We start from the raw sequence: 144,179 nt of genomic DNA on the forward strand, positions 1-144,179 counted from the left end.
CAATACACTGCCAATCTGGGTTTGGCCAGATCTAGTTAGAGAACTAGTAAGAGCTAGACTACGGGTGGTTTATCCTTAAACGTGAACCAGAATTTGCCTAGTAGGTTACCGTTCTTGGCTTTATTGCAGATTATGTCTAATGTGGATTTTATACTCATGACCTTGATGAATGCCTTCCCCTGCTTTGCTACCACAAACACATTTGTTGCTTAGCTGCCTGCATATGAGAAGCTCTTTCCCACCCACTTGCCACCAACTCGAAGAAACACTGCTCTTCCAGAATCTGAGCTGTCAGCCACGACGGAATCAACCCCCACAGTAACTGCAAACGTACTTATTATGTGCTCTTTTGAATCTGATGTGTGAAAGTCTGCTGTATTTTTTTCTAATGGAAAGCAACACTGTGCATATTTATAGACTTTTCTAAATTGGATTTAAAAAGGCTTTTAGTGATTTTTACAAGACAATGTCACAATTGTTGGATTTTTTGAGTAATTTTCATTGTTGGCAGAATGGGATTTTTTTTTAAGAAAGAAAAAAATGGATACTATAAAACCACGGGAATTTCACATGTGGGTGGCAATTCACTTAGACATATCCATTTAAGCTGAAATGAACAAACTTAGGAGTGTGATTCTGTCTGCAATCAGTTTCTAGAACATACCCCAGACACACCACAGGATAGCATGGTGGAGGAGGAGAAGGGCCTGGGCGTGGGCATGGGAGCTGTGACCCCACGGAGAGATCTTGCTCAGTGTTCCTGCCCGAGTATGAAGCATTCTCCCGCCCACGCCCGCACACGCGCAGACCAGGCCAGCACGACACAGAGCACTGGATTTCAGGGAATGGAAAACTGGAATATTTTATTACAAGTTCAGACACAGTCTAAGGATTTCTAAATTGATACAAAAAAGCAATTTGAAACCATTCTTTTCATAGATCTGTATCCTCTTTTAAGGATCTTACATGTGTAATATTTAATTTATTTTAAGGTTCATTATACACACACTGTTTAAATATTTTATGTACTTATTTGTGTGTGGGAGAGTGTATGTTGGTGTGTGTGTGTGTTGGTGTGGGGGTGTGTTGGTGTGGGTGGGTGTGCGTGTGTGTGTTGGTGTGTGTGTGTTGGTGGGGGGGTGTGGGTGTGGGTGTTGGTGTGTGTGTGTGTGTGTGTGTGTTGGTGGGGTTGTGTGTGTTAGTGGGGGGTACGGGTGTTGGTGTGTGTGTGTTGGTGTGGGGGGTGTGGGTGCGGGTGTTGGTGTGGGTGCGGGTGTTGGTGTGGGTGCGGGTGTTGGTGTGTGTGTGTGTTGGTGGGGGGGTGGGGGTGTGTGTGTTGGTGTGGATGGGTATGGGTGTTGGTGTGGGTGCAGGTGTTGGGGTGTTGTGTGTGTGTGTTGGTGTGTGTTGGTGTGGGTGGGTGTGGGTATGTGTGTTGGTGTGGGAGGGTGTTGGTGTGGGGAGGTGTGGGTGTGTGTTGGTGTGGGTGTAGGGGTGTTGGTGTGGGGAGGTGTAGGTGTGTGTGTTGGTGTGGGTGTGTGGGTGTTGGTGTGGGGTGGTGGTGTGGGGGGTTGTGGGTGTTGGTGTGGGTGTGGGTGTTAGTGTGTGTGTGTTGGTGTGGGTGTGTTAGTGTGGGGTGGTGTGTTGGTGTGGGGGGGTGTGGGTGCGGGTACTGGTGTGTGTGTGTGTTGGTGGGGGGGGTGTTGGTGTGGGTGTTAGTGTGTGTGTGTTGGTGTGTGTGTGTTGGTGTGTATGTGTTGGTGTGGGGGAGTGTGTTGGTGGGGGGAGTGCGGGTATTGGTGGGGGGGGGCCTGTGGGTACCGTGTTGGGGCATAAACTCAGGGCCTCACCCATGCTCTGACTTGGCTTTTCCACATAAGGCTGGTGCCCTACCACTTGTGCAACAGTTCCATTTTCTAGCTTTTTGGTGGTTAACTGGAGATAAGAGTCCCACAGATTTGTCTGCTTGAGCTGCCTTCAAACTGGGATCCTTATATCTTAGTCTCCTGAGTAGCTAGAATTACAGGCATGAGCCACCTGCACAGGACTTAAATGCTATTTTCAGATCAAAGCCTGCACGGGCTAGACTTGCCTCTGCTCCTTCCATGACACAATTTAGGTAAGTACCTACAATGCTAAGAACAGGAAGATAAAGGCAATCCAAAGAAGAGCTCTACCCTTAAGAAGCTGTCTACCATGAAGAAGGACGCTGAACAAATAATAAACATCAGTCATCATACACTGTTTAACTGAAATGTACGTTCCAGAGGAGGCTGAGCAGCAAAGGCTTGAGTGAACACTGATAGCGAGATTGGAGGGATGATGAAACAGAACCGACCTTTACGTGGCCATGTTCTGTCTTGCTATGATAGCTTTAGTTCTCTCTATAATCTTGTATCTTAGAGACAGGGATAATGAATCCTGAAATGGACACAGCCTACCTTTCCTTCAGCTGAAATGAAGATTACAAGACATCTATCGGGCTCTGTTCTTAAGATCACTTCGTACTCCACTGCAAAGGATTTAAGGCTCTCTGTTCTGCCACAAAGCATCCTCACCTGGGAAGGGCTGGGCAGGTAACTGAGGGCGACAGGTGGCAGATACTCACCCGGAGCCATCAGGTAAAGGACGTGCGTCTCTGGAGGGTAACTGCCTCATCATCTGCCTTGAACAGGTAGATTTTTAACTGAGGCTCAAAGATAAGCTGGAGGCAATCAGGCAGATTGTGTCTGCGAAGGTCAATCTAGGAAACAGGGATCCAGGTTCCTGCAAGTCCCTTGGGCAAGGATAAGAGTAGCAAGAAGCAAAGCTGGGTTCTTACTCAGATCAGGCCCAGAGCTTAAAAAACAAGTTTCTGGCCACTAACCTGAAGGCTCAGAAACAAGAGAATTGTATTTTAGGACTATGCCAGATTTAACTGTAAGGCATTATCTGACCTAAGAAAGCGTTACTGAATGAATGCACAGTCCTCTCAGAACGACTAGAGGTTTCACGTGCTTTCTAAGTGAGAGTATGTCTGTAATGAAAAGCATCAGATAAGGGCTAAAGCTACTGTCAAGTATGTAAGTGTGTGAGAAGGGAGAGTATTGGGATAATGATGTCACAAACTCTGAAACATTAGGGTGGGAAAATGCTACCTTTAGATGTATCTGGGCTGAGAAGGTGGCTCAGTGGTAGAGCGCTTGCCTTGCATGCATGAGGCCCTGGGTTCAATTCCTCAGCACCATATAAAAAAAAAGCTGGAAGTGGTGCTGTGGCTCAAGTGGTAGAGCGCTAGCCTTGAGCTGAAGAGCTGAGGGACAGTGCCCAGGCCCAGAGTTCAGTCCCCATGACTGGACCCCCCCAAAAAAAAACAAAAAAAATAGAAGTATCTATTGTGTATTTATATTATTTTATAGATATAAGTATCTATCTGTCTATCTATCTGAGGCCCTTCCCATCCACCATGAATATAGACCAAGCCATATATATATATATACATACACATACATACATGTATACATCTTACACATGTATACAGATATATACATGTGTGTATGTAGGTGTGTATGTATGCATGTATATATATATATATATATATATATATATATATATATATATATATATGTCTTGCCTATTCTAGTCCCAAGACCCTAGTTTGATCAACTGTACTTTCACTGAATTTTAATATCAGAGGGAAGGAAAGTATGGGAAATAATTGATGTAGTCTCACTTTTAAATTTTTTGATTGTTCTGTATTTTGTTTTTGTATTGTGATATACAGAGAAGTTACAGTTATATAAGTTAGGTAATGAGTACATTTTGCTGTCTCACTCTTAAGTCTGGACTTCACTGGACACTTGGATTCCCAAAGCTGTTCTGCTTCCTGTCCTTTTGAAAGTCTGAGTCTTCAATATACCTTGTATTCTGGAAAGAGCCACATTCCTCCAGTGTATTATTTTCTTCATTTAAATTAGCTGAGATCATTTTCTGTTGCTTACAAAAAAAGTATCGTAAGTGACTCAGTATAAAAAATGACAGCAGGTTTCCAGTTCTTTTCAGAATCAGCTTTCCCAAAGGAAGAGTCGGAATCAATGCTGCCCAACTGCGATTTGTGGAGCTCCAAGAGCTTTTCTCTGTCAGAAGAATCATTATTTCTCCAGGAACCTACCAGGCCAGGCTAACGTCCTCCCACATCCTGTTCTGGTAACTAATGAATGCATTTTTCCAAGTCCCCAAAAGCATGAGATGTCATTTCTCTAAAATTTAAAACAAGTCTATGTCAATAGTTCGCTAAATGTTGTCTTTTGTGTTCAATGTTGTAAAAGAAATGTCAGTTCTAAAATAAATATATTACAATATATTTTTGATATATACTGAAATTGTATGAAAGTTTTCAGACAGGTAAATATTTAAATTGAATGCCTATTTTATTAATGATGTGAGCAAGAAAGTAGTACTTTTCATATTAAAGAGACCAAGCAAAATAAACCTTTTTAGGTCAAGGTTGAAAGTTTTTTTCAGGATTATTTATGGATTTACAAAATTTAGTAGATGAACGTTTTTTCTATGTCTTTGATTCAGTCTTACCATTTTAATTATAAAAACTCAGAGATCCATAAATGTGGAACCTGTCACAATGGACCTTAAACTAAAAAGAAGAGCCTGAAGTTATTCGTAGACGTTTTCACTGGCAATCAATATGGTATTGATTTTCTATTCTTGCTGCTCTTGCAGTAATGTCCTTGGCTTGAGACTCAACCTAGGCTAGGAAATATTGGCAAATAAAATAGTTCCAGCTTAAGGACATGAGGGGAGACAACAAGACATTGAAAGCCTGGATGTACATTAGAGATGTACTATCAGAAAAACACGCTGGTCAGAAGATAATATCAGCACCAGGCTGAAACGAAGCCCAGGATTAGTTCCAGGTTTTACTCTTCACAGCTGAAGTTTAGATCTGCACCTTATGTCTGAGTCTGCTTTAATTCACAACACCATCTTTGCAAAACTACTGGAAGTACATACCTCACTGACTAAATCAAGAGCATTACCTCAGTTCACAAGGAAAAACAGAATCTCATACAAATTTAAAAGGAACTGATCAAATTGGAAAAATCTACACTCATCATCTAAACTCATAATACACTCGCCATTAAAGAAGCCTTGGGGGAAGTTCCTTCTAGAATGGAGCACATTAATTTCTTATAAAATGGATCCTATTCAGGTCTATGGTAAGTAATTCTCAGGTAAAGATCAAAGCCCAAATTTTCAAGTGGGATTACTAGATTCTAAAAATGGGCATGTATTTATAAGTATAATTTCAATAGTGCGGAGAAATTCACTCAAAGTGGCTTTCAGAAGATGAATCTATGCTTTCCCAATTGTATAGTATTATTTTGTGCTGTCATTAATGATATCTAAGATTCACACATATAAAAAATGCGAACATGGCTGAAAGTGAACTCTGTCTGCCTCTCAGTCAGCTGTGACGATAGGACCTCGGCTTTCAAACACTTCTTTTCTCCTGGGCACATTTACTGTCTGAGAAGCGTTAGTCTACAGCAAAGGTACACCATCATTCGTCAGTATCAAAGCTACTGAAACAAGTTCATGTAGATAATTTTCAAGGCTATTTCAAAGTAGCAGTATGAAAGCATTACTTAATTTTTCGTATTACAATATTTGGGGCAAGGGTCACATTCGTTTTTCCAAAGTAAAAGCCTTAACAAGCACATAGGAAATGTGGACTTGGTTGCAAGTAGTACAGCACCGCATAAAGACAAAGGCTGGAAATTCAACTGGGCATGTAAAGAAGTGTAGCCTGTCAAAAAGGAGGCTTTACCAGCACTACAGACTGACTGACATCGGTAAGAGTCCACATGGGTGGCAAGACCAACCAGCACCTGCATTAATTCTTCATTTATTGATGGTTCCACTTTGTTCCAAAGCATGAACATGAGTACTTTTTTAAACCACATTTTCCATTCAGTCAGTTCTGTTACTCTCCTTTCATATACACCAGAGTTGCTCTTTATTCTGGGTATTAAAAGAAAGGTAGCCAGGCGTTGGCAGCTCGCACCTGTAATCCCACCTACTCAGGAGACTGAGATCTGAGGATTGAGGTTCTAAGCCAGCCAAGGCAGAAAAATCCACGAGACTCAACTCCAGTTTACCAGGCAAATGCCAGAAATGGAACGTGGCTCACATGATAGAGTGCTACACTGAGTGAAAAAACTAAGAGACAGTGCCCAGGCCCTGAGTTCAAGTCACAGTATTGGTAAAAAGTAGAGCTCAGCTTTAAATTACACAATCAACTCTGCAAATTACACAAATATACTACCTTGATTAAAATTCCCCTTTAAAGGATTGACTAGTATGTGGTTATGAATGTAGAAAGTAAATGCTTCGTATAGTTTTTTTTTTGAAAGATTAGCGCCCATTTGAATAAGGGATAATCAGACACCAAAATAGAAAAGAAAAGAGCTGTTTGGTCAGTTTTCCTGGTAGATCTGAAATTGGTATAAAGATACTACACAGAGCCAGCTGGACCTATACCCATTCTCCCAGTGCTCTATACCACCTCTTGAAGCAGATAGATACAGGAAACCCTGGTAGCCCAAGTCTGTCTATCAAGACTTGTTTGATAATGACTAGCAAGACATTAAGTGTTGAGAACAGATTTTGATTGATTTGCAAGATTTCCAATCTTGCTTAGACAAAATTAAGCTTTTATTAAAGTCTGCAACTCTGCCACAGTCATTCAATTTTGTTTGTGCTAGTCCTGAGGCTTGAACTCAGGGCCTGGGTGCTGTAGCCCTGAACTCTTTTGCTCATGCCTCGCACTCTATACCTTGAGCCACAACTCCACTTCTGGCTCTTTTTTTTTGGGGGGGGGGTCACTTAATCAGAGATAAGTCTTCACTGCTCAGGCTGGCTTCAATCCATGATCCTCAAATCTCAGCCTCCTGAGTAGCTAGGATTACATGAACTGTGTCTGGCTTAGTCATTCAAATTTAATCACATTTAATCTGTGGTCACCTTCAATGAATATTCTTTGATGATAAGCTTTGAGCAGCTTCATAGTTAATGTCCTAAGATCATACAGAAAGTAAATACTATAATCACATGTTGGATTCTCTGACATGTTTCTTCTCACATTTGAATTGCCATAAACATCTCCCTCCAACTTTCTAAGTGTCCTGGCATGGACAATAGGTCCTGAAAGAGGAAAGCAAAGGTACTTGGATAAAATTGTTGTCTCTGTTGGTATCTAATAGCTTAAAGTTAGTGAACAACAACAGACTTGATTTCAAAGCAGGTAAATATTGAAGGGATGTTGGGGTTTGGAGGGATGAAGGAAAATGATGGAAGGGGTGACGTTGATGAAGATGAGCTGCAAATGAACTGTGCAACTTACGGTCAGGGATGGGAGCGGGGAACCTGGGGAAAGCCAAGGAAGGGGTGAGTGACATGGTCCAAGAAACATCATACTCATTACCCGACTTACGGAATTGTAACCCCTTTGTACAACTCCTGAATGATAGAGATAGGAATTGTAACCCATTTGCACAACTCCTTAAGGATAGCAATTGAAATCGTAACCCTTGTGGGCTACTCCTTAATGATAATAAAGGGGAAAAATGCATTGTACTCTCAGACTGACATGTTGTATTAAAACCCCTCTGTACAACTACTAAAGATAATTTTTAAAAGGCCAGCTAACATGACAACAAATTAACACAAGCACTTTAAGAATGCATTTAAACAAATACACATGCAACTAAAAATGAACTTCATTCATTGTTTCTTTAAAATTCAAGCAAATTAAAACACAAAATATGTTCTCGAGGAATGGGGCTGAAATAGTAAAACTCAAAATCTGATATAGTTGGTTGAAAGCACAGCCTTCCCAGGTGTGAAAATTAGAGCAGTTATTGAAAAACACGAAGAATTGGATAGAGATAATTGGAAGTAACTAAATGGTTAAAAGTAGCTTGTTCCTTTCTGGAGGAAGCCCTTCCTGCCTTGCTTGAAAACCTGTAGGGCTTTGTCTAAGAAAGTCATCAAATAAAGGAATGCTGAGTCCTGTGCCTGGTCCCATTGACACTGGCTATCTCCTGTCCTCTCAGAATCCCTAGAGAACAGCCCACAGAGGTCTACTTGGTTACTCTAACAACAGCCTTGTAGGCCTGGAAAGTTTGTCTTGAACCATCACAACTCAGTCCTAGCTCCCCACCGCATCCTCAGACCTGAGTCCTCACACAAACACACCCAGAACATTACGTCTGAATGCACATGTAGAAGTTCACTGTAGTAACAAGTGTACACCATGATTTTCTTTGTGAACCGCCATGAAAGTGGAATGCAGTCATTTACTAGAGTAACTGTGCCTTAGGGAAAGGAAAACCCAGACCTTTCAGGGATTATTAGACATTGGCTCTAACCCCAGGGGTGAAGACAGATCATGGATATGGTTCACTGGTTTCAACAGAAGCTTTAAGAGCTTAGGTGATGAATAGAGTTTTGACCCATAAAGGTTCAGTGAGTTCCTGAATCTATGTTTGGAATTCTTGATTCCTAAATGGATTGTCACTATAGATGAGCTGAACAGATGGCCAACTCTTCATACCGGATTCTTGACCCCCAGAGTAAGTGTGTGTGTGTGCTTTTTAAGCATAATTGTTGCTAATACTGATTGTTTACTATTAAAAATATACTTGTTTTGAGAATTAGTCATATGGTAACTGTACCTCTTGTGATAGGAAGGACTAAGTAAAAATCTTAGAACTCTCTCTTCTTGTTGGAAGAATAAATCAAAATCATGTAATATTCTAGGAAGAGACTAAAACAAGACATAAAACAAGGCACTGATGGCTCACTCTTGCAGTCTTAACTACATCAGGAGATCTGATGATCAAGGTTCAAATCTAGCCCAAATCTGTGAGACTCCTATCTCTAATTAACCAGCAAAAAGCTGGAAGTGAAGATGTGGCTCAAGTAGTAGAGTACCAGCCTTGTGCAAAATGTCCAAGCAAGAGCATGAGGCTCTGAGCTCAAGCCCCAGTACTGGCACAAAAAGAAAAAAAAGAAGACTTAAAAGACATAGAACTTACACATTTATAAAGTGTATAGAATTTATAAATGTAACTTCATGTAAATTTACAAATTTACAGATGGGGTTGTTTGCAAATGTATACAGATATATTAACTGGAGTATGGTATTTGCAGGGGAGAATTCAAATGATGCAATTCCTTAGAAAAACTTACAGTCCAACAAAACGAATATCAGGACACGTCCTTGAAAGGGGAAGGAGAGGTCAAAGGGAGGAAAGAAGAGGAGAGGGAGAATGCAGTCATAATATTCAAGGTATATCCTGTGAAACTAAGAACATTGAGGGGAAGCCTAGGAGGGAGAATGATGAAGGGGTAGCACAGATCGCATTGCCTTGTACTTATCAACTGATTGGTTGAATGGCAACCACTTCGTACAACTACTTAAAGACAAGAGAGACATAATTACAGTAATAATGATAATCACATGCTCAGAAGACTAATACCCTTATGAAAAGTGCATTTCCCAAAATGAGAGGCACTGTGTTCTACAGTCTTCCAACTATATCATTACTGTCTGGTGTAACAGAAAACAGTGGTAGGTTTGTGCTTCTCAGCACTCGTGCTGTTATGATATTGCTTTGGGTGATACATTTTAAGACGTGCCTCACAGAGATGTCATTGAAAAGGGGAAGACTGTCCTCTCAGGTCCTTCCGATGCTTAGGTTGTCCTTGGAAACCTTCAGGGGGCACTCAGGATGAAACTAGCAAGTATCACAATAGTACTGGGTGGGGGCGTTTTGTACCCTTAGTATTACTCATGGGGAGTGGGTAATGCCCAGAGGTCCTTGGGATCCACTGCTCTTGGTTTCTGTATGCACCAGATGTATTTCCAGAAGACATGAGGTTTGCTGTTCTAGCAAACTAACTGTAGGACTTACCTCTAGGTCTTTTCAAGAGTGTGCACCAGTACTGGGACTGGAACTCAGGGCCTGGACACTGTCCCTTAGCTTTTTCACCCAAGGCTGTCTGTCACTCTACCACTTGAGCCATATCTCCACCTCTGGATTTTTTGGATATGCATCTTAAGAACTTTCCTGCCTGGGCTGGCTTCAAGCCATGATTCTCAGACCTCAGCCTCCTGAGTGGCTAGGATTACAGGCGTGAGCAACTAGCTCCCAGTTTATCTCTAGGTCTTGACTTGCTTCTTCTTCTTAGTTCCATAGTCAGTGCCTCCTCCCTGCAGTACACAGAGATCAGCTTGTCTGATTTTGTGGAAAACATGAAGTGTCTGAGGAAAGGGCACACGTCAACATTGTTTTGTTCAATAAAATGCAATACAAATTATTGCATTTATGTCTTATTAAAATATTATTGATCCATAAAAGAAAATACATTTGTGACTTGTCTATTTCATATGTATGTGTGTCTGATTATATGTATTTGTGTATGTATATGTTCATATATGTGTGTATTAATTTATGTTTATGAAGGTACATAATATTTACAAAATCTAAAAAAGGATCTAGAAAGAGCGCCTTTGGTTTAAGCAGAATTCACCTAGGGCTCGGAAAAATCTTCCATAAGCACTCTTGTATATGTGATTGTCATAAACTTTATCTGGTTTGCAAATCACAGATATTTCTTTACTGGATCAAATAAAAAGTTTTGGGTTTTCATCCTTGATCTGACAAATAATATTTCAAAAAACAAACTTACTTGACAGAAACAGTGATATACTTACCTTGTTTCATGATTACAATTCCTGAGCTCTAAGAACTACATAATGATTGTCTTACCATCTCATATGGCATTGTGATTGTCAACTAAATTACTGTATCATACTGATAATAACTGAAAATAGAAAGTAGCAATGACTTTCTACGGGATTGCCATTTGTCTGAAGCACATAGAGATATCCTCTCAATATAAAGGTCCAGTTATTACCCCTTCAGCTTGCTCCCAATACCATTAAAGAAACAGCCCTTACTACACCTCATTGGATTTTGGAAGCAACAACAATGCGACTGTGTTTCTTTGATCTGTTTGCAGAAGGAGCCAAGTTGCCTCAAGTTTTAACAAGAACCTTGAACCGAAAGTGTTTAGGTAGTTGAAGCCTCAGTGCAAGCCGTCTGGTGGCTCACACCTGTAATCCTAGCTGAGATCTGAGGTTCTAAGTTTGAAGCCAGCCTGGGCAGAAAAGTCCAGGAGACTCATCTTCAATTAATCAGCCAAAAGCCAGAAGTGCAGCTGTGAATCAAGTTGTAGAGCACCAACCTTTTACAAAAAAAAAAAAAAAAAAGCTAAGGGGAAGCACCTGGGCCCTGAGTTCAAGTCTCAGTACAGCAAAAATGCTGCACTTCAACAGTTCCTGCCACTCGATGGTCATGGTCTAGTGAGGCCAACACGGCTCAAGATTTCTTTCTGCGGCTGAGTGGAAACCTTCGAAACCCAGTGGAGATTCCAATAAATGACTGGCAGAAGAGGCACCAGGGTATTTGTGAATAAGCACAACCTCTTTGCCAAGTAATAATGTTCCATCTGAGAAACAGCTTTCAGTGGCTACTGGGCCCCAGTAAAGAATGAATGGAAGAGACTTGTAATAAAATTGGACATTCTCTAAGGCACGCTCGTGCCCATTCAGTAAGCTCACGGAAAAAGAAGCGGACACACAGTGACAGATAAACTACGCGAGCGCTAACTGCATGGACTCTTCCACCAGACTGACAGGCATTGCCACTTCCGACTGCCCAGCGTTCTATCAGCAAAAGCTAGACGCGAGCCTCCACGGTGGTTCCCAGATCCAGAAGAAAAGGCCCCTGGTGCCAAGGTAATGACGCTGCTCCCTCAAGGGAACCTGTTTTTTTTTTTAACCATTACTGGAATGAACAATTGTTCGGGATTTCAGTTTGCTTTTCCTAACCATCCTCTATCTAACTGTCGTATCTCAGCACACACAGTCATCTGTGGATTTAATGAACACTATTTATTAGCAATCTCTTGAAAATATTACTTCTGATCCATTTATCTTTTCAGTCCAATAAGGCAATAGACTGATATCCCTGGAAGCACAGTCATCATTCACATCTTTTGAAAGTAACTTGCCTTCACAGGACGGCAGAATGCCTGTCGAATACTCAGTCATGTAGCTTATAGGGGGTGCTCTGCTGTAGCGTTGTGTGTGCTCTTAAATTAGTCCATGTTTTGGTACTATAACAAAACATGGGATACGTTAACCTTATAAAGGAAAGAGGTTTGTTTAGCTCACAGTTCTAGACATCAAAGAACAAAGGGTCGGTATTAGCTTGTCTCTGGTGAGGACCTAGGATTGATGGGATTACAGGACAGAAGTACACATGGGAGTAAAAAAAAAGCCATAACAGCTGGGCACTGATGGCTCATGCTGTAATCCTAGCTATTCAGGAGGCTGAGATATGAGGATCACGGTTCAAAGTCAGCCCAGGCAGGAAAGTCTGTGAGACTCTTTATCTTCAATAAACCACCAGAAAACTAGAAGTGGCACCATGGCTCTAGCCTTGAGCTGAAGAGCTGAGGAACAGCGCCCAGGCCCAGAGTTCAAGCCCCATGACCAACAAAAAAATATAAAGCAAGTTATATACTTCCAAGATACAATAATAGGGTAAGTATAGGACAGGCTTTTTCTTCTAAAAGGGAGGAATTGAAGAGTAGACAGGATCAACCCAAAGCTAAGCCAAAACCCAGCAGATACAACCTTAAATCCTGATTTAATTAGCTTTCTGTCACTATAACAAAATGTCTGAGGTAATCAAAGTACTAAAAGATTTACTTTTTTTTCTCACAGTTTTAGAAGTTCTCATCCATAATCAAGCAACCTTGTTTCTTGTGTCCTGTGGCAGGTAGCATATCATGACAGGAAAAAGTGGCTGAGAAAACTCCCTGGTCTCTGAGAAGGGAGCAAAGAGAAAGCATGAGCAAGGGACCCACAATCCCCTTGGGGAGCATGTCTCCAGTTATCGAAGGCGCCCCAGCAGGTGCTAGCCCCATCCCGAAGCGCCAGCCTCCAACCTCAGACCGTCGAGGGCACTCACACCACAGCCAAGCCACCGCAGCTTTCCGCCAGAGGCAAAAGTCGATGTTCTTTCACCTACAGTGTCTCAGTGTGGGCTACAAAACGCCTGAGAACTGGGGATTTATAACAGAAATTTGTTTCACAGTTCTAGAAACTGGGAAGACGGAAATCGAAGGTGCCTGCAGAGCTAGCGAGAGCCTGTCTTTGCTTTGTATGTGGTGCCTTCTTTCTATGTCTTTCTAGCAGGAAAGAAGACAAGGTTACAGTTAGTAGCTCTCTTCTCTGTCTGTCTGTCTCTCTGTGTCTCTATGTCTGTGTTTCTCTCATTCTCCCTCTCTTTCTTTTTTCTCCCCCACAGCAGTGTTTGAAGTCAGGTCTTGAGCTCTTACGTGGCTTCTTGCTAAAGAAAAAAAAAATTCACTTATCTCATTTGAACCACACCTTCAGCCTAGCTTTTTGCAGGCTAATTGGAGATGGAGTCTCGTGGACTTTGCTGCCCAGGCTGACTTTGAACTGCAATCCTTCACACCTCAGCCTCCTGAATATGTCACATGTCTGAGCGAATGTATCCAGGAACCTGGAGATAGCATATTTGATCCTGTAATAAGAGAAATTACACAATGGAGAATTCTGCTCAACTCTTGCCGATGCCTGACTCTTCAAGACATTCAAGCACAAAGGGCCAATATTAGCTTTATAAGAAAAAACTTAAAAATCAACAATCTAATGTCATTATACTTAGCATATTGTAGCAACTTAGCATTTTATTTGAACATGTCAACTACATATAAAAGACAAAGTAAAAGCCAGGCTTGTGACTGTAATCTTTGCTACTCAAGGAGGCTGAGATCTGAGGATTGCCAGCCTGGGCAGAAAAGTCCATGAGACTCTTATTTCCAATGAATCACAAAAAGCTGGAAGTGGAGCTGTGACTCCAGTGGTAGAGCACTAGATTCAGCACAAACGCTCATGGACAGTGTCCAGGCCCAGAGTCCAAGCCCCAGGATGGACAAAAATAAACAAACAAATCTTTCTTTAAAACTAGGATTCAACATTTGTTTTAACATTAACAGAATCTTAGTGTTGCAAAAGAATCTTGGCATTCTCTTACAATGCATTGAAATGAGATTTAACTCTTTTTCTTCTGGGTCTTGAATCAGGACTCTGAGAACTTCCTTAGCTTTTTCACTCAAGGCTGGCATTCTACTATTTGAGCCACAACTCCACTTTGGGACTTTTGGTAGCTAATTAGAGATAAGAGTCCCAGAGACTTTTCTACCTAGACTGGCTTCAAGCTGTGCTCCTCAGATCTCAGCCTCTGGAGTTGCTAGGCTTACAGGTGTGAGCCTGTGCCACCCAGCTGAGCTTTAACACGGGAGGGAAGAAAGCCTCACATAATACTGATGAGTGTAAAGACAAGTTGACCATCATGGGGTCATAACGGTGCCATGTGACTTCATTATATGATTTTCCTCAAAGAGAAAAGTGTTTTTTCATCTGGATTGCATTCAAGGGGTTCTCTGGAAGGCGTTCCATGTACTTGCCTGGGCTGAGAGACTGAGAGGAGCAGAAGTACTTTTCCTAAGCAATCTCAAGCAGCAAACCAGAGAGTAGACATCAATTATGATGGGAAGGTATTGCCAAAAAAGAAAAGAAAAGCTTAGGAATCCAGCCAGGTGCTGGGAAATAGAGGAAAAAAACACAACCCTAGAGGGATCAGGGAAAAGGCTTTTAGCCCAGAGTTCACAAAATATAGCACAGTTCATGGCATGCAAACAGTCCAGCGAATGGAAAGAGGTCACGGCAGACCAAGCCTATAAGGTGAAAGCCTCTTGATTTCAGCCCAGGAGGCAGCTACCAGAAATCCAAACTATTAGAGTCCTGTGGGCTTGAGCCCATGAGCCAAACCCATACTCTGCCCATACAGCAGAGTAGCTGAGGCCTGGCGCTCAGCTCTGGGGGATGCCTCCCATAGCCCTTTGTAGGTCACTGGGCAACATGTGTACATGCAGAAGAAAAGTGATCTACCCGGCTTCATCAAGTTACCCGAGTACTCTCTGTCCTTTTTATTTGGACACCGAACGGGGCTGCTAGTATATAACGAGATCCCTCCCCCTACTACACATCAAGCAATCTGTTCACCGCTTACATCACTTTCTCTCATCTCTCCCACCCCCACTGATCCCCTCAAGTTACCTAGTCCCATTTTCCCATATGTACATTGAGTATTATGGCTACCCGCCCTTCCTCTGTCTGTTCATTTATCCTCCTCCCCTCCGTCTCACCATCTGCTCCTGGCAACACATGTCCCAGCCTGCTGCTAGTCATTGTTGAATTGTAATTTAGTTGTTCTAAGGAGTTACGCCATTGATACTTCCCAGACATTTAGTTATCAGCAGACTACACATCATTAGATTGTCCTCAATATTTCTGTGGTCTGATTTTACCTTCTTAAAAGCATATTCTCATTAAGTGTATCTAATGGTTAGCTAAAAGGACCACATGTGCCAAAAAAATTTTAAAAACTGTTTTATTGAAATTTCATGCCTTGTACAGGACACTATTTCTGAACATATGCAAATTACAAAAGACAATGTTTTTTCACAATCATAACACTGACATTTGGTTCAATCAGTTAATACCACTAGCAGTGAACCAAAGGAACGAAGACTCTTGCCTTCATGGGTCTGCTTGAGGTCTCAAATTAATCTTTTTTTTTCTGATTGACAACTGAATTTATTTACATCTTCATTAATACTTTTAATATTTATTTGCAAGGAACTCAAGCATAGTGAGAAATGCCTCATCACCAGGCAAATAGCTGAGAAATCATCATTCCGATGACTCTTACTTGTTTAGCTTCCAGACAGATATTCAATGCGTGTGTGTTTCTACACACACAAATGGCCACCTACCACACATTCTACTCCACATCTTGCTATCTGGGGAATTTTTCCATACCAGCACCTATCAGCCTCATTCATTTTAATTCAAGCACGATTGAACGAATGTTTATCCACCCACCGTTTGCTTAAATAACTCACTGCTTTATTAGTCCAAATAGGCTAGGTTGTTTTGCAAAAGCAAAGCACCCACAGATCTCAAAACGCCTTTCAAAATGTCTGTGGACGCTCTGGGCAGCCCTCCAGGGTAGATGCAGGGATGCTTGCCGTGTGGCTCCTCCGTGGTGGTGAGGAGGTCCATCATCCCCTAACTGTGCCGCCTGGGACATGCAGCAGCCTCAGTCTGCACAGAGAAGGAGAGAGCTTTCCCACACCTGTAGACCACAGAGATTCCACCTAAAAGAGGCAAGCACGCCTGCAGCACACACACACACACACACACACACACACACACACACACACACACACACACACTGCTTCTTACAACTCGTTCACCTGAACTAGTATCATGGCTTCTCCTAAATGCAAGGAAAATTGGGACCTAAAATCCTCCCCATGCCTGGAGGAGTGGAGAGCTGGCCATGTAAGTAATGGAAATGCAAAAGCCATGTCTGAAAACTGCATTGTTGTCAGATGCCAGAGGCTCACGCCTGTAATCCCAGCTACTCAGAAGGCTGAGATCTGAGGATCAAGGTTCAAAACCAGCATGGACAGAAAAGTTGGCGAGACTCATTTCCAACTGATCAGCAAGAACTCAAAAGTGGCTCAAGTGGTAGACACTAGCCTTGAGCAAAAAAGCTAAGGTATAGATTCCAGGCCCTGACTCCAATCCCTAGTACTGGCACAAAAGAAAAGAAAAGTGGATTGTTAATGTGAGTTTCCCCTGGTGGTACTTCCCATATTGTGGGTGTTCAAGAAACAGAGATTGGTTAGCCAGCATTAACAGCACATGCATAGCCATTGACAGCATAATCAATCAACATCATTAGTATAAATTAGTCAAAAAGTTATCATCACAAGTTAGAGCTGAATTACTGTGATCATTTCAGACAAAGTAAACACAGATGATAAATGGTAAATATATGGGAAATCATTCTAGTACTGGATTGGCTCATGATTATGAGCCAAACTTACCTGCAAAAGTGAGTTATGGAACCGCTCAGTTTGACAAGAAAGAAGAATGCTATCTATGCTTATAGCACAACAGCCAAAGGCAAGGAAACCTGTAGGTCTATCAACAGATGAATAGACAAGCAAAATCTGGTGTATACATGCAACAGAATATTACTCAGCCTTAACATTGTGCTTCTTTTTTCTTCTAAGAGAGGGCAAAGGAGGGGCCACAGAAAGAGAGGGAGGGAGGTGAGAAAATGTCATCGTGCTATTCAGTGTACACTATGTGGACAATGACCTGTGTAACCTGTGGGCAGGGATGGAAGGGGAAAACTAGGGGAAAGAGAAGGAAGGGGTGACATTGTCCAAAAAAAGGAAATGTATTCATTACCTGACTTATGAAATGGTAACCCCTCCGTAGAGCACCTTAATAACAATAGAATTATATTCTTAAAAATGATGGAAGCTCTGACATTTGTTACAACATTGATGCACTTAAAGGTATTGTGCTAAATAAGTCCGTCAAAAAGGAATCCACTTTAGTTCTTCAAGTAATCAAGTTCACAAAGAAAAAGTAGAAGCTGGTCACCAGGGGCTGCAGCGGGGGAAGAATTGGGAGTTATGGTTTAACTAGCGTAGAGTTTTACTTTTGTAAGATGAGATGGATACTTGCACCAAACTGTGTATAAACTTCATGACACTGAAAAATACTGCTTAAAAATTATGAAAGTGCTGGGTGCCGGTGGTTCACCCCTGCAAGCCTAGCTACTCAAGAGCTTGAGATCTAGGGATCACAGTTTGAAGCCAGCCCTGGCAGGAACGTCTGTGCAACTCTGATCTACCAAAAGATCCAGAAATGGAGCTGTGGCTCAAGTGGTAGAGCACTAACCTTGAGCAAAAGAAGCTCAGGGACAGTGCCCAGACCCTGAATTCAAACTGGTACAAAATTCAAACTGGTAAAAAATTCAAGCTGGTACAAAAAACATTTATGAAAATGAAAATTTATTTTTGAGACCAAGTCTAATTATGTAGCCTGAGCTGGGCTTTGAAATGGCGACTGTTCGACTCAGCTTCATGAGTACTGAACATCTACTTGCCCTGAGCATGGTAAATTTGAGGTTACATTTTATGACAAAGAAGGAAAAGGACATGAGCAAAATTCTCTAGAACATAATGACAAAATTCTACGAGAAAAGTTTAAATTCACTTTGGGGCTGTGGTTTTGCTCTGATTTCTTAGAGAAATTTAAGAAGCAATAGAACTGGAAGTGGAGGTGTGGCTCAAGCAGTACAGCATCAGCCTTCAGAGAAAAAGAATGCAAAAGCACAAGGCCCTGAGTTCAAGCTTCAGTACTGGCAGGGGCAAAAAAAGAGGAAGAAAAAGGAGGAGTAAAAGGGGAAAGAGAAGGGGAAGTGAGAAGGGAAGGAAAGGGGAAGGAGGGAAGTAAAAGGGGAGAGGGAGAGAGAAGGGGAAGAGGAGGAACAGGGGAAGAGGAGGAAGAACGAGGGGAGAAGGAGGAAGGAAGAAAAGAAGATGAAGAAATAGAGCTGAGAGAAATGAAGTATCAAACTAGAAAGTGGGAAGGTTATAGAAAGAATGGGTATAGAAGAAAGAATGAGTATAGCAGAGCGAGACCAGCTCAGATGGTGACAAAGTCTAGGGCGTTTCCATGGAACGAGAGGCGGAGGCGGACTGAAGGAAAAGCTAATGGAATCAAAGAACTAAGAGGCTTCAGTGTTGGATGGGACGGCCGAGGACTGTGTGAATTACCCACGTGGATGGCAGAGGCCGGAATAAAGAGGAAGACTGTGAAAAACAGGACCAAGTTTTAATAAGTGAAATAGACAGTTCACACTATTTGGTCAGCATGCCTAGACTATATTTAGCTTCTAGACATCTAACTTACACCATCTCAGCTTAGAAGAGTTGCCTTGTGTAAATTCGAATAACCACTAACGAGCCAAGAAAAGAAACATAGCAAACCCATGGACTGTTCAAGTCTGCAAAAGCAGCACATTCCTTCCCTTTAGGAAATCTGCGTGGGAAAGCACATTACAATCAGTAGCTATTTTGTGAGCATGGAATGAGAGCAAGGGTAGTGATGGCTATGGAGAAGAGGGAGAGTTGTAAGGTTTAAATGCCTGTGACATCATCCTGAAGTAATTTGATTTATCAGCCTCCAAAGTGAAGTCAAATGCTGCTGGGGCCTCAAGATCAGCCTCAGGGTTCAATCATTGCGCCCCACACCCCATCCCCCTGAACACATGAAACAGCGCCACATCTTTAAACTCTCCTCTCTTTTCCTTTCATTTTTTTTTCTGTTCCTTTCTTTTGTGCCAGAACAGGGGCTTGAACTCAGCATCTGGGTGCTCTCCCTTAGCTTTTTCTTTTTTTCAGGACTCTACTGTTTTCAGCCCAGGCTGGCTTTGAACCATGATGCTCAGTTCTAAGCCTCCTAAGTAGCAAGAGCCCGGATCTTCCTTTTTTCTCGGTATTTACTCTCTCTGTCCAATTTTAATTCACCTATTTTTAAATGGAAATTAAAAGTGTTTAATATGGATTTAGTTATAATACAACTGAGGAATTATTCTGATCTTGTTAGTTGTGTTGGTATTTGCCATGGAGTAAATATTTGAATCCTCCCCCCACCCCCAAATTCTTACATTGAAGCCCTCAATCTCAAAGGGATGACATTTGGGGAAGAGGCTGTGGGATGTGCTTAGATCTAGGCATGTTGTGATGGGGAAGTCTTTGGGGTAGAAATGATGCCTTTGTATAAAAGAAGGAGAGAGGCAAGCTTCTGGCAGGGGGTCAGTCAGGGAGGGCTAAATGAGGACGTGACCGCAAAGAAACTCTCCACCAAGAACCTAACCATCCTGATCTCAGACGTGCCGTCTCAGACACAAGTTTGTTCTTTAAGCCACCCAAGCGGTGGCATTTTTATGACAGTCCCAACGAAGAACATTTTCCCCACATCATTCTTTGGTGTCAGTGATAGTAGCTTGTGAAGAGCTAAGTATTTGACAACCTTTTTTAATAACTATTGTTAAGAGTAGTCCGGTAAGATGAAAGAAGCAAAGACTGGATGCACACCTAAGTGTATAGGGTTTAAGATGACAAGATCAGAAAATGTTTTTTTCTAGCTCCTTTCTTTTCAGTAAAGGTGGAAATGAGGAAGTCTCCTAAGACTGACTAAACCTTTGAAAGAAGAAGGAGGAAGAGGGGGGAGGAGGAGGAGGAGGAGGGGGAGAGGGAGGGGGAGGAGGGGGAGGAGGAGGAGGAGGGGGAGGAGGAAGAGGAGGGGGAGGGGGAGAGAGGATGGATGGTGGTTAATTTTGGTTGTCAACTTGACTGGGTGGTGAGATGCCTACAACACTGGTATGGCACCCTTGTTGGTGTATCTGGGTGGGTGTTTCCAGAGAAGATTGGCTTGCGTGTCAGCAAATTGAGTGAGCAAGACTCACTCAGAATGCAGGTAGCGCCATCCAATAAGAAATAGCACAGGAAGAACAGCCAAATGAAGGCAGCCTCCCTGTATGTATGCTCAGGCCTTTCTGAGCCAGCACATCCTTCGTTGCTGTTGTCACCTGTGGACTTCAGGCTCCAGATTCTTCAGCCTTTGAACGTGGCCTTGCAAGCAGCAACTCTCAGAGGGTTTCAGGAGCCCAGCCTCACACTGGAGTTATGTCACTGGTCTCTGTTGTTTTACAATGCCTAGCCTCATGGACTGAACAGCTACATTTTCCCCAGATTTCTAGTCTCCAGGTAATCATTGTGCGGCTCTTCGGCCTCTGCCCACGTATGCCAACCTAATGATTATGTGTGTTTGTAGTTGCAGAAATATAATTATGTAATATAACAACATGTGTTCTGTTCCTCTACAGAATTGTGTGTGAGTGGTTCTGATTTTGGAAATAATGAGCACTATTTTGGAGTTGCCCCGATGAAGAACTGGAGAATAGGTGAAGTAACATAAATACCTTCGTAGGTCGGATGAGGATTGAGGTTAATGCTTACGAGTGTAAGGTAACATGGACCTGTTTAGTGTAGCGTTTTTCTCCAGTAGAATGTACAAGCCTGAGTAGACTTGGTAAAGGCAGGGAAAGAGAGGTCTTCAAGGTTAGTACTATTCCAGGAGGGAAGACAGAAGAACACTTGAAAAAGGAGGTCAGGGTATTGGGAAGAGGATGTGTAAGTGTTGGATTATAGTTAACTAAGCTAAGGGAAGTGAAGTCAAAGGGTTGTCAGGAAACAGATGAAAGGTCAATGGACAGGTGATCTAGAAGAATCAAGAGTTGACAAAGAGGAGGTAACAATGCTCGATAGGAAATGCACTCATTACCTTACTCATGTAACTGGAACCCCTCTGCACAGCACCTTTACAATAAAAAATATATATTTAATAAAAAGAGTTTGCTGAGTAAAATTAAGAAGAAACTACGAAACTTGGATCTCAGCACAGATTACTTAGTCATGCTTAAGGTGGGTATCTTCTGTGTTTCTAAGTTCCAAGGAATGACCGTGGGAATGGGCAGCTAGAGTATGATTAATGGAGGTGGTAAGAGGCATGTGAGGCAGATATCTATACTACCTGGGCATGCAGTAGTTTGGGATAGAGAAGAAGAGTAAGCTAGGTGACAAAAAGAGAATGGAAGGAGATAAGCTAGAACAAGATTATAAAAGTAAAGGAGGACTTAGAGAGGTGAAAGGCGAAAATAATCCAAGTATGTTATATAAATATGTGGAAAAGTCACGATGACAATTTAGTATAATACATGGCAATAATTTGTATGTGTGTGTGACAGTCCTGGGGATCGAAGTCCTTGTCGACACTGTCCCTGAGCCTTTTTGCTCAAGGCTAGCACTCTACCAATTGAGCCACAGCTCCACTCCTGGCTTTTTTGGTGGTTAATTAGAGTCTCATGGACTTTCTTGCTCAGGTTGGCTGAGAGCCAAGATCTTCAGCTCTCAGTCTCTCGAGTAGCTAGGATTACAGGCTTGAGCCACTGGCGTCTGGTTAGCAATAAAATTTTTATTGGCGTTCTTCCCACGTTAAAACATCTGTCCCTATTATAATGATGCATTAGATTTAAATTTTCTTTGGAGACTCCCTTTCCTCTGAGTAGGCTAAGTCATTTGTTTTGCCTAATTCCCAACTTCCTTCTAAAGAAAATTAGAAGCCAGGCGCTGGTGGCTCATTTCTATAATTCTTCTTACACAGGAGACTAAAATATGGAGGACAAAGCTTTTAAGGACAGCTCAGAAAGCCAAATATGCTAGACTCCAATGACAAGGTAACCACATAAAAGCAGGACTAAATGTGTAACCCAGCCAAGCAACTACTAGGCCCTGAGTTCAAATTCCAGTACAAAGAAAAGAAATGAAAAATAATATTACGAGCATTGTAATGCAATTGCTCTCCTAGTGAGAATTTGTCACAAACTGATTCCAGAAAATTTGGAAAAGCCATAACAACATTTCCAATATTTAGACAGATGTTTTCTGCTCTCTATACGCACTTGTCTCTATTGATTTTTTTTCTGGGTGAATGTGATTTGGCTTGGAATATGCACTGTGTTGCGGGTATCTTTGCTTGATGATTTAATAAGTAAATTCTTCAACGCAGAAATGGAATAAGATGTCAATCATTGTCTCACTGAGATATGCTTTTAGATTAGGCATGAAATGGATTATTGTTTGCAATACATGCTGCGTATGCTCTATAGTACTATTTTGGGAAGCAAAACTCTGTGTAAAATGCGTACTATTTTATATTTATACACACACAAAGCGATAAATGCACAGAAAATAGCCATCTGTCCGGTCAGCATTTACTCACTGTCTCCTGAGAGCCGGCTGCTGCTGGAGGCTCTGTGGATGTGGCTGTGTGTGGAGCAAGGGGATTCCGCTTCCTGAGCATTGCACCTCCGGGAAGAAAGCAGACACCAAAGCAATATTTCAGGCCTAGTTACTACGCAAGGGAAATAGCTAGTGCCGTGGGCATGTTAAACAGACAATGATGAAGACTAGTGTCCAAAACATGAATAGAGGTTATTTCTGGAAACCCAGAAAGATGGCAAGTGATTTTTTAAATGTTTTCCCCCTTTATTCTTTTTATTTCCCACCCTTTGTTTTTGTTTTTTTTTGTGTGTGTGTGTGTGTGTGAAAATACTGTACAGAGGGGTTACAATTACATGGGCAAGATAATGAGTACATTTCTTATCAAGAATTGTAGCCTCCTCCTGTGTTTCCCCTTCCCATCCCTTCCCATCCTCCCCCCGCCCCCCCACTTTCTGTTTAGAGCAAACGTTGTGTGTGTGATTGTGTTTTGGGGGGGGGGTTACTGGGGTTTGAAATTGGGGCTTGGGCTACCACTTGAGTCACACCTCCATTCTGACTTTTTGGTGGTTAGCTGGAGAGGAGGCCCTTGGGTTTATTTCCCCAGCCTGGATTTGAACTGAGATCCTCGATCTAAGCTTCTTGAGTAGCTAAGATTACACACATGAACCCTTGGTACCCTGTTAGAGCATATTTTTCCCTATTACTTAGGAGTCTTTCAATAAACAAAATGAAGAAGGAAGAGAGGTAAGAATAGAGAAAAGAAGGAAGGGAGGAAGGGAGAGAAAGGAAAAAATAGAGGAAAGAAGTTGCATAGACAATTAGATTATAATTTTACCTATAGTAAGGAGGTTTATTATGACAACTTGCTCACACAATGATGGTGGCCAAGAGGCAGGAAGCTGGTAGTGTAACTCAGACCAAACCCAGAGGCCTGAGTCGCACAGGGTCTATGGTGAAACTCTCAATCAAAACTCGAAGTTCTGAGAACTTGGCTGGTGGCTTGGGAGGTGTGAGTAAAAATCTTTACATGCAAAAGCCTGAGCCCCCGGAGATGTGAGATCTAAGAGCGGAGGATGGAGATGCGGAAGGAAATCGAGTATGTCTTTCCTTGTCCTTTTGTACTCTCTGCAAGCAGTCGGTAGATGGGCTTATGTGAAAGCATATCTTCTGTATTCAGTCTACTGATTTAAATGTTGATGTACTCCAGAAAAACCCAGGTAGACATGCGCCCACAGAAGTCCTGCTTAACCAGCTATCTGGGCATCCTTTACCCAATCAAGCTGACACATAAAATTAATAATTTAATTTTAACAACATTTGTGTTAAAACAGGAGACTTAATTTTCTTTGAGTGAAAAAACATCACACAACATTGTGGTTCTGCTTCATCTCCAGCAATTTTAACCAACAACTTTAGAATTGGAAAGTTTATTTGCAAACTAAGAACAAGGTTGTGGGGCTGGAAAAACATCTCAGTTCAGTGCTAAAATATATGCTGAGCATTTGTGAGTCTCTGAGCTCAGTCCCTTGAATAAAAAAAAAAAGGAAGAAAAAAGAGGGAAAATGATGTTACATTCTTTTCCCTTAGATTACAGAGCAAAGTCAGTATTTCAAAGAGATATCTACATCTTAGGTTCACTGCTGCATTATTCATTATGGCCAACATATGGGAATAACCTAAGTACTTATCAATAGGTGAAAGTGTATAGATGCGCACACACATACATATGTACACATATTTATCCACACAAATGGAATATTATTCAGCCACTACTATTATTATATATTATTATATATAATAATTATGATATATTATTATTCAGCCAGTAAATTCTGCTATTGGCAACAACATGGGATGAACTTAGAGGGCACTATACTAAATGAGATAAGCCATACACAGAGAAACAAATACTCTATGATCTCATTTTATCTATAGAATCTAGAAGACGTTAACTCATTGGGTGCCAGTGGCCTAGACCTATAATCTTAGCTATATAGAAAGCTGAGATTGAAGGATTGTGATTCAAAGCTAGCCTGGGCAGGAAAGTCCTTGAAGATCTTATCTCCAATTAACCACCCAAAAGCCCCCAATGGAACTGTGGCTCAAGTGGTAGAACACTAGCCTTGAGTGACAAAGGGACAGCACTCAGTCCTGAGTTCAAGTCTTAGGAGTAGTGTGTGTGTGCACACGTGTGCATGCGTGCCCCCCCCCCCCACACACAGTGAACTCATAGAAGCCAAGAACAGAATGGTGCAGTGTATGTGAGGATGTAGACTCATTACATTCGTTACATTTCTAACATAACAAATGTACTCAACACTCAAACTTGGACTACAGCGTAGGGCCTTGTAGAGTTTTCAAGTTCTTTGAAATAATTTGGCACACAGCTAGACACAAAAAGAGTATGAATACCGAGTAGAATTGTTCCTGTGATATCAATATGCTAAAGGCAATGTACAAACTACAAACCAGAGTGATTCCTTGTTTTTCAAATGAAAGTGAATTATCCATTGCTTCTGCCTAGTACCTGGTACATTATGTAAACAAGTTGAACTTTTTAACTTTAAAGGAAATACTTAGGAAGAAATGCATGGCATTTTGCAACTTATTTGAGCTTCCTTTAAGCCAAATTTCAGACTTCAGTATGTTGAATGAAAGCACGACGATCATAGACAGTAGTAGACAGCATCATATTTATGCGGCCTTTAGAAAGAGATCAGTGATGAATGAAGCCAAGGCAGCACAGCAAGGGTTAATGTGGAAAATGGTGTGACAGAGACCACAGCAGGGCTGTGGTCCTGGCAATTAGCTAATGTCAGTGATCCTCTTAAGAAATGCTCTCCAGGACAGCTAATAAATCATAGCCAGCCATCATTAATAATCCATGACAGACAGAAAAGGGAGCAAAAGAGAAAGGCAGGAGCACTCAGTAACAAGATACACAGCAAAGCATGAAGTATCTTACAATTAGAATTTTCCTACACCAGAAGACCCAGAAGGCTTTGTAGTGAATAGTTCAACAAATCACTATAGGGTTCATAAGTATATAGTTGGGATGTAAGATTTTTCATTTGCTCCATTTCATTTAAACTCTGTGGGGACATGCTGAATTGAAACACCATTTGAACAATTATTTAAAGATATTTTTTAAAAATGAAATAACCATCTGAATAAGCACCCCCCCCCCAATAAAAGAAAACAAAGAAAAGAAACCAAAATAAATGAATAAGTCCGGAGCCAGTATCTCATACTTGTAATTCTAGTTACTCAGGAGGCTGATATCTGAGGATCATGGTTCAAAGCCAGCATGAGCAGCAAATTAACCAACAAAGAGCCAGAAGTAGAGCTGTGGTTCAAGCAATAGAGTGCTAGCCTTGAACAAGAAAAGAGGCCAGGCCTAAGAACTGGCACAAAAAGAAAGAAAGTGAAAAAGGAAGGGAGGGAAGAAGGGATGGAGAAAGGGAGAAAGGAACAAAGGGAAGAAGGAAGACAGGAACAAAGGAAGGAAGAATCAAGGATAGAGAGAGAGAAAGGCAGGCAGGCAGGCAGGCAGGCAGGCAGGAAGGAAGGAAGGAAGGGAGGGAGGGAGGGAGGGAGGGAGGGAGGGAAAGGAAGGAAGGAAGGAAGGAAGGAAGGGAGGGAGGGAGGGAGGGAGGGAGGGAGGGAGGGAGGGAGGGAGGGAAAGGAAGGAAGGAAGGAAAGAAGGAAGGAAGGAAGGAGGGAAAGAAGGTGGGTGCCTGAATTATATAGTTAAGACTTTGTTTCAAAAAAATTAAAGTTACAGTCATCACACTTTGCTAAGCATTTTAGCAGCAATTCTCAACAATAAGAACATTATGTATACAAAATAAGCATAAATAAGAATATTTATATCTCAAACCATAATAATATTGTTCCTAACAAATTTAACTAATTCATCTAACATAATTAGCTCTTTGAGCTTCTCCAATGATCTCCAAAATACTTTTGTAATTTTCTTTCAAACAATAATCCAATTAAGGTTCCAGGATCTGCTTAAGTCTCTAGAAATGCAAGTTTTCTGTGTAAGGAATAAGAGTAATCAAACTATTTAACCTGAAACAAAATACTGAGGATCATTTAATATTTAGCACTAAAGTTTGAGCAAGCAAGTTGGTTTTCTGACTGAAAATGCTTTTTCTCTTGAGCCAATTACTTCATTAATAAACACACAAGTGTATTACATTTCTTTTTTCTTTTTATTATTTTTTTATTGTCAACGTGATGTAAAGAAGGGTCACAGTTACATAAGATAATGAGTACCTTTCTTTCTTTTTCTTTCTGTCTTTCTTTCTTTCTTTCTGTCTTTCTTTCTGTCTTTTGTTGGTCATGGGGCTTGAACTCTGGGCTTAGGCACTGTCCCTCAGCTCTTCAGCTCAAGGCTATCACCCTACCACTTGAGCCACAGCACCACTTCTGGTTTTCTGGTGGTTTATTGGAGATAAGAGTCTCACAGACTTTCCTGCCCAGGCTGGCTTTGAACCAGTCCTCAGATCTCAGCCTCCTGAGTAGCTAGGATTACAGGTGTAAGCCACCTGCTCCGGACTACATTTCTTTTTGAACAGTGTTACCCTTTCCCTAATTTTCTCCCACTCCCCTGCCACTCCCCTTCTCCCTAAGTTGTAAAGTTAATTTCCAACATAGTGTCTAGTATCACTGTTGCATTGGTTCACCCTTTGACCCCACTGTTTCTGAGATTCCCCTTCCCTTTCCAGATCAGATAAAATTATATACAAGACAAAGGGTACAGAAATCACTATTTCTGAGTCCTAGGTCGAAGGTTTATTCTCCACGTGGGCCTCCTCCACAGTATATTCCATGCTCTAGGTTATCACTAGATAAAGGATTGGCCTTTGTCACCACAGGAATTAGACAGGTGCATATAAATGGTTAAGTGAAGTCTATTAGGCCTTGAGATACTCCCTTGGTGGAACATCTTTGTATGCAAATGGCCTTTAGCATGCACATGCTTACAGGAGGGAATGCTCTGAATGGAGCTTCTCTTAGCATCTGTGGCTGGAACGAGGGACACGCTGAGATAAATGCTAAGTGCCAAATGAAGCTGGACATCTGGTTCTTCCATTCTACCTATCAACCATCCAAGTGTAGAAGCTGGTAAATACAAATATCTGAGCTAACCTCCGATGGCTAATAGTTTGTCCTTTCACTTCCCCTTTCCTCTCCTTCTCCTCCATCTTTAATGGACATGCAGAAGGAATGTGACAGTGATGGATAGCCTCATAGCACCACAACGAAGTCTGCAGGTCTGCTTCTAGATGCACAAGACTGAAAACTGATAACCTTTCACCCCTTTGCATATATTCAAATGTCATGTGGTATCCTACAGGGTGACATCAAACTTGTTCAGCTTCAGCCTGTTGATCAGTTCTGTCATTTTCAGGAGGTGGTGAATGTTGGTTTATTTACTGTGGTTCCAACAATAGGAATTAGATGATACAACTTGCATTTCAGCTGCCTTTGTTCTGTGTATTCATAGACTTCTTGCTTCTAATGAGAAAGAATGACCAAACAGGAGCATTCTCTTCTCTAAGTAACTGATGTGTTTGAGGGTTTTGGGGGGTATTTTTTGCTACTAAAATGAAATGCCAGGAATTATGTACTTTAAAAAATATTTTAATTTAATTTTATTGTAAAGGTGCTGTACAGATGGATTACAGTTTTGTAAGTAAGGTAATGAGTGTATTTCTCATTGAACATCGTTATTCCCTCCCTCATTTTCTCCCACTTTCCTTGCCCCCCCACCCCAAATTGTAAAGTTCATTTCCAACAGAGTGTCCTGTGAGTTTGCTGTTGCATTGGTTTACCCTTTGTCTTTTGTCTCACCATTTTGTTATTCCCCTTCCCTTCCCCAAATCAGATAAATGTATAAACAAGACACAAGTTACTACAATAAAAAATAGTGACAACGGGGTAAAACAAAGGAAAAAAATGAAGGGAAAAAAGAAATAATTTCACACAGTACATTTAAAAAATTTTAAAAAAAAACAAAAAACCTCGTTTACATATCTTTGAGTTCATTTTGATTAGCATCATTTTATATGGTCATATGTACATAGCTATTGAGCTATTGTGGTCCTCTGCTAGAACTATCCTAGACATAGGCTGACTATTACAAATTGGGACAACCATCGAGCCTAGATTTCTTTGGGTTTGGCTTACTTCACTTAAGATGATTTTCCCCCCAAGTCTTTCCATTTCCTTACGAATGGGGTGATATCATTCTTTCTGATGGAAGCATAGAATTCCATTGTGTGTGTGTGTGTGTGTGTGTGTGTGTGTGTGTGTGTGTATCACATTTTCCTGGTCCATTCATCTACTGAGGGGCATCTGTGTTGGTTCTATATCTTAGGATGGTAAATAATGCTGAAATGAACATGGTTGTGCTGGTAGCTTTAGTGTGGCCTTGTTTCTGATCATTTGGGTAAATGCCTAGGAGTGGGATTGCTGGATCACAGGGGAGCTCTCTATATATAGTCTTTTGAGGAAGCTCCATACTACTTTCTAGTATGGTTGAACAAGTTTACACTCCCACCAACAGTGTAGTCGTGTTCCCTTTTGGCCACATCTTTGCCAGCATCTGTTATTTGTTTTCTCAATACTTGCCATTCTAACTGGGGTGAGATGGAATCTCAATATAGTTTTGATTTACATTTCTTCTATGGCTAGAGATGTTGAATATTTCTTCATGTGTCTATTGGCTATTCTTATTTCCTCTCCAGAGGAGACTTTAAAAAAATTCTTTAGTCCACTTATTAATGAGGTAGTTGTTTCTTTAAGGTTTTGTTATTGGGGGTGGTTAATTTTTTGAGCTCTAGGTATATTTTTGATATGAAGCCTATGTATGTTGTATAGCTAGTGAAGATCTCCCAATCTGCGGGCTTTCTATTGATCTTGCTAGCTATGTCCTTTGCCCTGCAGAAGCTCTGCAGCTTCATGCAATCCCATTTGTCCAGCCTACCCAGGTTTTTGTTTGTTTGTTTGTTTTGCCAGTCCTGGACTCAAACTCTGGGCCTGGGTGCTGTCCCTCAGCTCTTCAGCTCAAGGCTAGCGTTCTACCGCTTGAGCCACAGCGCCACTTCCAACTTTTTCTGCTTATGTGGTGCTGAAGAATAGAACCCAGGGCCTCATGCATGCAAAGCAAGCACTCTACCACTGAGCCAACTTCCCAGCCCGTTCTTTTTTTTTTTTTCGAGATTTTACAGGTATTTTGCAGGTATAGCTGCTATATGACTGAAAGTCTTTGTTTGCTGGGAGGGGGGACGAAAGGGAGGTAGGGAAGGGAATGCCTCTAGCTGTGCCTACCCTGGTAAAGTTGACCCTTCCTGGGAGAAGCTTCCTGGGCAAAGCAACTTTCCCCTGGGTGGAGCTGACTCTCACTGGTCAGATTCCTTTGCCTTGTTGAAAAATAGCACTTCAGTCATTGCTTCTATGGCCCAAGGTATCTGTTAGCTGCTCGGGCAGGCTCTGTCAGTATCAAAGATGTTCTTCTCTGGTGTGGGGGGGAGGGCTACCTTCCAGAAGCTGTTGTGTGAGAAGGAGTGAGGTTGACTTTTGTAGGGTATTCATGTTTCCCCTTGGGTTTTTGGACTGTCCGTGTTTGGCATCCATCTGCGGCCAGCAGGATGTGGCTCTCTGCGCCTCGTCATCCATCTCGTGCTGACAGTGAGTGAGAAGCCGTGTGCACTCTGTCTCTGGTACCTTTCCATTGTGGGGCCGCCATCCTGTGCTCAAATCAGTCTTCTTATGCATGCTGCCCGAATTTTCCCTTCTGGGCAAAACCTTTGTACTGTTACAGTTCTCTTGGTGTGTCTCTCTAGCCGCGGACTTTTCACTGGGTCGCTAAAACTGGTTTCTTGGAGACAGCTCAGTTAGAGCCCAGCTGCACCTCTGCCATCTTCCTCCGCCTCTGAGTTTATGGATTTATAAAGAAAAAAGGTTTGTTTAGCTCATAGTTTTGGAGGGTGAACGTCCATCTGTAGTATCACCTCTGGTGAGCTGGCCTTTCAGCAATATCACGTGGAAGATTACACTACAATCAAAGTAGCTTCTGAAGGAGAGATCAGAATGAGGCCAAGAAGCTACAGCAAAGGGGAGGTGTCAATGTTGTAATCTCACACAAGGCAGCACCTCTTAAAAGTTCTACCCCTTCTTACATTACCATGCTACCATGCTTCCAATGAATCCTTGAAAAATAAAACACACCTGCTGGGCACTGGTGGCTCAGGCCTGAAATCCTAGCTAGTCCGGAAGATGAGATCTGAAGATCTAGGTTTGAAGCCAGCTGGGGCTGGTTGTGAGACTCTTATACCCAGCAAATCTCCACAAAGTTGGATGATGAGCTGTGGCTCAAGGGGTAGAGCACTAGCCTTGAGCAAACAAACAAAAACTAAATCAAAACCCTCAGCACCAGTGCTCAGGCTGAGTTCAAGCCCCAGGCTCAAAAAAAAAAAAAAAAAAAAGGGAGGAAACAAAATACATCCAAACAATAGCAGCTGAGTTCATGTCTTTATTAGCATTTTGTCCCTTTAAAACTTAATAACATCTCATTTCTATATCCTATGATCTGTTTAGTAAAATGATCATTTTGATTTTTCTATGCAGATTAGTTTTGAAACATCAGTGTTTGCAAGAGAACATTCTGATAATTCATGGGTGCTAGCAGTGTTTTTGAATTTTGCTCATGAACAATAATCCTTTCCCAATTATAAAACTTGCTCTGTGCATAGCACAACCCAGAAGATAAATTGTCTTCACTATTTATTTATGTATTTATTTGTTATGCTGGTATTGGGTCTTGAACTAAGGGCTTGAGTGCTGTCCCTTAGCTTTTTTGGTCATGGCTGGTACTCTACCACTTGAGCTACACCTCTACTTCCTGCTTTTTTGGTGGTTAATTGGAGAGAAAACTCCTATGAACTCTCCTGCCAAGGCTGACTTGAAACCATGATCCCCACCTCTCAGCCCCCTGAGTAGCTAGGATTACAGGGATGTGCCACAGGTGCCTGCTAGGTGTTTTCACTCTTAAGGTTTTTCTCCAGCATTGTTTCTGGCAAGCTGCTAGTTCTCTAATTGCTCCACATCAGGCCAGTCCCTCCCTCTCTTTTCTTACATACTTGAATGGCACTTAGTTATATTAAAAGCTGCGATGGTTAAAAAAAAAAAAAAAAAACTATTGGAAATCCTTATGTGAAAAACATTCTATCAACATTCCCAGCTCAAGGTAGTTAAAAGTGTTTACTGTTGGTATGCAGAGATAGCTCCAGGACCAAGTTATTACTAATGCTTGAGAAAACATTGTCATTTTTTATTAGAGTTGATTCAGAGCTAAAACTCACTAAAGTAGAAATACTACTAGATGAGCTACAAGCAGAATTAGCTATTCTTTAGGATATTTTAGCCAACTGAAATCACAATTAACTTAGCAGTACGTTTATTGTCAAAAGGCCTCTCGGTAGGGAACTCTGAAGCTGAGTTGTGTGACCTGGAAAAGGTTGGAGGGGTTGGAATGCTGCCTCGATGGTACTGGGAACGCTGAGAACCAGCCACGGAAAGGTTGGGACAGCTCTGGAGAGCTTTAAGAGCCTGGAAGGCCGCCTCCTTTCTTAGAGTTGGAAGGGCTGAGGGCTGGACCTTGAAAGCTAGATAGAATAGAATACATGTCTGAATCATGCCTGGATTGCAATCTTTGCTCCCCAAACAAGAAGGGAGCCAGCTATTCACAGAAAGTCTGTTTTGTCTCCATGATTGTAATAATAGCACAGATGTCTTGTTTTCTGCATGTCCCCATGGTAACCTTCCTGGTACTAAATCTAATAAATAAGCTTGCTTATGGGAAATTGGGGTCCAGATGCCGGTGAGCACCAAAACCCCTGGTCTCCGCTGTCTCTATGTCTTTTCTCATTTCTTCAGCTCTGGAATCTCTTCGAGCTGTCCAAGGTAGTAGGCGGCAACACTTCTCAGTAGAACAGGGATTCCCAACTGCCAGCCTATGATAAATTGATGGGAACTTTAGAGAGAGGTTGATAGCAGCTCTTCAGATAGTTGTGTACAACCTGCCACCAACTGTACTTCTTTGGATCCTGTAGTAATAGCAGATGTAAATGCTTGTGCACACAAACATTATCCACCCAGAATACCCTGTAGAAAAAATGGTTGGCATGCTCCACTAATAGCAAAGCATCATTTCCTCGCTGCCTTCCAACGCCACCACCTTCTGCATATTAATTTCCTTTCTGATTTGGACACTGTCAGTTTCATGTCTTTAATTCTAGTTACTTGAGGATTATAGGTTCAAAGCCAGCCCCGGCATAAAAGTCCATCATACTCTTTTTTTTTGGGGGGGGGGTCCGATCGTGGGGCCTGAACTCTGGGCCTGGGCGCTGTCCCTCAGCTCTTCAGCTCAAGGCTAGCGCTCTTCCACTTGAGCCACAGCTCCACTTCTGGCTTTTTTCTTATGTGGTGCTGAGGAATTGAAGCCAGGGCCTCATGCATGCAAGGCAAGCGCTCTACCACTGAGCCACCTTCCCAGCCCTCCATCATACTCTTATCTCCACTGAACCACCAAAAAGCCAGAAGTCAAGCCATGACTCAAATGTCAAAGTGCCAGCCTTGAGCAAAAACTCTAAGGGACAGCATTCAAGCCACAAGTTCAAGCCCTAGTACCAGCACCAGAACAACAAGAACAAAAATGAAAACGAACCCAAATCCTTCTTGTTATTCTGAATCTCAAAGAAAAAGTCTTCTAGGTAATATTAACTTGATTGGTCACCTCAATTGATAGAGCACGGACATTAGAATTTTGCTCATAGTTGCTATCATGGAAAATTCATCATTTTGATGGTAAATTGTTGAGGCAGTTTGTGCCCTTGGGATGGTTTAACAATGCTATGCATACCCGAGGCTTTCCCTCTGCCTAATCACACAAGAATGTAGAGAATACATTTAGAGAATACATATTCTGAAAATAGTACAGGAATGTATCATAGCCTAAAACTGGATATTGAGAGGACACTCAACACTAGTTGCTCTAAGAGGAAGTGAGGGCTTCATTTGTATCTAGCCTTGATGAGTTCTGGACTGAGATAGGGTAAGATTTAAGTACTTGTGAGGAACTTCTGGCTGGACTTTGATGAATCCATTTCTCAGGCCAAGTGTCTGTGGCTAATGCCTGTCTGTGTTCCTAGCTACCCAGGAGGCTGAGACCTGAGGATCAGTGTTCAAAGCCAGCCAAGGCAGAAAACTGTAAGATTCTTATCTCCAACTGACTTCTCCTTGTCCCACAGCGCCACGGTTGACAGGTGTGCACCACTGCACCCAGCTGTGGGGCAAGAGGGCATCTTGTGAACTTGAACTGTGATTCTCTCCATCTCAGCCTCCCAAGCAGCTAGGATCGTAGGCATGACACACCAGCACTTGATTGTTCTTTCCTAGATTTTGAATGATTCTCCAGAAGGAAGGATTGGGTTTGTCTTTGTTCTTATGCTCCTGTTACTCAATAAAAAGTATGTGATATAGAGGAATCAAAAGCAACCAGTCAGTGATTCATTAATAGTCACCAAGGTGACGAGGTGGAAAAACGGATAGAATTTTCACTAAGTTAAAAAAAATGTTAGTTCTTAAAAAATTCTAAAAGAAAGAAAAATTGGATTTCTGGCTTAATTACTGTATCCAATCTTCTGAGCTCTTGTTTAATATGTTTAGACGTACATAAATTTATTTAGGTTACTAGAGTCCCTTTTAGTTAAAATATAATTTTTTTTGTCATCCTCACAACCTTCAAGCATTAATGAAACTGTTTAATTTATGCCTGAGGCTAAGTCACTTACCAAATGAAGTCACATCCAGAATTCAGATATGGGTCTTAAATCACTTCGGGACAATGAAATCTCTGCTCAGTGCCACCGAGGCAAGTTAATGAAGACTAGGTCTGAGTGGTGGGAGGTGGGGGCTCTAATCCTGATCCTGTGGCCAATTAACTTGTGTCATCTCTGCTAATCAAGGCAGACCCCATGCTGGGGGTGGAGGGTCAGACTTATTATCCTAGCTAATCAGCATGCAAGATCTGAGGATTGCTGTTCAAAGTCAGCCTGGGCAGAAAAGTTCATAAGACTCTTATCTCCAATTAATCATCAAAAGGCTAGAAGAAGAGCTGTGGCTCAAGTGGTAGAGCACCAATTTTTTGAGCAGAAAAGGCTAAGGGACAGCTCCCAGGCCCTGGGTGGCCCCCAATCATTACTAGTTCATCACTAGCATAAAGCAGGGTCAGGGTCTTTTGAACAGATTCTAAGATAGTATCACAATGGAAGCAAAAACAAAACTTCACAGAAAATGTTGTGTTAGGATATTTTGCTGCTATTGTTGTTATATTGTTTTTCTTATTATGGTAGGATCTAAGAGCATTGGAACTAGAAAATCCTTAATGTATCTCCATTAGATGATTCCTAAAGTTGGGTGCCAGTGGTGCACATCTGTCATCCTAGCTACTCAGGAGGCTGAAATCTGAAGATCGAGGTTCTAAGCTAGCCCAGGGAAGAAAGGCCATGAGACTCTTATCTCCAATTAACCAGCAAAAATTAGAAGTGGAGCTGTGGCCCAAGTGGTAGAGTGCAAGCCTTGAGCAAAAAAACTCAGGGACAGCACCCAAGCCTTGAGTTCAAGCCCCCAGACTGGAACCCCAAAATACATACATAAATAATCTCCACTCTAAGGTTCTGGGAACCTCCTATTCAAATGCTGAAGCTCACGTGAAAAGAAGCAAAGCTGGCCATGAGCCACAATTTGTTCTAGTGATCACACCAAACACTGGCTTCAAAATAACGAGCTTCTGAAGAAGCTAAAACTGGTTTTATTCTTAGCCTTAGAGTGAGCAGCCTGCTTATAATACAAAGGTAAAAGACTTGATGTTAAGAGTGCTCTATTCCCTGCAAATCTAATATCCACATCCAATGAATCTGCCACGGACAATTACAGTTGCAAAAATTAGAAATGATTATGGTAATTTTCCTTTAGAGGTTAACCAGATGGGATGTGGAATTTTTTCAAGGTTATCTGCTATATTTTATAAAGACAACCCCTTTTTTGTCTCTGTAAAACACCGAATCCTTTAAAAAATTAAAGATAGAGCTATCATTTCTTTATCTCATTGAAAAAGATAGAGCAACACAATGTTCTGATTAGCATAAACAGACAACAGAGATTCTCTCTTCTGTTATAGTCTCAGATCTCTGATAGGCGGCATTATGTCTGGTACAAGTTATCAAGGAAGGACCAGAAGTTTTTTTGCGATATGACATAAACAAAGGCATAGAAAGCAGAAGGGAAAAGAAAACTGTAGCCACCCTAGAATAGTGAAACCATGTAACATTTTACTAACCTTTTAAAATTCCCAAGATTCAGGTGTAAGTCTGGAGTAGTAGGTTGGTTTGCTGAGATAAAATTAGGTATTTCTAACAATCCTAAGGAATGGAAGAACAGAAACCAAATAGTCATTCTGAAATTTTGTCATAATAGAAACAAGTTATCAAGAGAAAGAATTAGTAATTGAAATGGCATGTATTGAAATCCTCCCACCCCCTACACATATCAAATAAACCTATCTTTACCCCCAAAGTAGACTAGGCTGGAGAATAGTTTGTGAGCAATAGTTTGTTATCTAGCTCTTACTTATATGAATAGGTTTGAGGAAAATCAAGATCTCCAGATGACAACCCATTAATCTATTAGTTAATGTTTTTAAGATGCTGAACTCTTTCAATTTACAGCATTTGCTGGGGAAACACTTTTTATGAGCCTTTCCGATTGCTACACATATTGTGACTGCTCTGTGGTCTGCACTGTCTCAAGGATATTTGTAAAGAGATTGAGGAGCTCATGCCTAGAATCCTAGCTACCCAGTAGCCTGAGATCTAAGGGTCATGGTTCAAAACCAGCTTGGGAAGGCAAGTCTGTGAGACTCTCATCTCCAATTAACCAGCAAAAAGCCAGAAAGGAGGTGTGACTCAAGTGGTAGAATCAAGTGGTAGAGTGCCAGCCTTGAGTAAAAAACTCAAGAGACAGTGCCTAGGCCCTGAGTTCAAGCAACAGTACTACCATATTCTCTCTCTCTCTCTCTCTCTCTCTCTCTCTCTCACACACACACACACACACACACGCATGCATGCACACATAGATGTGAAAAAATAGAGAAAGTACTGTTGTTTAGTATGAAGGGCAGTCCTAGAAAATACAGTAAGGGCTTCTGTAACAATAGGTGGGCATGCTTTATACTCAGTGTAACAAACATAGTAACCTTTGCCCACTATCACATAGTCTGGCTCTGTGAGTGAGCTCGGGTTCTTTCCCTCTTATACAATACCAGTGTGTTACAGCTGTCTGTGTTGTTCTATGGACGTTAGTGAAGCTGGGAACCAGCCCCAAAATTCTGGCATGCTGGCTACTGCTATTGCTGCCCTCCATCTCTAGTCCAGGAGTCCAACTCTCTGCCCAGCATCCTTGAAGCTATGGTAGCGTAAGCTGTGAGTGAACAAAAATCTCAGAATTTTCGTAGTTCCTGACATTGGTAATGACTGACTTTGGTAATCACTGTGGAAATATCATAGGCTCTTCTCTGAAAGTTTGGTAAATAATGAAAAAGATCATGCTTTCTAGGGAGAGGAGAGAGAAAGGGTATACACGTCTGACTGCCAATCACAACAAGCCTTTGAAGTACCAGTACTTGCTGATACAAAAACTCGGTCTTGTCTGAGTTCTTAGTATTGATAGAGCTTAGAGGACAAGGGAAATTCACATGCAGCTCACAAAAACTTGATTGCGTGTGTGTGTGTGTGTGTGTGTGTGTGTGTGTGTGTGTGTGTGTAATTGAATTCCTAGCCAGGCACTAGAAGCTCACGCCTGTAATCTTAGCCACTCACAAGGCTGAGATCTGAGGATCCTGGTTTGAAGTCAGCCCAGGCAACAAAATGCTTCACTCAAAGTAAGCAGCTGTTTCTAAGGAGAACTTAATGTTCACAGCTATTTCCTCTGTACCTTCAGCTATTCATCAGGGCCCTTTCAGCAAGTATACATTAAAACTGAGGCAAAGCATGTATTCCCCAAACTATGAAAAATTGTTGGCAGGTTCTAAGTATGTCTGCTGAAAAGAACACCAGAAGGTAATTCTGGATGCAAGGAAAGGTATTAATTTTCTTCTTCTAGCCTTTCAGTCAGCGAGGCTAGATTTTAATCCTTTTTCATCCTCTTTAAAACAATCTCCATGCAGAGAAACAGATGGTTTACCAGCCTGGCACACCTGTTTAACTGGTTACTCTTTGAGCTGAAAACACAAAGACTCCCAAAGATTTACTAAAAATACTGCACAATTATAACACACACTTCCCACTCTACAGAGTGGGAAGAACCGAGGTGTTTTCCAGTTCTTAAAAAATTTTATTTTTCTCATTAATAAAAAGGTATTTTAATTCAAATTAAGGCAGATCAACTATTTCTTGTCTTAATGGTAAAAGCAAAAAACATGCTCATTGTAATAATTTCAAGCAATTAGAAAAATACGATATGTTTTTTAAAAACTACCCTAAATTTCACCCACTATAAAGATTTTGCGTACCATACTTCCAGGCATCTTTCAACATAGAGATTAATAGAATTAAGGTAATGCTATCTACATTTTACTATAGTCTGCTCTTTCAAATGTATGTCATGTTTTATATATGCTTCTCTGTCAGACCTCAATAATAATTTGGCATAATAGTCAATGTTTTACCATACTTGGTAAGTTAACACTGAATAACAACTGGGTTATTCTGATTTCTTACTTTGATATACGAATTCCATAATCTATAAAATTCTCAAGTATTTATTTTTATTATCTCTGAGATCAATTAATAGCACTATTGTATAACTAAATTAAAGCTTATGTTGTTTTTTGGAGGTTGTTTCCAAGTTGTCTTGCAAAAGTTTTGTATCACTTTATATTCCTACCAATGTTACAGGTGTTTATATTTTCTAACCAGCTTACTAATCCACCAACCCTGGGTATTTGATAGCTAAACACATCATCAAAATACTTATAGTTGAAAAATTAGGCATCAGTTTTGTGTCTTTTCATATTTCTGTAAACATTGAGCATATTCTTACTTGCCTGGTGGCCATTTATATTATTTTCATCACTTACTTAAAAAACATTTTTGGTATTGGGATTTGAATTCAAGGACTCAAGTCTTTTGTTCAGCTTCCTTGCTCACTTGGTGCTCTACCACTTAAGCCATAGTTCCACCCCAGCTTCTTGCTATTTTGAGAAATTTAGTCTTGTAGACTTTTCTACCTGGGCTGGCTTTAAACTATGATTCTCCAGACGTTAGTCTTCTGAGTAGCTAGGATAGCGGATGTGAAGCTGATACCTGGCTATGGGCTCATATTTTTATTAAATTCTTTTCTAACTGCCTTGAAGGTACAAGAGAGTCACAATGTATTTCTTACACTTCAAGAATCTTTAAGAGTACCAGCAAATTACTCTGCTGATGGACAAAACATGCATGCAGCTAGGGGGAAAAATGATCAAAACAGTTCATGTTCTATTCTCAGAAGAGATTTCAGCAGAGACCTGTGGCTCATGCAGAAAATTCTATGAGACTCTCCAATTAACCAGCAAAAAGCTGGAAGTTGAGCTATGGCTCAAGTGGTAGTGTCAGCCTTGAGTGAAATCAGTCAATTGAGAGTTTACAGCCTTGAGTTCAAGCCTCAGTATGAGAACACGTGTGCACATGTACACACACACACACACACACACACACACACACACACATAATAGAAATACAATATTTTATGTTTGATTCCTAAGAGAGATCACATTATTAAAAATAAACAGGGATCACATTATTAGCAATCTATATGTTTAATAAAAGGGAAAGAAAAATAGTAAGAGAACCAATGACTTATACAATCTACTTTTGCCCACCTGCTGTCCATTAAACAAACAGATTTCATTTTCCATTTTTCTTAGAACCAGTAACAGTGACCTTAAACTTAATGTGGTAGATGCTATGCTAACTTCCTGACTCCCCATACTTTGAAGTAGTTATTATTAAATACATTTTGTAGAGGAGAAAACTGAGGCTTAGGAAGGTAACTTCCCAAGGTCACAAAGCTAGTGAATAGGTCTGAGGCTGAGATTTTATTGTAGCTTCACTTTAGTTCCTATTCATTGTTTAAGAAAACAAATGCTGCTGGGCTATGGGGTTGGTACTGGAGCTTGAATGTGAATTTCCCTTGTCCTCTAAGCCCTATCAATACTAAGAACTCAGACAAGACTGAGTTTTTGTACCAGCAAGTACTGGTATTTCAAAGGCCTCTTGAATTTAGGCCTCACACTCTTGCTTGTCTTTTTGTTCAAGGCTGACTTGTATCTCCAATTCTGGCTTTTTGCTGGTTAACTGGAGAAAAGAGTCTCACAGACTATTCTGCCCACCTTGCTACTCAGATCTCAGCCTTCTGAGTAGCTAGGATTATCAGTAGGAGCTGTCTTTGACTGGCTGACTCTTCATAACAGGAGAATTCATAAAATAAAGAACCTACCCTGACCAACAGATCAGTTCAGCTGTACAGCAGAGGCAACTCCCCCAAACCTGAACAGGTCTTAAGGCTGGCCTAGGGCCTCTGTTTCTACACAAGGCAGCTCCTTTTAGTCCAGTGTTTGCTGGAGAGAGGTGTGCACCGCTAGACAGGATGTTAGGTGATATAAATAACACTGAATCACATAGTGAAAGTGATTTAATTTCCTTGCAGCTCTTAGAAGGAAGTCCTTGGACAGACAGGCTGTGTTTGTCAGTAATGCTTTTAACACCTGTTAATTCCTCTTTAGCCTCTCAATCTTTTAATTTTTTTCTTGTTGTAAACAGGCCTCGGGCTCAAGAGCCTTGGGCAAGCAGTATTCATTAGCCTTAACTAATTCTTTTCTTGTTGCATATTTTTTTTCATGAATTTGTAAAGTTTTGTTTTACATCTGTTCGGACTGAGTGATGCTGTTTTCCAATTGAAATAACAGTATGTTTTAAAGCTCAATATAAAGAATTTATGTTATAAAAACTGAATTGGTTCTAAAGGACAATATTAATGATAGCACAGGTGATAGGCAGATAGGGTAATTTATGGGGGAATCTGAAATGTTAGAAATGTTGCTTAGCCAGGTGCTAGTGGTTCACACTTGTAATCCTAGCTACTCAGGAAGCTGAGATGTAGGGATTGTAGTTCAAAGCCAGCTTGGCGGGCGGGGGGGGGGGGGTAGGGGGGGGGAGAGGAAGGGGAGGTTTCAGGGAAGGCTGCAAGACATTTATCTCCAACCAAACACTATGGCTCAGGTGGTAGAGTGCTAGCCCTAAGTGAAAAAGCGAAGGAACAGAACCCAGGCCCCAAGTTCAAGACCCAGTACCAGAACAAAAACCAAAACCATTGCTCTATCTAGACATACTGATCTTACTGACAAGCCGTCCACTCTTAAGGGAAAGGCACTTCTAGTTACTCCCCAAGACATCACACTCAATGTCTTACCATCATTTGTTTTTAGGGATCATCTTCCCAGGTGAGCTGACTTCTTCAATGAACAGGGCAGAACTGCCTTTGACTTTAATTCTCCTGAAAGTTATCCCATCAAATATTTAAAATAAAACGTCAACCCATGGGGCAGGGGTTCACACTCTGGATCCTTCCACTTTTAGATCAGTGTCAATCCTAGTACTAACTGAGTTTTCAATAGTAATACAGCAGTTAACAAGAGTTTAGTGAACATACATATAAAGAAAGTTATACTTTCAACTCAGGAAATCCCATTTGGTTCAGATTTTTTTCCCATTTTTATTCCTTCATCACATTTGTTTTACTTGTGTTTCTTTTCTTTCTTCCATATAGGATTTACTTTAATCCAATTTCAGAACTCAAGTAGCACAATTAAAGTTTAGGATTCTGTGTGTGTTGGCTAGTTTATGATTTATCTGAAAGACCAAACTCTCAAGTTTGCTTAAATAAACTGTTTGTATACCTGCACAAAGGCTTTAGTAGATGGGGAAATGTTCATGGTAATTTTAATAAGGAAAGAAATTTATAAAACAGAATTTCTGGAAAAAGCACTAATTTTTTAAAGCATTATACACATATATGTTCATTCATATATAATTGGAAAACTATGCCATAATATTCTTTAGGTGGAGACTAAGGGTTTATTGATTTTTATTCTTTTTTAAGAAATTATCATTATCAGTTTGACATGTCAGTTTGTGAGTACAATGAACCTTAATCAATGTCAGCCCTTGTAGGTGTTATTGTCTTTAGACTTTTTTTTTATACATTCTTAATTTTCTTCATGGAATTTGTACTTTAAACTTGAAAAACGTACTTAAAAAATATATCCTGTTCAGATATTTCCAAAATGTAGCTTCTATCACCAAGAATGGAGCCCATTTTAGTAGGGGATTTTTGAGAAGTTTCTATTCTTTTCTGCTGAGAAAAACAAAGCAGTGCTTCAGCCCTGCATCATTCCTTACTAAGGAAACCATCTGAGGTGTGGCCTGGGTCAGCATAACACATCTGGCTTGTTGTTTCCCTTAGTTAGTGTGGTGGTAAAGGGATTACAAAACAATAGCTTTTATCATGGGATTTGTGAAAGCCTAATCATTAAATAGAAAGAGGCTGATGCTAGGATGAAATTTCAGCCACCAGACACATCATCGTATTCCTTTGTAGCCACTTACTTCTTCTGACACTGCTTTTCAGTGTGTGTATGTGTGTTATGTTCTGATACTGGGGCTGAAGCGCAAGACCTGGACATCGTCACTTATCTTTTCACTCAAGGCTTGTGTTCTCCCACTCAGGATTCTACAGCTCTAGCTTTGGTTTTGGGGCGGTTCATTGGAGATAAAAGTCTAATGGATTTTTCTATCTGGGCTGGCTTTGAACCAGGATCCTCTCCGATCTGAGCCTCCTGAGTAGCTAACTTACAGGTATGAGCCACTGGTGCCTGGCTGTCAACCTTTTCAATCCCTGAAAGATCCAACAAGGCATCTAAGAGTCACCAATTTTCTGTAGGAAGAGACTGAGCCTCATACAGGTACAAATCCAAACAAGGAAAGGGAATTTCAATGGAATAAAAACCACCAGAGACTTCTGAGACCTAACTACTCTCTACTTCTTGGTCTTTTGCTGAATATTTAGGTGACTATTTTCAGCCCACACCCTACGTTAAAAAAAAAAAAAAAGCGTCATTTTTCTGCTTAGACGTTGTTGATGCTGACAAGTCTTCCTTCTCTCTCCTCATCGTATATCACGTGGTCCTGACTCCACCACCCATTCACTTGAGGGAATGGTGACCACCTCCTGTTCTAAGCTATGCCTGGTAGTTAAATGGTTTTCTCAACCCCTGCCTTAATGGCTGGCGTAGGGACTGGGCCTCTGGAAGTCGCCATGGGCACTCTCCTGGCTACAGGTTTAGCTCAGAAATAAACAGAAGGGGAAGGGGGAGGCAGTGGGCTCCTAGAAGAGACATGTTCTCCTCTAGCAGTCACTGCGTGCGGGCATGAAACCAGGCTTGCTCCTTCCCCACCCCACTGAGCAAGGTGACCCAAGAACCAAGCAACTCAGAGCGGAGGGCCCCAGAGAGGCGTCTCCACAATAACCAGGGCCATACACTTCGCTATTCTCTAAATCGGTTGTGGTAACTTTTTCCTTTTTTTTTTTCTTCCAGCTATCAGTCTGCTGCCACAATATGTCTAATAGTGAAGTATTCTTCAAAGTACAGATTTACCATCCTATTACTCCATGCGTTTTGTGTGAACCCAATTTCATACAAGTTGGAAAGACGAAAAGTGAAATTGCATTAGTCTATAAGTATTGATTTAAGTTAATTGCTTTAAAATTCCATGTTAAATATTAATTCTAAAAGTTTCCATTAAATACAACATAATAATATGGGTAGGTTATGAGAGATTTAAAGCTTTTAGCAATCCAAAATGTCAATGATCTTAAAGTAAATCTCAATAATAGGATTTATGCTTAAACTATATTTTACCTGAAGTGTCCTTGAGATCGAATCTTAAAATATCAATGCTGATAAGAAATGATTAAAATACCTTTATCTGTGAATAATTTATGGAGCACCATCATCAATCTGAAGAACTACAGAGTTCAGTAACTGTATAGTACAACTAGAAAATAATCCTTGCGTTTTATTAAAACGGAATCATTCAGTTCTTTAAATGTATTGCAATACTTAAAAATAGCACTAAAAGGGCTGGGAAGGTAGCTCAGTGGTAGAGCGCTTGCCTTGCATGCCTGAGGCCCTGAGTTCGATTCCTCAGCACCACATAAGCAAAAAGAAAAAAGCCGAAAGTGGCGCTGTGGCTCAAGTGGTAGAGCGCTAGCCTTGAGCTGAAGAGCTGAGGGACAGCGCCCAGGCCCAGAGTTCAGGCCCCATGACCGGACCTCCCCCCCCCCCAAAAAAAAAATAGCACTAAAACCATAAAAGTAGAAGCATAGAAATAAGAAAATATAGAGTTGAGTTCTTTTCTTAAGGTGTGAAATTGTTCCTCTTCAATGGAATTGTTTTATAGCTTGTGTGTCTAGTAGGGTACAAGGCAGGTGCTGAGAGACATGTAATCATGTTATTAATTTCTAGAGGACATGTGGCTGTATTGAAAGCCCATGTTTTTATTTATTGTTACTTTGGTACCAAAATAATTGTGGAACATTTTGATCGACAGCCTCCTGCCCTTCAGCCATGCTTATTTGTAGTTTCTACTTTCTCTCCATTAAACTCAGCAATATTTATTTTGCATACTTGGAACCATAGGCACCTCGGTGTCCATCTTCCATTATTTACTTATATTTAATTTGCTGGATTTATACACTTACATACTACAACAGCATGTGGCCACAGGGGAAATAAAGTAGTTAAACTAGCTGACTATTGATCATTTAGCACGAAATTGATTTGTTTTGTTGATACAAGAAAGTAAGAAAATACTTATACCAAAAGAGAAAGCTCTTAAATTTGTTGAAAAATGCATTAAATTAATGCCATGTTTTTTTTTTTTAAAGAAATTTAATTGGAAAGGTGCTATACCAAGGGGTTACACTTACGTACGTAAGGAAATGAGTGCAGTTCTTGAACATTGTTACCCTTTCTCTGGTTTTCTCCTGCTTTCCTTCCTTTCCCACTCTGTTCTCCCCAAGCTGTAAAGTTCATTTCCAATATAGGTTCTTGTGAGGATCACTGTTGCATTGGTTCACCCTTTGTCCTTTGTCTCACCATTTCTATGATTGCTGTTTTCTTCTATTTAATGGCTTGTGGTTGAGATTCAGATTCGAAGTCAGGATCTGATAAGGTCTAAAGAACTAATATGAATGATCACTAGACTTTACTTCCAAAAAATGTAAAATATTTTAATCCAATGAGACTTTGTTCTAGGGAGAACTTGTGAACAGAAACATCAGTGAGTGAAATTTTGACTGAAAAACATACATGGATATATTACCTAGGAAAATAATCATAGTTGATTTCTTTAATGGTAGATTAAAAAGAGGAAAATTGTGTGAAACAATCTGTCATATTAGGTTTTGGAGTATTCTTGATTTAAATGGATTTGAAGTTAATGAATGTAACAACCAGCTATGAAATTCTACCTTTTCATATCAAATTGATAGCATTAGGGACCAATACTCATGAGAACCTGGTTGAGCAAGTAGAAAACTAATTGATCTAAGCAGAACACTTCAAGGGAAAAGGCAAACAAGAAACCTGACTACTCATGTAAAATGAGTGTCCCCTAAGCTCTAGTCTTAGAAGTGCTAAGCTGACTGTTTGGATAGGATGATAACTGGGACTGTTGAGATGCATTTATTAGAACTATTCAATACTTTTTTTTTTTAAGTGAAAGTGATCTCAAGCCTTGGAAAATCTGCTCTGCTTTCGTAAAACATAAATGCTTACTTTAAGAAAGAAAAAGTCACCAGTGACCACTACTTCAAATTGATATTTGATAAATTTGTTCAACTCCCTTGTGGAAGTTCAGAGGTAAATTTTTCAAGATTGACAGCTATCTGGGTTTTGGTCTTTGAAATTTGAAGAAACCCTTGGGAACCCCATGGAGCCTGAGTCTATATTGGTTTAGCTAAGAAATAGGAGACAGCCCTTGAAATTTCTGGTTTCTACATTCAAAGAATTGAAGTGCAAAAAGTTTATCAAAAAGTAGAAACTAGTATTCAAATACAGAAAAATGATACCAAAACATTGTAGCTTGAATATTCTAAGACACATTTACAATTTTGATAAATTTACTATACAATAGAGAATACTACTCAAATATATATCATGTCAAGTTAGGTCTAGAGTCCATTTATAAGCTAAAATATATCATTTTTTCATTTATTCAACAAATGTATTGAATGATTATTGTAGGCCAGATGCTTTCCTAGACCTTGGGGATAAGAAATGAGAGTCCTATCTCGTGGGACTTAATTTTAATAGATTGTGTTTTACTGGCAATTGTGCTAACAACATAAGCTGTTAACTTCAATGAAGAGTTGGGACTCATGGTATCTAAACAGTGCTAAAATTTCCAGCAGGGAAATAACAAGTAATAAAACATTGTTTCAAGTTTGCCTTGTTGAATAGAGGTCATTTTGGTGTGTTCATATTCCTTAACAGAAATAACAGAATCTGATTTGTTAATATTGCCTGCATGGAAGACCGACCTATGATACCCACATCTATTTTTGCTTTTGTGCTCATCCTGGGGCTTGTACTCAAGACCTGAGCACTGTCTCTGAGCTTTTGTACTCCAGGCTAGCTCTCTACTTGAGTCACAGCTCCATTTTTCTTTTTGGTAGTTAATTGGAGATTAGAGCCTCTTAGACCTTCCTTCCCTGGGATGGCTTTGAACCATGTCCCTCAGATCTCAGCTGCCTGAGTAACTAGGATTACAGCTGTGAGCCACTGGTGCCTGGCAATACCAATATGTGAACATAATGTAATACTGCAGAAGAACACCTTACTAGAGGAGGCTGAAAAACAGATACTTTTAGAGAATTTGTTTATCAACTACATCTCATTGTATCCAAGGGCACTAGTGTAAGTTTTGCAGGTCTAGCTCATTAGTTTGCCTCATTTATAGAATTTAACATTTATAGAATAAACTAACACTTATCACATTCAACAATCATGAAGACCTCTCAGGAAGCAGCCAATCAAGTACATGTGGAAAAACTGTAATATCCAAGCAGACCTTCCTAAGAACTTCATTCACTATATTGATATGTGATGGAAATATATATTGAGGGCAATTACTTTAATTTCCTCCAACCCCATGGAGTAGTTAAGTGGAAGTAGGCTACTGCTTCCTCTTAGACAAGATACTTTTCCCCATTAAGTGCTACTCAATTATTTTTTAATGCGAATCTGGCTCAAGAATATTGGTGATAGCTCGGTGCCGTGGCTCACATCTATAATCCTAGCTATTCAGAAGGCTATCTGAGGATTGTGGTTCAAAGGCTACCCAGGCAGGAAAGTACACAAGACTCTTATCTCCAATTAACCACCAAAAAAGCTGGAAGTGGTGCTGTGGTTCGTGGTAGAGTGCTAGCCTTGAGTGAAAAACCTAAAGGACAGTGCCCAGGCCAAGTAGAAGCCTCAGTAATAGCATGTTCACATGCATACATACATGAATATAGGTGGTGAGATGGAGGTCAGTTTTTGTAGATGCTGGAAAATAGGGGAGAGGGATCCATATCCATGGACAGATTTTGTGTCGGGTGAAGGCTGAAGATGTAATCCAAAACTATTTTCCTTAAAGACTTATATTTTATCTTTAGAAACAATGCAAAGGCTATCATACCACATGTCCATATTTGTTTTGTGTAAAAACAATGTTTTAATTTCTTGCCATTGATTGATACTGTTGCTCCTCAATATGATGAACTGTATTTCTACCTCTGTTTTCCTGGTCTAGCACCATGTTGTTGGGGCATTTGTGTCTCCAGATTGAGAATAAAGGGGTAGCCTAAAGTTAACCCTTGGAATGCCTGAGCCCTGATGGTTATCAAATTGCTCAAGTTACCCAACTTCATTTTCTCAACTGCTAACAGGTAGTTAAAAATGCCAGTGTTTCTGGAAAGATCAATATGTATTAACTAGTTTATGCAATAATCTGAACTTGTGTTATGTAAATATGAAATGGTTTATTTTTTATCCACTTACTGCTTTCAAGCTACACAACATTTCAAAACCAACCTGGGCAGGAAACTCTGCAAGACACTTATCTCCAATTAGCAAGCAAAAAGTTGGAAGTAGAGGTGTGGCTCAAATGGTGGAGCACAGGCCATAACCAAAAAAGCTGAGGTATGGTGGCCGGGTCCTGAGTTCAAGACTCACTACAGTCACATACACCCCATACACAAAGACTTTCAAGGGAAAAAAGTAATAAATACAATATTACAGTAGATAAAAGACACTCAAATGTATTGTAATTCGGAACTTGTTTGGATGCTCATTTGAGCTGTAGCTAGGATGGCAGGCGTGAGCCACTGGCGCCCGGCTTAAAAAATCTTTTTCGGGGCACTGATCCAAAGGGATGAATGGGTGTGCTGTCAGGGATTTTATTCCGTACGCCGCATCGCCGACGTCCACCGGTCTCGGGTCTAACTGCGGACGACGGGAGGCTGACCCCGCCATCTTACCTAGTTCACTAGGTCTGACATCTTCCACCGGATGCGGCTTGGCGATGCGCCCCGGCGCTTCCCGAAGGGTGTGGCGTGGGCCAAAGGCCCAGCGAGCATTTCAGACGTGATCAGGGCCCATCCCAAGCCCTCCCTCCCTCCCCCCTTCCCCGCCCTCCTCCTCCCCCCGCCCGGCCCCCGCCTGCCCCCTCCTCGTCTGTAGGGCACCAAGAGGGGAGAAAACCGGAGCGGGAACACGGAAGGAGGCCTGGGAGGCGTTAAGTGCGTTCTCCAGACGGCGTCGGGTTTAACAGGGCCGGAGCCGGCGGGCGCGGTCAGGGGGCCTCCGCAGCCGTCGGGGCTCCCGGGGCCTTGACGTCAGCGCCCCCTCACCGTCTCCCCCAAACCCAGACAGGGCAGCGTGGGGAGTCGCGGGCGCACACCCCGGCCCCGCTCTGCGGCTGGCCGTCTGAAAGCACGCTGACCCGGATAACGAGCTTCCGCCGGGTGCACACCGCGGACACGACGGCACGCCCCAACCCGTGGACCACGTCTACGACAGCCGCGGGGACGCTTTACGGCAGCGGCGCGCCTGCGCACGTCTCCTCCCCCCCCCCCCCGCCGGCCTCCCCCGGCCGGCCGGCAGGGGGCGCTGTGGGGACGGCGAGCTGCTCCCTCCCTCGGGGCTCGGGAACCCAACGTCCGAGGGCGGCGGTGACGCGGGCCGCGGGCGTTCTATCCCCGCCGGCCCTGGACTCTATGGCTCTTCTTCCTCCAGCCTCCTCCGGGCTCTGGGCCCGCCGCCCCGGTTGCTAGGCGGAAGCGTGGCGCGGCGGCGGCGGCTGCCGGGGCGTTTGAAAAGCGGCCCAGCCGGCGGCAGCAGGTCCTGAGGCGGCGGACTCGCTTCCGAGGGCCGCGGGGCCGGGTCGCGGAGCGGCTTCCGCGTCCCGTCACGGGCCGGGCGCGGGCCGGGGGAGGCCGGGGCGCGCCGCGGGCCCGGAGCGGCGCCGCGCGGCGGGGGCTGCGGCGGGCGGGCGCCCCGGGGCCTCCCGCCGCTCACCCGCGGCCTCTCTACCCCGCCTCCGCCCGCCCGCCGCGACCATGGTCTCCAAGTCCGACCAGCTCCTCATCGTCGTGTCCATCCTCGAAGGTGAGCGGCGCGGCGCCGGCCGCCGCATCCGGGGCTCGGAGGCCCGGCGCGCGTGCGCGCGGCCCGCCCGACCCCGACCCCGGCCCCGCGCCCAGCCCGGGCCGCGGAGTGGAGGCGCAGGGCTCGGACGGCCCCGGTGGTGCGGGGCGCACGGTGGCCCAGCCTCCCGTGTGCTGGGGGGCGGACGGTGTACCGCAGGGCCCGAGGGCCGGGGGGCCGCGGGGAGTACGCCTAGCTCTTGAATTGGGAAGCCCTCCGCTGCAGAGAAGGCACGGCTGCCGAAACACCGCAGACCCTCTCACAGCCCGGCCGGAAAGCGCCACGGCTTCCGTCCTGGGGGCCTTTCCCTTGTAGCGTGTGAGACCCCGTCCTCCTGGGACGATCAGTTAACGAGCAGAACCCCGCACAGTAAGGTGTAAGACACTCTTAGTAACATGGACGGTGAATACAGGTCTTGAGGGTAGAGCATGATGGTTGAAGTGTCTTTTATTGTAAACGTCTGATAGCCGAGGGCAGGGAAAAAAAAAATCATCCCTGGGCCAGGCATTGATGGCTCACACCTATCATTCCAGCCTTTCAGGAGGCTAAGATCCGAGGATTGTGGTTCAAAGCCAGCCCACGCAGGAAAGTCCCAAGACTTTTTTTTGGGTTCCGGTAGTGGGCCTGAACTCTGGGCCTGGGCGCTGTCCCTCAGCTCTTCAGCTCAAGGCAAGCCCTCTACCACTTGAGCCACAGCGCCACTTCCGGCTTTTTTCTTTTTGCTTATGTGGTGCTGAGGAATCGAACCCAGGGCCTCATGCATGCAAGGCAAGCGCTCTACCACTGAGCCACCTTCCCAGCTCCCCAAGACTTCTTAACTCTGCCAAAAAGCCAGAAGTAGAGCTATGGCTCACGTGGTAAGAGTGCCAACCTTGAGGGGAAAAGCTAAGGGGCAGTACCTGGGTCCTTATTCAAGCCCCAGTATTGGTGTGTGAGTATGTGCACGCGCGCGCGCGCACATACACACACACACACACACACACACACACACGAAGTTGTTCCCCCAGCAACTGGATGATCAGGACCACAAGTCTGTGGGAATGAAATGCTGGTGGAGCACTGAGGAAGGTAGCAGGACCACCAGCAGAGTGGGCAGTGAATATTTAGGAACATCCTCCAAGACAGCAAAAAAAATCCCGTCTAGTTGGAATGTGGTGAGGATCTTGAAAACCAAGTAGTTCAGAATTCATGTTCTAAGAAATAGGTTGGTGGTAGATAGTCCTAAATAGAAAAGCACTTTACACAAGTTTAGTAGTAACCTTCTCGGGGAGAAGAAGCTAGAGTCAGGAATGTCAGTTAGCTTGTTGCCACAACATACCTAACCTTGATATATAGTTCTTTCTCCAAACTGTTCCTGCTCTTGTGTTTGTTTATTTTCCCTTTCAGTACAACCTTACAGTTGCCCCAAGCCAAGAACCTGGAGTTCCTAAGAACTTGACTCTTTCCCATCTCTATCTTACAAATGGCTACCCGGTGTTGTGGATTTCATTTTCTAAATAATAACAGGGGTCTCCATATAAATTTTTTAATACTTTTTTATTGTAAAAATACTGTACAGAGGGGTTACAGTTACATGAGCAAGGTAATGAGTACATTTCCTATCAAGCATTGTTGTTTTTCCCCTACCATCCCTTCCCTCCCACTTCCACAACTACACTTCCCCTGCCCCCAAATTGTAAAGTTCATTTTTCAACAGTGTCTTGTGCATCCCATTGTTACAGGTCAACCTGTATCCCTATTTAAGCATTTTGTTTTTTCCCTTCCCCTCCCAAATTAGAAAAATGTATATACAAGATGCAGGGCACCAACAGCAAATACAGTGGAGGAGGAGCATACGGAGAAACAAAAAAAAAATCACATGGTACATTGTAAATTATGTTAGAAATAATAGCAAGAAAGCAAAAACCACTTGTGTCCCTATCTTGGGGTTCATTTCACTTCACATCATCTTATCTGGTCATATGTACATAGCTTTTGACCTTTTCTGCTTGTCTCAGCCATATAAACTTTCAAATGGACAAATTTCCACTGAATACCTGGATTAGAGGCATTTGTTATCCACTAACCTATTGTAATCTTCAATAATATATTTCCTACATTTTTTCTTCCTCCTAGAAACATCTAACATTTCCTACAATCTGGCAATAACCATTATGACATTAAATCTTACAGTCTTCAGATTTTTCTGTTCCTTAAAAGGCAATGACTGCTCCTTAGAATAGCAAATGTTATCCTTTGTGGTAGAAGTCTTTCCTGCTCTGTCAGTCTCTTATACAGCCAGCCAGCTTCTCCCATATATTGACTGCTTTTAATTTCTTGTCTTCAGTTCTGGGAATACCTTTTATTCAAAAGAAATTGAATTCCTACTGAAAAGTAACATTTAAACTGTGAATCAAATTTCAAGGAAAGGATAAGGCTTCTTTTTTTTTTTTTTAATTGTGAAAATACCATACAGAGGAGTTACAATTACATGGGCAAGATAATGAGTACATTTCTTATCAAGCATTGTTAACTCCTCCTTTGTTTCCCCTTCCTATCCCTTCCCATTTCCCTCCCCACTCCTCCCCAAAGTTGTAAAGTTTGTTTTTAGACATAACAACTTGTACATTTCATTGTTGCAATGGGTCTACCTGTATCCCTATTTAAACGATTTGTTTTTTCCCTTCCCCTCCACAAATTATACCAACATCAAATACAGTGAAAGCAAGAGTTATACTGTGGGGGAGGGACATACAATGCAACAAAGAAATCATCTTAGGGATAAGACTTCTTTTGGTCTTAATATGTTCCTTGTCTTTGAGTTGAGGCAGGCATCTTGTTCTACTGCCTTTCCTCTGTTCTCTGTTCCTCTCTTTGGTATCATTATCTGACTGAAACTGTAAGTTAACATATATGAAGTTCACTTTCATGTGTGAAATTTATAAGAGAAACTAATGATCTTGTAGAGCAGTCAGAAATGAGGTTCTGAGAGAGGCCTTTGGGTACTAATGAAAACTGGGCTGTGCGTGTCACCACTTATAGTAGAGTGTTTACCCTCAAGTGAGAGCCTCAGGATGAGACTCAAATTTGCAGTCCAGTCTTTTCTGACCAAGTAGCTTCAGCTAGAGTAGCAATAGAACTCCTTAACAGTGGTTAAAATTTCTCATCCTGATCCCTTCACCAGACTTTTTTGTTTGTTTATGAACTGTGACAGCTTTATCAAAGATTTTTTATTACTCCAGCTTTTTTTTTTATTACAGATGATGATAGAGAAACTAATTTTAAAAAAATGTGCCAGGTACCAGTAACAGAATTTTGCATTTTTCAGGGTTTTTCTAAAAAGACTTTTTTTTTTTTTTTTTTTTTTTACTTTTTTTTGTCAGTCATGGGGCTTGAACTCTGGTCCTGGATGCTGTCCCTCACCTCTTCAACTCAAGGCAAGCACTCTACCACTTGAGCCACAGTGCCACTTCCAGTTTTCTGGTAGTTTATTGGAGGAGATAAGAGTGTCATGGGCTGACTTTGAACTGTGATCCTCAAATCTCAGCCTCCTAAGTAGCTAGGATGTTTTTAATTTTGTTCAGATGGTGGCAGAACCTCGCAAAGCTGATAACCACTACTGATTCATAACATACTGCTATTACTGGCCCTTTATATAAATAAAAAAACATACCTATATATATAGATATATGCATATTTATATATAATTTGAATTTTTGGAAACATTAGATGTGCTATCAACTTTGGAAAAAGTATCCCAGTTTACTGAGTTGGCATTGTGTGGAAATTAATAGCCATATAGGTCTAGAAATGTTAAACCTAATTTTCCATTTATATAGGAGTAAACACATAATATTAAATATGTAAGATCTTATCTATGTGAATTTGATTACAGAAACTAATCTGAGTCTGTGAGATTTTTTTGTCATTTATGGGGCTTGAACTCTGGGCCTGAGTGCTGTCCCTCAGCTCTTCAACTCAGGGCTAGCTCTACCATTTGAGCCACAGCACCATTTCTGGTTTTCTGGTGGTTTATTGGAGATAAGAATCTCATGGACTTTCCTGCCCGGGCTGGCTTTGAACCTGGAGCCTCAGATCTCAGCCTCCTGAGTAGCTAGGATTATAGGCACGAGCCACTGGCACCTGGCTCTGTGAGACTCTTATATGCAATTAACCACCAAAAATCTGGAAGGAGAGCTGGGGCTCAAGTGGTAGAGTGCTAATCTTGATCAAAAAAAGCTCAGGAATAGTGCTCAACCCTGAGTTCAAACCCTAGGACTGGCATGCATGCACACACATATACACACATACACATACACGCACACACACACACACACTCACTACTAAATGAGCCTACTTGGTTTTTGTATATTTCCAATTAATCTGCATACTGTTGTTTCTTCAGGTCGTCATTTTCCCAAACGTCCAAAGCATACGCTTATAGTAGAAGCAAAATTTGATGGAGAGCAGTTGGCTACTGATCCTGTGGACCATACTGACCAGCCAGAATTTGCTACTGAGCTAGCCTGGGAAATTGATAGGAAAGTTCTTCATCAGCACAGGTGACTGCTATTTGCAAATTACTGTCTTCTTTGGTCTTTAGAGAGTCTAGTATCTAAAATGGATTTAAAGTTATGGCATCTTATTTTTTCATGAACTCTGTGACCAGAACAGCAAGATATTTGTGTATTAAATGATTGAAAATGTATTTCTGTCTGGGAAACCATTCCAGTACTGGCCTTTTCTTAGTATTAAATCAACTCAGAACAGGAAGTTAAGAGAATGAAATTAAGGAAAAATGTACTTGTTTCTTTGGCTAGTTTCTGTGGATTTATTTAAAGGGATGCTGAATTCTTACAGAGTATCAAAAAGTTGTAAGTTTTTTGTGGCTCTGTAATACCTGCTGAAATAGGGTTCTGCTGTGGGGTGCCACAGCCCACATCTGTAGTTGGGCTTACAGTTGTGAGTATCCAGGGATACCACTTTGGCTGTTGCAGGCTGAGAAAATAATACAGACAAATTTAAAAGTGATGATTTTGTGCTTAAAGCAGTTAAATAGTAATTCCACTAGATAAACCTAATGACAGAATTAATTCAGCTTAGTAATGAACTAGTATGTGAACTAGTAATAAACTAGAGCTATTCTAGTTTATTAAACTAAAAGATCTCATGCTATAATAATCAGTAACGTTGTGAATCAAGTACATTGAATTATTAATTTAAAATTATTTTGTGGGGTAGCATATATTGTAGTTTGTATTTTATATCTGATGTTGTGGTGTAAGAAAGGTTACCAAAAATCAGTCCTGAGGATTCATAATTTTTGACTATCAAAAGGCTTTGAAGATTAAGAAAACCTGTTCTTACTTAATAACTCTTTAGAGGAAAAAACTAAAATTTTTAACTTTTTTGCGGGGCAGTTATGGGTCTTTATCTCGGGGTCTGGGAAACACTGTCTCTGATCTCTTTCACTCAAGGCTAGTGCTCTACGATTTTGAGCCACATCTCCACTCTGGTTTTCTGGTGACTAATTGGAGATAATAATTTCACGGACTTTCCTTCCCAGATTGGCTTTGAATCCTCGATCTCAGCCTCTTGATTAGCTAGGTAGGATTACAGACGTGAGCCACCAGTGCCTGGCCTAAAATTTCAACTTTTTTTTTTTTTTGTAGTAGTATAGAGGCAAATATATTTTACAGTTCTTTCTGGTCAAAGAGGTCATTTTGTGTGTCTCTGTGTATGCTAGTCCTGGGCACTGTCTCTGAGCTTTTTTAAAGCTCAAGGCTGGTGTTCTACCACTTGAGCCATGGCTCCAGTTCCTGTTTTTTTGGTGGTTAATTGGAGTAAGAGTCTCATGGACTTTTATGCCCAGGCTGGCTTCAAATTGTGATCCTTAGATCTCAGCTTCGAGAGTAGCGAGGATTATAGGAATGAGCCATTGGTGCCTGGACTGAAGAGGTCTTCTTCAAAATAAAATAGAAAATAGATATAGCTTACCCAATTATCATTACATTTTAGTTATATGGATAATGCCATTTTTTTCAAGTTTAATATTGAGTGTTCAATATTGAGAAAAAGCTATCTTACTTCTCACATAAATTGTTTTGCAGGTTACAGCGTACTCCAATCAAACTCCAGTGCTTCGCCTTGAATCCTTCATCTTCAGCCAAAGAAGTCATAGGTTACATTGTTCTGGACTTAAGAACTGCTCAAGAAACAAAACAGGCATTGTCCTCTTGATATTTCTATGTTAGACATTGATTACTTTCAGTAGACATTGGATTAGTGAAAATAAAATAAAATACTGGACCTGAAACACATTGCATACTTGAGCCAGTGGCATAGCTCTGATGTTTTGTTTATGGAAAAATCAACCTTTTTCATTATTCCTTTGAACTCTTTCTCAAAGAAATTTGTCTCTGTGCTCCAACCTATGTTTAAGTAGCTATGAGCTCAACCTTAACATCTTCAAGTCCAGAGTTTTTATTTAAAATTCTTGAACGTGTTCCTTGCTGTAGAAAATGGTCATCCCTCTCTTGTTGTATGAGATAGAAACAGAAATCTTTCCTGATATTTGGCTTCCCTTTTTTCATAGTTCTCCATTCTTCTTGATCTGTCTACTATTCTGCATTTCACTAATGCTACCTCAGTTTTTTACTTTCATAATCACCTCCTCATTGGTTTCCCTGCTTCCTGTTCCTTACAGATGCTTTCAGGGAACCAGCTGCACATTATGTGACATTAAGTGTATATCAGTGACATTGTTATCTATTTAAAATTGCATTTATGTTAGTCTTTTGTCTTTCACTCTGGCATGAATCATTGTGTCATATTCTAATAATAGTACATTAGTACATATAATACGCACTCATGGGCAGATTGTCCCGGTTCGTGAGAATTCCAGGTAGTTTGGATAGGAGTTTCTGATGTTGCTGGAGTGAGGGTTACTCTATATAGAACTTTATTCAGTGACAGGCTTTTGTTTAATATCAATCAAGTAATAGTTCATAACTCAGAACTATATTGTCAGGCCTTTAGTTTCTTTAGTATTTTTTTATTAGCAGTAAGATTTTCTTAATTGATGTCAGTATTATAAAGCAGAAATGAGGCAGGAAGAAAAGGTATACAAAGCATGAAATAATAGGCATTAGGGAAATAGAAAACTACATTTTCTATATCTAATGTGAGGAATGCAGGGAGTGAAAATAATCCAGCAAGCCTGACGCCGGTGGCTCACGCCTGTAATCCTAGCTACTCAGGAGGCTGAGATCTGAGGATCCAGGTTCAAAGCCAGCCCAGGCAGGAAAGTCCATGAGACTCTTTTCTCCAATAAACCACTCAGAAAACTGGAAGTGGTGCTGTGGCTCAAGTGGTAGAGTGCTAGCCTTGGCTGAAGAGCTGAGGGGCAGCTCCCAAGCCCAGAGTTCAAGTTCCAGGACAGACAAAAAATAAAATAAAACAAAAATGCAGAAGTGCTACTTACTGGACATTGTGTTGAAAATGAATTATACAACTGTGGGTGGGAGATAGAAGGGAAAAACTGGGAGAGAGCAAGGGAAGGGGTGAAAGTGTCCAAAAAGCAGTGTACTCTTTACCTGACTTACATAACTGTAACCCTTCTGTATATCACCTTTATAATAACAACATAAAAATTTAAGAAAAAAATCATGTAAGAAGAAGTAGAAGGTTGTAAAGATAGAAAGAAATAGCTTTTTTCTTTCCTTTAATATTTTACCTGTTGAAGCATAAGAATGGGAGAAATGAAGGCAGCCTCAATGTTTTAAGTTATTTTTCCAAAGGGAAATCCAGTTAATGGCTTCCAAAGTGGAATTAATTCTTTTCTAATAAAATGTGGGAGGGAGAAGGTAGTTAAGAGAGGAAAATTACTGACAAACTATAGGTCGTTTATTTAGAACCTTAATGAGCATTTCCAACAGATTTTTTTCCTATTATCTATTAAGATGTTCCTGTTGTGTTGTTTTGCTCTAGGCACCAAAATGGTACCAGTTGCTGAGTAATAAATACACCAAGTTCAAGTCTGAGATACAGATAAGCATCACTTTGGAAACAGATACAAAAGCACCGGTGGATAGTTTTAAAGCAAAGGGGGCCCCCCCTCGAGATGGAAAAGGTTTGTGCACCATCTCTAAAGGCATTCTCTGAGAAGTTCATCTGTGGACTAGAAGGTTAGGAGGGGATAGCACAAGGAGAGCCGTGTGGGAGGGTTAGCTGAGCTTACACAGGGAACTGGACAAACTTAACATCTATTTTCTTTCTTTCTTTCTTTTTTGTCGGTCCTGAGGTTTGAACTCTGGGCCTGGGCACTGTCCCTCAGCTCTTCAGCTCAAGACTAGCACTCTACCACTTGAGCCACAGCACCACATCTGGCTTTTTCTGCTTATGTGTTGCTGAAAAATTGAACCCAGGGCCTCATGCATGCAAGGCAAGCGCTCTACCACTGAGCCACCTTCCCAGCCCCTTAACATCTATTTTCAATCCAAGTACATCAGACAAATATTGTGATGTTGTAACACCTCCAGCACTTGTTGTTTTAACTCATTTGAAATCTTGCAAAGAGATATTTTTTCTTTTCCTCATCTGGTATAATCTAGAACAAAGAATTTTGTATTTTTGAAAATTGCTACTTAGTTTTGCCATCACTGTCATTAAGGGTGTGGAGTGAAATTGGAGAGTACAGAGAGTTGCACATAGATCCACCTCATCCATCATCAACATCCCAAACCTAGGATGTGATCACAACTGGGGAAATTTCATTGATACTTCATTGTCGCTAGAAGTCCATGGTTGTGTGCAGAATACTTGCACTTCCCTAAAGCTTTTCTGTGTAACCCCTCCCCTCACCAAGATCCTACATTACTTTGAGTATGTTCTCCACAGTTCGCATGTGGGAAATTGAGTGCTAGGTTAATAGTATTCTTGCTATAAGTATTTATTAGCTACAGCATGTTTTTTTTAATTATGTACTAATTATCTAGTTTACTTTTTTAAAATTGGCTTTAAGTGGGGGGGAGTTGTTACCTTTCCACATGTGTTCAGTGTGTGCCAATCTGTCTCATCCCCCATCTAAAACGTTGCAACCACTTTTATTGATCTATTTGTGTAGTTGCAAATACACTATTTTAATTGTATTTGACCTCCTTCATTTCCTTGTTAACCCAGTCCTTTCCCACCAGTACCTACTTCCTGACAGAATGTATTTCCCTTTACCCCCCTTTCTGTTATCAGTCAACAGCTTTCATATAACATACTACAAAGTTGTTCCCCACCTTTTTTTTTTTTAATGAAGGCTTTTTACATGCAGGTTTCGTATGGATACTTATGTCATCTGTATTATTTTTTTCCTTATCAGGGGACTTAGGCAGATCTAGGTTTTCTACCTCCCAGCTTAGATTCATTGTGAAACCTATTTTAGATGTTTTTTCTATATGGTTTATTGTTTTTATGAAAATGTTATCAGAATATTTTTGGCAGTAAAATTTGAACTCAGGGTCTCAAGTGATAGACTTTTACTTAGTTGGCCCTCGACCATGTGAGTAACACCTTTAACCTGGCTTTTTTAAAAAAAATTGTTTTAGAGATGGAGCCAGGTTTTCTGTTGAGTGTCTTCAAACCCTAGTCCTCCATATATCAGCCTAGTAAATAGCTAGGATTACAGGCCTGAACCACAGATGCCTGGCTAGACTATGTTTTTTGTATATGGAAAAACAAAATTAAATGAAGTTTATTTAGAGCACATAAAAGAATTAAAGAAAACCTTTTTATATATTAGCTGTATGCATGGAAATTGTCGAGGAAATTGAAAAATATAATCAGCTTTTATAATCTTATAATGGTGCCTGCCTAAAATACCAATACTTACAAGGTTCCAGGCCAGGTTGAGCTACAAAGGAAGACATTGTCTCAAAATTGAATGAATGAAATAAAAAGTAAAACCTTACAATAATTTATAGCAAACCGCAGTCTGATGTAATTGTGTTTTTGTCTGTGAAGTGCTTGCTAGCCTCCCTGGACTTGACCCGAAGGACATTGTAGCGGTGCTGAATGAGGAGGGAGGTTACCACCAGATTGGGCCAGCAGAGTATTGTACTGACTCCTTCATTATGTCAGTGACCATAGCCTTTGCCACCCAGTTGGAGCAGGTAAGATGCTAGTGATTAGGAAATTACTGATTCATGAAGAACTTAGAAAACACCTTATTTCTTAAACCTTATCCTTTAGCTAGTAAATAGATTTGTATATATACAGTTTAAAATTTGAGATAAAAATGTGCTCATGCCAGAAACATTTTTACTTTGTGAAAAGGTATCTAGATATCAGTATCTTGAGAACAATAAATTTTATGATTTGGAGAGATTGACTATCAATAAACATTGCCATTGTCCTGTGCAAAACTTTCAGAACTGATGGAGGGAATTTTTCCGTTTACCTCTTGAATCATGTACATTTTGATAAGCAATGTCAGGAACAATTTTTCTCAGAAATACTTAATGCCTGTTGGGTCTAGGATTATATTTTACCTTGCTTGTAAGCTAACAAGTTAGCATGTTCCTTTCATGGAGATGGTAGAAGATTGGAGAGTTTAGTTCCGGATCAAAAGACTATAGTATTCCCAGCACTGAGAGCAACCTGAATATCAGTATATTTTCTTCAGTTCTTTTTCCTTGAATTCCATGTGGGGTACACAGAAAGGCAAATAAGTGGTTTTATCTCTGCTGAGGAAAATAATGTGGGAACATGCATTATTTTTATTGTAAGCAGTAAGCAGTCTTAGTTTTTTTTTCAGGAAGACATATTAACTTCTCAAGGTTACCAACTATAGAAATGGCCCTGGGAATTGGCCTGGGTAAAAGAATAGTCAAGGCCTTGTATTCCTGGTACTCAACAAGGATGCTCATGGTATACTGCCTCTTGCCAGCTGTGGCACAGGACAGCATTTGCTGTTATCCTTTTGTCTTTCTTAAAGAGAAGTCCAGTTTTCTTGACTTTTTATTGGGTGATAGCATCTGGAATAAATTCATATTTTTAAGAATAGAGATGGGTTTATGGTGCGTGCGTGCGTGCATGTATGTGTGTGTGTGTGTGTTTACATTTACTAGGACTTAAACTCAAGGCCTGGGATCTGTCCCTTACTTTTTTTGCTCAAAGCTACCACTTGAGCCACACCTCTACTTCTGGCTTTATTGGAGACTTACACAGACTTTCCTGCGTGGGCTAACTTTGAACCAAAATCCTCTCACATCTCTCTCACATCTCAGCCTCCTGAGTAATCAGGATTACAGGTGTGAGCCACTGACTCCTGGCTTATCATTAAAATTTTTGTTAGACTTGGCTTTCTTACATATATACACCCCCCATTGACATCTCACAAGTGAAATATGCATTTAGTGACGACATTTTTATTTTACTTAAAAGGTATCTAATTTTTCCCTTAAGGATTATCAGGTTAAGACTTTTTTTAAAGGAAAATTTGACTTTGTCATACTAAATTCATGCCTACTACAAGAAGGATTTTTAAAAATATTTTTTCTAATTTATTTTTAAAGTAGTATAGAGATGTCGTGAGTGCAGTGTATCTTAGATAAGAAGGATATGTTACTGTATGTGTTCTTGGGATGTTTTTTCCTTTTCCCCTACTTTTCCATTTTACGTACTTTTGTCTGTCTCCATCAGTGTACATCTTTTTCTTCATAAAGCTCTGCTTGAGGATTGCCTTAGCTTAGAGTTCTACTTTTTAGGAGTATAGGTGGTTCTCTCAATGTATGTAAACCCATGTGAGTAGAAACTGTCCAGTCAAACATGAATACATTTTAAAATATAGGATAAAAGGAATAACTTACATTTATTGAGTATCTGTTTATTCAATACTGCACTTTAAATATCTAGGTGATTATTGCTTTTTTACTATCTGAAATAGACTAACTTTATTACTATTATTTCTTTCTGCTGGTCGTGGAGCTTGAACTCTGGGCCTGGGCACTGTTCTGAGCTCTTCAGCTCAAGGCTAGCACTCTACCACTGTTTTCTGTTGGTTGACACATGGAATGTTCACAACTTCTCACTTAATAACATTCTAGTGAACATTTAGGGTCTGTTAAGAATTTAATATATATATATTTTTTTTTTGTCGGTCGTGGGGCTTGAACTCTGGGCCTGGGCGCTGTCCCTCAGCTCTTCAGCTCAAGGTGAGCGCTCTACCACTTGAGCTACAGCGCCACTTCCGGTTTTCTGGTGGTTTATTGGAGATAGGAATCTCACGATCTTTCCTGCCCCGGCTGGCTTGAACCGCGATCCTCAGATCTCAGCCTCCTGAGTAGCTAGGATTACAGGGGTGAGCCACCAGTGCCCGGCAAGAATTTAATATTTTTTTGGTAGGATAAATACCTCATTTTTTGATTATATACATCTGTATATGAGTCTTAGCAGTTCTGAGAAATTATTTTCCAATTAGATGAGGCCTACTTTTCTGATATTAATTCATAGTTTTCTAGGCCTTTTTTAACTTCTGACATAGACCAGGATATTTTATATTAAATGACCTGGATTCAGATTCTCCTATTTACCATTTATAAAGTGCAGCCTTTGTTGGTAAAGGCTATTAATTTGGTAGAGAGTGGTTAATTTTTAAAGACTTTTAAAAACCAACAATATGGGAAGAAATTTAGAGTACAATAGACATATGTTCAGTGATTAACAGAGTAATATTCATCTTTTTCTTTGCATGCTTAGCTAATTCCATGTACCATGAAACTTCCAGAAAGACAACCTGAATTTTTCTTTTACTATTCTTTACTGGGAAATGATGTCACAAATGAACCCTTCAATGATTTGATCAATCCAAACTTTGAGCCAGAGAGAGCATCTGTTCATATTCGCAGCAGTGTAGAAATGCTTCGTGTTTACTTGGCTCTTCACTCTAAACTACAGGTAAGTAATATGGCAAGTTTTTGTTTTGTTTTTTAATTGAAGATGGGTTTTGGATTTGGTCTTGAACTCTATTCTGTTTCAGAAGTGGAGACCTTTCTGCCATGTTTAAATTTTTTTTTTTTATGTATTAGCTTAGTTACTGGAATTACAGTTACTTCAGAATTTTAGAAGGTAACACTTCTCCACCCAGTTATTGAGAAAAGAGGTATATCACTTATTTTAGTATACTATAGTAGGAAATTTTACCAGAACCTAGAGCTGTGGTCACAGGTCATACTTTACATTTCAGATTTACTTTGTTATTAAAATTAGAGATTATGACAACTTTCTAAAATCTACCTTGGGTATTTTTTAAACCTTTTTTGTTTGTTTTGGCAGGCCAGAATTTGAGTTTAAGACCACCTACTTGCTAGGCAGGTACTCTACCACTTGAGCTAAGCCTCTCATCCATTTTTGCTTAGTTTCCTTCCTTCCTTTCTCTTTCTTTCCCTTTCTTTCTCTTTCTTTTTGTCTGTCATGGGGGCTGAACACGGCCTGGGCTGGGCGCTGTCCCTCAGCTCTTCAGCTCAAGGCTAGTAGTGCCCTACCACAGCGCCACTTCAGGCTTTTTCTGCTTATGTGGTGCTGAGGAATTGAACCCAGGGCCTCAGGCATGTGAAGTAAGCACTCTACCACTGAGTCAACTTCGCAGCCCTAGTTGCTTTTCTGATAACATGTCTTAGTGCTTCTCGCTTCTTCCTCCAAATACAATCCAGTGATGAATGGACCATACTTTAAGCAAATGGTTATCTAATCCTGTGCCACCTCACTTTTACTGCCTCATTGATATTTGATTAAAAGTAACCATCCTAAAAGATAAAAGAGTAATTGTGTATGTATGCTTGTGTGCCCAAGTGTGCATGCACACACCCCCCTCTATTGCAGTTGAACCTCCGGGCCTGGGTGCTGTTCCCTTAGTTTTTCACTCAAGGCTGATACTCTACCACTTGAGCCACATCTCTGCTTTGACTGGTTAATTGGATTCCTGCCAAAGCTAGCTTCAAGCTACAATCCTCAGATCTCAGCCTTCTGAGTAAATGAGATTACAGGTGTGAGTTACTAGAATTTGGATTAGATTTACTTTTACATAGCATCTGATTTAGAAAATGTTCACACAGTGAAAATGGTAGCACATGCTTTCCACTTGGGAGGAAGAAATGTGGAGGATCATATAGTTCTAGGTCAACCTGGGCATAAAGTGAAAACCTACATCAATAACCAGTGCAAAAAGGGGCTAGAAGTATAGCTCAAGGGGAAATGTCTGCCAGCATGTGGCCCTGAATGTAATCTCTGGTACTGCCAAATTAAGACTTAAGTTATACTGAATAATGGATTTACGCTTGTAATCTTAGCCACTTGAGAGGCTAAGATTGGAGGATCACAGTTCAAGGCCAGCATGAGCATATGCACAGAGACTCACAACAGTGGCATATGTCTGTTACCTCAGTTATGTGGGAAGCTGAGATAGTGACGATTATAGTTCCAAGCCAGCTCAGGGAACAAGAATCCAGGAGACTCCATCTTAGTGGAAGAAATTGGGCATGGTATTGTGTACCTGTCATCCCAGCTAAGGTGGTGTGTTGCTGTGTAGTGGCATGGCTGGGACAAAAAGTGAGACTGTCTCAGATGGCTTTCAGGTAGCGCTTCTGATTGGCAGGCACAAGGTTCAACCCCCAGTACTGCGTTAAAAAAAAAAAAGACATTTTTCGTGTAACTGTAACCCTCTGTACAATATTTTTATGATAAAAAAATTAAAAATTTAAAAAAAAAAGAAAAGATAAAGTTGTAAGTTGGGCCTGTTACCACATGCTGAAAATGGAAAAATGTTTAAACTAATTATTCTTCAGTATACTGTTTTCCAAGCCTTCCACCTAGTATGGGAACAGAATAGTCCCATGACAGGTTCCTATTTCTTCTTTCCTTAGTGCAGTTTTTAGCATGTTGAGATTTTGCCTAGCCACCATTGACTTTTCATTCCAGAAGCACTGTTTTACTTTTTGGTGTTGCGCCCTTGATTTTATAATACAAAGCCCTAGAATAAGACTTAAAAACAATCAAGGTATTTTATGCAGGAAGAAGGCAAAATTATTTGAGGTTTTAAAGTTCCAAATTGGGCTGATCCACTGACTTAATTTTTAGAATTACGTTTGAATTAATGTCAAGGTAGAACTAGAAGCTGGTGGTTACTGGTGGTCCACAACCGTAATTCTAGCTACTCAGGAGCTGGAACCTGAAGGTTAATAGTTCTAAGCCAACCCTGGCAGAAAAGTTTATGAGACTACATGTGGAGACTGTATCTCCAATGAGCCAGCAAAAAGACTGGCTGGATGAATGCTCAACTCATAAGGTGTCAGCTGTGAGCAAGAAGCTAAGTGAGCAAAAGGTCTGGTGTTCAAAAAATCGGAAAGCCACTTAAGGTATTTTTCTATTTAAATTCACATTCATTTTTTATTATGAAATTTGCATATGCAAAGTAGCATAATGAAATAAAGTACTCATTCACTGAAGAGACAAAAAAGATAATATCTGTGTATACCTCATAGAGCAAAGAAATGAAAAAGAGCCGAGAACTGTTATTGAGTCCCCATTGATCTATGTCTTACCACCAGTTTTAACAGTCGTGCGTGAGAATTTCATTACTCTGTGCAGGTCTTTTATAACTTATATTAAGTTTATAGTATTTAAAAAGGAAGAGAAAATACAAAGTTGCATTTTGATTTTTCCCTTTTGTTTTAGATCCATCTCTGCTGTGGAGACCAGTCTCTGGGCAGTACAGAAATACCTTTAAGTGGATTGCTAAGAAAGGGCAGCACAGAAATCAACCAGCGCCCTGTCACAATTGAGGGTGCTTTTACCCTTGACCCACCAAATCGAGCTAAACAAAAGCTTGCACCTATTCCTCTGGATCTGGCCCCAACTGTGGGAGTGTCTGTGGCCCTGCAGAGAGAAGGCATCGAGTCCCAGGTGAGGAATGACTCTGTTTCCCTCTTCCCAGCGTCTCCAGTACCTCATTACCAAAGAGCCTCAAGAGTTACCTGGCATAACAGTGTCTTCATTCTTAACCAGTAGCCTACATTATATAAGCTCTTTTCTGAATAAAACTTTCAGAAAAGTGCAGAGGTTTCTGCTGTATAGTGTGTGACTGTGCTCATAGCCCACTTAGCTTTGGGACCATCTTCTTGTGTAGTAGAAAATGTTTCCTTCCTTTCCCAACTTACAATTTTTTTTGCTCTTAGGAGGGGTGAGGATGTCTGTGTAAGGTTCACGGAGTCATTTAGTATGTGGCAGGCCAGGTGTGTAATGTTTCCCCAGCTGCCTGTGGCCGGTCTTGTGATGGGATAATTTGGTGTGGCTGGTAGTGATAACCATTAGCAGAATAAAAGGTTCTCCACCCTGCAAGGAACTGATAACAGGCAGCACTTGGAAACCTAGTTTTTGAGACTCCGCAGAGGTGGTATCTTTTTGATTTTGACACAAACCCAGCTAAAATAAAAGTTTGGGCTCATTAGAGTTTGTAGCCTCCATAATCTTAGGCAGATTTTGTAGCAGAGATGGGCATTTATTTGAATGTGAATTATTTTTCATTGTATCTCTGCAAAATCAAGTTTAATGTCTTCTTGCAAAGAATCACTCTATAGGTAGGTGGTAAATTAAAGATAGAAAAGCTGGGAAACAAATATGGTTTATAGGGTAGTGTAGCAAAGTAAGAAACCCTCCTCCTAGATGTCTGTTTTATTCTGTGTAGGATATAGGCCTCTACTATGCTCTTACCTATTCCCAGGGTCACCTAAGCCTGACTTTTCTCATATATCCCTTCTTACCCATTAGGATGTATTTTGATACTCTGCTCTTGGATGTATGTCCTTCCTGTTCATCTTCCTTTTTCTGGTCCTAGATGCTATAAGAAAATTTGCAAATTATGAAGAAAAGTAGACTAGGAATATCCAAACTGGGAAAGGAAGCTTGTGGTTTAAAAAAAAAAAAAACACAACGTCAAGTTTTTGCTTAATTATGAAGGAAAATATTTTGCAAATTATACATTATTTAAAAATTGTTTTTAGTCTTTAATTGAATTAAAGACCCAGAATGGACATGAGCCTGAGCATTCAAGCAAGAGAGTTTTAACCCCCGTAAAGGAGAGGACACTTGCTGGGCCAAAGTCACCAAGTGTGTCCCCTGCTCCAGCTCGCGACCAGACACCTCCAACCAAAGATGAAGCGACGGAGAGTGAGGTGGAAAGCCTACAGTACGATAAGGAACCAAAACCAAGTCCCAAGGGTAAGGTGTTCTTTTCACACATCTCTGATACGTTAGATTTTGTGATCATCTAATAAATGGCTATGAGAACTTCCTTGGGTTTTAAGTAAAATTGTTACGTAGTTTATGAACTGAAAATATGTGATGATATAAGACATTTCAGTTTGAGAAATGTAATTCTTTCAAATAGATTTATTTTTTTTAATGGTGCTGGAGAATTAACCTGAGCCAGGCCCCCCAGTCCTTTTTGCTTTATTTTTGGAATAGGGTCTGTGTTGCTAGGATGACAGATGTGTGCCACTACATTCAACTGTTGTTTGGTTTGGGGGAGGGGGGGGGTCTCATTAACTTTTTACCTATGCTGGCCTTGATTTTGACTGCCATCTTGTTGGCTATGTCACAAGTAGCTGAGATGATAGGCATGAGCCGCTAGCCCCAGCTCAAGAAGGTTTTAAACTAGTAACGTAAAAAAAATAAGTTATCTGGAATTTTAGAGAAAAGAGCTAGTAACTGCTTTATCTTGTAAAGTCATAATTATTTTTGATTATATAGGATCTGAGAATGTTTATATCTGGTTTTATAAAGTTTTTCTATCCATTGATAAAAGTCTACCATTGTAACTACTAGTATAGAAAGTAATGCTGGGTTAGGAATTAGAAGTTTGGGGTACAAGGTTTATTTGAGTAGCTGTTCTTATTAAGCATCACAATCCAATTAAGTTCTAACTCTTTTGGAACTATTTTATTTGTTCTGGAAATAATTGCAACTTGCTTAAAGAGTGATGTTATTAGATCTCCAGTATGGCCCTATGTAGCTAAACTAGGTTCAAACCTGCACTCTTCCTGGCTAAGCCTCTTGAGTTTTGGGATTATAAGCTTGCACAGGCATACACCTTTCAGATCTTTATATTTATTCTAAAATTAAAATTTAGTTTGGGGTAGGACATTTAAAGATGTTCATGTCTGTAGTTATAAGTTCATAAAAATAGTCAAATTCCTCCTTGCTTGAAGATAAATAGCTTTAAATCATCTGAATTTCTTTTGTTTGCTTATTGGTGGTGGTTTTTAAATTTTTGTGTTCATTTTAGGTATTAGTTCTTCTCTACCTGCTTCAGTGGCCCAGCCAGTGGCTCCATCCAATGTTTCAGAAACAGCTTCACGACAGAAGATTGCTGTTCCAGCAACATCACATCATTTTTGCTTTTCCATAGACTTGAGGAGTATCCATGGCTTGGAAATTGGCTATCCTGTCAACTGTATATTAAGGTGTGATTTGATTTTATGTGAGGAGAAATGTCTTTCTTCTGCCTTGGGAAACTGCAGAGAAATGTCACCAAAGAATTAAAACTTTCGTTTAACCTGTGGCATGAACAGGAAGTAAGGCAATATTCTAGTGACTTTGAACTTGAAGTGGCATTGGTGGTATGAAAGGTACCAGTCTTATCTATTCTAATATTATAGTTGTACATATTTGTAATCATTTATTGATGTTGACATTTAAAATGTAGTGCTCTTGAACTTCAGAGGGTTTCTGTTGTAGTTTTCTGGAAGGAAATGCTACAAGTCAAAGTAATGATACGACAGTATCTAATTTTTCCATAAAATAATTACAGTGGGAGGCTTATTTTCCTTATATGTACATATTATAGTTACAAATCAAAACCATCTTAATGAGCTTACATAGAATGTCCACATTTGATACATAAATACCTTTATCAATAGCCTGTTTTAATAATGTTAAATTTTCATAGTTTTTAACTGAGATGTAAATTAAATGTAACACAGGAATGTGTTTGTAGTCTTTAGCTTCTCTTTCTCATAAATTTCTTTGACTCATGGAATAGCATGTGACATAAAGTGCTTGTTTTCCATGACGAAAGTGAGGAAGGCTCAGTGTCATTAGCTCACACCTATAAGCCTAGTTACTCAGGAGACTGAGATCTGAGGAGGATTGCAGCTCAAAGCCAGTTTGGGCAGGAAAATCCATGAGACTCTTATTTCCAATTAACCACCACAAGGCCAGAAGTAGAGCTGTGGCTTAAGTTGTAGAGTGTTAGACTTGAGCTGAAAAAGCTCAGAGACTGTGCCCAAGCCATGACTTTTAGGCCAATACTAGCAAAACAAAAGGAGAGAAAATGTTATTGTCATCTCAGAATGCTGACATGGAGTCTCAGCAGCTACACACTGTTCCTGCCTTTCCTTGATGCATACCTGCATTCAAGTCTTGCACCTGATTTTCCCACCATCTAATGTTTTCTAGAGTCATTTCCAGTTCCCCCAATACTTCGTTATGAATAATGGAGCTCACACTGAGCATGATTATGTTTGCAGAATTGAAAAACTGTATTTTCCCAGCTTAGACTCAGTTTTGCATTTGATATGTTAAATGCTAAAAATCTTTCCTGTTGTTTTTTTAATCTAGAAATTCAAGATGGAAAATAGATTTTCTCTCATGGACATAGCTTTTCCCAAAAGGTTTTCTTTATTTCAAAAATAGAATTACGGGGGTGGGAAGGTGGCTCAGTGGTAGAGTGCTTGCCTTGCACGCATGAGGCCCTGGGTTCGATTCCTCACCACCATATAAGCAGAAAAAAGCCGGAAGTGGCGCTGTGGCTCAAGTGGTAGAGCGCTAGCCTTGAGCTGAAGAGCTGAGGGACAGCGCCCGGCCCAGAGTTCAGGCCTCACAACCGGACCCAAAAAAAAAAAAAAAAATAGAATTACTACTTAATGTCCACTTTTGGGGGGTTTGTTTTTGCCTTTTCTACCCTTTACTCTTAGCTAAGATCTCTGTGCTGCTGCTGTTGCTGGAGAATTTGACTGTAAGAAATCTGGAGAAGATGTTGGATTAGATACAGGAGAGGAAGTCTTAACCAGGCCTGTAAAGAAAACATTCACACTTACCCGTGTTTGCTGCTTGCTATCAGGACCACTTGTTTAATCACTGAATGTCTGTGTGATGCACTGTTACAGTCCATGAGCCACATGCACAACTCAACTTTTGTGGGTGACAGATTCATAAACAAGTCAAATTATGAGAACTGTAGTTCACTTGGTAAAGAAAAGGAAATTGTATTGTTAGGAAATAATATGTAGTTACTGCCCACTGAACACTACATAGAACTACTTTCCTGTCCTATAGTAAGGCAATAGGAATTGAAATTCTAGTACATGAACTCCCTCTGACATAGGTTGATGTCAGTAGAATTGGGTAAATAATATAGGTGAACACATAGGAATTCTTTTTGTTGGAAACAATTTTTACTAGAATTTAAGTGGTATTTTATATATGGATATATGATGTGGTATGGGATTTAAGCAAGCATTGAAATATTTTAATTTGGTTTTATTATCAGTACTGAGAATTGAACTCAAATACTTTACTAGTTGATTCATACCCCTAAATCCGATTTTTTCTTTTGCTTGCTTGCCCCCTCTCTTCTCCTCTTCCTTCCTTTCTTCCCTCCCCCTTTCCTCTCTTCTCCCCTTTCCCTCCCTCCCTTCTCTCTCCCTCCCTCCCTTCCCCTATCTCCTTTCCCTCCCCTCTCCCCTTTCCCTCTCCCTCACCTCTCCTGCCCTCCCCCATTCCCTCCCTCTCTCTCCTCCCACCCCATCTCCCTCTCCCCTATCTCCCTCTTTCTCTTTCTTGTTTGTTTCTTTGTTTTTCTCAGATATGATCTAGCACTAATGTTGCCCAGGCTAGCCTCAAACCATAATTGTCTTTCTTCCACCTCCCAAGTAATTGGAATTATAGGCATGTACCACCACACCCAGCTATATTTGGCTTTAAATACAGAGTTAGTTTAGCAGTAGTCAGGCATTCTTCATTTAGTTTACTATGGTTTTAAGAAACGAAAAAAGAAATAGTGTGATGTTACTCTGACTCATCTAGTATACATTTGAATTACTTTTATCCTGATTCTCTGTTCAGAGACAAATCATTATGAATTCTTTTATACTGACTAATAAATATCAGGACCTGATTGTCTAAAGGAAAGTAGGTTTAGAGATTAGTTTAGCAGGCTGGGATGCAGCTCAGTGGCCAAGCGCTTGCCTAGCAAGTGCAATGTCCTGGGTTCAATCCCTAGTACCAAAAAAAGAAAAGAAAAAAAATACAGCTAAAAAAAGGAAATTAGATTTAGCAAGCCAGCTACCCTCCCTGCTGTTCATTTTCTTGGTCATCCTGGAGTTTAACCCAGGGCCTTATGCAGAAAAGGCAGATGCTCTGCCCCTGAGCCATATCCCCAGCCCTTCTTACCATTAGTTATTTTTCAAGTAGGGTATTGCACTGGGATCCTGGCCTACTTAGAGCTATACGTGGGTAATGTGTGTACTGCTATGCCTGGCTTAGTGAAATATAATTGTTGCCTGGGCTAGCCTCAAAATGTGATCCTCCCAATTACATTTGCGAGGCACCCGCCTGGCCCAGCATTTAATGAGCACATAATACATGGCAGAAGCTGCTTGCTTATTTGTGGGAATGCAAAGATGAAAAAGGACTGTGCACTGACAAGCAACTCTTAAATTATAGCTCAGCGTTCCTATTATTTTTCATTTAAAAATTGGTTATAGTTTTTAAATGGTATAGTTTTTAAATCCAGACGTGAAGACTGCTGTATAGATGGTACAGTAACACTTTCTATTTCTTACATTCTAGGTACTCCTATCCATTCTTCGGAAGTGCAGCTCCTATCATGACTAACCCCCCTGTGGAAGTTCGGAAGAACATGGAAGTTTTTCTCCCCCAGTCTTACTGTGCATTTGATTTTGCAACTGTGCCTCATCAGCTGCAGGACACCTTCTTACGGTAATGTGTACATTATGTGGATTTTTTTGTTTTGTTTTCCCAGGTCAGTACTTGAAAATTTGGTATCTAGGCTTAAATCCATAGCACTGTATGAAATTGAGAATCAAACAAATTTACTGGTACTGTAACTGATATTTTCACTTTTACCACACACTTACAGGTTTGTTATAAAATCTGTTTGCCTGAGTTTAGATACTTAAAGTTTGTTAAAAAAAAAAATCTGTGATTAATGAGGAAGCTTTAAGTATAGTGGTGTTTTCTTTACATAAGAAGATAAATAAAAATATTTAGCTTTGCTTGAGTCACGAAGTTAACTGTAGTATGTTACTTAATTTCTTTTTTTTTTTTTTTTTTTTTCGTTTTGTTGGTCCTGGGGCTTAAACTCAGGGCCTGGGTGCTGTCCCTGTGTCCTTTTGTGCTAAAGGCTACTGTTCTACCACTTCAGCCACAGGGCCACTTCTGGCTTTTTCTGAGTAGTTTATTGGAGATAAAGAGTTTCATGGACTTTTCTGCCCCAGCTGGCTTTGAACCACTATCCTCAGATTTCAGTCTCCTAAATAGCTAAGATTATAGGTGTGAGCCACCAGTGCCCAAATTTTTCTACTGTTTTTCACATATAAAAATCTAGCCATTTGAAATAGATGTTCAAAGGAAAATGAGACCTATAAAACATTTTTTACTTTCCACAATTTTTTGGGGGGGTCCAGTCGTGGGGCTTGTACTCTGGGCTTGGGTACTGTCCCTCAGCTCTTCAGCTCAAGGCTAGTGCTCTACCACTTGAGCCACAGCACCACTTCTGGCTTTTTTCTTTTTGCTTAGATGGTGCTGAGGAATCGAACCCAGGGCCTCAGGCATGCAAGGCAAGCGCTCTACCACTGAGTCACTTTCCCAGCCCAACATTTTTTACTTTCATAGAATATAATAATCCAAAATAATACAGTCCTAAAGGAAAAATGTAGGAGTCACAAATTTTATAACCATTGTGGGAATTACAACAATTTATATATTGCCTAAAAGCAATATAGAAACAAATTAGTTCTTCATGCTGGTTGCCTGTGAAATTGAGCCTTTAACAGTTTTGTTAGATTATTTTCTAGGTAAAAGCAGCAAGTCTAACAATAAGTTAGCAATAAGTTAACAGTAAGTCCGACAATAATTTCCTGCCTTAGGGTATGCCAAGATTTTAGTTGAGAAAAGGCTCTAGCGGAGGACTGGCAGATGAGAACTCATGTTTTTCTTTTCCTTAGGATTCCCCTGCTCGTTGAATTGTGGCACAAGGATAAAATGAGTAAAGACTTACTCCTGGGTGTTGCAAGAATCCAGCTTTCTAACATCTTGTCTTCAGAAAAAACTCGATTTTTAGGCTCAAATGGTGAACAGTGCTGGCGCCAAACATACAGTGAGAGTGTGCCTGTTATAGCAGCACAGGGGTAATGTATCTTCTGCACCGTTTTTTACTTTTATAGGCATTCTGATTAACAAACCCCAGCCTTACTGTTTCATGTTTTGGCTGATCAGGTTTGTTTGTCTTTTAATTTTATTGCTTGCATTCTGAAGTAAAAAAAAAAAAATCTTTGTTGCTTTGTATGTCCCTCCCCCACAGTATAACCCCTGCTTTCACTGTATTTGATGTCTGTATAATTTGTGGAGGGGAAGGGGAAAAACAAATTGTTTAAATAGGGATACAGGTGGACCCATTGCAACAATGAAATGTACAAGTCTTTATGTCGAAAATGAACTTTACAACTTTGGTGGTAGGGAGGGGAGGATGGGAAGGAATGGGAAGGGGAAACAAAGGAGGCTACAATGCTTAATAAGAAATGTACTCATTATCTTGCCCATGTAATTGTAACCCCTCTATATAGTATTTTCACAATAAAAAAAAAACCAAAAACATACTGCTATAATACTACTACCACTTTAGGAGAAAAACAAAGGAGCATGTGTTTGGGAGATCTTGAAGTCTAAAGACTATTGGAGTTTCAGCAGCAGAGGTGTCAGGTATAAGTTATGTTGCTTACTCCTGAGTATTAGAGTACTGAATGGAGAAGTAAAAGGAAGAATAACATAAAAGTGTGTCTGTGGCTTTTAAGATACTTTTTATTTCCCTTGTAGGGCAAATAACAGGATAGTAGACCTTTCTTACACAGTGATTCTAGAAGATTATGGACTAGTAAAAATGCGTGAGATTTTTGTCTCTGAGTCTTCATCTCAGGTAAATATAATGGAGTCTTATCAAATGCCTTAAGAGGGACTTAATGTGAGAATGTGATTAAAACTGTGCTTTGTCATCTTTGTTAGGGTTTATCTACTGTACAACAGAAGACACCTTCACTTCCTCCAGCACCTTGTCCCTCAGAGGTTCAGCTGGAGCCTCGCGAAACTTTGGAATACAAAGCAGCCCTTGAGCTGGAGATGTGGAAGGAGATGCAAGAAGACATTTTTGAAAATCAGGTTACTTTAAAAAAATCTATTCTTGTGTACTTGGTATATTTTTCCTTTTCTGTTAGTAGGTTTTCTTTCCATATTCTTACCTGTTTTGCTTAGATGTCAACAATGCCTTCTGTTAAAGAAAAACAGAATAAACATTTAAAATAGGAAAATTTGGCATAAGACTTTCACTGAATTTTGTCAAAATTAATAGTTTATTATTCTTTTAGCTCAGATTCTTACGTGGTCTACTCATTTGGAACTTGGACTAATAGTCACTAAAGGAGAGGATTAGAAAACAGAACCACTTAATTTTCTTCTGCTTACATGGATGTTGTTTCCCTCAAGCAATTTCTATTTTTACCAAAAAAATAAAATTCCTGTAAAAATATTAGGTTCATTGTTGATTTGAAATATTTGGAGTTTCTTTTAACAACTCTGTTTTTACCCTTGGTAGTTGAAGCAGAAAGAATTGGCTCATATGCAAGCTCTTGCTGAGGAGTGGAAAAAAAGAGACCGAGAAAGAGAATCGTTAGTGAAGAAAAAGGTGATAACTTGTGGAAACTTGAGGGAGGAGGGGAAGAATTCTAATGATAATACCTTGTATCTGCTTTAAAGAAAACCTTTGGAAAGATAGTCTGCATAATGGGTTGTATTGACATAGGTGAGGTAGATGGATAAGTCAGATACCACTGTGATTTTATCTTTCTACATTTTGAAGTGGCAGATGTCTTACACAGGACTTTAAAAACAAAAAATATTGCCTCTTTTATAAAAAAGAAAATAGCACATTTTTACATATATGTAAAAATTACATTGTAACCTGTAAATGAATAAAAAGCACCCCTTTTTTTTTTTAGCTGTTTTTAAGAATTCAATCATGAAATAAGGCCTTTTTTTTGCTTTGTTGTTTTGTTTTGTTTTTTAAATGAAAACAGGACGTTTTTATGACTTTTGTTTGGTAGAACATCAGTATCCTTTAAAATCCTACTCTTCAAATACAAATGCTTGTGTTACAAAGTATTTACAATTTCAGCCTTGTTCCTTATATTCTAAAACACAGCATCTATCTCCTTACGAAGTGATCACAAATAACAGCTGCCCAAGGGAAGCCCTTGCCTGTCAGGCATCCACCTATCCCATGCTGGCCTTCCTTTTACTTTAAACTAGTTGGATCCTGTTTACCAAGGGGCTAGTCTGCAGTTCTAGCTGCTGCATCTGTCTGTTCTGTTCTGAAAACCTCGTCTATATTGTATGGGTATGACACTGATATGATGGGCCAGAGACTGATAGGATGCCTCCTTGAACTCAAGGTTTCTTTTCTGTTAGCAAATCCAATCTTAGTGAAGGAAGGCAGGAAAGGAGCTCAGAAACAACAAGGCTCTGGAGACCAGCTGATTTTACCATATCAAGTGACAGGTGGGACCAGTTGATTTTACCATATCAAGTGACACAGTAAAAACAAGTCTTCACATTATATAATTAGGACCTACTGCAGAGATACGCTTCAGAAAGAGATGCTCTGGTAGGAGGATGGGCAGGAAGCCAGACCACAGGCATTCTGAATCCTAAGTCTGTGCTGCGTAAAGTCCCAACCTGCTGGTGTTGCAGATTTGCAGAGTACTTTGGCCGGTGGTTCCATCTAGGGCCTGCTGATCTAAGTGATGCAGCTTTTGACCTCTGAGAATAGGCCCCCAACTGGTGGGAAGATCAAAGGAAGATGAGCATGGTGTAGACAAGGTCTGCACATCTGAAGACAAGCAGACATTGGCACTGGAACCAGAGCTGAAGTGTATGCAAGAGCCCTGTGAGGCCATATTTTCTGGTATAGCACATACCAGCAGAAGACTAGGGACTGCTTGTGAAGCAAAGGGATAGTGCTCAGGCGGCTGCAATTAAATAACAAGTGTTAAAGCCTTTGTTTTCTTTCTTTCTTTTTTTTTCCTCTGTTGTGGGGCCTGAATTCTGGGCCTGGGTGCTGTCCCTCAAGGTGAGCGCTGTACCACTTGAGCCAGAGCACCACTTCTGGCCTTTTCTGCTTATGTGGTGCTGAGGAATCGAACCCAGAGCCTCATGCATGCAAGGCAAGCACTCTACCACTGAGCCACCTTCCCAGCCCAAAGCCTTTCTTTTTTTTGCAAAAGAACTCAAAAGCAAGTAAAGAGCCACTGTTGGCCTATCCTACCTCTAAAAGGTGCTCCTGACCTTCTGCCAAGGGGTGGTCACTCTCATACAGCAGCGCGATTGTACTCTCGCTGACCAGCTGAACCACAGGTATGCTTCTGCTCCACCGGAGTTAAGCAAGAGCATGCTGGCCCCATTGGATCCACCTTTGAATGTGTGGCAGAATGCTTTCTGCAGGGGCTGCCCAGTGGTCTATACCAAGCCAGGCCAGGGCAGCAGCAATGAGTCTGTGACCCAGTTTTAGACGTATCTTTTTGTTTTGTTTTGTTTTTGTTTGTTTGGTTTTTTTGTCGGTCGTGGGGCTTGAACTCTGGGCTTGGGCCCTGTCCCTGAGCTCTTCAGTTCATAGTGAGCACTCTACCACTTGAGCCACAGTACCACTTCCTACCTAGATGTATCTTTTAAAATGATCATCTGAGGATTTATTCTGGAGGAAGAGAGGGGGAGGCTAGCCCAAACAAAAAGTATGTGAGTTTTATACTAAGTAATAAGTACAGATCTCATGTATTGCATATTAATGGAATTCTAGAGCTCTGGGCAATATGTTAATGTGCTGAAGATAAGTCAGCTTATCCTTGAATCATTTGTTCCATGATAGAGTCCTTTTAATATTCAGGTTTGCAAAATTCAAATAATGATCAAATTTGGAAAGTTAATAAAATTGGACATATAGTGACAATTTCAACTTATGACATAACTGAACATAGTTTTACAAGAAATAGTTATTTTCAATAGAGTCAGGAAAAAAAAAAATCAAGTTGAAAGTTTTGGTTTGTTACCTAAAATGGTAATAGTGATTTCTTTTTTCTGTTGGGAATTTATTCCATCTATACAATTATTTCCTCCATCCCAGCTTGAATTCATGAACTCTGAGCTACTAGGAACTCTAATCAGAATAAAGATGGTGGTGGATGCCTAATAAGTATTTGAACTATTTATTTGAATTAGTCATATTGGAAAAGTAGACTTGAATTTACCATTTTCTTTCAACCAACGTGCATTTTGGGACTAAATACTTCATTTGTCTTAAAGTGCCCTATTTTGAAAGAACATTATCAGCTAGGATGTGTTAACATCCGTAATTGGTCTTAAATAATCTTAGAAGCCACTGTAAAGTCAAGTCAATAGGGAGAAACGAATAGTTCTTCTTCAATATGAGATGTTTAAAGTAAAATTCTCTGTGAATCAACTGTAGAATTTTATGTCCATAATGTTTGAGTTGTTTCTGAAGGTTGTTGGGTCTATGTGTAATGTCTTTAATACTTGGAAAGTGTGCCTGAAGGAGTATGGGTATACCTGATCTCTGTTTTACATGGTACTGCCTATAGTGGTCTCATCTATGAGCACTCTCAGCCCCCGCCCAAAGGAGGACATGAGTCCTACATAAGAGATTATGAGGAGGCTTTCGTAGATAATACAAGTACCTCGTTGCTGAAATTGAGAAGTTACCTCCAGTGCTTTTGATGGGCTTTCCACACAAGCAAACAAAGTTTTATTTCAGTGTAGGACTATTGCATTAAGAAATTGTGCATATTTTGATGTTAGATGGGAGGAGAAAGTGTGTTCAAAATATAAAGTGGGATAGGTTGTCAGGGGAGGGACAAAACTGGGAGAAAATGAGGGAAGAGATGACACTGTTCAAAAAGAAATGTACTGACCTATGTAACTATAACCCCTCTGTATATGACCTTTACAATAAAATATATTTAAAAAATGAAAATAAAAAATTGAAGTTTAGACTAGATTATGTGAAGGCTTTTCTAGCCAGTATTCAGGAGAGAATGAAGTCCTTGTGACCTAACATGCCCATTGTTGGTAAAGAATTAACTTTCTCTCATGCATCTAGATTGGTAGAATTATATACCATCTCCAGAAAGAAAGATAGTTAATTTTCTGTGCTCTGTGGTGCAGATGATGAATCCTAGTTGAGAACGATGGAGATTTGAGAAACACTTTTTTTTTAAATTTTTTATTGTAAAGATACTATACAGAGGGTTACAGTTACATGAGCAAGGTAATGAGTACACTTCCTATTGAGCATTGTTACCCCCTCCATTGTTTTCCCCCTACCATCCCTTCCCTCCCTACCTTCCCTGAGGTTCTTTTTTTTTAAAATTGTGATTAAGTGATTACATAATTTCTCAAATTTCACAGTATTGTGGAATAATGATGCTCATTTAAAGTCACAAGTTCATTCTAACTTTCCTGGAGCAAATTGTCTATCACAGTCTTTAACATATAACAGTGTACACATATACACCATACATGTGATCAGCAGCATGGGGATATTTAGTAGTGGTTCTACCAGATGAGTGGGAGTTCTTTGGAGAAACACTGTTTTAAAAGGATATTTTTATTTAGATAAATAAATAATTATTTTAGTCATTCTGATAGAAGAGTAGATAGAAAAGAGGAAAGTGGATATTAAAGTCAGGGAGACGTGGAAAGCAATATTTATAAATGAAAATGGAAGCTGTACGTGAATATAGGATTACAGAGAAGGGGGGGTGGATATTGAAGAGGATGAAAGGACGTTTGCATCCTTATACCTAGAGGGGTCCTCAGTGCTCCCCTGTAGTCCTGGTGTGTTCCCGGTCTGTTCATTGTCTGACCCTCAAGAACAGTGAATCCACACAGGTTGTCTCTTCACAAACTGTCCTCCTTCATCTTTACCAGTGTGAGCTTTTTAAAAGCTTGCTTGACTTGGCTTTCCTGTGTTCTACTATTCTACTAGATCCATCCTCTACATATTTTGGCTTATTCCTGGAACCAGTCCTTGACTATATTCTTTTTCTCTATATAGACTAACTCCTTTGGTGATCTCAGCATTATGTAAATCAAATCATTCACCTCTGATAAACACCTCTTTCCATTTCCAAATTTAGCTTCTGTCCTGGATTCTATACTTGGCTATTTTACTTCTATTCTCTAGAAATTTGTTCCTTTTGATTTTTTTCCATCTTAACAAATAATAATGCCTTTTATTCATTTATTTACTCAATGTACAAACTAATTCACCCTTAATTCTCTTTCATGTTATACCCATTTCCTGGCCCCTGTACCTTGTTATATACATATTGGTCCAAAAGTGGAGCTTTTAAAATATAAGACAGAATAATGTACTCCTCTGTTCAGAACTCATTATACTGCGCCTTATACTTAGAATAAAATGGGAAATTCTTAGTAGTATGTGCAAGTCTTTGCATGGTCTCTGTCCATTTTCTCCTGTGCCAACCACTCTGAGCTTCTGGTTGTGCCTCAGACGTGCTGAGCTGCCTCCCTCCTAAAGATCTGTGAAACACTTTCTTCTGGAGCTACAGTTTGGTTTCTGCTTAGAATAACTTCTGAGGCCTTCTCTGACTACCACATCCAAAGTAATGCCCTGCTTTTGTCCCCTGGCACTCTGTTCTCATTCTTCATAGCATTGACTGGTATTAAATATGCACTTGTGGCTTGGCATAGTAGATCACCCTTGTAATCCTAGCTACTTGGGAAGCTGGGAATCATGTTTTGAGGCCAGCACAGGCGAAAAGATCATGAGATACCCATCTTAACCAAAAGTTAACTTAAAAAGCTACGTAGGTAATGTGCTTCTGCTATGGGAGCCACCAGGGGAAAAAGCAAGACCCTATCCAAAAATGAAAAGGGTGGAGGGAGTGGCTCAAGTGATCAAGTGATAAAAAAGTGCTTGCCTAGCAAGCATAAGGCCTTGAGATCAAACCCCAGTGCTCCCAAAATAAATAAACAAGCATTTGCTTATTTATATTTTACCTTTACCAAGAATACAACCTTGTTTTGCTTAGTGAATGTTAAATGTATAGAATGATTTCAAGTTTTTAATTTTTTTAGTTTGTGACATGAAAAATAACAATGTATAGCAAATATTGTTTAGGTTTTCAGGCCTGAAACTCTAGAGGAGATTTGACTTTGTAATTCAAATTTGGGAGTTCTTAATATATGTGATGGTAGGAAGATGAGATCACCTAAGAGGCCTCCAGAAGCAGAACTCTGGTGAGAACCCAAATATTTGAATAGTTGTGATAATGATTTGGTTACGGATGGAAAGCATCCTTAGCATGTTTTTAGATACACCAAAAAAGTAAATGGTACAATTAACAGAACATCATTTTAGAGGGCTTAATAAAAATGACCTAGATTCTCCATTTTAAAGAATGTGGGAATAATAATGTGACCAGTGATGGAAATATGTGTTTATTTTGGAGAAGAAAAAAGACTAAGAAGATATTTGGCTGTTACCAGATTTGAATACAGGAAGATACATTTTCTCTGTCCATGTGTAGAAATAGGGTTAAATGGACAGTAGCCCTCTGAGAAGCATCATACCAGCCATTTATTGGTAGTAGCAAAGGGATGGGGTGTGCCCTCAGACTAGATAGTGGCAAAAGCAAACAATTTAATTTAGAAAGTTCTAAATTAAAACACGCACGCACGCACGCACGCACGCACGCACGCACGCACACGCACGCACACGCACGCACGCACAGGAGGAGAGCTCTACAAGGCTGTGTATGTGCCCTCAGACTAGATAGTGACAAAAGCAAACAATTTAATTTAGAAAGTTCTAAATTAAAACACGCACGCACGCACGCACAAGAGGAGAGCTCTACAAGGCTGTGTATGTAGATTTCTTACACTGAATTGGACTCTGGACCTTAAAAGCAGACTTCTTTGTACCTGTTTCTTCATGTCTACAAGACATTCCATACTGTTCTGAAGCAGTAGAGAATTGATTTGCAGCTGGCTGTCCAACGTAGTAACTGCATTAGTTAAAAAATGAGAGTGTAATTAAGAACAATACTGGAAGATTTAGGAGCTTGGCTTGACTAAGCACTCTTGGCTACAAGCGTCTTTTTGAGACATTTTTTAAAGACAGTCAAACAAATGCACATGGTTTTCATTCCTTTTGAGTGAATATTTTGAGTTGAGGCATGTACTTTGACTCTTTCCAATTCTTAGGTCCTATTTCAATAAAATAATAAGGTGTTTCAGATTTTCTGTATTTTGAATAAGAGAAGTAAATAACTTTTTTCTATGTTTTAGGTGGCTGAATATAGCATTCTAGAGGGAAAACTTCAAAAAACCCTAATTGAATTAGAGAAACGAGAGCAGCAGCTGGCCAGTGCAGAATCCGAGGTACTTCATTCACCTACCATATCTTTATTTTACTGCCTAAACATTATACCATTTTTCTTTTACTTTATAAATCATGGAAATTGTTTTTCAGACATTATAGGGAAAACTGATACTCACTAAATAAAGCATATGTATTAGAACATTGGGAATGGGCCGGGTGCTGGTGGCTTACCCCTGTAATCCTAGCTACTCAGGAGGCTGAGATCTGAGAATTGCAGTTCAAAACCAGCCCAGACAGGAAAGTCCATGAGACTTTGGTCTCCAATTAGTCACCAGAAAACTGGAAGTGGCACTATGGCTTAAAGTAGTAGAGTGCTAGCCTTGAACAAAAGAGCTCAGAGACTGTGCTGAGGCCCTGAGTTTAAGCCCCAGGACCAAAAAAAAAATTTTTTTTTGATGGGAATGGGTAGAAAAATGTTTGTTATTTGAAGTGGTTGACCTTCTTTTAGCCAACTGGGCTAACTTCTTCCCATAATAGGAGTTTTTGGTTTACTTCGCCATTATGTGAAAGGGTGGATAAACATGGAATTCTGAGCCTAGTGTGGCAGTGTAAACCCTATACTCTCAGGGGGCTAAAGCAGGAGAATCATGAATTCAAGGCTAACTTAAGCTAGATAGGAGACTCTTTCTCAAAACATAAGAAAGATTACATCCTAACAATTAGCATTAAATTAGGTCTTAACTAGATTATATTAAAAAAAAGTTTTTCTAGAAATGAATTTAAATAGTATTATATTAAATTTATATGTCCATTCTCTAACCATAATATTTCTTAAAAATTTGGGCAACTATCCTAATCTGTCTAATTTCTGAGATTTCTAAATGATTTAGGGTTTAAACTTAAATATATCTTCTAAGTGCTTAGGCAAAGAATCAACAGTTTCTATAATTAAAAAAAAACCTCAGGCATGTTTCTTTTATATAATTGTACTAAAGTCTTTATCCAAATGGGAATTTTCATTTGAGCTTATACAGGTTATATATGGATTTTTTATAGTTTCATGTATTAAGTGATAAACAATTTTAATCATTGTGTATTTTTTATTGTCTTTAGTTTTACAAAGGTGTTCAGTTCAATAGATAAGTTTATAAGTACACTGCATCTTGGTCAATGTCACATCTTCCGATCTTTGTCTCCTACCCATAACTTCATGGATCCATTTTCTCATGTGTACATTGGATATAATGACTGTATTCTCCCACCCTTCCTTTTTCCATTAATCTCACCATATATTTAAACATTGATTGTCTAAACATTAACTCTCTAATACTAAGAAGTATTCTGAACATTTCACTGATGGTAGTGATGATCAACTGTTTCACAGTATGACACAGCTAGTAATAGGTCAACCTGTTAAGGATGTTTTTGTTTTTAAGGTTCAAAGGGAGAAAAGGGAACTGCAGTCTGAACGCGAGCGGAACCTACAAGAACTTCAGGACTCCATCCGTAGAGCCAAAGAAGACTGTGTTCACCAAGTGGAGCTGGAGAGGTTGAAGACTCGGCAGATGGAAGAGGATAAACACCGGCTTCAGCAGCAGGTGCTCCAAAAGTTGATAAAATTCACTGATTTAGACCATTAATCATATGCGATTCAAATTTATTTAATCTTGGATCTTGTTTTCTAAGTTAAAGCTTAGAATAATTTTTTTGCTCTTAAAACTATTTTTTTTTGGGGGGGGGGGTTCCGGTCGTGGGGCCTGAACTCTGAGCCTGGGCGCTGTCCCTCAGCTTTTCAGCTCAAGGCTCAAGGCTAGCACACTACCACTTGAGCCATAGCACCACTTCCGGCTTTTTTCTTTTTTGCTTATGTGGTGCTAAGGAATCGAACCCAGGGCCTCATGCATGCAAGGCACGCGCTCTTCCACTGAGCCACCTTCCCAACCCTATGATTTTATTCTTAAGCTAGACAAGTCAAAGTATATATACACAAATATTCTTAGTATTGTTGTTTATAAAACTGAAATACCTTCCTGGGGCCAGTGGCTCATGCCTGGAGGCCTAGGTACTTAGTAAGCTGAGGTCTGAGGGTCACGGTTTGAAGCCAGCTCAGGCAGGAAAGTCTGTGAATCTTTATCTCCACTAAATCACAGGACCATGTCTCCCCATCACCCACCAAAAGAAAAAAAACAACAACCCTAAAATGCCTAAACTAACTTGAATATTAAAGAAAAACAAATTATATCAACATATTAGAATATATTTTTTAACTGTAGATCTGTACATATAAAAATAGAATTGTATGATAACAGACATGGGTGCATGCATACATATATATGTGTATATATGTAGATATGTGTATACACATCATCTTAAGCGTTAACAGTGTAGCATTTTTTTTTAATGGACACTGGGTTGAACTAATATCCTTGTGCTTGCTAGGCAGGTGTTCTGTTTGAGCCACATTATAAGTCTTACTGGAAATTTTTATAAAATATAACAAAACCATATAAACAATAAACTCTTGAAAACATTCAGAAAATGACTGTCAGTTCCTTCACAGCTTTTCTGTCTACCTCCTATATTTTTAAATCTAGTTTTTCTCAAATATTAACTCTTCACTTAAATTTAAATGTCTTCTTTTTGAAAATAAGATCAGGTCAAAAAAATAAACCCCAAACTCTAAAAATAGTCACTTTATAAATATTAACAAAAATGAGGACCTACCATGTCCAAATTTACGTTTCCTCTTGTCAAGTATAAGACCTGAATTCAAATTCCAGTACTGCCAAGGTGAAAAATAATAATAAATCAACAAATAGATTTTTTAAATTATATTTTTATTACTTTGTGGTGGTTGTACAAAAGGGTTACCAGTCACTGTGTCAGTTTATGAGTACAACTATTCATTCTTTTAATTTTCAGCTAAAGCATTATTATCTCAAAAACTCTTTGAACTCCAGTTCTTATTAAATGTTGTCATGGACTATTACTTTAGGGTTATTTTTTTAGGATGTATCAGTTTTCATTTTCATTAGCATGATAATTTAATCAATGTCAGATTGTTTGCTTCATAGTAACTCTGTGGTTTAACCATTATATGTCTGGAGCCCAGACTAATTTTCAACAGTGATAAGGACTCAAATATTTGCAGAAAAAAAGAGATGAAACCATTAAAAATTAAGCTTATCTTTCTTCTAAAATACCACTGTTGATTAAATATGTCTGACAAGTGTCTTCAGTGTCTTCTGTCTTGAACAATAGCTGACAGCAGCTTAGGGTCAGTGACAGTCCTTTTATTTCTGTGGTTATAAATATGAATTTGATTGTTGCTATGGGATTCTGATCTAAGTTGTGAAAAACTTGTAAAAGTAAGCAGTTATCGGAGTCACTAGTAGTGTTGGTATAATATTAGGTTTATTACTTTTGTTGTTGTTGTTTAAAACAGAAGAGAGGTGCTTCAGAATGGTTTGAACTTTGGATATTAAAAGAATTAAACTTCAGAAAAGGGAATCACAAAATAGGCAAAGGACAAAGGGTAAACAATGCAACAGCGATACTCCCAAGACACTGTGTTGGAAATGAACTTTTACAATTTGGGGTGGGGTGACAGAACAAAGGAGGGGCTAACAGTGTTCCATAAGAAATGTACTCGTTACCTTAATCGTGTAACTGTGACCCCTCTGACATCACTCTTACAACATTAAACGATAAAAAAGAATTAAACTTCAACTATATGGAAATAGAAAACAGCTCACTACCCAAACATGTGAGGTACATATTAATTACAATCGGTGATGGTTTAATAGCCACTTTTTACAATTTTTTTCAGCATTTTATCTTTAGTTACATCTTACATCTCAGGAAAGAGATGACTGATCTATCATGGATGGTCACATTACAGTATGACTTGGGAAGGTATCTTAGACAATTTTATATTTAATAAAAACAAAATTTTCAGATTTGAAAAAAAAGTATTTATGGCAGTCATCCCCCCCATTTAGCCTTTCCTCTTTCTTCTCCCCCTCCCTTTTCTCCATTTTATATTGATTTTTTTTTTTTTTTTTTTTTTTTTGGTCGTGGGGCTGGAACTCTGGGCCTGGACGCTGTTACTCAGTTCTTCAGCTCAAGGAGAGCTCTAAGGCTTGAGCCACAGCGCCACTTCTGGTCTTCTAGTGGTTTATTGGAGATAAGAGTCTCACAGACTTTTCCTGCCCGGGCTGGCTTTGAATCATGATCCTCAGATCTCAGCCTCCTGAGTAGCTAGGATTACAGGTATGAGCCACCGGCACCCTGCTTATGTTGATTTTTTACAAAATTATATTTTATTGTAAAGGTGCTATACAGAGGGGTCACAGTTACATGAGTAAGGTCATGAGTACATTTTTTGTTGAACATTGTTACTCCCTTTCTCTCCTGCTATCCCGTCCCTCTCCTCCCCACTCCCAGCCAAAGTTGTAGAGTTCATTTCCAACATAGTGTCTTGTGAGTATCATTGTTGCATTGGGTCATCCTGTGTCCTTGCTTAACCTCCCTCTCCCTCTTTTAATTTATGAAGTGTTGACTATTTTCTTTAGAGACTGATGTTAAGGATAAGAATATATAATATTTTTGCATCTACTGATTAACTCACTAGGCAAAGCTTGTTAGAACTCCTTCACTATTTAGCTCTTTGCCTTAAATTTTTAGATTTTTTTTTTATTTTCTTCATTTTACTTTTTGCATTTCCAAAAATTTTTAATGTGAACATGCTTTAGAATTTAAAAGAGATTTAATTGAATTCCATGTAATAGCCATCTGATTGTTTTTAAATGGCTGTAACTACTTCTTTAAATACAGCTTAATGATGCTGAAAATAAATATAAGCTTTTGGAAAAAGAGTTCCAACAATTCAAGGATCAACAAAACAACAAACCAGAAATACGTCTCCAATCTGAAATAAATCTTCTCACCTTGGAAAAGGTACTGTGTCTTTTTTTTTTTTTTTTGTCACTTTAGCTAGTTGCAATAATCAGTTTGTAAAATCAATACCTATGTGTGTGTACAGTGTAATAATGTTTCACTATAATTTTCTAATATCAGAAATATAAGGTTTAAGGTACATGGTACTGTGAATATTTGAATCTGTTGGGTTATATCAGTTACAGCTTACATTAATTACTACATTGGATTGTAAACAGATCTAACTCTAGAAACAAAGACATTTACAAAACTCAGTTTCAAAACATAGACAGTATCTAGGAAGCAGGAAATAGCAAGTGTCCTGTCAATCTGCTTTAGGATGCCTCTGATACTGAATGCACTGGGTCCTGGATCCTCTGATTCTAGGTCATACTACTGCACTCTTAGAATTTTGACTGCAATATACTATTCTGTGTATCCTGTAAATTTGGTTCAAAGCATAGACCTGTAGCTTTTTAGCTGAGAAGGAGGAATATTGATCTCATTTTAGTTTTTGTGGTTCAGTGTAAAACCCTGCCTCTCATTTTGTATTGGGACTCTGCCACAAATAATGTTTGGGGGCGAGGTACTATAAAATATATGATGTCCAGTAGGCATCCTAAATCTGAACAAATATATTGAGATCTGAGAGAAGAAAAGGAGCTAGCAAAGTAGAGAGCTATGGGAAGTGTGCCCGGGGAGCACCTGTAAGTTAGAGAAATACTATACAGGATAAGGTTTAAAATGCAGCCTTTAAAATCATGACAGGTTCAGAGTTCTAAGTTTGCTTTGAATCTATAGAGTTATTGACATGAACAGGCAACTCCTTAACTTTGGTTCAAATTCTGGCTTTGTTACCTTGGGCTAGCTAGTTCTTTTACTTTTCTGCTTCTGTGTCTTTTAACAAGGCTAGTAAAATTGATTAAAGAATTAGATGAGTTAATAGTTCTAAAATGCTTGGCATAAAACCTGGGACACTGTTTTACCTAACCATTGGCTCTTACTGACAAATAAAATTTAAGTAACTTGTGGCACCATTGGAGAGTGTTGAGGTAACCATAGTTTTTTTGTTTGTTGTTTGGTTGGTTTTGGTAGTGGGGCTTTAACTCAGGGCCTAGGCACTGTCCCTGAGTTCTTTTGCTCAAGGCTAGTGCTCTACCACTTTGAGCCACAGTGCCACTTCGAGTAATATTGATGTTTAATTGGAGATAAGTCTCATGGGGACTTTTTAGCCCAGGCTGGCTTTGAACCGTGGTCCTTAGACCTCAGCCTCCTGAGTAGCTAGGATTACAGGCATGAGCCACTGGCACCTGGCCTACTTTGATCTTTATATTAAAAAAGAAATCCAAGTGTGTGAAAGGCTTTCCTTAAATGCCTTAAGAGACTGGTTTTGGCCTTTTTATACACAGGATCCCTTTATATGTTTTTTGTCTTAGGAAAAAGATAATTTATCTAATGATAACATATTAAAAATTATTGAAAATACAAACACTTGTAATCACTGTATTAAAAATTAAAACTAGAAATGCTTCAGCTTTTTTTTTTTTTTTTGTGGGGCCTGAACTCTTGGCCTGGGCGCTGTCCCTCAGCTCTTCAGCTCAAGGCTAGCACTCTACCACTTGAGCCACAGCGCCACTTCCGGCTTTTTTTTTTTCTTTCTGCTTATGTGGTGCTGAGGAATCGAACCCAGGGCCTTAAGCATGCAAGGCGAGCGCTCTACCACTGAGCCAACTTCCCAGCCCCTGCTTCAGTATTTTTATTCATCCAAAATAGTACACAGTAACCAAAAACATTTATTAAAAATAATTATTTTCGGGGCTGGGAAGGTGGTTCAGCAGTAGAGCGCTTGCCTTGCATGCATGAGGCCCTGGGTTCGATTCCTCAGCACCACATAAGCAAAAAGAAAAAAGCCGGAAGTGGCGCTGTGGCTCAAGTGGTAGAGCGCTAGCCTTGCGCTGAAGAGCTGAGGGACAGCGCCCAGCCCCAGAGTTCAGGCCCCACGACTGGACCACCCCCCTCCCAAAACACCAAAAATTGTGAAAATAACAGTATTTAACCTTTTTGTACATCTCTTCAGTATGCAGGTGATAGAGGACACTTACCTGCTTTTGTAGTCTGCTGTGCTGCTGTGCACATCATATAACCTTTGGAAAAGTCCACTTTATACTCAAGAAGTGAATGAAAGAAGAAAAGACAGTGCTTTTGCATTATTATGAAAAACATATTAACCTCCCAGAACTTTGAGGTTAAAACCCTAGATTTAGTGATTATCATAGAATGTTTTAAACTGAATCCAGTCACCTCCCCTGAAAATTGTTATTCATGTAGTGTTACTGAGCTTGATGAATGTTTCTGAGCCTGTCATGCACCAGGGTGTTTTAGTGCCTCCTTACTCTGTTTCTTAAATATTTGGAAACATTCATGATTTCTTCATTTTTGGCCATCTGTGTATTTCTTTACAAGTGAGTTTGAATTGAGGTGGGCAGTTTTTATTCCTTTTTGATAAAACCAGATATAAAAAAGAATTTGAGTTTATAAATTGTACCTACCAAAAATATTTGAAGCATTCATTAGACAACCCTCATCATTTAAACAGGTGTCAAAGTATTTTCATTTTACCTTGGGAAATTCAGACACCAGATATCAAAATTATAACTGGAGCCTTACCATAGTAATTTCTGATTGTGGCCTGGTTGACTGCAGAATACATACCTATAAATTATAAATGACTTTTCATAGTTTTATCCTTTTGCTAAAAGGATAAAGATCAGTAAACATATTAAAAGTATTAACAGTGCTATTAAGAGAAATGGTTACTTAAATTGCTTTGGTATTTAAGTTAATAAATTTATCAGCTAATAAATTATTTTTATTCTAAGACTTCTCAACTCTTCTGAAGATTCTTTGTAAATCTTTTTGGAGCCAGAAGAGGGCAGAGTTTTATTTCTTAAAAAGCAATAGAAAGAATCATAAGAAAAAAAAACTATCTGCTTAGCCTGTAAGTTTTGATTATTTTGAATTGACAGCTTTTTTCTTTTATTAGATCCCTATTTTTTCAATGTAATACATATATTCCCTCTTTTCCTGGAAAGGGAGAGAAATGCCATGAACATTATCTAATTACTAAGTAATTCTTGATTCTATTATATAAGAAATGAATAATAATTTTTGTGACTTTCTTTTACCTAGGAAATGCTTTTTACATACTTTAAAAATAATTGGCACTTTAGAAACATAAAATATGCAAAGCATATAATTTAGGAAGGCCTACACAAGTTGAAGATAGAAAAAGCAAATTAGAAAATGCAGAGCTTGTGTTTTTTGTTGTTGTTGTCTGAAATTGGAATTCAGACTCTTGATCTGATGCTTTTGCTCATTGGCCACACCTCAAACTCCATAGATTTTTAATCTAGCTCATTTATGTAGTGTATTTAAGAATATTTGGTATGCATTGTGTGCCTACTCTCAGGGCAAATAGGGAGAAAAGAGAATAAAGTATATTATCAAATTCAGGCATTGGTGGTTCATGCCTGTAATCCTCGCTTATCCAGGAGGCTGAGACCTGAGGATCATGGTTCAGAGCCAACCCAGGCAGCAAAGTCTATGAGATTCTTAGTTAACCACCAAAAAGCCAGATGTAGAATTGTGGCTCAAATCCGAGAGCATTAATTAGCCTTGAGTTAAAAACTAAGAGACAGCAAGTACCCAGGCTCTAACTTCAAGCACCAGTATTGGCACAAAAAAAAAAAAACAAAAACTCAAAACAGCTCGATGCCAGTGGCTCACACCTGTAATCCTAGCTACTCAGGAGGCTCAGATCTGAAGATCATGATTCAAAGCCAGCCCAGGCAGGAAAGTCTGTGAGACTCTGATTTCCAAAAAACCACTAGAACCAATAAACCACTGTGGCTCAAGCAGTAGAGCCTTGAGCCAAAAAGAGCTGAGGGATAGTGCCCAAGTCCATCGTTCAATCCCCACGACTGACCAAAAAAAAAAAAAAAACAACCCCATCAGACACACACACACACACACACACACACACACACACACACACACACACACAATCCTTTGGGGCTTAACTTTTAAAAAATGTTACGAAATTAAGGAGGTGACTCAACAGTAAATAACTGTGAATAATATACAAAGATTATGATAGAAGCCTTTGACAATTCTCAAATTTTGGTGTTTAGTACTGGAAGATTTAAGAGAGTCTTGTGTTGAGGTAGAATTAAGCTTTAAGATACATAAGCAGAAAAGGAAAAGACTTGGAAGGTCCAGGGTAATGTGGGTGAGGAGCATGCAGGGCATAGGAAGATGGATTTCCTCTTGAGGAGTACTAAACAAGTAAGTTGAGCAGGTATGGAAATTACATTTCCATATGAAGTGAGAACTTTAAATCCTGTAGTTGGAGGAGTAAGCATAATACTGTAGGCAAAGAGTAGTTGATCTTTTAGTAAAGAGTGAATTGGTATCGAGTTGGCAAGATTTGTGGACAAATTTGAAGCTGGTGAGACAAGGTCCTCAGGATAAGTTGAGTTGAGACAGAGCTAAAGAATTGGCAGTAGGAATATAATAAAATACAAACTGAAAATACTTCAAGCAAGGGCTGGGAAGGTGGCTCAGTGGTAGAGTGCTTGCTTTTCATGCCTGAGGCCCTGGGTTCGATTCCTCAGCACCACATAAGCAAAAAAAAAAAAAAAAGAAAAGAAAAGAAAAAAGAAAAAATCCAGAAGTGGCTCTGTGGCTCAAATGGTAGAGCGCTAGCCTTGAGCTGAAGAGCTGAGGGACAGAGCCCAGGCCCAGAGTTCAGGCCCCACGACCGGACCCCCCCCCCCCCCAAAAAAAAATACTTCAAGCAAGAGATATGTCATTCCTTGTGACAGACTGAAATAGATTAGAAACAAAAACAATGCCAAAGCTCTAGTAGAAAACTTGAATTATGGCTGTCAAGGGTAGAAATAGGGAAATTGGGAACCAATAAGTGCTAACCTGTGTTTTTAGTGTTCAGTAGTCTCTGAATGACTCTAGGTCTTTAGCTGTTATCCTTGCAGAAGTGTATAACTTGCCTCAAAGTAAATTACTTCAATCATGAACCAATGAACCCTTAAATAAAAGGAAGGAGCTGGAACTATGGCTTAGTGGTAGAGTGCTTGTCTAGCATGTAGGAAGCCATTTTCCTCAGCACCACATACACAGAAAAGGCTAGAAGTTGTGCTATGGCTCAAGTGGTAGAGTGCTAGCCTTGAGCAAAAGAAGCTCAGGGACAGTGGCCAGGCCCTGAGTTCAAGCCCCAGGACTGGCAAAAAAAAAAAAAATGTACAAGCAGAGTGTGGTGTTTCATGCATATAATCTTTGCCCTTAGGAGGCTAAGTCCAGAGGATCACATGTTTGAGGCAAGTCGGGGTAACATAGCCAGAATCCCTCTCAAGAAGCCAAAAAGAAAAACTCAAGTGCAAAAGCTTGCAAGTGTCTCAAATCTAGTTCATAATAAGAACTCCTAACTCAAGGTGTTGAATACCTTGAAATTATATCATAGCATTGGTTATGTGTATTTTTCTGGGAATTGGGCTCATATTTCTTTCACATCATAAAATGTATATCCTTAAAAAGTGGTAAAATGGCTGGGCGCCAGTTGGTGGCTCACGCCTATAATCCTAACTACTTAGGAGGCTGAGATCTGAGGATTGTGGATCAAAGCCAACCCAAGCGGGAAAGTCCATGAGACTCCTACCTCCAATTAATCACAGAAAAAGCCAGAAGTGATGCTGTGTCTCAAGTGGTTGAGTGCGTAGCTTTGAGCAAAAGGAGCTTAGGAACAGTGCCTAGGCCCAGAGTTCAAGGTCCGAGACCACTCCCCTCCCACCCCCCCCAAAAAAGAAAAAATGATCAAATGAGTTAGGTGAATAATGTTTGGATATTAGATTTGCTAGATAGATTTTTATTTGTTAGATAAAACAGTTGTATGTAGAACTCTTTGTATTTTATTGAGAACAACTATGCAAATGTGAATTCTTTTAATATATGTGGCAGGTATTTTTCAGTAAAGCTGATCCATCAGACCTCTCTTAGGCCCATGCAGGATATTTAGACGTAGTCAAGGACAAGGTCATGGACAAAATCTGTTCTGTAATTGAATACTATTCTTTTATCTCACAGCTATAGAAAATATTTTCTATTCTTCTGAGGTATGGCCTGTTGTTAAATTATCTTGAAATGTATGTAAGTCTTTAGAGATAAGTGGAGGAGATTATCTCCAATAATCTCAGCAATATTATTCTACTTAAAATGCTTGAGTCAGGTTGTAAAATGTCAACACACCTAAATCCAAGCACTAGGGATTTATAAAGCAGAAAAGAGCTTGACTCTATTTAGAAATATTTTACTACAAAGTGTGTTCTGGTTTTCTGTGAAGGAAGTTTGGCACTCTGGTTTCTCTTTTATTTTCATATGAGTTTTCTGAAGTTGGAATTTTTATAGTGTCTTCATTTTTGTTTTCCTATCCAACACTGGGAGTTGTATGTATGGGAAAAACTACACTTGATATAAAAAAAATTGACCAGTTCAGAGCAACAGTGTTTTACTGTAATTCAAGCAGATTTGTTACATTATCACTTAATAGTAAAACTGTCTGTTGGCTCCGTGAATTTGTTTGGTACTTGGTTCGAAACACTGAGTACATTCCAAAGCAGAGCCAAGTTGGCTTCAGTTCATGTACAACAGAATGCCTGCTGCAAGTATAAATAACCGTGTTTTTAATTGAATCACTTTGTTTTCCTTTATAGATTTGAGGAAAAATAAAAAGTAAAAATTAAACGTGTGTTATTAAAGAACATTGTTTTTCTTACTCTTGGGTTTAAATTCTTGAAATAGTTTTGACTTTGCATTCTTTCTTAGTGGCTTCTTGATAAAAACATTGTACTATTTCTAATGTTCAATAGTTTTGCCAAAATATAGTTATTAAAAGTATCTCGATTATCTATCTTTATTATAAAACAAATTTTCACATAATGAGAGGACTTTAAAAGGAAAATTGGGTTTCAAAGTGTGCTAGCTAAATTGGAATGTTAACAGTTAGAGCTGCTTTTTGTAAAACATAAATGTATTTTTCATTCCATGTAATATACATATGTGAGTACATTTATAGTTAACTGTCTGGAGGTTAAGACTAATTCAGTCCTTTTTAGTGTAGACTGCTAGGCAATAAAAATAAGACTATATTTTAAACAAGAAAATGTTCATGTGCCATAATATTTATAGTAAATTATATAACAGTTTTAGATGATGTCGTATGTTTCACTATATAAACTCTTTTCTTAAGCCAGACTCTTTGTATATATTATCTTTCAGTGATTGTACACAGTGGTGTAGTGTTTCACTTGATACAATTTTAATCACTGTTAGGTTGAACTTGAAAGAAAGTTGGAATCTGCAACTAAGTCTAAACTCCATTATAAGCAGCAGTGGGGACGAGCTTTGAAAGAACTTGCCAGACTTAAACAGGTATGTTGTTTATGGCCTATTTTTTTTTCTCTGTCTTTTTCCCTACTTCTTTACAAGTTTTTCTATCTGGCAACATCTTTTATGTTCAGATGTTTTCTTTTCAATTTCCAATGCTGTTTTTTGAAGGTAAGGACTTTTTTAAATGTGTTATACACAAGATCCTCCTTTTTTATAATTAAAAACTAAGACCTTTAGATCTTTTTATTTTCAATCAATTACCAGTTATCTTTTGGAAGTAATTTACTTCTACTTACAAACAAGTACTTCTTTCCTTCTTGGTATTAATCTTTCTATTCACAGTGCTAGGGAAGGAGGGAAGCAGCTCAAAGTTAACATTTAAGCATTTTAAACGTTTTAAAATATTATTCCCTGGTAAGAAATTAAGCAATCATTGCATGATTTTAACAATTTATACCATGGTGTGAGTTCACTGAGAATTCTTGCTTTTTTTTTTTTTTTTTTTTTTTTATTCTTCCTGCTAGTAGATAACTACTATTAGTTTCAAGGAGTTAATTTTAACTTTAAGTGTAATTTCTTCAAATAATTAAGTTGAAGAAAACATGAACAAGTTACTTTGTTGACCTAAAACTTTTTAAGAACTAGTAATGGTTTGCTTTTTTTAATTTGCTTTTTCTTGTGTGAATTTTATTTAGAATATTGGTTGCATAGTGAGTTTTAGATTTGTATTTTTCTTAATTTGTCTCCATTATTATCAAATACTATTGATTGTCTTTGGGTGATGACTAAGGTGATGCTTATCACCTTTGTAGAGGACTGCTAGACTGTGTGAATTTCAAAAGTATATGCTAATGTGTCTTGTAGACAAGTAGAGATTGTAAACATTACAAATGAAGACACGTAGATATCCACACAGTGAAAATACAGGTTGTGTATCTCTTATTTAAAATGCTTGGGCCCAGAAGTATTTTGAATTTCATATTTTTTAGATTTTAGGGTGCTTAGATGTATATAATGAAGTATTTTGGGAATGGGACCTAGGTACCTAGGTATAAACAAAAGTCTATTTGTTTCATATATATTTTTTTTAGCATATAGCAGAAGATAGGCGTTTTTTGTTGTTTTCGTTTTGGCTTTTTACATGTCTGTGTGTTCCTACCCAGACAATAAAGGAAGGTGAATTATACTACTTTTGATTTTGTATTGGCACTCATAAGGTTTTGGGCTTGGATTTTCAAAATCTGGTGTTAAATGTGTATTGTTTTAATTCTGGCAAGACTGAGAATGGGCATTATTATATTACTAGGACATCCTATATTAAATTAAAGACACTGCACTAAGGGTACAGATATAAGGAAGACATAAGCCTTGCCCTCAGGGAGTAGTTTGGAATATAGTAATAAGGAATACACGATAGTAATACTTACTGCTCTGAAAAAAAAAGAAAACAAATTACTCAGGAAAGGAAAGTACATAGAACTTTGAAAAGGTGTCATAAATGAAGAGGTATTTGAGATAGCCCTCTAGAGATGATTAGTCAGGATTTTAGTGGTGGAATTAGTTGTATTTAGGGAAGTAGAGGGAGTAATACAAACATAGTGAACAACATGCTCATCACAAAGAAGCATAGTCTGTTCTTGTAAAATGCAGAAGATCCATTTTAGAGGTCACTTCAGGAGCGAGGTGGCAGCCATGGGTATACACCAAGAACATTCTTGCCAAAGATAATGCAAAGGGCTCAAGGTGTAATATCTGGAAAGAGTGTTAACTTATGGAAATATAGTTGTTAAGAAGCCAGTTGAAATACGGGAAAGAGATAAGATTAAAAATGTGAACATTTTAGGTTTTACTGAAATTCTGCAGGCAGTAAGGTATATGCATCTTTTGAGAGTGTGATTGGGCTAAAGGAGAGATTGAGGAGCCTACCAGAGGTAGAACCTGGAATTCTTAATGTTAAAGATGAGGAAAAACTAAGGAAGAAAAATACCAACTAGAGAGAAAGGGTAAAAAGAATTATGATGTGAAATAGTATTAATGTTTGCTATGTTTGCCCAGGGATAGATAAGCCCTTCAGAGTTTTTTTTTTTTTTTTTTTCATTTAATCCTAATAAACGTCTTTATGAAGCTGGTAGTATTCTCATTTCATAAAGAAAGAATGTGAGACTTAAGGGTAAGTTGTGTGTGATCACACAGGTGTTAAGTGATAGAGATATGAATTCAAGTCTTTAAACAGAATTCAGGCTGCATCCCTTTCATGATTTTATTATTTTAGTCCAAAGAAACCATGGGATGAAAGAATTTCAAGGAGAAGAAAATAAGAAAGACAAGTTTACTGAATGAGAAGTGTAGTTATGAGTTAGTAAGGTAAATGCCATCATTGATGTTGATGTTATCAAATCAGTGAACATGAAAACCAAAGTGACTAAGGTAGAAGAAATTAATTCAAAGTCATGATGCCAAGATATCTAGGTTACAATCTTGTTCGTATGTATATATTATATATTATGCCCTTTCTAAAGTTGGTTGTAGGCGAGAGAGAGAGAGAGTGGTGCTGGCCCTGGGTCTTGAACTCAGGGCCTTGGTGCTGTTCCTTAGCTCATTTCCTCAGTAGTAGCGTTCTATTGTGTGTATGTGTGTGTGTGTGGGGGGGGGGGGGGGTGGAGGGACGGTGGTTCTGGTCCTGGAGCTGGAATTCAGGTCCTCAGTGCTATCCCTGAGTTCATTCCTCAATGGTAGCGCTCTTACCACTTGAGCCACAGTTCCATTTGTGACATCTGGTGGTTAATTGGAGATGAGTCTTGCAAACATTTCTACACAGGCTGCCTTTGAACCACTATCCTCAGATCTTAGCCTCTTGAAGTAGCTGGATTATAGGCATGAGCCACTGTACCAAGCAGAGGTGGTTTTAAAATATGAGTCAAAATGTTCTAAACGGTATTGCCTGAGCTCATAATTCGTGTTCTTGCTTAACTGGAATGTTGAGGTCATCTCTTTTAAGAGGATATTGAACGTAAAATAGTGTCATCCTCCTCCTCTTGTTTGCTGTCTATTTTATTCATCTACTTTCACTTTATTCTTTCTACTATCTAGCCCAATAAAGCTTTGACAAGGTAGTTTTCATATGCCTTCTTTCTCTTGGTTTAGGATAGAAAACTGTTAAACTTAGACTTTATTAAAGGAAATGAAAGTAACCATTCAGTCTTGGTGCAGGGTTGTTTGTTGTTCTCTGATTGAGGACCATTTTTATTCTTCATCCCACAAACGTTATGCTTTAGAAGCAATACCATAAACAAATTTTAAGGTCACTAGGAATCATTGATGTTTTGCAGACCACACTGGGATGCAATAATTTCAGAAGAAAAGTAATAAACCTTGGGATCGCCACAATGAATTTTGCTCCGCCACTAGCTGTTTTTGGAAGATTAAAATTAATAACCACCAAATCACTACATTTCATCTGTGTGAAAATTGCTTCAAATTTTTCCTTAAAATTCTTTTTATTAAAAGCACATTTATTGTGTTTGGATGTAAAACTGGAATTGTCTCTCTGCTTTTGTTCAGAGAATTGTTTGTGCAACTTCTTGTTTAAATTGGATTAGTACCATGTTAATTTTACATTGCCTCTGGTGAATAGCCACGGGGCTATAATCTCTGCCAGTAATTTGTCACATCAAAACCCTCCGGAGGGCCATACAAAACATTTGTGTGGTTCGGATTAGACAGAGAAAGCCATATCTGAGATTGTTAATAAACGTTAATGACAAAACGCAGCTGGTAAAGCTTGGAAATAAGATCTAATGCTTGGTAGCCATTGCCAAAAGAATGTCTAAACAAAGATTTCCATTACTCAAAAGTAACCTAGTAAGTCAATTTGTGAATTAAAAAATCATAACCTTCTAATTATTTAGAAGAAAATTTAACTTCTGATTCACAACCATAAAAGCTTGTTTCCAAGTTGTAAGCTTTGTAAAGGTTTTCTTTCATAATCAAGACAGGAATAGTTGTAATATATAAGTATAACATAAAATGAGTCCTAAATTAGGAAACAAGGAAATGATAACCTCATATTCTTGAGACAACTTGAGACAACACTAAAAGTTCTACTTGTTAGATATCTTGTGAACGACTTAGTTTCTTCTTATCCCTAATTTGAAAATACACTGTACAAATATTTTAAAACACAAATACTTAAAATGAAATTGATCCACAAATACTTGACTATCTGTTAATCCTTAATTTGTAGTTGATAATATATTTATATACACATATATATCTAAAAACATTTAACACTTTAGAGTGTAGTTTCAGATAACCAGCATAAAAGCTACTACTTTAAAAAATAAATGAATCATTGTTATAAAATATAAGTTTGTTGTAGAAAACATTTTTACTATGTCAAATATATAAAAGCTAGATATGTTTGTTCCCAGGACAGGAAACAGAACTAAGATTCTAGGTAGGATGTGGGTCCCTTACCATATTTGTGCACAGTAGATCTGTTTAAAACTAAGCTGTTATAGTTAGTTAAAACAACACAGACTTCATCGGCTGACATCAGCGCTGTCTTGTCCAGCCCTCCTGCTTATCCACTCAGGGTAATTAATTTGATTAATTTATAAGTAATTTAGCCAAGGATGGGATGTAAATCTTTGTTTAAGAAAACAGTTGGAGGTCCAAGTCTTGGTTAAAAACTGTGTCTTGAAACCATCCAGGCCCTCCTACTGACTTGTCAGCTCTGGGTTATTTTCAGAAAACTTGACTTGAGTTCCTTAGTTTAGTTCTAAGTTTTCCCACAGACTTCCATGGTATGTGTGAGTGGGAGAGCAAGTAGTGGCCACTTTTTAGCCGCTGTTTAGTCTAGTGTATGTATGTTTACATCTTTTCTCTGGATTTATAGGATGTCAAGGCAAAATAAAGATTATACTCAATTGATTGAGGAGACTTTAACCCAGAGCACCTGGCAGTAGAGAGAATTTCTTTCACTAACCTCTAATTTTTTCATATATGTGTGATTATTGTTAATATTACATGCTTGATCTAAAACTCAAGGCATTTAAAGAATTTTCTTACATGTTTTAGAATATAAATATTTCAAGTTTTATAAAGTAGCCTAAGGCTAAATAAGCAATTGACATAAAGTCATACTTTAGTTTACTACAAAATGCAAATTGTGTTGTTCTATGCAACATCGAAAATAAAAGTCAATATTTTATGCCCTTCTCAGCCAGAGACAATAATCCGATATATTTTTGTCTGAATATTTTTTCTTCCTTTAAAATAATTACTTTGTCACTTAAATGCACATTCCAGAAATGAATCTTACGTTTTTCTTGAAAAAAAAAAAATAAATCTTTCTTTAAAGAAAGAAAGAAATACAATGCTTTGGAACTGTGCGGCTTTCTCAGCTGCATCTTCTCCCTTGTTTCCAGTGGTACACCACTGTCTTAAAAATGTATCTATTAACAGCACTGCTTGGTTTTTATGGTTTTAATCTTTCTGTCCATTCCCAATGAATATACCAGTTATATAGTTTTGTTGTTTGTTTGTGGTACTGAGGCTTGATACCATTTTAGCCACTCTACCAGCCCTATATGTAGTTTTTTTAATAGTGGATATTTTTTCCCCTAGGTTTTCTTATCATAAAATAACACTGAATATTTCTTGTACATATAACAGTTTTAGATGTGTTCAGAAGTAGAGTTTTTGGTACTAGTAAATACCCATTTGTTTGGGGTTTTTTGCTTCATTAAATATTGCCTAATGCTTTCCTACATGGCTGTATGAGTTTCAGTGGTATTGCTTAATTGTTCCTGTCTTTCACATCATTGCCAACATTTGTTTGTTTCTAGATGTCTTATAATTTTCATTTTGAGCACCTCATGAGTTAAGCTTTCATTCAACTTGTTACTAGGGAGTTGAGCTTTTTTTTTTCATGTTTATTGGTCACATACTGCCTTTTAAAGGGACAAAGATAAATAAGACTGACAGATGATTTCATGAAAGTAAAGAAGCTCATAAGATAGAATAACATCCTTAAGGTACTGAAAAAAACAACAACCCTGAAACTTAAAGTTCTCTGAAAATATTCTAACTGAAGTTGAAAGAATTTGTCACAGCAAAGCTGAAATAAATGAAATGGGACTTTTTAATAGATGAAAGCACTGAAGCATAAGAAAATAGAGGGTAATGAAAACTAAATGCCAAGCTAGAGGGAAATAATGCTTGTGGAAAAACAGTAATTAAAGTATTTCTTGAGTGAGAAATACATGTAAAATTAAAATTCATGAAAAATAGTACAAAAATATGAAGGAAGGGAGTTAAAATGTGTAAGATATGCTTTATGTTCTGTAGTATGATAAAGGTTCTCAGTATCTATTAAATGAGAAATACATATTTAAAGAAAGGATCAGAGAATACCATGATAAAATTGACATAAAATTGTCAATGTAAGATAAGAAATATAGAAGTAGATTATTGGGTAGAAAAAAGTAATGGAAAGATTTAAACTCCTTTATATTACCAATTGCTTTAAATATGAATGGATTGAATGTTCCCATTAAAGGCAAATATTAAGTAAAAAGCTAAATTCGAAACTGAAAGCCCAATAATATGCTACTTATGTGACATATTTTAAATATAAGAATGCAATATATATATATATATATATATATATTCTATTAACAGTAACAAGAGCTGTTCTAGCCAGGAGTAGTAGCAGCAAATGCCTATAATCCCAGCTACATGGGAGGTTGAGTTAGAATTGTGCTTTGAGGCCAGTTGAGGCAAATTCTCAAAGCACTGTGTGAAAACCAATTATGGCTTGAGGCCCTGAATTCAATCCCTAGTACTGCTAAATAGAGAAGAGAGCGAGACTTGGAAGAGAGAGAAAAAGCAACATTCACAGTGGCAGATGGGTAGAGTAACAATTGCACATTTGTATTTACCTGATGGCATAGCCACAAACTACGTAAAGTAAGAATCAGTAAAACTAACAGATCCTTAAGAATGATAAGAGACTTCATCATAGCTTCCTCCTGAAAACTCTTATCACCAGAAAACTGGTAAAGATACTATATTTAAACAACACAAGTCACTATTGGTATATCCAGAAAACTTCATTGAAAAAGTCCAGAATAGAGATTATTTTCTAGTGTATAAGGAACATTTAGCCAATTGCTCATATTATGTATTAACATAGTAATTCTTTTTTTTTTTTGGGAGGGGGGTCTGGTTGTGGGGCCTGAACTGTTGGCCTGGACACTGTCCCTCAGCTCTTCAGCTCAAGGCTAGCGCTCTACCACTTGAGCCACAGTGCCACTTCCGGCTTTTTTCTTTTTGCTTATGTGGTGCTGAGGAATCGAACCCAGGGCCTCAGGCATGCAAGGCAAGTGCTCTACCACTGAGCCACCTTCCCAGCCCTAACATAGTAATTCTTAATACATTTCATAATATATTCCAAAATGTTTTCTGATCATAATGAAATTAAGCTAGAAATTAATCATTGTCCCCAAGGATTGGATATTACTTAGCATGCTACCAATAATAGGAAAGTTTAACACCACAGTGAAATTAGAAAATGTTTTTAACTGAGAATTGCAATGACCTATATAAGCAAAATATTTAAATCCTGTAAATATCTTCTTCAAAAACCTAGTGTCAGCTGGGTGCTAGTGGCTTATGCCTGTAATCCTAGCTTATCTGAGGATTGAAGTTCAAAGCTAGCCCAGGCAGGAAAGTCCATGAGACTCTTATGTCCAATGAACTACTCAGAAAGAGCTAGATTATATATATGCATATAATGGAACACCAGCTGATGTTGTGAGTAATCAACTACACAGAATCTTGAAGTCAGTGTTAGGTAAAAGAAGTCCAATACTATTAAATGCCACACAATCCTATGTAGAACTCAGCTGTGATGTTGGAATTCAGGTAGTACTATCAGGCTATTAAATGCCACAGAGTCCTATGTAGAACTCAGCTGTGATGTTGGAATTCAGGTAGTACTATCAGGGAAATGTGAAGTGGATAGGAAGAGAGACAGAGGGACTCTGCAACTCCGATCGTCTTTTCAGTGGACGGTTCACTTTGTAAATGTTTAGCAAAATGTATATTTAGGATTTGGTACTCTCGATTTTTATTATAATTCATTAAATTTACATTTTAAAACTATATAACACCTGTATATTTTGACTCAGCTCTCACTTTGAGGTTCTGTTCTAAAGAAAGAAAAACACTGTCACGGGGCTGGGAAGGTGGCTCAGTGGTAGAGCGCTTGCCTTGCATGCCTGAGGCCCTGGGTTTGATTCCCCAGCACCACATAAGCAGGGGGGGAAAAAGCCGGAAGTGGTGCTATGGCTCAAGTGGTAGAGCACTAGCCTTGAGCTGAAGAGCTGAGCAACAGTGCCCAGGCCCAGAGTTCAGGCCCCACAACTGGACCAAAAAGAAAAAAGAAAAACACTGTTGCTAAAGAAACTTAAAGAGTTCATGACCTGTGTGTTTAGATAATAGGATATTTTAGCAATCGAGACTAATTGAAGAAATTATGGAATATCCATTTTGTGGAATGCTATTTATTTATTTATTTTGGTCGGTCATGGGGCTTGAACTCTGGGCTTGGGCGCTGTCCCTGTGCTCTTCAGCTCAAGGCAAGCACTCTACTGCTTGAGGCACAGCGCCACCTCCAGTTTTCTTGTGGTTTATTGGAGATAAGAGTCTCAGAGTTTCCTGCCCTCGCTTTGAACCATGATCCTCAGATCTCAGCTTCCTGAGTAGCTAAGATTACAGGTGTGAGCCACCGGCGCCCGGCTTTGCATATTTATTTTTAAGAAATTTATCAGCTCTCCTGGAAGAATTGTTCATTTCTTTTAAATATATGCTAAGGTGTATTATTTGACTCTGTTTTTAAGGAAAGTGGATGCGTAGATTTTTGTAAACATTTTTATTGTTATTATTAAGGTGATAACAGGAGTTACCATTTCATAAGTCAGGTAGTAAATATATTTCTTTTGGAGCAGTATCATTCCTTCATACTCTCCTTTTTTTTTTAATGAGCCTGGAAAAGTGGAAAACCATGTTAACCTGAGACAAAGTAGGAATTAGGGATCAGGGACTGTTATTAAAATGTAAATGCTATTAAAATTTTTCTAGTTACTAAATTTTTTTTTGTATCTTAACATAATTATTTCCTATATGCTGCTTTCTTTCATTTTTTTTTTCCTACTGCTTGTAAGCTGTTCCTTAAAGTAGAATGATTACTTTTTTGTTTTTACTATTTTTAAGTAGTCATACAAAGGGTTTCAATTCAACATGTATATAGATAATGCTCTCTGGCTTTCATTTTGTTATCCATGACATTTAGTTAACCTCAGTCACCAATTGGGTTATGAATAATTATAATAGCAAAAAGAAACTTAAATAATATTCAGAGAAAACATGGAATTTCTAGATTCTATATGACTCAGTGGGCATTTTGTGGCTATATCAACCACAAGTCACTCTCATATGAAATAGATATGTATTTCTGACATGTGTCTGACTGTTGTTTCTTTCAAGAGGGAGCAAGAGAGTCAAATGGCTCGTCTTAAAAAGCAGCAAGAAGAATTGGACCAGATGCGACTGCGTTACCTCGCTGCAGAGGAAAAAGATACAGTGAAAACTGAGCAACAGGAATTGTTGGATATAAGAAATGAGTTGAACAGGTATAATCCTTAAAAGAGGTTTTTTTAAGCAAAACAAAAATTCTAACAGGGTAACCTTTTAATTAGGTCTTTCCTGATCAGGAAAACTAGCGCTTTAGATCTGAAGGATAAAGTACATAAAGTATATTAAGACATTAACAAAATTAACTTTCATATGGTCAGCAAATTTGATATGCAGAAATGCCATCTTTGTTTAAGTCATCTTTTTGGTTTCAGTGCTGTGTATTTACTATGTAGCCCTAGCCGGTCCGAAAACTTAGCTGTCCTTTTGCCTCAGACTCCCATCTGCTGAGATTCCCAGTTTGTACCACCAAGGCAGCTGAGGAGAAGGAACTGTCTAACAGGGTACATGATACAAAGCTACAGGTTCCTAGTGGCAGAAAGTATGTGAGTGGAATCTAGACAGTGTTTATCTAGACCCAGAATTTTTCAACAGTGTTTTCAAAGTTTCCTCTCATATTTTAAGGGCATCTTAAGCTATCAGATTCCAGATTTTTATTATGATCATCTTGTTATCCACGACATTTAGTTAACCTCAGTCACCAATTAGATTGTGAATGATTATAATAGCAAAAAGAAAATCAAATAATATTCAAGTAATATTCAGAGAAAACTTGGAATTTCTAGATCACGTATGATTCAGTTGGCATTTTGTGGCTATATCAACCACAAGTCACCCTCTTATGAAATAGATACATTTCTGACATGTGTCTGATTCTAGTTTCTATGCATTTTAGTAACTACTTTGGTAAGGATAATCAGTTCATGTAAACAGATGACACAAAAAGGGAATGATTAGACTTCCTGGCTTGGCACTGTGTGTGTCCTTAAGTTTTTCTGTAAGACCTTCCCCCATGATGACTGTAAGAAGGATGGTAGAGAGTTAGCACTGGTAGCTTGTAATTCTACTGAGAAGGTTGAGATCCAGAAGATCACAGTTTGAAGTCAGCCTGGACAGAAAAGTGTGCTAGACTCCATCTCCAAAATAACCAAAAAGCCAGGCTGGAGGAATGGCTCACGTAGTAAGAGTGCCACTAAGCAAGCCAAACCCGTGTGAGGCCTTGAGTTCAAATCCCAATGCTGGTCAAGAAAACCAGGAACTAGTGACTCAAGCCTGTCTAATGCTAGCTAGCTACTCTGGATACTGAGATTTGAAGATCTCAATTCAAATGCAGAAAAGTCCTGGAGACTCTTCTTCGGTCTGGCAAAAAAAAAAAAAAAAAAAAAAAAGCTGCACGGAAAGTATGACTCAAGAGATAGCACCAGCCAGGAGCGAAAGAACTTGAGAGTTCAAGGTCCTGAGTTCAAGCCCTCATACTAGCACCAAAAAAGAAAAAGAATAATAAGGTAGCAAAAACAACTCCTCAGAACTATACACTATACCTCCACCTGTACACATGCACTGCAGAAATTCAGTGGGGATTTTGGCACTATTAGTCAATTGGGTCTCAACATGCAGTGCTTCGTAGCAATCCGGTTCTCTGCCTGGTGTCTGCAGACGGCAGACTACAGACTTTCGCTTTTCTTCTCTTTGGTGAGAGCTTCATGTTTCAGGCCAGCTGAGCAAAGGAAACGTGCAGTTTGTGTGGCAACTGCATGTGTGCCTGCATAGTAACTGCAGTTGCCATGCACTGTGAACCAAGTCTTCCTACTTTTGTCATAGGCTTTGTGAACATTCACAAAGGACTTGCTTCTCATTGCTTTGCTGTTCTGAAGACCATCTCAAAGCAGGGCCTTAGGCCAGTTGTTTTATCTTACCAAGACACAAGTTAATACATTCTATAGCCAGTTACTTCATAACTGTTAGCATTGATATTACTTGTACATTCTGAGTTAGAATGTATTCCACATCCAAAAGTAGTGTTACTCTTGCTTAGTATAGTATTACTGTTACCTTCCATTTTCGAGGCACTATAATTAACATATTCTGTTAAAAATACCCAACTCCCAAAACAGCACCTGCTTTGTGTGCATGCCTCTTGAAGCAGGTGTTTGTTTTTAGATTTTTGCTTTCTGTAAATAATTGTATACTAGCTCCTTTTCTTGTGTGGACTTTTCTTGATTGGCTGTACTACTCCCAAAACTCTTGAGAATAAGTAATTATTGAATGAATTTAAAGAAAAAAATTATATTCAAATAAGAAATATTTAATTACAACCTAACAAGTAAAAGGGTAATGAAATGCCGGTACATCTAATGATGAAACCATAAAACTATTTACAAGATACTTGATGTGGGAGAACATTCCTTACAAGGCACGTGTAAGTAGACGTGTGCAGCATTGTGTACAAGCATCACTTAACTTTCCAGAAAATGTACATATATGCATTTTAATTTAAAAAATTAAAAGTTAAATGTTACCCATTTTGGCTTTTCATGCTACTTTTGTTTAGGGTCTTTTTATATAGCTCAGACTAGCCTCTGTCCACCTGCCTTAGCCTCCCACGTGCTGGGATTGTAAACATACATCACCACACCTAATTCTTTTCATGTGTTTTGTAACTCAAAAAGCCTGTTTTTTTTTTTTAACTGTTTTTAATAAGTATTTGGACTCTGGCTAGTCACGTGATACATTGATTTTGGCTTTTTCCTGAAAATACTAGTAAAACTTACCACTGGGTCTTTTTAATTGTGCTGTTCAGACTGTAACAGTACCGGTTGCTTGCTAGCACTGCACTTGTTGTTGACTTTTCAGGTTAAGGCAGCAAGAACAAAAGCAGAACCAGGCTTCCAGCGAGACTGCGAGTAGAAGAATGGGAGGTCCACAGGGCTCTACTGAAGAGGAAGGTTTGGATGATTACCTGACTCGCCTAATAGAAGAAAGGGACACTCTGATGAGGACGGGTGTGTACAATCATGAGGACCGGATCATAAGTGAACTCGACCGACAGATCAGAGAGGTTCTGACTAAAAACAGTGCCAGTAATTAGTAACATTTGGAAAGTCTCTTCAGAGACTCCAGGTCTAAATTTTCATTTCATTTTAATATCGTCAAAAATAGAGAAAATAGATATTTTTAAATGCTCCATTCAGTTTTTATAAGCTGGATTTTATATATTACTGTACAGTATTTATTTGATTTCATTTACTTTATGCTACCTCTCCCATGCCGGTTTTATTTGTAATTGCATTTTATATACTCATTTAAAATGACTCTTCACAGTATTTCTCAGTTTAAATGGCTAGCTTTCAGAACAGCTTTTCATTAAATTTGTTCTAGGAGAAATGGCCTCAGTCATTTCCAGTTGTAGAGTTTATGTTGAGCCGAAAGAAAATATGTTGCACTTTAAAGATGCTGCGTCTTGTTCCATTTGATTGTAGGTAGCATAAAAACTGAGGCCAGCTAGTCACGTAGCTATTTTTTAAAAACTCCATTTTATGTGACCTGTCTTTTTCCTTGTATTACTTTGAACGTGTATTACTTGCAAAAGACAAGCTTGACAACAGCAGTGTCAGTGCAGGGAAGCCATGTGACAGACTGGGGCGAAGTCATCATTTGTTTAATGCAGTTCACATAGTTTAGGCTTGTCTCAAGAGCTTTTCGAATCGTCAGATTTTCAGTGTACTCAATAATCCCTGTCAGTCTCCTGCTCAAGACGGCAATATTTGCTTTTGGAATTTTTTTTCCCTTTTCCGGTACTAGAAATATCCTAGCTGTTAAGCCTTCTGTCATAGAATATGGAAACAGACACAAAGGCTTTAGCAAAAAACAAAGAGAAGCAGAACTGGTGCTTTTTTGTTTTTGTTTTTGTTTTTCTTCCTGTAATATTAATCAGTCTTTGCAAAGCACATGAGCTTATGTCCCTGGACCCCACAGCGCCGTGTCTGCGTGGAACTGCAGGGCTCCAGCCCCTCGTGCTCTTCAGAGCCACTGTTAGTTCTCAGCGCCACATTGCACACTTTACACAGAATTGAAAAGGCTTATTGGTGAATTCTCAGATTAGGTTGGGTCTTCAAAAATTCAGATTTCCAATTATACATTTAAGTCTGTACTTTAGGAAGTATTATTAGTATCTACCATTAACTTTAATAAAAGCAGAATAGATTATCTAGTAATGCTAAATTAATTTTCTATTACTTTCAACAAAGTATATTTATTTGGGAAACTAAAGCCCTATCCTATTATATATATAAATATATTTTTCCTTTATTAACAAAGTTTAATTTTCTAAAAACCTGACAATAACAGATAAAGTTACTGAATGAGAGGATAATGAATCAGCTAATCATAGCAGGAATTTGAAATATGAATTATGGTTCGACATTTTTCTCTCGTTGATTTTATGCTACATGAATCAAACAAAAGTGTTCTTTTTGTTGGACTGTGTGATGCCTATAATGTTCCAAACACTAGAGGGGGCCTTAGATTTAAAGAAACAGAAAGGACTTTTCTAGAATGTTTGTGTGGTTTATTTTTGCCTTCTGGAAAGCTATCTCTGGCTATTGTAATTTAAAAAATAAAATCATAATTGTATGCGTAGTTGAGTTCTTTAGTATGTTTTTCTTTCCAAACAAACTGGATAAAATATTTGGCTCTTCCTTTTCAAGTCACTGTATTTTTATCTCAGTGCTGACAGATATAAAGGTTTCTTAAAATGAACTGAGTCTGAAATTTTAGCAATCTTTTATAGTCCATCAGCAACAGCCCCTCCATTAGTAAGTGGCATTTTATGCATTTACGCTGATTGCTTTGCCAAGTTTTATATGAGCCCAGCACATTAACAAGTCTGACCACACTGGGTGAGTATGCGAATAAGCTCCCTAATTACTACATGTAACAGGAGACCTTCTATCACCTGTTTAAAGACGAAATAAAATGTACCCTTCAAATTTCACGAAGTGCGGTTTCCACATCGAAGGCTAGCATGTACTGCAGGAAAGAGGTGTTATGTCTGCTAGGTCTACCTAACAGTACCTCCACATACATTTTTAAGAGTTTCTTTACGAGGATATCCCAATAGTTTCTATCTGAAATCAAGTTCTGGTTACTTCAAGTAAATGTGGGCATTTGAGTATGATTTAAGGATACAATGACCTCTGTTCACAGTGAACAGGAGACAGCCTAGTCTGATGAGATGATTTTCTCCTTCACATACTGCCTGGTCCAGATATATCTCCCAGCCTAAGTCTGAGTGCACAGAGGGAGCTTATCTGTGCCCAATTCTGAATGGCCTGTTCTGGTTCATGGGAGTCTGAAGGAAGGGTCTTCTGGTAGTTAGGGACATTACTATTGTGTCTGCCTTGACTACATTGATTTTTTTCTCAGTGATGTACTTTATCTACCATTTTTTTTAAAATTATTGCTTTTTTAAATCATTTTAGAATATACTGCGAATTTGCCCATAATAAAGGAATCCCAGATTTGATATTTAAAATTTAAAGATGTCAAAAAGCTATTTTCCTCTATGACATTTTCTAAAGTATAGTATGTAACATACTTTCCGTTGAATAACAAACATCTAGAAAGCCAACATAAAGAGCATAACTTTTATCATAAGAATAGGCTCAACTGTTCTTTTAGCTAACATCTCCTAAATCATGGACTTGAAATATCAGTGAAAAGTAAGTAACATTCTTCTGTAACATTTTTGAGCAATCTTGATGCTAAAAATAGATTATTGATACAAGGCTTATGTCATTGGTATCAGAGTTACATACTTTTTCATGTCTTTATAGGCTTTGGGGATTATCAGAAATATATTAATCAGAACATGTGTATGTCCCATAGGGACAGAAACCAGATCTATCATTCTCTAGCGTAGTACCTTTCGGACAGTCAGCGGTCCCTCCCTGTACCTGGGGAATTGGTTCCAGAACTGATGTTGATAGCAAAATCCATACTGTTCAAGTTCCTTATGTAAAATGGTGTTGATTTTAAATGTAGTCCAACTATGGACACAAACTTGAGAGTTTTTTCAGGAGATGACTACTTCCCTAAATTGGTTCTTTTTTTTTTTTTAACTACTTCCCTAATTGGTTCTTTTTTTGTTGGTGGTAGGTAGCCCTGTTGTTTGTTAAGGGTGTTATTAACTGATTAAATGATTTCCGTGGGAAGGTTGAATGATTTTGAATATTATTTGAAATTTTAAATGTCTTTGAGATTTGATTGTGACAGTTACTGTGTTACCCAAGAAGCCTAGACTTAATGTACAGTTTTTCTGCCACCTGTTCTAGCGTCGGGCATGTCTCTTCTAGCCAGTGGGCCTTTGGGTCCCATGACTTCTGAGTCAAAGGTAGAACTCATCTATCTTGGTCTAATTAGCAAAATAGAAACAGAATTTTTTTCACTGAAACTGAAGAAAGATTTGTTCACTGATTTTGTTCCCAACCTCTGTCTGGCATCAAATTAGACTCCACTGCTGTTGGGAATGTAACTGGTCTCCTTTTATCTATCTGTTTCTTTGGGGGGGGGGTCTTTCTGTTTTCTTAGAAATGTTTTTACAGATGTAGGCCTTTTGGGTATGAAGTTGAAGTGGAAACTTAGAAGTTTAAGGTTCAAATCGAACAGGGTTGAGATCTGTTTAGAAAGATTAATTTATAGATAAATAACTTACTGACTGATTCATTAATGTACAGTGATCCCTAGGGGCTTTTAAAAAAGATGTAGTCATTATATTCTTAAGGTTTAAAGAATGTTAAGCCTGTCATTCAGAATAGAAGAGACCTAAAATAGGACCCATTTGTAATTTCTCTTGAAAACACTTCACCCACAAATATGTAGATAAACATTTTTTTTTCCTTTTTCAAATTACTTATGGATAATGAAGCCTTTTTCTCAATTAAAATAGTAGCTACTTAATAGCATGTGGATACATTGAGTGAATAATGACCCTTCCCTAGTAGTTTAAATTAAACGTTGGCTGAGACAGAGTAAGACTGACTGTTATACTTTGACATTATTGCATGAGTAAGTTAATATTTACACAACTGTGTGAGAGAGTCTATGCCTGGTAAGCTGCAATATATCATTCATTTCTTCAGCAAATATCATAATGAAAAGATGGGGTAGGACCAAAAGCATTATTAAAACACACTAGTTCCATTTGTAAGACTTCTTGTAATCTGTTTTCTTGAGAGCAATTATGAATCTCAAGCAAGATTACTATCATGTTTCTAGAGTTCAGATTGTACATAAAATATAAGTGCGCTGAAGGAAATGTGTCAGGTCTCAATAGAAAAGGTGAAGCATTAACATACAGTATGAAGCTTAGGTCATCCTGATAGCATTGCCCACCTGATTGTCACCTTCCAGAAAGGAAATGCCACCCCCTGGAGGCCAGTCCTGTAATTCCCAGTCAGGTGGAGAAGTTTGTCAGTCGAGGCCAGTCCATGCAGTTATCAAGACTACATCTAAGCAGACAAGCTGCATATGGTGGTACCTATCTGTAATTCTAGCTACACAGGTGGAATGTAAAACAAATTTCTGATGACATGGCTCAGGTGTAGAGTACCTGCCTAGCAAGCACAAAAGTTCAAAATCAGTGTTGCCGCCCCCTGCAAAAAAAGAATAATGAACTTGTTTTACTAGGCCAAGTAGGAATTTATTCATTCAAAAAGATGTCTACATAATGTATGTATATATATAATATATATGACTACATACATTGCAGTGATTTGTTTATAAAATTATAAAGTTTATATTCTTTTATGGTGCCTTAGAAATTTACATTACTTTTGTTACTATTAAATTATGAAAGTAAGCATCAGTAATTCACACCTGTATCTTACCTCCTCAGGAGCCTGAAATCTGAGATACCAGACCAGGCAGGAAAGTCGATGTGATTCCTATCTCTAATTAACCACCAAAATGTCAGAAGTGGAGCTTTAGCTCAAGTTGTAGAGCAAAAAACCTAGGGACAGTGCCCAGACCCTGAGTTCAAGCTCCAAGACCAGTACCAAAAAAAAAAGGTGAAAGTGATGAGGATTATACCACTTGTATGTGACCAAGAGTACCAAACAAGCCAGGAGCCAGTGGCTCACTCCTGTAATCATATCTACTCTGGAGGCTAAGATTTGAGAATAGTTTCAAAACTGGCCCAAATCCAGCAGACAAAATCCAAGAGACTTTTATCTCCAGCTAACCAGCAAAAAGCCAGAATAGGAGGTGTGGCTCAAGTGGTAGAGCATAAATCATGAGGGAACACTGAGCAAGAGTTTGAAGTCCTGAGTTAAAACTGCAGTACCAGCAAACACATATACACACGAGTACAAGCTGGAGGCATGGCTCATGAAGACTGTCAACTGAGCATTCAGGCTGAGTTAAGATTGAGGCCTTGAGTTCAACCCCCAGTACCACCAAGCAAATAAAGGGAAGGGGGAAATGGTAAAGGGATGACCCCAGCCAAGATGCAGTCTAGTCATAAATTGGCATACTGAGTTGAAACCCTTTTATACTTCTACTTAAAGATTAAAAATAGACCATTTTAAACCCTTACTATGTAATGAAAAGTAAAGAATGAAATAGCATGTGCACATTTTTCCTTCTTATGCTTTAACCACACTCATTGCCAGTTGCACAATTGACAAAACAATTTTTAATCAGAATTATTACTAAAATCTATAATTATGCATGTTCTCATTTTATGTCAAAAAGAGACCTTTTTCAAATTCAGTAAGAGTACTAGATACTAAATTTGATATCATACCTGTGACCAGGGAAGAAAATTTGGTCATAGACTATATCAGATTAGATGCTCATCATATGGAAAAATGCAGAGGTAGAGTTTAAAGACACTTAAAAAAGATCTACTTATTGGTCAGTGTTCCTAGAAAGTTGGCTATCATCAAAACAATGTTTTCTTTATTTTGTACCAATAAGATAAGTAATGTATATTGGCTGTTATTCAGCAGTTGCCTATATTAGGTACAGTTTTTATACCTAATCAAAAGTTGTTAAATAAAAAGCTAAATGGGCATGGAGAACAAAGTTGTCTATCAAAGGTTGTAGAGAGAGGGGTAAAGGTAAACTCTAAGGTCTTCAAATCCATACACTCAAATGTATTCGGTAGAATATGGTGATAGCGTAATGCCAAGGTCGCAGGACCCCCCGATAAGACCACCACCGAGAGTCAGACTCTACAGCTGTTTTATTTAAACGGGCTGCAGCTCGGGCCTTGTCCTACACTCCAACACAGCGGAGCCCAGGAGGAGAGCCCCGAGCTAAGGATTTGCAGGTCTTATATAGGCACACAATCAACCAGGTGTTTTGATTACCAGCACGCGTTGCTTTGCTAGACAGAAACAAGCAACACGTGGTGGTCACTGCCTCAAACGTTAACCTTTCAATAGCTGTTTGGAATGTACTCAGTGCTATAATCTGAATGTTTGGGGTTCTCCAAATTAATCACCACTGATATTAGGAAATGATTAGACCACCATGAAGGTGGAGCTTTCTGGATTGGAATTAGTGTATACTCAAGTCACATAGTCTTTCTAGCCTTTAGAACAGTGTAAGAAGTATCATTTATAAGGTATTAGGCTTCTGGTGTTTTGTTCTAATGGCCCAGACAGATTTAGACAAACAATATTAGTGGCCAATTGAGAAAAAACATTTGATAAAAAACATCCTTTTCCTTTATTTACCTCTCCTCCTCTTCTCTTCCTTCTCCCCTTCTCCTCTCCCCTTTCCCTCCCCTTGCCCCTCCCCTCTCCCTCTCCTCCTCTCCTCTTTTATGGTGCTGGTTCTGGCTGGGCTTTTTGCCCAGGGCCTGGAGAGTGACCTGAGTTTTTTTGCTCACAGCTAGCACTCTTAACACTTGAGCCACTATTCCACTTTTGGAATTTTGATAGTTAAATAGAGATAACAGCTGGCTTCGAACTACAGAACTACAAAACTCAGCTCTCAGCCTCTTGAGTACATAGGATTGTGGGCATTAGCCACCAGCACCCAGCAAATCTCCCTCCTTCCTTCCTTCCTTCTTTCTTTTTTTTTTTTTTTTTTTTTTTTGGTCATGGGGTTTGAACTCAGGGCTTGGGACTATCCCTGAGCTCTTTTGCGCAAGGCTAGCTAACTTTTACCACTTTGAGCCACAAGTTCACTTCTAGTTTTCCATGGTTAATTGGAGATAAGAGTCTCATGAACTTTCCTTCCTGGCCTAGCTTTGAATCGCGATCTTTAGATCTCAGCCTCCTGAGTAGCTAGGATTGCAGGCGTGAGCCACCAGCACCCAGCTTTCCCTTCTTTATTTTTTAAAAAAAATTTTTTCAGAGAAATTCAAGATTTCTGACAGCCACCATTATCTTCCCCCGATCCCCCAGGGACTTAGAACAGATATGTGTTTTAAGAGCATGGCTAGCTTAGGGGTAGACAATAGAAAAAGAGTAGACAGATATTGAAATAACCTTAAATCTGTGAAAGGAAGAACCAAGTAAATGCTCAGTCTCAGGGAAGACACAAGTCCAGTAAGGGTAGGGGAAAACCTTAAGCCTTTATACCAGGCTAATTGGCAAAGGTTTTCCCTTATAATTGAGCAAGTCTGCAAAATTGAAACATATAGATCTCTCATTAAATGCCAGATTTTCAATAAAAGATCATAAGGTCTGGAAAGAAACAGGAAGACCTGACCAATGAAAAGGGAAACAAAACAAACAAAAAACTAATTTCCAACATCAAAAAGCACAGGCTTCACACAAGATTTTTTTTAACAACTGCTTTCAGTATGTGTAAAGAGCTAAGTGAGAACACAGTAAAAAAAAAAAAAAATACAACTGAAGAAACAAAAATAATACAATGAAAATTCCTATATTGTTTTATTAAAAAGACCCAAACAAAAATTCTGGAGCACCAAAGTACAATGAACTGAATTGAAATAGTCCCCAGCAGAGTTGATCAGCACAATCAAACAAGTTAAAGAAAAAAAATCCATAACTTGAAAATAAATCACCTGAAATGATCGTGTCTAAGGAAAAAAAGAGAAGCAACATAAATAAGCACCTGATGGGACCAAGGAGACCAATGTACACATTATGGAAGTCCCATGGAAGGAAGAAATGGAGACAATGGCCAAAAACTGAAAATAGGAGGACATACATGGATCTACAAATTCAAGAAGCTAAATGGATTGCAAGGATTCTGATAATCACTGTCAAAAGAAAACATGCGTGGAATCCAACTACTTAGGATTGAATTTGGATTGTGGATTAAGACACTGGCAAAAAATAAAAGAAAGCTCAATACAGAAGCCAGGCATAAATTTATAAATTTATTTTCTGAAAGTAAATACATGGATAATTATAAAAGCCAATAATGTGATTTTGCCTATTAGTCTACTTTTTTTGTTCTTTTATAGGAATCAAAAAAACCCTGAAAATCAAAAAGCTCTATTAATGGGCATAATATATAAAGATACAGTTTGTGAATTGTGGCAAAAGTGGGAAGGGCAAGAAAGAATTCTTTTGTTTTTGTTTTTTTGTGCTAGTCCTGGGGCTGTCACTCAGGGCTGAGGTGCTATCTCTTTTTTGTTCAAGAATTATACTCTACCACTTGAACCACAGTGGCTGGTTTTTAGTGGTTAATTGGAGATAAGAGTCTGGGGTTTGTTTGCCCGGGCTGGCTTCAAACCATGATCTTCAGAGCTCAGCCTCCTGGGTAGTTAGGGTTACAGGTGTGAGCCACTGGGAAATAAAGGGTTTTTATAAATAATTGAAGTTAATCTCCAAAGTGAGAGTAAAAAATAAAAAAATGAATATAATAGAATGAAGAGGGCAATCAAAACATCAGAATTCAACAGAAAAAGCAAAAAGGGAGAACTAAAGACACGGGAAAAAAAGGTAAGTTCTTTCTTGCCAGTAATTAAATATAGTGAATTAAATTCCTAATTGGAAGACACAGGCTGGGGGGCAGGGGGTAGGAAAGGAGGGGATATGGCTCAGTGATAGAGCACTTCCTACTATGCACCAAGCCTAGGTCTAACTCCTAGCACTACTTCAAAAATAAGACAAAAGCGTGTTCCTAGCTCCCTAATTTCCTAGAAAATAAGGAACCAGAAAAAAAGAACCAAATCTAGCAGAAGGGAAGAGCTACATAATTAAAGTTAAAGCATGAACAAAATAAAAATAAGAAAGAAAAAAATATGTGAAACAAGTTTGTTCTTTACCTAGATTATCTAAGAGAGCTGACCTAATTAAAATCCAAAATGAAAGTGAGAATATTAATAGTGCTTTTATAGATATAAAGAAAATTACAACAATATTACAAACCATTTTATGTCAAGATGTTGGTTAGCTTTGGATGAAATGGATAAAGTCCTAAAAACACACAACTTACCAAGACTGAGTCATGAATAGAAAATCTGAAAAGATCTAGTATAGTCTCAACCAGTAATGGAAAACATTCTTCCAGAAAACCCAGCACCAGATGGCTTCATTTGTGAATCAATGTATTTTTTTAAGATGAACTCTAATTCTCTTGAAACTCAATAATTGAACATGGAAGACTTTCAAATGCATTTTATGAGACAGCTCTAAGCTAATCCGAAAGTCAGGAAAAGCCACTGTCAGAAAATTATAAATGATGAATACTGATGCACATGTCCTAGGTATAATACCAAGGAATAGAATTCAACAACACACTGAAAGAATTACACAAGACCAAGTGGGATTTATTCCTGGAATCCAAAGATGATTCGACGTACAAACCAAAAATCAAGCGAAATCAATCATACATTATCTGAAGGAGTAAACAAACCCTGCAAAATGATCTCAATTGATACAGAATAAAAGCACTTGCACACCTTTTTTATGATTTAAAAAAAAATGGCTCAACAAACTAGGAATTGAGGTCAACATAAAAAGGTCATAGATGCTATGGTCACTAGTAGCTCACACCTGTAATTCTTGCTACTCAGGTGGCTGAGACTTGAAGGATTAGGTTCTTAGCCTGAACAGAAAAGTCCAAGAGACTCCATTCCCAATTAACCAGCAAAAGGCCAGGCTGGAGGCATGGCTCAAATTGTAGAGGGCTATCCAAGCAAGTATTTCAAACTCTGGTAATGGCAACAACAACAAAAAAAGTCTAAACATGGAAATGCGTAGTGACAAAGAACAATGGTAAAAGACTAACGCTTTTCCTCTAAGAAGTAAGACAAGAATTCCTGCATTTAGCATTTTTGTTCACAGCATTGACAGAACAAATAACCAAGAAAAATGAAACACCTCTAAGTCAGAAAGGATGAATTAAAGTATCTGTTCGCAGACTACATCTTATATACAGAAAATGCCAGTGTTTCCCATCCACACCCAAATTCCTGTTAAGCAGAAAATTCAACAAAGTTGCAGAATACAAAATCAACAAAAATCTGTTGTTTCTGTACACTAATAACAGACAATCTGAAAAAAGAAATTGAAGAAATAATTCCATTTCCAAAGTGCATGAAAAACAATGCTTAAGAATAAATTTAACCAAGGAGGTGAAAGACAAATGAAAACTAAAAGAAGCTGAAGAAGAAACCAATATGTGGAGAACTATGAGGTCTGTGATCATGGACTGAAAGAAGATTGTTACGATGCTACCAAAAGTAATCTACGATTTTAGTTCAATACACATCAAAACGCAACAACTTCTCATGAGCGGGTACCTTTAAAATTCATGAGACATTTCAAATGGTCTTCTAGTCCCTTTGTGCTGCCATCACAAAACACCTGAGGCTAGATTACAAACCTAATCACGGTTCTAGAAAACAAGATCAGACTCCAGGTACTGGGAGATTTGGTGTCCACTCCAGTGAAGCCAGCCTCTGCTCCCAAGATGATGCCTTGTTGCTGCCCGCAGAGAGAGCATCGCTGTGGCTTCACGTGGCAGAAGGGCTAGAAAGGCACAGCAGCTCTTTTTAACTCTAACACAATCATTCACTTAACAGCCTCCCCAAGACTGCGCCTCTGTGGCTGCCAGGACGCTGGCTCTTTGTAAGCCTTCAGGAGATAAAATTATTCAAACCATAGAAAACTATGAATAGCAGAAATATCCTGAAGAAAGAAAGAAATCTCATACTCTGAGTTCAAAACTTACCACGAAGCCACAGTAATCCAAATAGTGTGGTATAAAGTCAGAGACCAGTAGAAGTGAATACAGAGCCCAGACATAAAACTTCAAGGCTTGTTTGGTTTTGCCCAAGACCATTCAACGCAAAAAGACTTATCTTCCACAAATGATACTGGGAAAACATCTACCTGGAAAAGGAGTTTGGGCCTGTATCTAACACCACACACAAAAAGTAATCAAAATGCATCCACAGAGCTGGGCATTGTACTCCTAGCTACTTAGGAGGCTGAGATCTGAAGATCATAGTCCAAAGTTAGCCTGGACAGCAAAAAGCCAAGAGTAGAGACACAGCTTAAGTGGTAGAGCATCATCAGCCTTGAATGGAAAAGCCTAGCAACAGTGCTAGGCCCTTAGTTTAAAGCCCAGTACCAGCATAAAAGAAGGAGGAGGAAAAGATAAAAACATATATTGCGAATACTCAGGACAAGAGAAAGGAGAATGACAGGGGCATCGGATGGCATCCAACAGCATTTTTAGTTCTTAAAAGTAGAAAGTAAAAAAGTAAAAGTAAAAAGTAGAAAGTAAAAAAAGTAGAGCTCCAGCCAATGAGCAACAGCAAGTGTCAGCTACCAAGCTTGAGTCCTGGTCTCAGAAAACAATAATAACTAATAATCATCGTCATAATGCTAACCCTTGTACCTAAAATACTTTAACTTGTAAATTTAAATATTTCATATTAAACAATAACAAAAACTACCATCAACAAGTGGGTGATGGCAGTGCTCTGTTTAGCCGTCACCAGCTCCTCGACGTGTTGTGGTGTGGTCACAACACCTCAGGTGATCCTTTGTCTCATTGTCTGAGGATGGGTCAGGTAAGGCCTTGGTACAGTCAGTGCTGGGGGGGAGGGGGAGGGGTTGTGGGGGGAGTGGGCGGGGCGGGGGGGGTAGCTGTCACAGGAAATGTATCCATCAGTCCTGATTCTCAGATGGTTGCAAAGTGACAGCAGGAGAAGCTCAGATGCCTAGCTTTTCTCCTGCTTTTAGTTTATTCTAAATTAAATGGGGTCGTCAAGTCAGTGCTTTTCAGCAAAAGCAGCTTTTAAGAACCTGTTATGCTACCATGACAGTTACAAATAAGACAATCACTCAAAAAAGTGTATTTTCAGTTGGTCATGGGGCTTGAACTTGGGGCTGGGGAGCTGTCCCTGAGCTCTTTTGCTCAAGGCTGGCACTCTACCACCCTGAGCCACAGCTCCACTTCTGGTTTTCCAGTGATTAATTGGAGGTAAGAGTCTCAGGGACTTTCCTGCCTGGGCTGGCTTTAAATGGTGATCCTCAGATCTCAGCCTCCACAGTAGCTGGGATCACAGGTGTGAACCACCAGAGCCAGACTATCATCACTCAAAATTTAGCCAATCAAGTAATTGCTTTGCTTCTACATTCAGCCTGTAAAACTGTCCCTGTGACCCTTCCAGCTGCTGTGGTGTTGACAGTGCTGCCTGATTCATGAATCCCTACTAGCTCAAATAACTCTTCAAAGCTCTAGTGCACCCTGTCTACCCATGGATGGCCCTGGATGGTAGAGATGTTCTTCAACTTCCTGGTTTGTATGCAAAAATCACAGGTCCCTGAGATTCCCTCCTGAAAAACATCTCAAGGTGCCTCACAATCAAAGTCTCACATAATGCAAGTTTTAGCACAGATTTATTTTAGTAAGGGTTAAAGTAGGGTGAAATGAAGGAGGAAAAACATTTCCTGTTCCCCATACAAGAAATGGGAGATAAAGAGCCCAATGGCAGCTGTTACCTGCAAACCTTGCATGTGCTCTTGTTACCTGGCAACAAGCTGCACCCACGAAACAAGGTTCTGGTTGGCTAGAAGGGTGTTGCTTGTTATTCTAATATATGGAGCGTCTCTGCTCCTACCTGGATAATACAGGAGCCATCGGCTTCCTTTTCTCATCTGAGCGCCTCTGTTTTCTCTCAGCATTCACAGAGAGTTACCTGGCTTTTACGATTTCCAAGGAGAGGGCAGTTTTAGCCACATGCAGTCTACCAGGTCTCATAACTTAGTGTTTTAAATGGAGAGTTCTTCATTGCTTTTTCAGTTGCTTTCTGAGTTTAACTTCTGAGTGTGGCTTGTTCATATTTGTTTAAAACATAACGTAACTTTCTCATCTTCTCATCAATACCTATTCTGCCTCACTTAGAAATTAAGGTTACATTTTCAAAGATTTTTTTTCTTTAATGATGCATTCCTCTTGATATTTTCCTAACCTATTGAAACCCTACAGTGTTAAGTCCCGCTTCTTCCCCTTGGTTTTGCAGTGTGGCATTTTCTACACGGTTCCCTGTGCCCATTCAGGGAGCATCTGTACAGCCACTGCCTTTCCCTCTTCAGATGCTGTGAGGTGTAGTCAGACGCTTCTGGGCTAACAGAATAACAAAATAGAGAAAAGAAAGGCCTATTGAAGGGTAATCAAGCCATAGCTATTCCAAAAGAAATAAAAGTTGGTTCACAAAACATCATGCCACACGCCAAAATAAATCCCACCAGGAAAATACATTTTCTTTCTTTCTTTCTTTTTTTTAAGTGAAACTAAACAACCTTAGGGTGCTGAGGGTCTTTGAAAACATGAAGGCAAAGAAATAATCCCTGAAGGAAAGGATTGATGGGTTTAATTTCTTTAAGTCAAGAAACAACATAAATAAAACTAAAATGAAAACAACAAACTAGGGGAAAATATTTGCAACACGTTTGACAGATTGATGTCTTTATTATATAAGTAAATAATAAGCTGTATGTGCAAGGATGTGTGTGAAAGGATTTTATAATAGTGATAAATTAGATAATGCAGTTTATAAAGTGGGGAGAATTTATGGAATGCCCTCCAAAGGTTGTGCGTTTATTATAAATTAAGTTATAAAAGGATACTTTGAAAATAATATGCACAATGTATATGTATGCTCATAAATAAAATACTTAAATACTTAGAAAATGTTCCCAGCTAATTAAGTAAAAGTTGTAACACAGCATGTTTGAGATGATACAAATTTTAAGTAAGTCTATGTTGATAAAACATTGAAGAAACAATTAATTCTGGAAGATGTGATTCTTGGTATTTGGTTATTTTGAGGTGCTTAACAAAATGTCAGTAATGGTATGCAGATTTTAACCCAAACCCTAGTGTTCCTTATTTTTATTTATTTATTTATTTATTTTTTGGTGCTGGTCATAGAATTTAAACTCAAAGCCTGGGCACTGTCTCTGAGTCCCTCCACCTGAGCACAGTGCCACTTTCCACTTTTTAGTGGTTAATTGGAGCTAAGAAGTCTCACAGACTTTCCTGCCGGAGGTGGCATCAAACCGCAGTCCTTAGATCTCAGCCTCTCTGGTACCCAGGCTTAGAAGTGCGCATCACTGACTGCCCAGCTAATGCTTCTGACTTTTAAAACACACCATACAGAGGCAACGCGTGAGTAGGGACTGGAGGGAGAAACTCGGGGAAAGTGAAGGAAGGGTTGCATGGTCCAAAAGGAAAGCGCGCACTGTCTGACCTATGAAACGGTAGCCCCGCTGTATGACGCCTCAATAATCACAGCAAGTTTATATATTTTTAAACATCATACAAAAAAAAAATCAACTGAGCTCAAAGGATGGACTCAGAGACCAGAAGTACAACACAAGTGAGACTTTTCGCGCTGGCTCTGAGAGATGGGCTGGCACGCTGAATGAAATGAAAGCAAGCGATTCAGCCCTAGTAAGTGAAGTCCCCGTCCCTTATTGGCTGGGTACTGTGGAGTTCACCTTCTCTCCAGGGTGTCTGGGAAGTTACATTATGTGCACCTTTTGAGGTGGGCTGCATTTTAGGCTTGGCTTTTGGGCTATTTCCACCACCACCCCCTGTTTGTTCTTTTGTGTTAGGAAGGGTTTTCTGGGTATTGAAATAAGGACACGGGAGCTGGGTAACGCCCTCTTGGCACCTTGGTAGAAGCTGCTTGACGATGAGTATGCTCTGAGAACTCTAGAGGTGATGGAGCAAATATGTCATGGGTTCTGATTGTTCCCCTGCACAAGTCTGCTCTGCCCGTGTGTGACACTTTTATTAGAAATGCGCATCCTCATCCAGTTTGCTTTGTTTCATGTAGAACACGTTCGTTAAGGCTCGGTCTCTACTGCAAGCGCATGGTTTTTGTCTTTAAAAGCTATGTGCTAGCTCTGTTCTGGGCTGGAGATCCTTGGGACAGGAGTCTGGCTGCAGACCGCTCTAATACACACTTCGGATTCAGCCTCTCAAAACGTGGCTTCTCTGTTTTCTCCGCATACAACAAACAGTATTTGCCTTCTCACATTTATCGTTTCCAGTCCTCTCCCCCTCCGTCCCCCATCCCTGCTTTTTGTTCATTTTGTAGAAGTTCATTGTCTTGTCTGTCTGCTGTTAGCCCCGCTTTCTATTTTCTAGGAGATGATGAAGAGTAAACTGAACATTTCTGTTCTATATTTTGTTGTTGGTCTTCATTTTTAAATGATGTTTAAATAGTTGAACAAAGTGGTTTGAGTGGTTTAATCATTTTCTTAAAAAAAAAAAAAGCACCACATTTCTTTCATAGATCTTTCCCTCATAAGTCTTTTTTTTTTTTTTTTTTCCTTTTTCTTTTTCTTTTTTTCCAGTCCTGGGGCTTGAACTCAGGGCCTGGATACTATCCCTGAGCCTCTCTGTGCTCAAGGCTAGCGCTCTACCACTTGAGCCACAGTGCCACTTCGACTTCTTCCGTTTGTTTATTTGTTTTTTCAGTTGGCCTGAACTCTGGGCCTGGGCACTGACCCTCAACTCTTCAGCTCAAGGCTAACGCTCTACCACTTGAGCCACAGCGCCATTTCCGGCCTTTTCTGCTTATGTGGTGCTGAGGAATCGAACCCAGGGCCTCACTCATGCAAGGCAAGCACCCTACCACTGAGCCACCTTCCCAGCCCTCAAAGTCTTACTTTGTAACTAATTTTTTTTCCACTCAGACGCCACCGGTGCTTCCGTCAGTCTTTCAAGGCCGTTTCTTCTCATGGGGTTATTATGTCTTGGGTCTTGCTCCTGTCCTCTCCTTTTCTCTCCTCTCCCTTCCCATCCCCACCAGGATTGCCTTGGAACCTGGATCTTCAGATCTCATGCTACCGAATGTCTAGGATTACAGGCGTGCCCAGCATGTGTTCCTGTTCTTAAAGCTTGATTAGAATATTTTAAATCATATCATGGTAGTGAGTAGCATACTCTCTCTCTCTCTCTGTGAGCTCATAGATCCCCAAAGATGCCTTCAGGTATCCTGGAAGCTGAGAAGTTTGGTGCTGGGCTTCAGACCAGAGATATAGGTCTCATTAGCAGCCCAGCCAATTAAAGTCTCCTGCTATGTTTTCTGCTGAACAAGTGCCGGTTGTGAAAGCATGTCTTGGAAAGTTGGAGGTTTTGTAGTTCCCAGGGTTAATGCCTCCAGATTTTAAAATAGTGCTTGTTTCTGCTATGCCTTCACTTTTCAAAACTTCTCCCACTCATGGCCCTGCTCAGTCATTTTCATTTCTAAACATCCATGTCTGCTGACACTTCTAAGAAAATGGAACGTCCTAGCCTCACAGCCTTAAAAGGGATCCCAGACCCAAAGGGACTGCAAGCCAAATGAAAAGCAGGATTCCTCTTGAACGCCCACTGCGGGGCTAGAAAGACAGAGGCTCTCCCTGATTCGGTTCCTGAACCACTGTTCTCGGAAGCTCCCGGAGGATCCCCCCCTCACATCCCTTCCAGGATGCAGCTTCCATACAGTTTTCTTTTCCTTCCCAGGAAGCCTGACTGCAAAGCGAGGCAGATGGTTTTGAGTTCACCAGCGTTGGTCGAGAAGCACAAAGGCCTCAGGTCATCTAGCATCACGGAAGAACAGGGGAAGACCATGACTTTAATAGCCAGGCCTGGCAATCAAGAACCGTCATCTGAAAGCACAAAAACAGGTGGGTTGAAACTCAGATGAGGAGAGCATCACCTTCACACAGGCTAAGAAACTTAAGAGTCTTTCACGCTACTTGAAAAGGTGCTCAAGGCCTGGTACTAGTGGCTCACGCCTGTAATCCTAGCTACTCAAAAGGCTGAGATCTAAGGATCGCAGTTGAAAGCCAGCCCTGGGCAGGAAAGTCTGTGAGACTATTATCTCCAGTTAACCATTACAAAGTTGGACGTGACACTGTGGCTCAACCGGTAGAGTGCCTAGCCTTCAGCAAGAATGCTCAGGGACAGTGTCCAGGCCCTGAGTTCAAGCCCTGCAACTGACCAAAAAAAAAGAGAAAGAGAGAAAGAGAAAGAAACAAAGGAAAGAAGAAAGGAAGGAAGGAAGGAAGGAAGGAAGGAAGGAAGGAAGGAAGGAAGGAAGGAAGGAAGGAAGGAAGGAAGGAAGGAAGGAAGAAAGAAAGGAAGGAAGGAAGGAAAAGAAAAAGAAACTGTGCACAAGTAATGAATTCAAGTGTAAAATTGAAAAAGCAGGAAAGATACAATGGGGCTGGAATGCCATCTTCCATGATGCTTCTATTTGTTTTCTATTCGGAAACATGTTTCATGGTTATGAAGTAGAAAAGGGTTTCTGTTTTGCTTGTTTTTGAGACAGGGTCTCCCTCATGTAACACAAGCTGGTGGCCTTGAGCTCAAAATCTTCACACACACACACTGGAGCACTGGAGAACTCAGCACGGGAATCAGTTATTTTACACAATATTTTCACCGTGTGATTACCGTCTGCACTTTCCATATATTTTAAATATCCTTTTGCACCAGCTTCATAGTTGAAAGTACCGACCTGTGGCTGCCTTGACTCACAGATTATATCTAAATCTGTGCTTTTTAGGAGAATGTTTTCCCATAGAACTCATCTCCTGGCTTTGCTATTGGAAAAGAAACAAATACATCCTCATTATCCCAATAAACACAAAGGACATCTTCAAAGAGGAATTTCAGGCAGAGGAGGCTAACAGAATGAAACCACCACCCAGCTACTCGAAGCCAAACGTCCGTCCGGTGACGGCCTTTAATTCCAGCGATAAGGCTGTAAATTCCCATCCAGGCCTGGAGTTTCGTATAAACACCCCAAGAGCCTGAGGACCACAGACAGAGGCAGCAGGGAAGGGGTGGCTGGGCTGCCTTGCCGTGTGTGTGTGTGTGTGTGTGTGTGTGTGTGTGTGTGTGTGCGCACACATGTGCGCGCGCACGCATGCATGCGTGTGCTCACTGCTGAAGCACACATGCCAGGTCCATCCAGTGTGTCCCTGGCACTGGGAAGGGTACCGAGAGCCTGGCAGTGCCCAGTCCAGATCCAGAGGTCGGTTCCTCATGGGCCCTCGGCACAGCTGGGCGCCCCCATGCCCCCCGGCACTGCCCTGCCCAGCCTGCAACCAGCCTGGGGAGTGGAAATGACTGCTATTCCAGAATGGCCGCTCGGGAGTGCAAAAAGGAAAAAAGAAATAAAGGCAAAGTGAAAAGGAAGATGGGAGGGAGGGAGGGAAGTGAGTGAGGAGGGAGGGAGGGAGGGAGGGAGGGAGGGAGGGATAGCAGTTGGAATGGCAGTTCAGCCTGTGGTTCAGTCTGCAGCCGCAGTGCCTGCTTAGAGCTGATGATACATATATATATATACACACACACATATATATATATATGTGTGTATATGCATATATATGTATATATACATATATGTGTGTATGTAAATGTATGTATATATGTATGCATATATACATACATATATGTATATATACATATATGTACATATATATACATATATACATACATACATATATGTATATGTACATACTTTTTGTTTGGGGTGGGAGGCGGGAGCAGCCAAATGTTAATGACTGCTAGAGTATCCGCTCAACTATTTTTTTTACATTAAAATAAAAGATGCATTAGAAAAGCTTTTCAGTCACATACTAGAATATTTTAAGTTAACTTGATTGAAGTATGATTTGTATGCAATAAAAGACACTTGTAAGGATCCATTCAGGTTAGTGAGCTTAATTCTTGTAACTGCAGTTAAGCTGTAGAATGTCCCCCCCCCGCCCCCCCCTGCCCCCCAGCCCCCTCCCCCGCCCCCTGCGCTCCTCCCAGATTTCCTGTGCTCCCCTCCTGCCAGCTCCCCACCACCACCTCAGACAATCTCTGACCTGCTTTCTGTCACTATTACTTTCGTTGTTTCTAGAATTTCACATAAACAAAATTAGCTCATATCTTTTTCATTCAGAGCATCCCACCCCTCATTCTGATAAACTTTGATTTTCTGAGAAGTTTCTCTAGATTCTCATTGCTTTAAAAGGGCATGAATTTTCGGAAGCTCATGCCTATAATCCTAGCAACTCAGGAGGCTGAGATCTGAGAATCAAGGTTCAAAGCCAGCTCAGGCAGGAAAGTCCATGAGACTCTTATCTCCAATTAACCACCAAAAAAAAAAAAAAAAAAAAATGCTGAAAGTGGAGCTGTGGCTCAAGTGGTAGAGGCTAGCTTTGAGATAAAAAAAACTTAGGGACAGTGCCCAGACCCTGAGTTCAAGCCCCACCAGAACTGGCACAAAAACCACAACAAAAAGGGGCATGATTCACTTTGTTTATTCTCCTGTCTTTTAAGTTTAAAGCCAGAAAAAAAAACATAACCTAAGTCAAAGTACATACGCAGGCAGCTCCCATAGACCACCCCCCCACCCACCCACCCATCACGTGCCTTGAACTTGACCTAGGCGCTGTTCCTGAGCAGGCGAACACTCTGCCACTTGAGCCACAGTGCCACTTCTGGCTTTTTCTGAGGAGTTATTAGAGATGAAGAGTCTCATGGGCTTTCCTGCCCAGGCTGGCTTTGAACTGGGATCCTCAGATCTAAGAATTCTCCTGAGTAGCTAGGATTCCAGGGGAGAGCCACGGGCGCCCGGTTCCATCGAGATTTTAAAAAAGCATTTCTACTATCCATCGTCCATGTGTGCGAACTAGACACAAGATCCAACTCCAGAGCAAATGCCAAGTGTCAACCTTGGGTGAGTCTGACAAGGTCCATTTACAATCTTCAGAAATGGAACGGAGAAGAAAACTCTGATGAGTCATGAAACCGTGAAAAATAAAGAGCTGCCAGTTGGAGTCATCTGTCCACATTTCTTCTTCAGCCTGTCGCTGAGGGGAGCCCTGGAGGAAGGAGGCTTCTCTTAGAGTCGGGGTAATGCAATGTTCTGCACTGATTGACATTCGCTCAGCTCAGGTAGAGCTGACATTCTTTGTGTGTGTGAGGGGGGGTGGTGTGTGCATGTGTGTGTGTGTGTGGTGTGTGCATGTGTGTGCATGTGTGTGTGTGGTTCATTGGAGATAAGAGTCTCATGTCTGATGCACTTTCCTGTCCAGGCTGGCTTGAACCCACGATCCTCAGATCTCAGCATCCTGAGTAGCTAGGATGACAGGCGTGAGCCTTGGGCACCTGGCTTGAGCTGAAGGTTCTTTACAGTGGGCAGCTCCAAGGTCCTTCTCTTCACAGCAATGTTTGCCTGGGTGCAAGGCTTCCTAGACACTCCAGGATTGATTGGTTCCCTGGCACGGTGTCCGCCCATCTCCTCTATCTTCCAGCCATCCATCAGCTGTGGAGGCTTTCCAGGACCCGCAAGTCACGCGATCATACAACTTCACTCACCATGGTAGAAAATGAGAACCCAGACTGATTTCCTGCCTTCTGTTTTAGTGACCTACCATATCTATTTTAATGGCAATTAAACTCTGGTGCCCTCTCTTATCTCTGTTGGCTAATGTATTCCAAAGGGAATAATCCCAAATCTGAAGCCTGTACAATATTAAAAGACCCATGGATGCTTAATCAGAGCAAACAAAGGATTTGGTTTGTATAAACTGCAAAAGCTCATGTCTTTTATGTCCAGAGAGCAGGACTGAAAGATGACAATAAATCATTTCAAGAAACAGCATAATGTAAATGCTGTATGTTTATTTAAAACATGAGGCAATCATTTCTCTAGAGCTCTAGGCCAACTACAGAAAGAGATTTGCCACATGAGGCCCAGAGGCCTGCAGGTAGAAGATGGGCCAGACCTCAGGGCTTTTCCTCCCTGGGCTGGTGAGAGAAATGATAAGCTCACTCTTAGAACCAACTCAACCAAGAGGGTCCTGAACAGTAAAACAACCCTTTAATTCATTTCTAGCAACTTGTAGGTAAGTAATTGGGATATGCAGTATACATATCAATGTGTGTGTGTGTGTGTGTGTGTGTGTGTGTGTGTGTGTGTGTGTGTGTGTGCGCGCGTGCGCCAGTACTGGGGCTTGAACTCAGGGGCTTATGGTTTCACTTGGCTTTTTCACTCAAGGCAGATGCACTACCACTTGAGCCACAGCTCCTCTTCCAGCTTGTTGGTGGTTAATGGGGAATAAGAGTCTTGTAGTCTTTTCTGCCTGAGTTGGCTTTGAACCATAAGCCTTAGATCTTAGCCGCCTGAGTAACTAGAATTATAGGCGTGAGTCACCAGCGCCCAGCTTAAGATGGTTTTAAAGAGAGTAAAAGGCCATGTCCTTTTTTTTTGGTCTGAGTTAAAATGAAAACTCCAGCAAAACAAGTCAAACAAGCTGCCAAGTTTAACCTGCCGCAATGACACTCACACTCTGTTTGTCTCCTTACGACATCCTGCTGACTGTGGGTGTGCTGGAAGATTTTTTTCTTCCTCACTGATTTATTTGATGGAGAAAGAGAGGAGGAGAAGGATGGGTGAGTTTTAGTGGGAAGCTCATTTATTTCTCATAAGCTGAGTTGCTCTCTGTGCGTACACGTTCTCAAGAGTCACAAAGAAACTTTAAGGAATCGCCCAGAAAAAGTACATGGTTTGTTTGTAGTTAGGAGAATGGATCCTTGGATAGAAAACAGGTATGAAAAATAAATACTGCAAGGTGAGGTGCTGGTGGCTCATCACCGCGATCCTCGCCACTCAGGAGGCTGGAATCCAGAGGGGCATTGTTTGGAATTAGCTAGGGCAGAAAAAGTCTATAAGACTCCATCTCCAATTAACCAGCAAAAACCCAGGCTGGAGGCATGGCTGAAGTGGTAGAGCCACAACTATTATTGAGAAAGCTGAACAAACAGGAGACTCTTGAGTTCAAACCTCAGTCCTGGCACACACTCTTGAGCGCATACACACTATATATTATTTTATATCTTACATGTTATATAACATATATAATGCAACTTCAAGAAAATTGAAAATCTGAGCTTTCATGAATGTTAATACAAATCACATAACTCAAAAGGAAAGTGGCATCTCATCATTGTCACTGCTGGTGAAGCATTTTCTCTACGTTTTTCCAAGGAAGGTCACCGTGTACTTGGGCATAAATGTGCAGACTATCTGCCTATTAAAAGTCACTTATGGGATGAGCTCGATTGTGTGTTTCCCTGACTCAAGCAATAAAGAAAAGTACGAGTAGGAGGATCACAGTCCAAGTCAGCCTAGGCATAAAGTGAGACCCTACCTCAAAAATAACCAGTGCAAAAAGGGGCTGGAGGCCTGGCTGAAATAGCAGAGCACCTGTCTGCCAAGTGCGAGGCCCTGAGTTCAAACCCATTCCTACTATAAAAATTAATTACATAAAAATCACTTACATTATTTAGTTGAGGCATTGTATTGCTAATGATAAGAAGATAATGTATGTGGTGCTGTTTTGTCATATGCTGTTTTGCATAATTTAAAAATGAAAGTTACTTTCTTTTTTCCTTCCTTCCTTCCTTCCTTCCTTCCTTCCTTCCTTCCTTCCTTCCTTCCTTCCTTCCTTCCTTCCTTCCTTCCTTCCTTCCTTCCTTCCTTCCTTCCTTCCTTCCTTCCTCTTTCTTGGTACTGATTGAACTCAGGTCTGGGCACTGTTCCTGAGCTTTTTTGCTCAAGGCTAGTGCCATACCACTTGAGCCACATCTCTCATTCTGGCTTTTTTGGTGTGAATTGGAGATAATAAACTCAGGGACTTCGCAGCCCAGGCTGACGTTGAACCACAATCCTCAGATCTAAGCCTCCAGAGTAACGAGGATTACAGGCATGCGCCACCAGCGCCTGTCTTAAAAATAAAAGTTTCTTATAAAATCAAACACATTTATATGTGTATTTAGAGCATCAAAAAGGCAAAATTGCAAGCCTCTGCCTTTGAAAACTGTGATGGAGATACTAAAGTAAAATACAAATATAATGAAGCATGTTAGTATAAAAGATAATGTAACCAGTGGCTCACACCTGTAATCCTAGCTTCTCAGGAGGTTGAGAAGATTGAGCAGAGTGTGGTTCAAGGCCAGCCCAGGCAGAGAAGTCTGCGAGATTCTACCTCTAGTTAACCAGTGAAATACTGGGCTGCAGGTGTGGTTCAAGTGATAGAGTGCCAGCCATGAGCAAGAAACCCAAGAGAATATAGAGGACCTGAGTTCAGCCCTGATATTACCAAAAAATAAAAAACAAAACCCCCCCAAAACTTAGCCTTTGAAAACTTGAGGAGCTTTCATTTCACATTATCCATGGCAATATTTGCTGGAAATTTTCGAAGGAGAAGATCACTCCTTCCCATGGAGAAACCAGAGAGAGAGAGATAGAACTACTTTGCTGGAAGATAGGACCAGGGAGGAGAGAAAGGAGGCACATAACTCCAAGACATGTTCCAAGACCCACACACTGGTCCACCCACAAATATTTCCCAGGCTTCCCTGTTGGGCAGGTGCTAGGCTCATACAAGGTGCTCTGGGTGCTGGCTAAACAAACTGGTTCATATCTCACCTTTTAGAGCCAATAAGAAAAAAAAAACTAATGAATTTTCAGTTTTTGTTGCCACACCCATTTGGATGTGTTAAATAACTTTAATATGCCAATTAAGTGGACCATCTCAAAGTATTTCTTAAAAGGTATTTAAGTGGAAAAATGATAGTGCAATAATGAACTAAGAATGAAAATCTTTGAAGCAGATTTATTTTGGCCACATACCTTGTGGACCTGTTAGGTTTTTTTCTTTTTTCTTTTCTGAGCACTATGATATATTATCCTTTTATTTCATTTTGAGATAATTTTGATATTTAAAAATACCAGTAGAGTGAGGCACCGGTGGCTCATGTCTGTAATCCTAGCTACTCAGCAAGCTGAGATCTGAGAATTGCTGTTCAAAAAGCCAGCACAGAGAGGAAAGTCTGTGAGACTCTTTATCTCCAATTAACCACTCAAAACTGGAAGTAGTAGAGAGCTAGCCTTGAGCAAAAGAGCTCAGGGACAACACCCAAGCCCAGAGTTCAAGTCCTAAAACTGACAGACAAACAAACAAACAAAAACAGTACAAGTGGGCACAGTGACCTATACCAGCAGGTGTGGTGATAGAAGTAGGGAACATCTTAGTTCAGTTACCAAGACTTAACCAATAATCTTAACCAATAAGTTAGGTGTGCTGGTATGCACCTGTAATTCTCACTATGGATAGGACAGGAATAGGCAGGAAGATCTTAAGGCTATCTAGAAAACCTATAGTAATAAGAAGCTCTAAGTAAGTAAACAAAAATGCAGATTCTATCTGAAAAGTAACTGAAGCTTTTAACGGAGCCATTGTTCAAGTGGTAGAGTACCTCCCTAGCAAGCACAAGACCCTGAGTTCAAACCCCAGTATAATATCTATGTATGTATGTATGTATGTATCTATCTATCTATCTATCTATCTATCTATCTATCCACCTATCTAATCAGTAGAAAACCATCTTTTCCATTATGTTTTCTAGAGACTTGGAAAGGAAAGGTAGTTACAGATCCTGTGTGAAGAATGCAGACGCTAGGTGTAAATTGCTCTGGATTATATTCAGATTTTACCACTCCATAACCCATCTGGTTGGGTAAATGCTTGGACTTCTCTCCGTTTTTGCATTCTCGGTTGTAAAATGTGAGTAATTATAGCACCTGTCTCATTAAGTCGATATAAGAATTGATGACTGGGCATGGATGACACCCGTCATGGATGAAGTGCTCTGTAATGGTCAGCCAGTTATTATTTTAGGTGTTGAGAAAATAACAGTGAACAAAATACTTGCTATCCTTGTCATGAAGACTGCATTCTAGAGCCATGTCCCAGGCAATAATGTATGGACTGTGGAGAGAGAGGGAGAGAGAGAGAGGAGAGAGGGAGGGAGGGAGGCAGGAAGGGAGAGAGGGAGGGAGGGAGGCAGGGAGGGAGGGAGGCAGGGAGGGAGGGAGGGAGAAAGCGCGAGTGCCTGTTGGCTTGAGGAATAATTGTAGCTAGGAACCTGAGGTGATCATTGCTGTGGATGCAGAGAGCTGATGAGAGAGGAAAAGGCCGCATGTGTGTGCAGAGAAAACCAGAACAGGAGGGAGACGTCAATATGTCTGGAAAGGCCTCGGGTTGCCAGCATTTGTTTGCTCTGCACTAGAGCCATTAAGTTCTTCAGTGTCCGTGGACGTGTGCAATCTCTTCACTGCTCTGTACTTTCGAGTGTGATGGGAAGGACGGGAGGCCTGAGCAGGTGGAAGGTGGGGTGAGCGCTGGGGTCCCCTGTGGTGCTGCGGTCTGTGCTGAGAGGGGGACCCCAAGGCCTCTGCTGCCATTGCTGGCTGCAGAGCCACCCCTGGCTGTGGGAAGCCGCTCCTGAGAAGCCGCTCTGCTCGGTGGTGCGGTGGTGCGTGCTAAGCTCGCCACGTCCTGTCGTGCTAGTTCTCTTCCCCAGGACCTGATGGGAACCCTCTCAGTCCTTTTGGCTCGCAGTCAGGCTGACTCCTAACAGATGCTCTGAGTGCTGAGCCATCTCGTAGCAGACATTGGGCATGTTTCATTTTGTTTTCCGACATAAGCAGGTTTATGGCTGGAAAGAACTTATTGCTAGATGAAAGTCTGTTACTCCAGGTAATTCCACAGTGATTAAAACAACGGTGCCCAGTTTAGGAATCCAACTGTGTGAATCATAAATACGTTAAAACTAGTGCTGGCATTCAGCACAGGCCACACCCAAGCAACTTGAACACAAGAGGATGGAGCTTCTCATAGCCAGGACATGATCCCTCCTAGCCATCACTGACTGATTCTTCCTTGCATTATGACTCCTGCGGTGGAAGCTGGGCTTAGAATAGGTTTAACTGGGAGGCCCTTCTAATAGCACCACACAGCGTATAGGAAGTGGACAAGTTTGGGGCACTTGGAGGAGGGATGAAGTTGAGCTACCTAGAATCAGAAAAGCAGCACATGATCCTGTTCTACCAACTGGTCCTGGCCCCTGGAATCCATGACCTGGTCAATACCTTGTGATTTGCAACGAAGCTAGAGAGAGACAGAGAAGAAAAATGACTACGAATAGAGGAAGAAGGCTAAGAACTTTCTGTCCTGCTATATCACAAGAAACACATAGCATTCGCCACAGCCCTCATGGAGGTAATTCAAGCTGGCTGTGCACCTGCGTTAGCCTCTGTCACCATGTCAAAACATCCGGGCAAAAGTTCCTCACCGATAAACCCCTCCCTCAAGGTAGGCTGGCCCCGCTAACGTGCCCATGCCTTCCATACTGCCGCAGATTGTATCTCCATCAATGGTTAGTCCACTGCTGGGGTCAGAGCCTCACGGTGCCTTCACCTTCCAAAAAGCCCCACCTCTGATCATTGCTGCATGGAGAACCAAGCCTGCCATATAGCAGCTCGAGGAAGTTCATGTCAGAGCCAAACCAGCATAGTACCCTAAATTCTACACTTAACATTTAATGTTTCTGCGTATCTAGTATCCATCTCTTAACCCCAAAGAATAAGTGAGGAATTTGAGCCAAGAATGGCAGGAAGGTTTCCCCAACTTCTACCTTCCAGGGGGTCATATACTTGGGCTGGATTTGAATGGGCTCAGTTGTTAGAATAAGGGTCCAAGCTGGGTGCTGGTGGCTCACACCTGTAATCCCAGCTGATACTCAGGAGGCTGAGGTCTGAGGATTGAGGTTCAAAGCCAGTCCAGGCAGAACAGTCCATAAGATTCTTATCTCCAATTAACCAGCCAAAAGCCAGATGTGTAGGTGTGGATCGAGTGGTACAGCACCAGCCTGGAGTGAAAAAAAAAAAAACCAAGTGAGAGTGCTAGGCCTTGAGTTCAAGTCCCAGTTCCAGCATGCAGACAGACAGACAGACAGACAGACAGACAGACAGACACACACACACACACACACACACACACACACACACACACACACACACACACACACATACACAAAGGTCTAATAAGACACTCAGTCCCTTTTCAGCAATCCAGGATCATGGTACGTAAAGCCAGAGAGATTCCAGAAGCCCACAGCAGGAAACATTTCCTTCGGTGTGCCCATGTCCTTGGGCCCTAGTGGACGAGGTTTGGGGCTCTGATGAGTCACATCTGTGGTAGTGTCTGCAGTCGGCTGCTGTGTTACACACCGTTTGCACACCGGTGGTTCCATCGTACAGACGGTACAGCCGTTGCTCAGCCTCCCCAGCTCGGGAACTTGAAGGTTAATAAAATCATACAGGGTCGGCTTTCATATCTGCAAAGACAGGTTTCTCTGGGCCTGCTTAATCAGCTTCATGGCTGGCACTTTGAGTTTTCTCAAATGGCTCTTATACTTTGTTTGGAAATGTCTTTCCACATGACACCTAACGGGGAGAAAGAAAGCCCGTGCAAATAAGAAACCCGCCTGGCAGGTGTTTTAACAGCTCTAACATTATAATGCCAAGAGCTCATTCTAATATCTTCATAAATGACCGGACCCTGTGGGCACCATTACTGTTTTCTTAGTTCTATTAATAGACTCTCGTCCCCGGTCCCACCACTGATAGTCCACCACGTACGTTGTAGAAATATAAGCAGACTCTATTTTGGAAGTTTCTTTTTCTTTCTTCCAGACTTGACATTACATGGTTGATCAGAATTAATCATAATTTACATTTGGGGGGGGGGAGGGGAGCACAATTTTCTTGTTTTACTTTCTCAAAGACGAGGCTGTCAGACCAGAGAAAGGTCTATTTGTGAGTAAAATCTTTTGAAACACAGAATCCATTTGATTCATGAAAACTCTTCCAAAAGCCTGTTCTCTTTGCCTCTTTAAAGGGGTCAAATGGCAGCTGGAAAGTGTTTTGAATAGAAAACCCATTGCTGTCTGTCGTCTCCTGGGCTTGGTAAGCACCTGCAAGCCCCCAAACTCCTGACAGCCATGCCGGACACCCCAATTGTTTGTAAATTTTACGTTATTGTTGCTATAGAGGTGATGCACGAGGGGCTACATTAAACGAGTCAGGTAATGAGTGCATTTCCTTCCACGCAGTGTCGTCTGCTCCCTCCTTCTCTCCCATTCCCTCCCTCCCGTCTCCACGCACGAGTCGCACAGTTCACTTTCATCCATGTCCAGTGCGCTCCTCTGCGGCACTTGTTCACCCTTTTTCCTCGGGTTCTGTGCCCTCCCCCGACCGAGACACGCAGGTGAATACCCCGCATGGAAGGTAAACACGGCAGAATTGACAAAGACGAAAAACCGAAAAAGAAAGAAGAAAAAAACCAAGTCTTTTATTTCCATATCTTAAGGAGTTTGTGTCCGTCTGTTTATTGTTTTTGTTTTTTGTTGGTCGTGGGGCTTGAACTCTGGGCCTAAGCGCTGTTCCTCAGCTCTTCAACTCAAGGCTAGCGCTCTACCACTTGAGCTACAGCGCCACTTCCTGTTTATTGCTTTATATAAATATGAAGATGCACTTAGGCCTTTGTGATTGAGCCTGTGATTCTCTCCTAAGGGCCTCCTCTTTTGGTCTCGCTGTGTGTGACTATCTCGAATCCTGGGACACCCCAGTTTCTAAGACATTCATTCACTTAATTTTTTTGAAAGTGCAACTTCTATACATAGCTAACAACTCAGATAGATCAAAGGATCCACACAAACCAGACGCCGGAAGCTCACACCTGTAATCCCAGCTACTCAGGAGGCTGAGATCTGAGGGTTGCGGTTCAAAGCCAGCCCAGGCAGCAAAGTCCGTGAGACTCTTATCTCCAATAAACCACCAGAAAACCCGAAGTCGTGCTGTGACTCAAGTGGTAGAGCACTCACCTTGAGCTGAAGAGCTGAGGGACAGCACCCAGGCCCAGAGTTCAGGCCCCACCACCGACAAAAACATTAAAAAGATCCACACAAAAAGCTACTCCATGTTTCACCCCAGCGTCCATCTGCTGCTCCTCCTCACATCCCTCACTTGTCCCAACAGCATGCAGGCTTGTGTGGAGCAGGTATTCCCTGAGGGTAGCCTGCTCTACACACACACACACACACACACACTATATACACATACCACACACACCACACACATACCACACACTACACACACACACCACACACACACACACACCACACACATACCACACACTACACACACACACACACACACACACACTATACACATACTACACACACACTACACACACACTATATACACATACCACACACACACTACACACACTATACACATACTACACACACACTACACACATACCACACACTACACACACACACCACACACACACTACACACACACACATACCACACACACTATATACACATACCACATACTACACACACACACTATATACACATACTACACACACACTACACACACTATATACACATACTACACACACACTATATACACATACCACAACACACTATATACACATACCACACACACACATACCACACACACCACACACACACATACATACCACACACACACACACACATACACACTACACACACATACCACACACACCACACACTACACACACATACACCACACACACCACACCCCCCCACACCACACACACCACACACACACACCACACACGCTATATACACATACCACACACACTACACACACACTATATACACATACTACACACACACTACACACACTATATACACATACCACACACTACACACACACACCACACACACACACACCACACACACCACACACACATACATACCACACATATACTACACACACCACACACACACACACACATACCACACACACACATACACACCACACACACACCACACACACACCACACACACTATATACACATACCACACACACATACACACCACACACACATACCACACACACCACACACACACTACACACCACATACACACATACATACCACACACACCACACACACACTACACACACACTATATACACATACCACAGACTACACACACACACACTACACATACCACACCCCACACACACCACACACACCACACACACATACACGCCACACACACTATATATACACATACCACACACATACATACACACACATACACACCACACACACACCACACACACACCATACACACTATACACACATACCACACACACACGCACACCACACACACTATATACACATACCACACACTCACCACACACACCACATACCACACACACACCACACACACCACACACACACCACACACACCACACACACTATACACACATACCAACACACACACCACACACACCACACACACACCACACACACCACACACACCACACACACCACACACACTACACACATAGTACACACACCACATACACACATACACCACACACACCACACACACACATCACACACACACACCACACACACTACACACACACCACACACCACACACACCACACACACCACACATACACACCACACACACACCACACATACACCACACACACTACACACACCACATACACACATATACCACACACATACCACACACACACACACACACACACACACACTTTGCTCACTGCAAGCTTGGAGATGTACAACACATTCAGTTGCATTGAATTTTAAAAAGCTGTTGAACATTTCATTGTAGATAATATAGAATTACAGATAATACAGAATAATAGATAAGAAAATGTGATTGGATGGCACATGGGTTATTTCCGGTCGTCTGCTGCTATGCACGCTGCTTCCGCAAAGCCCTGCGTGCCAAGGAGGGCATCAGACATGTTAATACAACAGCAAGGCAGCTGCTTCTGACTCTCCCAGCCAGACGGGGCCCAGAGCGTCAAGCACAGTGGTCTACGCACACTCTGGTTTGGAGGTCATGCCTACCACCCAAACGTGTACTTTGTATGCTTGTTTGTGTGCTGCTACGGAGCCTGAACTCAGGGCTTGGGCGCGGCAGACCCTTAATTTTCTTCACTCCAAGTTAGTACTCTACCACTCGAGTCACACTTCTACTTCCAGCACTAATTTATTCATGTGGGCTTCCTTTCTTTCTTTCTTTCTTTCTTTCTTCCTTCCTTCCTTCCTTTCTTCCTTCCTTCCTTTCTTTCCTTTCTTTCTTTCTTTCTTTCTTTCTTTCTTTCTTTCTTTCTTTCTTTCTTTCTTTCTTTCTTTCTTTCTTTCTTTCTTTCTTTTTTCTTTCTTTCTTTCTTTCCCCTTGGTGGTTAATGGGACTTAAGGGTTCATGGAGTTTTCTGCCCTGGCTACATTGAACCAGAATTCTTAGCTCTTGGCCTCGAATAGCTAGGACTATAGGCATGAGCCATCAGCACCTGGCTGTTTTTTTTTTTTTTTTTAATTATATCATAAAGGCGTTGTACAGAGGGGCTACAGTTACATAAGTCTGTAAAGTGCGCATTTCTTTTTGGATAATATCACGCCTTCCTTCCCTCTCTCCCAGTTTTCCCCTTCCATCTCTGCCCACCAGTTGTACAGTTCATTCAACATCGTGTCCAGTGAGTACCACTGCTGCATTTGCTCACCCTGTGTCCTTCTACTAACATGTGTGTCAAACAAAATACCTCAACTTTTTTTTTAAACCTCAAAACTATACAGTAGTTGTTTCTAAAGTCAGAATGTTCCATTCTGGAATACACTTTTAAAGAAAATGGGGACCTTTGTGTAGTCTCTTTCCCCTCTCATTTATTTTAATTTTCTCTATCTGAATGCTTTGCAAATATCAGACCGTCTCTACTAGTTACCCAAGACAAGTTTTGTGTTGCTTAATGCATTTCAAATAGAAAAAAAAATTATTGGGGTTTTCAGCTTTCTAAAATTTAAGCTCCAATGAAGTATTCTTGCAGAAAATGTTAAATATGAACCTAAACAAGCCCCTAAATCTAATTACTAAACACAGAGAATCTAGAAGAGAGGAAAATAAGCTACACCATGGAGACATAAACAGCCAAACCAGAAGAGGAGGTCTTCTTCAGGGTCAATATCTGTTTGGAGTTTGCTGGTTTATTTGTTTCCAAATAAACAAGCTGATTTGTTCTACAATAAATGAGGAAAGAAATTGAATTTGGGTTTTGATTCACATTATCTAGAAATGACATCACCTTCCTTGGGGAGATTTAAATATGGCTTGGAGGACAGCTAAGTTGTTGCTGTTGTCATTACTGTTATTGTGCTGATACTGGGGCTTGAACTCAGGGCCTTGGTTTGTCTGCTCAAGGCTGGAGCTCTACCACTTTGCCGTGCCTCCTTTTGGGACATTTTGCTGGTTAATTGCAAATAAGAACCTCTCAGAGGGCTGGGAAGGTGGCTCAGTGGTAGAGCGCTTGCCTTGCATGCATGAGGCCCTGGATTCGATTCCTCAGCACCACATAAGCAGAAAAAAAAAAAAGCCGGAAGTGGCGCTGTGGCTCAAGTAGTAGAGCGCTAGCCTTGAGCTGAAAAGCTGAGGGACAGCGCCCAGGCCCAGAGTTCAGGCCCCACAACCGGACCCCCCCCCCAAAAAAAAAGGACCTCAGATTTGTCTGCTCAGCCTAGCTTTGAACCAGGACCTTCAGATATCAGTCTCCTGAATACTAGGATTTGGGACACAAACTACCAGCACTCAGCCATTTTTGGTTTTGTTAGGTAAGATATAATGCCCTAGTAACTATATTTTGAGTCCTTAAACAGAGGTTAGATGCTGGAATATTTGTGAGTGAAATGATACGATGTCTTTGGATCCAAGTGCCCTGCAAACGGCTCCGATGGTTCTCAGGTTGCTGAGGGAAGGGGCTAGTCCACAGGCCACGCTGACCTCAGCGCTGGAGACTAGAAGTGTCATCGAGGCACGCTGCGGTTTGTGTTATGAAGAGGGCTTCTCCTTGGCTTAGCAGAACCATCTGGAATGTCTTCGGTCTCCTCCGGGTATGCCTGCGCCCCGCACAGTTCTTAATGAGCAGAGCAGTGTGACAATATCTATGAGATTTGAGATGTACATTCCCTCTCAGTAAGGAATTCACAGCTAGTAGTTCTGAGACCCTCTGTTGGGTGCATAATGATGTGTGTGTGTGTGTGTGTGTGTGTGTGTGTGAGTGTGTGTTACTATGGCAACCTTCCTATGCAAATAGCTGTCATTAGGGTGTGTGTTTGGACACCAGGTAACTATTTCAAATACAATGCAGTCTTTAATGAAGAAGGCAGCGTTGTGTTTGCTGGCTGAGTGGTATAGTATGGGGAAAGGGTTCAGAAGGTTCTTTTTGTGACAGAAGTTATCTACGTCTCTACAGTCATGGTGAGTGCAGATCCTGGGTGGGTGGGTGGATCTGGGCTGCTGGGCCATAATCTGGGTCATACCAGGTTAAGCTCATTCCATAATTTCATTTAACTTCTTTTCTTTTCTTTGTCAGTACTGGAGCTTGAACTCAGGACTTAGCCCTCTCTCTTGGCTTTTTTTACTCAAAGCTGGTGTTTCACCACTTGCACCATACCTCCTCTTTGAGCTTTTTGCTGCTTAAGTGGAGATTAGAGTCTTCCAGATTGTTCTCCCTGGGTTGGCTCTGAAGTGTGAGCCTCAGATCTCAGCTTCCTGAATAGAGCCTTCAGTGCCCTAAATTGCCTTTAAACCTCCCCCCTCCCCGCCCCCTGCCCCTGTCCAAATACAGCCACATTGTTCATTACTGGAGATTACGATTTCGGTATACAGATGGGGCTGGGTGCAGTTCCTATGAGCCTTGCTCTCTTCAGAACGTTTTAGGAGTAAAACCAACCATAGCCTGTGTGGAAGCTAGCTGATTCTGTGCAGCTATCTACTGTGCCCCCCCAGCCCCTGATCCCAGCCCCCTCCCCCCCCCCCCCCCCCCCCGCACCAGAGGAGCACAGCCCCACCCCCACCCCACCCCAGCAGAGTCAAGAAACCACTGACCCCAGCTGGAAGCAGTTGATTTATCTGTGTCAGCGATTGGAGAGCGGCAACAAGCTCCAGCCCTAAGGAGCCACTTCAGGAGGATTATGCATTTTATGATGTGAAAAGATCACTGCAGCGCGGGAAAGTGCTTACATTCCGAGAGGCCAGCGAAGGGCTCTGTGGAGACGGAGCTGGCAGGGAATGGAGTCTACCCATGACAGCCTAGCCATGACAGACAGACAGACAGCCTACCATGACAGACAGACAGACAGCCTACCCATGACAGACAGACAGCCTACCATGACAGACAGACAGACAGCCTACTCATGACAGGCAGACAGACAGCCTACTCATGACAAGCAGACAGACAGCCTACCCATGACAGACAGACAGCCTACCCATGACAGACAGCCTACCCATGACAGACAGACAGACAGCCTACCCATGACAGACAGACAGCCTACCCATGACAGACAGCCTACCCATGACAGACAGACAGACAGCCTACCCATGACAGACAGCCCACCCATGACAGACAGACAGACAGCCTACCCATGACAGCACATGGCGTGAACCTGTGCCCATCCTGCTCGCCCTCATCTTTTCCCTCCTTTGTTCCTGATGCCCTTCCCTCTCACAAAGTAGACTCGAGGCCATGTGTATCAATTCTATATTGCTTTTAGAAATCTTAGACCTCCAAGCTGCTAGTCTCCGGGAAGTACAGAAAGAACATTTTTCTTGGTATTCTCACAATTTGCTGATGAGTGTTGCTTTCAGAAAATTATTTTGACAATGGATTATGAAGAGCTATGATCCACTACTCACAGTTCTTGCTAAAACATAGTGAAACATAGACTAAAAGTTGGTTGTCACAGTATTCTTTGCATGTTAAGTGTTATCATTAAGTAGTTACAGTTCCATAAGCTAGATGACGAGGATAGTCCTTCTTGATCAATGTCACCCCTCCCCTTGCTCGCCCTCATTCATGGAGTATTTATATTATCTAAAACTAGAAGCAACGAATATACATTTTAGGATAGAATAAATTATACCACATCTAATTGCTACAGAATTTTACAGCCTTGAAGGGGAAAATGCCACAAAGGAAAACCATGAAATATAAGCATTTTAAATTCTGGTAGACAATGAGAAACAAAGTCAGAATCAAGACTAATTTGGGCAAAAAGTTGGTGCACATACAGATTTAATTTCCACAAGATACAGCAAACTCTTACAAATCAGCAGCAACACTAGCAAGACTCCCATAGCTCAGTAGAGGGAGGACAGATATGCATAAGCAGTTCACAAAATAGTGATATAAATGGCTGACCACAGAAAACCCCGAAATGCTGAGTGTCATAGCCAAGAGATGCTTTATTGCGTTCATCTGGTGGGAAAAGTTCAAAGATCAAGGAATGGGTCTGCAGAGAGCTGACCGGTGTAGTAAGAGGACAGCTTCCAAAAGCTGCCTTTTGCGTAGCGAAAGGTTTCAAGGTCTTTGCCTGTATGTGCGCGCGCAAATCCTGGCTGGGAGGGTGGAGGTGGCTGGAGAGGCGGTGAGGGAGAGTCGAGGAGATAATCTCTGGTGTTCTGTAATGCCACACCCTGATGAAGGCAGATAAACCTGGAAAGAGCTGGGTTGGGGCTGTGGGTGGGCAAGGGGAGGGATTTTCTTCTAAGGACACTGCCACGCGGCCTGGCCTTCACCCACCCCTCTGCAGGCTCAAGGGGGAGACTGACTCCCGCGCCCGTCCATGGCGCTCTCTGCCTGGGAAACGCCTTCCTTCCTGCTTCGAGTGGGGCTCCCACGTCCTCTGCGTCCCCGCTGAGTTGCCTCCTGTCATACACTCCTGACTCACCCCCTCCCCTTGGTGGTCCTCACCACCACTGCAGGAGTGAACGGGCAGTGTGTGTGTGTGTGTGTGTGTCACCCATCCGGGCTCAGAACTTGGGTGCGAGACGACATCTTTAAAAGGATGAATGAATGAATAAGTGTCTGCATGAATGATTATTCGGTAGCCTGAGAGCTTCTTTGATCAAGGCTGACAAGAACCACACCATGGAAGCATTCAAGGCTGGAAGAAGGTTTGGAATCCACAAGGAGCCAAGCCATTCAGTTCACGGATGAAGGATGTTTCCAGAAAGGGCCACTTGCTTCTGCACGCAGAGCTGGCCACTTGTGCATTTCTCACTGAAGGCTGTGGCCCTGGAGTAAAGTCCTGCGGGAAGTGAATTCCTGGAGATGAACTTTTTTTGGCCGGCCATAACTGACTAGGACAGGAAGAATAATGTAGGCAGGCTGAGTAGTTCACTGATGGATTTAGTTACAGAGATTAAAGTGTCAGCTTGGTACGGTTCCAGAATGTCTGGGTTGACACCAGTGTTCGCGTGAAGGTAAAAGCTGGCCCCTTGATGGGCTGGGTAGCAGTGTCCCGTGGGGCGTTTTCTCAAAGCTTTGCTTCGTGTGTCACAGTGGGTCTGGCCGGCTCCGGGGAGACCTTCCAGCCAGAAAGAATAACACGAGTGTGCAGTTCAGGCCTGAGACCTGTTGGCATCAAAGTGTGGGAAAAGTTCTCACAAGGCCTGCCCACAGGCCGCCCCGTCCAGACTGAGGTTATTAATCTTTCATGTTCCCAAAACACTCAAGTCACACAATTCTGAAAAGGAAAAATAAAGGGCGATGGCAGGAGGCTAGGATGGTGGCGTCCAAAGAACAGCACGAGCTTACGTAAGAGCCTGGCCTCAACGTCCTCAGCCAAAGTCAGGAGGGTTGGATGGGCAACGTCCAAGCCGTCTGCTGGCGTTATGACTGGGCTAGAGTCTTGTGGGCACCTCTCGGCACCTCTCGGCAGTGGGGTCAGCGCTTGCTGACAGCATGCCCGCAGACCTGGCAGACCCCAAGCTCTTGATGCTGTACCATAGCTGTATGCTCTTACATGGTAAGGGGCTCAGTGTCCTCATCTGGAAAATGGACTTCAGAGGGTTGTTCTGAAAATGATCAAAGCAGCTACCCTATTGCTAGTATGACCCAGGAAATCATGCCCCCCAAAATGTAGTCCATGGAGAGAAAGCCAAAGGCATATGGTCACTTGAAGAGAAGAAAGCTATCATCTGTTACCAATATTGTCTAAGGAAGTAGTTTCCAGGCTATAAAAAGCAGACTTAGAAGGTCAAAAATGCTTTGTATGCCTTGATTTCAGGCTTTAAATGTTCAGTATTAACCCGTAGCAATTACATAAATAAGGAGGAACACAAAAGAATATTAGTAAACCAGGTGCCGGTGGCTCATACCTGTAATCCTAGCTACTTAGGAGGTTGAGTTTTGAGGATCTCAGTT

General features: G+C 40.3%; 1 protein-coding gene and 1 long non-coding RNA gene across 3 annotated transcripts; one reads left to right on the forward strand and one right to left on the reverse strand.

Moving 5' to 3' along the window:
* Positions 1-32,138: 32,138 nt before the first annotated feature.
* Positions 32,139-40,649, reverse strand: LOC122103851. The gene is made up of 3 exons (XR_006146841.1): positions 40,549-40,649; positions 36,353-36,434; positions 32,139-32,966 (listed from the first exon to the last, which is right to left on the reverse strand). It is a non-coding gene; the product is annotated as an uncharacterized LOC122103851 (long non-coding RNA).
* A 9,090-nt stretch (positions 40,650-49,739) lies between these two features.
* Positions 49,740-108,167, forward strand: Cep120 (centrosomal protein 120). Of its 2 annotated transcripts, XM_042674392.1 has the most exons (20): positions 49,740-49,822; positions 54,246-54,402; positions 55,951-56,065; positions 57,830-57,971; positions 59,852-60,000; positions 62,588-62,785; positions 65,561-65,788; positions 66,886-67,102; positions 68,169-68,346; positions 71,735-71,884; positions 73,132-73,314; positions 74,000-74,099; positions 74,186-74,338; positions 74,772-74,861; positions 81,560-81,652; positions 83,030-83,191; positions 86,430-86,552; positions 93,933-94,031; positions 103,542-103,687; positions 106,383-108,167. In XM_042674392.1, the coding sequence occupies exons 1-20, from the start codon at positions 49,774-49,776 to the stop codon at positions 106,615-106,617; spliced, it is 2,967 nt and encodes a 988-aa protein (XP_042530326.1). In that variant the 5' UTR covers positions 49,740-49,773; the 3' UTR covers positions 106,618-108,167. The 2 variants fall into 2 exon arrangements, with proteins under 2 accessions (XP_042530326.1, XP_042530327.1); XM_042674393.1 differs by lacking the exon at positions 54,246-54,402 and having other exon boundaries at positions 49,752-49,822.
* Positions 108,168-144,179: the final 36,012 nt, after the last annotated feature.

The sequence above is a fragment of the Dipodomys spectabilis genome, unplaced genomic scaffold, assembly GCF_019054845.1.
Source record: "Dipodomys spectabilis isolate Male_0828 unplaced genomic scaffold, ASM1905484v1 ptg000019l, whole genome shotgun sequence".
In the NCBI taxonomy this organism is placed as follows: domain Eukaryota; kingdom Metazoa; phylum Chordata; class Mammalia; order Rodentia; family Heteromyidae; genus Dipodomys; species Dipodomys spectabilis.

Coding starts and splice junctions, on each gene's coding strand:
- Cep120 (XM_042674392.1), top strand. CDS start 49,774: ATGGTCTCCAAGTCCGACCAGCTCCTCATCGTCGTGTCCATCCTCGAA. Junction 54,403..55,950: donor AAAGTTCTTCATCAGCACAG/GTGACTGCTATT, acceptor ATTGTTTTGCAG/GTTACAGCGTACTCCAATCA. Junction 56,066..57,829: donor CTGCTCAAGAAACAAAACAG/GCATTGTCCTCT, acceptor GTTTTGCTCTAG/GCACCAAAATGGTACCAGTT.